This window comes from Ostrea edulis, chromosome 2, assembly GCF_947568905.1.
Source record: "Ostrea edulis chromosome 2, xbOstEdul1.1, whole genome shotgun sequence".
NCBI lineage: Eukaryota > Metazoa > Mollusca > Bivalvia > Ostreida > Ostreidae > Ostrea > Ostrea edulis.
In genome coordinates this window covers 103,033,738-103,177,916 of record NC_079165.1, presented here as the reverse complement: position 1 = coordinate 103,177,916, position 144,179 = coordinate 103,033,738, and the positions used below count along the sequence as shown (strand labels likewise).

The 144,179-nt window shown below is 36.3% G+C and overlaps 7 protein-coding genes and 1 long non-coding RNA gene across 8 annotated transcripts in view; 1 reads left to right on the top strand and 7 right to left on the bottom strand.

The window, feature by feature from the left end:
• LOC125681466 (CD63 antigen-like) overlaps positions 1-2,520 on the bottom strand; it is an 11,309-nt gene extending 8,789 nt beyond the window's left edge. The window contains exon 1 of the mRNA XM_056155842.1: positions 2,406-2,520. Coding sequence (XP_056011817.1) covers positions 2,406-2,459 — 54 coding nt within the window. The 5' untranslated portion in view covers positions 2,460-2,520. The remainder of the gene's footprint in view (positions 1-2,405) is intronic.
• Positions 2,521-2,662: 142 nt separating this feature from the next.
• On the top strand, positions 2,663-16,848 carry LOC125681465 (tetraspanin-18-like). The gene is made up of 8 exons (XM_048921582.2): positions 2,663-2,896; positions 3,146-3,230; positions 12,138-12,419; positions 12,606-12,680; positions 13,873-13,977; positions 16,088-16,264; positions 16,347-16,430; positions 16,536-16,848. The coding sequence occupies exons 2-8, from the start codon at positions 3,171-3,173 to the stop codon at positions 16,683-16,685; spliced, it is 933 nt and encodes a 310-aa protein (XP_048777539.2). The 5' UTR covers positions 2,663-2,896; positions 3,146-3,170; the 3' UTR covers positions 16,686-16,848.
• LOC130051548 (uncharacterized) lies at positions 16,733-26,681 on the bottom strand. The gene is made up of 4 exons (XM_056153564.1): positions 26,588-26,681; positions 24,080-24,517; positions 19,333-19,506; positions 16,733-18,910 (listed from the first exon to the last, which is right to left on the bottom strand). Exons 1-4 carry the CDS (start codon positions 26,679-26,681, stop codon positions 18,636-18,638), a joined length of 981 nt encoding a protein of 326 aa, XP_056009539.1. The 3' UTR covers positions 16,733-18,635.
• Positions 26,682-56,867: 30,186 nt separating this feature from the next.
• LOC125680168 (uncharacterized) lies at positions 56,868-64,014 on the bottom strand. The gene is made up of 5 exons (XM_056153563.1): positions 64,006-64,014; positions 61,252-61,371; positions 59,019-59,147; positions 58,061-58,150; positions 56,868-56,958 (listed from the first exon to the last, which is right to left on the bottom strand). The coding sequence occupies exons 1-5, from the start codon at positions 64,012-64,014 to the stop codon at positions 56,878-56,880; spliced, it is 429 nt and encodes a 142-aa protein (XP_056009538.1). The 3' UTR covers positions 56,868-56,877.
• A 1,941-nt stretch (positions 64,015-65,955) lies between these two features.
• On the bottom strand, positions 65,956-69,024 carry LOC125660010 (uncharacterized). The gene is made up of 5 exons (XR_008800367.1): positions 68,915-69,024; positions 68,259-68,356; positions 67,315-67,501; positions 66,865-67,054; positions 65,956-66,656 (listed from the first exon to the last, which is right to left on the bottom strand). It is a non-coding gene; the product is annotated as an uncharacterized LOC125660010 (long non-coding RNA).
• A 9,137-nt stretch (positions 69,025-78,161) lies between these two features.
• Positions 78,162-105,191, bottom strand: LOC125681464 (uncharacterized). Its single transcript, XM_048921581.2, has 4 exons — positions 104,595-105,191; positions 86,455-86,901; positions 81,708-81,881; positions 78,162-79,967 (listed from the first exon to the last, which is right to left on the bottom strand). Exons 1-4 carry the CDS (start codon positions 104,692-104,694, stop codon positions 79,654-79,656), a joined length of 1,035 nt encoding a protein of 344 aa, XP_048777538.2. The 5' UTR covers positions 104,695-105,191; the 3' UTR covers positions 78,162-79,653.
• A 6,905-nt stretch (positions 105,192-112,096) lies between these two features.
• LOC125678951 (galectin-4-like) lies at positions 112,097-121,752 on the bottom strand. The gene is made up of 4 exons (XM_056155840.1): positions 121,366-121,752; positions 120,213-120,295; positions 119,827-120,037; positions 112,097-112,506 (listed from the first exon to the last, which is right to left on the bottom strand). The coding sequence occupies exons 1-4, from the start codon at positions 121,627-121,629 to the stop codon at positions 112,390-112,392; spliced, it is 675 nt and encodes a 224-aa protein (XP_056011815.1). The 5' UTR covers positions 121,630-121,752; the 3' UTR covers positions 112,097-112,389.
• Positions 121,753-127,180: 5,428 nt separating this feature from the next.
• Positions 127,181-141,854, bottom strand: LOC125678950 (galectin-6-like). Its single transcript, XM_048917775.2, has 7 exons — positions 141,704-141,854; positions 141,311-141,399; positions 137,996-138,197; positions 134,969-135,163; positions 134,160-134,248; positions 133,500-133,716; positions 127,181-130,045 (listed from the first exon to the last, which is right to left on the bottom strand). The coding sequence occupies exons 1-7, from the start codon at positions 141,734-141,736 to the stop codon at positions 129,929-129,931; spliced, it is 942 nt and encodes a 313-aa protein (XP_048773732.1). The 5' UTR covers positions 141,737-141,854; the 3' UTR covers positions 127,181-129,928.
• Between the last annotated feature and the right edge of the window lie 2,325 nt (positions 141,855-144,179).

The window sequence follows — 144,179 nt, the reverse complement described above, 5'->3', positions numbered from 1 at the left end:
TCTTATAAACACTTCAGGATTTACAATAGTAAGAGTGCAGTGGAACATTTAACATTTTGAGAGAGTAAAGATATACTGGTCTGCTTTGTCCGAAACCCGATTTGTAATTTTGTAGGTATCGCTACTTCCATGTAGTTTATAGTAAGATTAATGAGAAACATAATTATACTGATATATTGTCAATAATGGGTGGTTATTTGTTTCGTGTCCCGTCGAGAAGTTTTCACTCATATTGGGTCGTCACCAGCTGTGGGCGAAGTACCACAAATTAAAACCTATGCTTAGCTCTCAGTGCCGTATCAGGGAAGGTGCCAACACTTGCCGTGTCACGGGACCTCCCGTGTTTAAGGTCATATCTGAAAGACCCTTGATGGTCACTGAATACCGATCGTTTGGAGAAGAAGCAATCGCTACCTATATTTACGTCTTAAGTTGGACAAGGTCATGGCGTGAGTGGTTTTCGAACCTTCGACCTTCCGGTTACGAAGCGAACGCTCTGTCAACGGAGTGGAATGCAAGAAATATCTACAAAATAACATCGAAGGGGTAGGATTCTCATCTCAGGGTTCTCGCTCAACAAGCTGAGAACAATAGGTTGATAATTTCTTTTCATATTGTTTTCTAATCATAAAAATGCTTTTTCGATGTTGATTTATAACCTTTCCTCTCGCATAGAGACGTCACTTGCTTTACTGAAAGGGCTACAGACAGGACTTAAGCATGGCGCTCGGGAACGTAACATAGAGGATTCTTTATCGTGCCAACGCCTACCATGACCGCTGTTTTCTTTTCAATGTCAGGCGCTTGACGAAGGAACAGTCACTGCCCAAGCTACACAACTTAGGTTTGACGTGGCACCAGGATTGAGAATTTGCATTACAGTTCTGACGATTTTTAATATCCATTTTCAACCAAACATTCTAATTACAGGAATTCACATAGGTATATTTCTAAACACCTTTTAGCAGGAAATGGTATCCATTTAATCCCCTGTTGCGATGGTACTCAACCAATGACAGTAGAGGCTAGCATAGCCAGGACTAAGTACGCTAACACACGGTGCTGATACGCACAGTCGTCTGTGTGGGGCATGTATTGGTAGTGTCGCTGGATATTGTTACTCAATTTGAAAGACACCCTATTCCAAATCACTGTTATCCCACTATTATTATGCAGTACATACATGATCAGGAGCATTGGAAAGAAGGGTAGCACATGTCCCCTTTCAGAAAGGGGACAGTTATTATCCCACTTTTTGTTAATCTGAAATTCTATTCCAACTTCTATCATTTTTTCAAGTGTTCTCACGTTTTCTAACCTAAACAACACTCTGAAGTCAGTAGTCTCTAAAGGTTCCCTTTTCTCGCACTTTGTATCTCCCTTGTAAAGGCTTCAATGATTTTAGTGTAGCAGTGTGACTGTCTATTCTCTTTAGAGAAGTCGAGAGGCATAGCCTTCATCGACTTCTCTTCGCAAGCATTCATATTTTGATTCTGGAAAACGTGTAAATGCCGGAGTCGGTGACGGTTTATGCTTCGACTGACGTTTCGACTCAGATGTGCCTGGATTTATGCAATAGACAAGTTGTTTTCAAACATTTAGCAGTAATGCACAAAACTGTTACAAGGAAATTAACACTTACTTGCTTTTAATCCATTTTCAACATGTCCCCTGTCCCGGGTTTACGTTAACTGGTCTTGGGAGCTGTCACAATAGGGGGCCAGTTAAGAGAAAAGCAGGCTGACGTAATCAAAGTTGTGATTTAAACCCGGGACAGGGGCATGTTGAAAATGGATTAAAAGCAAGTAAGTTTTGATTTCCTTGTGACGGTTTTGTGCATTGCTGTTAAATATTTGAAAACAACTTGTCTGTTTCGTAAATCCAGGCACATCTGAGTCGAAACGTCGGTCGAAGCATAAACCGTCACCGACTCTGGCATTTACACGTTTTCCAGAATCAAAACATGAATGCTTGCGAAGAGAAGTCGATGAAGGCTATGCCTCTCGACTTCTCTAAAGAGAATATGTGGTTGTCGTGATCAGAAAATGAGCAATACAATCCGGATCAAGAAAGATAACTTATAGTTTTGGACACGACTTATTGTAAATCATCTGAAATGACTTATTTTGAATATGAAAGAAAATGACAAATATCTTATTTTACACATGTATATTGATACTGAAAATAGACAGGAGATAGTATTCAAAACAAATCGTGTAATTTATTTGTAAAAAAAAAAAACAACAACAAAAAACAAAACAGGAAACCAGTCCGCTAGTACAACAATTCAACCTTTAAAGAAACGCAATACAAATAAATAATAACCGTGAGGATGTTTTGAATTTTAAACTTTTCATGAGCGACGAATGTGAAGTGAATTATTTTATGAAGAAAATGTTTCTTACCACATATACACTGTTGGTAAAAACAACAAAAACACGTGTGCAGGTACTAGCCATGATTCTTTACGTGTTCTTCTGCATGCATGTGAAGGAGTGATAATTAATTAGTGTTCTATTATGTGTCTTAAGAGATACTATTGTTGGTCAATTTAAACTGACTTGAAATTAACAAAACATCTTTGTCATAATAGATCGTTATTCAGAAAATACAATGGCGATACTTGATACCATCATTTAAACGATACATTTCGCAGAGATCATCACCTGGAAGTTTTGAATTATATATTTGTGAAAATTAATAAAATGAACATTCCAATATCTTGTGTGACTTTCAGAATATGTTCCAAAATTCTACCGACTTTAAATTGATGTGTGGTTTTTTTATTCGTTAGAGCTTCTTGAATTCTGTGACTTTTGGCTCCTTGCCAGGTCATACTTAAATCTGTTGAAGAATAGCCAATTGCATAAAATACAGCGATGGAAGACTAAAGCAGGTTTGTATTGCACTGTTGTTAAAACATGTAACTGTTTATCGAATGAAATCAAATATATTAATTTGAAATGAAACATCGTTTTAATAGAATTTTTAAACCATTTATTTCGTGTTAACACATGCAATTGTTAAGAGAATTCAAAAGTCTCTACTTCTGTTACCACCATATATAATCATACAATTTGACTATAACACTTTAAATACCGACTTCAATTAACATCCAACGATTTGGTTTTTTTCTCTCTGATAGCACCTGTTCTGAGCATTCATTAAAGATGGGATACCTGTCTTGTTTTACCCGGCTTTTCCTGACGCTTATAAACGGGGCGGCGATTGTAAGTAAATTAATATATCTATTTATACATACTTCCATCATGCATTAAAATTTCTTCAGTATTTTCTAGCTTAGAGATAATCATAAGATTGTATGTCTCTTGTGACATTAATAATTTGTAAACAAGATCGACATAGGTGCTCTGCTGTTATTAAATCAAGTTGATTAACAGTTATACCTTTAACAAGCTTTACATATATATATATATATATATATATATATATATATATATATATATGCCTCCTTCCCCAAATTGAAATTCATAAAAATTTAGCCCGCTTGTGGCCTTTGAGCACGGAGGGATCTTTATCGTGTCACACTTGCTGTGACACGGGGTCTCGGTGTTTGAGGTCTTATTCAAAGGATCTCCCCATTAAGTCGCCTCTTACAACAAGCAAGGGGTACTGTAGCTGCAATAATGTAGCCCTATCCAATTTTTTTTTAATTCTGACGTTTTCGGGATAGGGCTACAATTCCATGGGATCTCCGTAATGGTGCAAAATAATTTTATGAATAACCAATAATAAACTCTGTGTATTAGTCCCAAATGTTGTTTACACCAAAAGGAGTACCAACTTTGTGCTCGGGCATGTCTAATAAAGGTGTTTTTCATTAAATACAATGTACAGCATGCAAAATTCTTCGTCTGCTCCGCCATGCTTGTTATCGCGAGATCTCGTAGGTGGATCTAATGAAAAACCTAAACATTGACAATCAGCGCGAAAATGTAGTTACTCGAGCCACTTCGACAAAGGAAAATCATATTGTTGCAGAAAGAATTTACACTCTACTGTTCGGTTTTTAACTTGATATTAAATTCAAACCTTTTCAATACCGACGAAATAGCTTTCGCCTCCATACTTGTCCATTGATGTAAATACTACATTATATGGCATATGCAAATGAATTGACAATCGGAAGTTTATGCTTCAGTACATCAAACATGGCGCACAAATATGAATCGAGAAATTGGAATTTATCGAAATTGTTGAAAACGGTAGAATAGAGCCTCACAAATCTTAAGTTGCAGGTTGTAAATTCATATATTGACTAAGTAACATAGAATATCATTTTATTTACGTAAAGAAAGTCAGAAAATGTTTAGAATGAGCGCAAATGTTGCGGGAGTGAATCACTCCCGCATTTACACCATTACGGAGATCCTAAGGAGTTGTAGCCCTCTCCCTAAAATAAAAAAAAGTCAGAGAGGGCTACATTATTGCAGCTAGGGGTACTGATGACCTATTCAAACCCGGATCCCCACGGGAAATCCATGTTGGAATCATGGTAACGTTTTGACATGTGTTTTCTTGGAAGGACAACGGTCGTACTCAATACTAAAAATCCAGCGACCCTTTTACAGGAAAATAAAATGGGGTCTACTTGTCTTGACCAATCTGCCGATGAAGTTTAATAACTATCAGATTAAAGGTCAACAAATATTTGATGTGTTAGTCCTGACCAATTACCGATAAATAGGGCTCACGGTGGACGTGACCGGCCAACCGGGAATGTTTGCCCCCCCACCCCCCACCCCCGGGCACCTGATCCCACCTCTGGTGTGTCTAGGTTTCCGCGTTTTCCTCCCCTTAATTATTTATAAGACCTATGAGATTTAGCATTGTTCGTTATCTTTAATTTTTGTTTGACAAAAGTTGATCATGGCCAATAAATATCCAAAAAGGTAAAAAAAAAAAAATCAATCATAGGATTGTCATAACATATATATAGTATACAATTATTTAATGTCTGCTCAGTCAATATACCCTCGGTGCTGGGAACAGCTTAATGCGTTCTGTTGCCGGAGACAAGGTGCAATAGAACACATTGAGCTGTTCCCAGCACAGAGGGAAATCTGTTCATTGGTCTGTAATGCTACATTTCTTAAGAATTTTTCTAAGGACCTCTTAACTCTGTTCTAGTCAGGATAGTCCTAACAGAGTTCCCATGTCCATCTTAGGATATGTCTGAGGACCATCCTAAGAATCATTCTAAGACATATCTTAGTTAGTCATGGCTGCAGGCATTCTATCGAAGATATATTAGGACTAAGACATACCTTAAGATATACTAGGATGTATCTTAGTCCTAAGTGAAGCCATCAAATCTGTCCTAACTTAAGACATATATTAAGATTTTTCCTAAAGTTATCGCTAGACATGTCCTAAGAAAACCTTGAGATAAGTCTTAACTTTGTATATGCTTAAATATGACTGTCGCGTATCTGTGTGTGCAAGGGAGAAGAAGGAGAATCCGGAGAGAAGGCATCGTAAGAGATTACAACAATCCTTTAGATAACTTACATGACCAGAGCATAGTGAGTAAATACCGACTAACGCGACAAATGATACATAATATATGTGCTCTGTTGAAAAACGACCTTCACCGGCCAACAACGAAGCCACGTTCACTTCCATTGCGTATCCAAATAATGGCAGCTCTAAGCTTAAATATGCCAGTGGAAGTTTTCAAGAGATCGTTGCAGATATCCACAATATTTCAAGACAAAGCTGATGCATTGATATTAAGATGTTACAAATTGCTTAGCTGGAATTTCCAAACATTACATAAATATACCAGTTGATGTCACATAATTAAATTAAATCAAGAAAGATTTCCAAGCATTGTTAGACTGTACTCGTGTTAAAATCAAATCACCGTCCACCAATGAACACATCTATGTAAATTTAAAACCACCATTCCATGAATATTCAAGGATCATGCAATGCAAATTCAAAATTTCTCAACATTGACTAATCAAATATCTGTTTTACTACTGTGCACGAGTAATGCATTTATTTTCTTAAAGGAAGCTTTAAGTTACCACTTTCTTAATGCATTCGAATCAATTGTTTATAAATTGTAGATGTTAATTACATTGGTATATATTTCCTTGGCTATAACAAAGGTGAAGATATCGAACAGTGGTCAATCTCATAACTCCTATATGGAATACAAGATAGAGATTTGGCAAACACTGGCCCCTGGATATACCAGAGGTAGGATCAGGTGCCAAGGAGGAGTAAGCATCAACTGTCGACCGGTCACACCCGTTGAGAGCCTATATCTTGATGGGTAAATAGAGTAATCCGTATTCTAAATCAGTGTGCCAAGAACGGCCTAACAATTGGTATGAAACATGCAAGACAGCATTTGACCCAATGATACATGAAGGTTGTATTGGTATTGAAATAGACTGTTGAAAATCCTGTTACATCAACTTGTTTGCCAGTAGTCTGCCTCGATTTAAAAACTGATCATTCATACACAGAACAAGCTCCTGCTTATCGAATCAGTTGAGAGATATAAACACCACATGCAGGTGAAAATGGAATATTGCTATATAAATATGGGGAGTTGGCGATGGGAGATGCTGAAATCATACCGTTTGTCTCTTATAACTTAGCAAACAATATGCAATGGACTTCTCGAAATAGAGAATTCAAAATATTTTTTCGCTTAAGCTATATGCCATCATTAATTCTTGGTATTTCTAAAATCCTTATTTTCAAGACAATTAACCTTTCTAGAGCTCTGGGAATCTGATTGAAACTGCATGGTTGTTATCTATTGTACAGAAGAGCATAAACGGATACCGCGATTTCCGGAAAACACTGCTGGTCCAAAATTCAGAAACCATTGGCGGTCCATTAGATCGCTTTGTAGTTACTTGAATAGTTTAGACAGATAAATATACAGACAAAAAAAAAAAAAAAATCAAAAATACTACTAATCTAATAAAACAACAAAAGCTGTCGCATTAAGTAATAATACACGTTATTCGACTGAACTTCTCCCTTAAAGCTGACATGAATTAATAAATACGTACACCTTTCTCATCTTATCCACCATATTTCTCTCAGGTAGCCTAATTTACTCTACCCGTATATACCCCAAATGTGATTGTCACACCTGAGTGATTTTTCTAGGTGGACTCGACCAGTGCACATCTCCGATAGTAATATATAGGGAATGAGAAACATATTTAAAACATTATGCTTTGCTCAAAATTACAAAATATTTATTGTATACCAACACAACATTTCGAAAGTTTAGATAATTTAGAAAAAAAAATGCCAAAAAAAAAAAAGGAAACTTTTCTTGCATACTTGCAAGTGCATGCAAGTATTTGCAGTTTCTTATGACATAAATGCGGAGAAATCATTTGCCAATTACATATTGATAGAATATAATAAGCAAAGAGCATAAAATATATTATTTATATCAATTCTTGCAAAATACAGGTCCATGTCATATGCATAATATGTAATGCACATGGCATATTCGCCAAAAAAAACAAAAAAAAAAACAAAACCCTATCAAATACGGACGTCTATTCAACAGGTATCGGAGATGTGCACTTACCGAAAATATTAGATTCTCTTTATTCTGATAAATCCACGAAACAAAATGATAAACTCCATTTGTATCTCGTTAGAACTTTACAACACGTTGTCATTCCATTATACAGACTGCTGCACACTTCACCCGTGCCAAACAGGGTGTCTTCAATCAGGGGAGATGTCAGAGTCGAAAAAATTTCCTGTATTGAATGCTTGTCTGGTCGAGGTTTTGCAGTTTATAGAAATCGGGGATCTAATCATATACACTGAGCATCTGGTTGGATATATTGCGTGCTCAATTCAAAATTTATCGATGATCATATACAAATTTGGATATACAAATAAGGGAATAATGATCGAAAATATACATCTGTTTAAAAATGCGGGTATTACATCTGCAATCCATAATAAACAGTTGATTACACAAAGACACATATAAAAGGAAATGTATAAACGAAAATATAGTTTTATTGTTTCTTTGGGAACCACATAATTATTTACGGTCTCTGTATGTCCATATTCATTGATTGAACAGGAGAGAGAGAGAGAGAGAGAGAGAGACTGTCCTACTTCGATGTACAATATATCATTTCACAGAAGGAAAGAAAATTGATCACTGATATAATGGTAAGCTTACAAGCATTAAAAAATTCCAGCTATTTAAAAATTTTATTATTGACAAATATCAAAAACTTACAGGAGTTGATGCTTATAATTGAATTCATTACAAATTAAAAAAAAAACATATCAGTTTAAACTGTGCATGTAGAAAATACTGACTTTGTATATTAGAATAACGGAAAAAAGTAAATTGTCAAAAAAGTGGGGAGAGCAGACCAGCCCAGCCTCCCTACCCACCCCAACCCCCTGTATACGTGCCTGAAACAACATATCAATTCGTGTTGAAAGAAATATTTGCATTTCATTAAATTCCAAAGGAGCTCGAATTTATGTGTTCCCCTATTAATTATTTTGTATGCAAGATTCGTTCCCGAATTTAGAATCATGCTTTCAGTCAGAGCAGAAATGAATTCATTTTGAAGTACATCTAGTTTGAATGCAAATGTGGAGTTCCTTCTTTTAATATCATCAGACTCATTAGAACCCCCTCCCACAAACTATGCAGCTTTGTTTTTATTGATATCTAAATCGGCATATGAATCCGGATATAAATTATATAATGTTTTTTCGTGATCATATAGATATCGATACTAGAAAATGTTTATACTCTTGCCTTTTGCATATCCTACTAATGCATTACAGTAGATTGACACTGTATCATATTAAATAAAATCTCAACACGAATTTTACTGATTTATGAATACACTGTACTAACATCTTATCGAATACATTTGAATTTGAAATTTCGACGTACAGCGGTATGTCTATTTTCAGAATAAATCCATTGCGCCAGATCTACGAAATGAAAATAATCATTATGGCATGTTACAGAAACGTTAAAACACACATATGCTATAGTCCTGCAATGCATGCATGCGATTTTTCTGAATACATGTATCTATGCATTCGTGAATGAAGTTCCTACGCTTAAAACTATCTTGGCCTTTATGCATTTTGTTTTGTGATTTTGGTTTACCATTCCTTACACTGTGTAAATGAAGAAAAATTAGTTAAAGGGTGCAATTCTACACCATACAATTAGTATGTATGCATGTGTTGAAAAGCAAATTGTACATGTAATAACCAGACATGTATCGTAATTTTTCATGGGGGGGGGGGGGTGTTGGGGGTGAAGGGTTAAAAGAGTCTTTTACTTTGACTGCCTCAATAATTTCGCCCTACACTTCATTTTCTTCCATCGTTGGGGGTGGGATGGGGTGGTTAGAGTCCTCTACTATGAGTGCCTCACAATATCTTCATTTTCTTAATTGGTGGTGGTGTGTGTCTTCTACTATTATATCAGATTTTTCAAGCTGGGCCAAGTTGGGGGGGGGATTGTCACCCAATATATTTTTTACTTGCATTACAAAATAACGGCCTCTCACTTCTGTCGGCGCTGGTTCGAAACACGCTCGCGCCAGTGAGAAAGTTTCCCAGTTTACTCTCGGAAGGTCGGTGGTCTCTTCCCAGGTACATTGTATCTGGGTTCTCTCTTCCACCAACAAAAACTGGGCGCCACCAGATAACTGAAAAATTGTTGAGTGTGGCGGAAAACATCAAAAAACAAACAAACAAAATAACAAACAAACAAAAACAAAAAAAATGCATATTGTTATCAAAGGTGGAGGATAGACACTCTTGTCCCCTCCCCTTGATGCCATGTACCTTTGTACTTGACCTTTGTATTTGGGAGAGGGCCTACAAAGGCTATGCCTGTTGCCCAATCCTGTTGAGTTTCTCAATAAAATATGTTTAAATTAAAAAAAAAAATTCTATGTGCTTGATAACTACGCATATGATAAACTCAATTATTACATTTTGCATTACTACAATTTGCGTCGAGTTCAACGCAGAATGTAATAAAGCAAAATGGCATAGATATATAAGATCTATTGAGCGCCGAATTAGCATAAAATGAAGTAATTGAAAATAACATTATTTAAATATATGTTTAATTCTTAATTATTGCGTGTTTTAAATGAATCAAATAAATCTGTAATATCAATTAATGAGAGCAATATTGAGTTACTGTTCTCTTATATTGAATTAACGATATCATTTGTCTTAATAAGAGCGCGATTATTACAAGATCATCGTTTGAATTCTCTCTCTCTCTCTCTCTCTCTCTCTCTCTCTCTCTCTCACTCTCTCTCATCCCATACACTCGTGCAGTGTTGTATATGCAAATTATCTATGCACAACAATTTATGTACCTAAATGATTTCCTGATTTATAAATCTGCAATACTCTGACAAGTAAATCATACGGTATAAGGATTCATGCACAATACAGGGTAAATATTCTACTCTGATACTTCCCCCGATTGAAGATAGCTGATCGGCACGGGCTAAGTGTGTCGCAGTCTACAATTTACAATGTTGTTTACTGTTGGAATACAAATGGAGTGTATCGTTTTGTTTCATGGATTATGCAAATAAAGGGAGTTTTACTACTACTTTGAGTATTTTCGACAAGTGTACACGTACATCTTCGGTCCTTTACAGATATTACGAGTAGACCCAGGTAAATAGTCATCCGCATTCGATGCTTTTTCATGGCGAGCATACATGACCATGTCTTCTTTATACGTACAGTAGCATTTATGTATTTGCATTTTGCTTGAAGCAAGTGTGAATGGTATAGATTTTATACCCTTTGCTTATTCCATTTCATCAATAGATCTAGATAATAGATGAAATATTTTTCCACGGTTTTGTATAGTTTTGACATATTTATTGCAAATGTACACACATTCACGTAAAGAAAAGGCATTCTATATTTATTTATCCAAAGCTTTTAGAATGATTTACTACTGTACGATATGTTTATTGTAATTTTGAGCACTGCATGGTATTTCAAAACGTGATTTCATTTCTTCTTGATGTCCTATAAATTAGTATCGGAGATGTACGTGTTACCTGTCGAAGCTACCCGCACAGGTAAATCGAAGACACTGATGTGAAGTGAAGCGTAGCAAAACTCGTCCCCTTATATACCATGCGAACCCTGATACATATAACAATAGAATATTCAACTAATATGGCGGATTAGCAAAGAAATATGGCGGATATATAGAATTATACTATATTTATTAATTCATGTCAGCTTTAACCTGATAGTTATAGATGTCTACAAATTCCAGTGAAAATAAATTGGGGTACTCTACTAGTCATGGCCAATCTGTCTAAGAAGGTGATGATCAATGAACACGGGGGTTCCAGTAATCGGTCGGACAACACACTACCTAAAGACCGACCGACATACAGTATGTTGCATGTATACCAGAAAACTCCATGACTTTTTATCTCAAAATAGATAAGGATCATTTACAAGTCAAAACCAAACTGCACATGAAGTTTAATAAAGGGTTCTGAAGTTATCAGTCATGCGACTATTACTACTTGAAATTTCAATAAACTTTAAATCAATGGGGATCACCCACTTGTCATGACCAACCTCCCTATGAAGTTTATTGCCCTGGAATGGGTCGGACAATACCTGTTTACCTACCGACAGATGTGAAGTATTATGTTCCTCACCTTCCCCTTGGTCCCGTGAATGTCCGGGTTGTAATAGATCCTCAGTACCCCTTGCTTGGTATAAGAGGCGAGTAAATGGGGCGGTCCTTCGTATGAGACCATAAAAACCGAGGTCCCATGGCACACCAGGTGTGGCACGATAAAGATCCCTCCATGCTCAATTGCCTTAAGCGCCGAGCATAGGCCTAAATTTCATAGCCCTTCACCGGCAGTGGTGACGTCTCCTTGAGTGTAATATTCTCGAAAGGGACGTTAAACAATATACAATCATCTTCCACTTGACAGGAAGCACATATTTGAGTGCTTATTGTTATAAATATATATCATGTACATCAGCACCCCGTATCAATTTATTTTTTCTATGAATAGGTTGTAACTCTCCTTTTTATACTTTTTTCGTTTCAGACATTATGCGTAGTTTTTATAGGGGTGGGCGTGGTCATGATTATTTTACCGGATGTGGGCGTGATCGATCACCTGATTAGTGGTAATACTGTGATGCAGCAGCTGAAGGACACACTGACCACCACGGGCCTGGGGACGGAGGACCAATACTCCGGACTGGCTCTCTCCACAGCTTTCTACGACATTGGTTTGATGCTCGCTGTCTCGTGTGCAGTGATCATGGTCGTGTCTCTGTTTGGGTGTTGCGGAGGATGCTGTAAAGCAAAGTGCTCGCTAATTACAGTATGCTTTACATCTATCATGAAAGCACTGGTTCTTGGAAGACAATTAAATATTCGTACTCCACTTGAATGTTATAGAACTACTAAAGGAACAAACCAAAACCAATTAGTTTTAAAGTTCACATTAGAATGTTTAGAAGTATTTCATGACTTAAGAAATTTCATAGCGGTATTTTTTCCATTTCAGTACATTGCTCTGACGAGTTTCTTCCTCATTGTGGAGTTGATCGTGGTCATTATTGTGTATGCAGACGAAAAATTGGTACATTTGACACAGAAATTAATGTCATAACTTTCTACACACCATCATATGCAAATTCTAATCATAGGAGTATTTTTCATAACATGTACTCTTGTTTACATTTGACGAGGACACGCGCATACGATACTGTGTAGGTTAACGTGTGTGGTTAGTTTTTACATTAAGCCTTTAATGTTATATTTTAAACAAGTATAGGGGGACGGGTTTGGCAATTAATCTCCCCTCGCAACAGGGGTGCAAAGTGTTATACGTGTACGTGTAGTTACTTACTAGCACCCGCTCGTTCATTCATGGACTCGATCTTGTGACATAAAATATATATCGGACCGGATTACAATTAAACTTGTAGGACTGTTACCTTGTATGCGGACCTTGCTTCCTAATAGATATTAAAATCACCGAAAGAAGGTCAATGTAACTGGAATGGAAAACCCGAAAGATTTTCACCCAAATAGTCAGACTTGTTGGAATGGTACCCTACCGGATCATCTCGCCTTTTCCCGTCGCATGCTAGAAAAAAAACTTGGAAGTGTTTGAGTAATGTTCGAATTGAGCAATTTAGCGAACCATTTCAAAGAAGTGTACAGTGAGATAGTACAAACCCAATTATAAATGTGGTATATTATTAATTATTCTACATGAAAAAAAAACTAGGGTAAACAGATTCAAACTTTGAAATCGTTAATGAATGCAAGTATACCATCGTTGTTATACCAAGAGGGTTTGGAAAAGTGCAAGCCATGCTTACATCGAAATATGTGGCACTTCACCTGACGTTGGTGATGTTATCTATATGGGCGACGGCAGGTAAAACACCAATAAGTAAAAACGGATTGCTCCAAGCGATTTCAAGGCATGAATAAGGATCGCATGCATTTTCTAAATTGGGACATCAACTCAATTCGTTCTCATCATGGTCATAATTAAACACATATGTATTAAATATTTGTCAAATTATTTACTCGTAATTGACATCTGTGAAATATACATACTCTCAACACCCTTACATCGTGATTACGTTAACATGTGCCGTGGATAAGTCTTGTAGTATTAGAATTTATTTCCAAACAATGTTAGACATCTTTTATATCTTATGAAAAGTACATCACACTTGAAAGGCTTGAAATGATAAATTTGGTGCTTAGGATGTTTACAACCTCATCCCAATCGTACTAAAAATTATGTTTTACAGGTGATCGAGTCCATCAAAGAGATGTTCCTTTTGACTTTAGTTGATTATAAAGGACTGAAAGGAAAAAACATACAGAGTCTGGGTTGGAACTTTGTCATGGTTAAGGTAAGCGAAGAACACAAATATTACAGTCAGAGAACAGCTAAATAGTGTCCCGCCTTAAACTCAGATTCAGAGGGTCCTGTTGCAGGGCACAAGCCCTTCTAGGGTCTTCGTCCCTGAAACTCTGCATATAAAATAATGCTGTATTCATTATTGCCAAGAGATATGTACAAAAGCTATTGATGTAATTTAACATATGGTGAGCAGGAAATACCTGCATTGCTCTCTAATCTGGTCGGTTGATTGTATATGTATATTGTTTAACTCTCGAGAATATTTCACTCATATAGAGACGTCACCAATGCTGGTGAAGGGATGTAAAATTTAGGCCATTGAACAGGGAGGGATCTTTATCGTGCCACACCTGCTGTAACACGGGGCCTCGGTTTTTGCGGTCTCATCCGAAGGACCTCCCCATTTAATCGCCTCTTATGACAAGCAAGGGGTATTGAGGCCCCGTGTCACAGCAGGTGTGGCACGAAAAAGATACCTCCCTGCTCAAAGGCCGTTAGCGTCGAGCATAGGCCTACATTTTGTTAGTTGCCCCTTTCCAGTTATTTTCTACCCAGAGAGTTGTCGTTCCTAAGAATCTCGCAATGTACCAACTAGCGTCACTCTGAAAAAGCAATTGGTTTCAAGGACATTTCAGAACATTTCTAAAGGGGGGACCCGACCCAGATTTCTACCTTAAATGCTGCAGCCCCACCCCATGACCATTTGTTATTTGCACCCGTAACAACTCCTTCAAAATCCGTCACTGCACCTCAATATACATGTATTAATGATCTCGGTAGAATCCTAACCAAAATGTAATTTTTCTAAAATAAAGTCACAAAAAGTCAAACATGAGAAACATCTGTTTTATTAGACAAAAATACAATTTAAACATCAACAGGTCAATATGTGGAAGAATTTGTGCAGGAAAAAACAAATGTTTGTAAATAAATGTGATAACCACTAGCCGATCTTTTTCATCACCACATTATGGAAGTGGAGCACCGTTTTGAAAATTTTAAAGGGCATAAACAACTTTTTACTTACACGTGACAGTAGCAAAGCAGTATGAAATTATTTATATCTGAAACGAAACAGAGTATAAAACACATCCAAATACAGAGGAAAATGTTTCGTTTACCTATTGAAAACCATCGTGTAAAATTGTTGCGATTAATATGCAAATGTTCCCATTTCTCTTTATATGTCACTTTTCGATTTAACATACACCCCCATGATAAAATTAAAGGGTCTTTTTAGAAGCCTCCTAGAGATCAGAGAGTTTGACCTGAAATACTTTGCCTCCGGGGACCTCAAAGACATCCCTCTACACTGATCTTTTGCTACCCGCCTTTAAAATTTCCTGGGTCAGCCCATTCTTTCAGTTTAATGTTTATAGCTGTATGGTCCGAATTACAATCCATCTCGTAAAAACGCTATTAAATCATCGCACGTATGTAGTTATGAGGCTTTATGATATATCATACATTATTTCACCTGTTTTAACCAAAATTATTTGATTTTAAATCGATGTTTACAAATAACCGCGTCACTCTGCCATTTCAAGTGACAGTCACGTGACCAGTTCAAACTTTCAGATCATCGGTGGTCTTATCTGTGTAAAGCTGTGTATTTTGTTACAACAGTACCTTGCCATAAGTTTAATAGAAATAAAAATATCAAATACCTCTTAGTAATTCGTTGTTTTACGCTCTTTCAGCCTTAAAACTAGACAGTTGCGTACGAGTTAATACATCATGTTGGATTCCCATGACGCGCGTGGGTCTATTTATAGACATCTAACACTATTATTTATGGGATGATTTATATATGTACCACACTATATTTACTTTCTAAATAATATTCTCACTGTTTTCTTTTACATGCAGATGTTTTCAAGCATGTAATTAAAGGAAAGTTAATAACTTTATCAAGTAATTAATCTGCTTTAAGGTAATTATGTACAAAAATAATACATGAACATCGGGCCATACAGCTTTAAGGATGTAGATGTATGCTTTTCTTTCATGTTATATTTTTTCACTGAATAAATTAAATTGTATGAAGATGTAAACGTCAACTTTCAAGACTATAACATTTTTTTTATCCTTTTGTTCAGTACAAATGTTGTGGATTGACTGATTACGAGGATTTTAAACGTTCTAACTGGACACGCACAGTTACCACTGCTTCAACATACACTCTGAAGACACCCATTGTATGCTGTGATCCTCTACCTTCGTCTAGCGATCTGACTTGTGCAACACAGACCCCCTCTGGAAATACAGCTATGACGGTAGGTTTAGTAACAATATTTAATATTATGAAAATCCCTGACACAGTAGTATGTATGCTGTTTATGGCTTTTCTATTGTCAGGGCTGTTTCGATGCCGTTTGGGACACTTCATTCGGAAGCGCAAATTTTATTGCTTTTGCATACTGTGTGGGATTCGGAATTCAGGCAAGATAATCTAAATCTTTCTATCGACAATACCTTTGTATTAAAATTTTTGGAAGAAAGGTCACAATGATCGTGCTATAAACAACATACCATTACAAATTTCAGTTTATTCTGATCACCTTGGCCATTATTGTATTTACGGAAGCAAAGAAAAAGAACAGAGTGGTTCCCGAAAGAGAGCAACAGAAACAACAAAGAACGGCAGTTGTTAAATCTATCGTGGAACCGCTGCCAGAAAAACAGACAGGCTGGTAGCTGGTAATCCAGGAAAAAATAATAAAAAGTATAGACTCAAGAGTGCAAATTGGTGTAGAACACTATTTATTTGTCTGCATGCTTGTTAAAACATCCCACGTGATACAAAAACATACATTATGATGAGAATAATAAATTTAATAAAATACATCGAATAATTTCATATGTATTGAATTGTGTTTGCGACTGAATCGTCACTGTAACAGTGTCATTATTTCAAATTATACTGCAATGATTTGAAACAAATACGAAAGAACGTGAGCTTGTTCCGCGTATGATTTTTGTTAAATCGAGACCGGCTACTGGCAAATAAGTTGATGTTACAGGGGTTTCAACAGTCTCATTTAAAGTCAGCATTTCGCAAACACAACCTGTCATTGGGGCAAATGCTCTATGGCATGTTTCATATCTATGGTTAGGTCGTTCGTTTATATACACTGAATTTGACTACGGATTACTCCGTTTACCTGATTAAGATATAAGGCTCACGGCGGGTGTGACTGGTCGACGGGTATGCTTACTCTCCTAGGCACCTGATTCCACTTCTGGTATGTTCAGGGGTCCGTGTTTTGCCCAACTCTTAATTTTGTATTCCTTATAAGAGTTCAGTTTGTTTGTTTTTGATGTTTTCTGCCACACTCAACAATTTTTCAGTTATATGGTGGCGCCCAGTTTTTATTGGTGGAAGAGAGAATCCAGGTACAATGTACCTGGGAAGAGACCACCGACCTTCCGAAAGTAAACTGGGAAACTTTCCCACTTGCCGGCGCGAGCGGGATTCGAACCCGCGCCGACAGAGGTGAGAGGCCGTGTGATTTTGAGCGCAATGCTCTAACCACTCGGCCATGGAGGCCCCTATAGGAGTTAAGAGATTGTTCACTGTTCGTTATCTTCAACTTTTCATTCAGTGAATAATACTATAAATAGTTATTATATGCAATGTTTACAGCGAAATATACAAGTACATACGCCGCGCTGTCATAATGAGTCCACATCACATCATTAAAGCTCATATTTAACTCATTAGGCAGCTCTCTCAGAGGACTGGACCCTCTAGATAGTGGCTTTGAGTATAACAAAAAGAAGGGTATTTTGCATATAAAACATATAGTGTTTTACATTCATGTTATAATATAAATGAATATTTTATGCTAATAAACAAATATATAAAAAAAGATCTAAACAATTTTATATGACAATCCATACTACACAATATAAATAAGTTGGCATGCATTTGTATGTGACACATACACTGATCGAGGTCCCGTGTCACAGCAGGTCTGTCACGATAAAGATCACTACCTGCTCAAAGGCCGTAAGTACCGAGTCTAAATTTTCCATATGAGTAAAAGATTCTCGAGAGGGAGGTTAAACAATACACAACCAATCAACCTCAAAAACAGCAAATAACAACCAAAATTAAACGTGAAACAGAAGTCCAATGTTTTAGCTAGTACATGTATATACATGATGATGTAAAACTTATACGGTACCAATTTTGATGCACCAGATGCGCATTTCGAAAAATAATGTCTCTTCAGTGATGCTCAACCGAAATCTTTGAAATCCGAAATAACTATGAAGTTTTAGAGCTAAATATAGCCAAAAACAGCGTGCCAAAAAAGTGGAGCCAAATTCGTCCAAGATGATGTATTTACAAATTTTCATATTCACTGTAACTTACACGCTCTTCTCATACAGTGAAAACTGCATGTCTAATTTTAGCACGAATTATATTACTGTAATGCGTAGTAGCTGGATACTGTATACAGGAAAATATTCGACCTGTTTTATTTTCGTCCTTGTTGTATACCATGGTAAAATCGTCTGTACGTGTAGAAAGGCAAAAATAACACGGGGCGGAAATAATCCTCTATACAGTAGCTGTAAGGATGAAAAGTCAATCACAAAAGACAAATATTTTGCTGAAAAATATCTCGTAAATAACTTTCAGTCTATACCAAACCAAATATGTCTATACAATCTGGGTACATCTGAAATCAGTATGACTGAAACCACAGAAATTAGAATGCCATAGCCGCAGATATACCCTATGCGAACTGACGATGGTCGGAAATCCGGAGCACTAATTTTCTTTCGAAGAAAAGCGTTCGTAGATTTTTTATTGACTTTTAGTTCCTTTTTAATCTGTGTTATTTTTTCTTCTAATTCTCTTGTTGAGTTGATAGTTTGCTGACCTGTCAGTGAACAAGGACACATACAACCTATGGAAATAAAAAAAAAATATATTGTAACCCTTTCAAAGAAAGCGTTTTAAAACTTAGCAAATAGTCCCGTGGGGATCCGGATTACCCCTTGCCAGTCATACGAGGCGATCCTTCGGATGAAACCGCTAAAACTGTGGTCCTGTGTCACAGGAGATGTGGCACGATAAAGATCCTTCCATGCTCAATGGCCGTTAACGCCAAGCATAGGCCTAAATTTTGCAGCCCTTCGACGGCAGCGGTGACGTCTACATATGAGTGGAAAATTACCGAGAGGGACGTTAAAACAATATACGTCCAACAAACCTTTAAGACAATAGTGGTTATATTTACAAGAGTTTGCAACCATCTACGGTAATAAATGATTGTAGTGTATCTAGTTCTTGAAAACGGAATTACAATACATAATCCTTGTCACTTACGTTTACAAATAGGTGGTTCCTCTAACCACTTCTTGTTGAGGGAGCAGGTGCGCTGTAGATTGCCTGTGTGGAGATAGTATCCAACATCACATTCGTACTTTGTTGTACCATGACATTCTGTGTTGTTTTCAACAATGCCGGTATTGTTGTAGGTCTCAAGATTGCAGCTGACATCTTTCCATTCAAAAAGAAAAACAGTATAGTTTACATCTTCAGCATTATCACAATGTAGAGTTTAGATAATCAATTAACTGCTCTTTAAGTTGCATGGTCCGCAATTTACACAATTTTTTCCCCCTCTGTAATACCGGTATAACACTGTTGAATTATCGCACGCACGTACATGTAATAATGATGCCGTAGACCTGTCATACATTATTTCCCCTGTTTTAACCAGAATGATTATGCCCCCTTCAAAGAAGAGGGGCATATTGCTTTGCACCTGTTGGTCGATAGACCACATGTCCGCTCGATATCTTGAAAAAAATTCACTTGATCATATTGATATTTCATATGTGGGTTGGCTATGAATAGAAGATCCTTATTGATTTTCACGTCAGAAGGTCACAGGTCAATCCACTCTGGACATATAGGAAGATACTGTCCGCTCAATATCTTGAGAACCTTTTCCTTGACTGACATTAAACTTGATACACCGGTACATTGTGAGGAGTATATGTTCCCTATTGATTTTGAGGTAACTTAGTCAAAAGTCAAACGTAGGACGTAGGAAAATACTGTCCGCTCATTATTTTGAGAACCCTTCGCTTGACAGACATCAAACTTGGTACATTGTAAGGAGATTGATTGATATTTTCCGCCATACTCAACAATTTTTCAGTTATCTGATGACTCCCAGTTTTTATTGGTGGAAGAGAGAACCCAGATACAATGTACCTGGGAAGAAACCACCGACCTTCCGAAAATAAACTGGGAAACTTTCTCACTTACTGGCGCGAGCGAGATTCGAACCCGCGCCGACCAGAGGTGAGAGGCCGTGTGATTTTGAGTGCTCTAACCACTCGGCCACGGAGAAGATGACCCCAATTGATTTTAGGTCACGTTGTCAAGGGTCATACTAAACATAGGAAAACTGTCCGCTCAATATCTTGAGAACCATTTGCTTGACAGACATCAAACTTGGTACACTGGTGCATCATAAGGTGTAGATACCATGGGTTCATATTCAAGGATCAAAGTGGACATAGTAATGTATTGTCGCCTATTGTTTGTTTTAAAGAATCAGTTTCTTGATTGACACCAAACTTACTGGTTCATCAAACCCCTTTTGATTTTTAGATCGCATGGTCAATCCACTCTAGACACCGGAAGAAATTGTCTGCTACATACCTTGAATTGGTTTGGCACTACTATCATTTAAATGTTGCATGTGTATAGCCCTTTTCAATTTTGCACAACAGCATTACATCACATTTGCAATTTAAAAGACAGTTAATACTACACAAATTAACTAAAAAAATTCAAAGGGGTAAAAAGTAAGCGTAAATATATCGTCTATATTTATTTAAAGAAATTCATAAACTCGTTCATCTATTTAGTAGTACATGTATTACAGTTTCTATTTGATGATTGGCTAAAAACTGTTAGAATAATAATTATACCATTCATTTTTAAGAAACTAAGTGTTTGAATTACAAACTGCACGTCAGTCTTGGATTTTTTGACATTCAAATTAAAACACGAATAACTGTAGAAGCAACTAAGGAACAAAATGGCGGCGCCCATATGGATGACAAAATTCTCAGTGAATGTATGTGGAGATTATCTCTATTCATTTGCTAATTTTAATTCTCATTATTTCTTTTACTTTTAGAGCCTTGTTTCATGGACAGGCTTCAGGCCCGTCCGAGCTTCGCTTGGTATAATTGTTTAATTTGAAAGAAAGAAAAGTTGAGGCTAAATGTGACGTCACAATGCCGGATATACGTCTACCTTTAATACCGAGCGAAGCTCGGACGGGCCGAAGGCCCGTCCGCGAAGCAAGGCTCTAAAGGTAACACGTATGTAAAAGAAAAAAGTCAAAATCAGCAAAAGAAAAAGAGATAATCTCTATATACGTTCACTGAAATTTTCGTGATCCATATGGGCGCCGCCATTTATTTTTTCATTACCTGCTTCAACAGTTATTCGTGTTTTATTTTGAATGCCAATAATAGAAGACTCTAACGTGCAATTCGTAATTTAAACACTCAGTTTGTTCAAAGTGAATAGTATAATTATCATTGTAACAGGTTTTAGCAAATAAATACATATAAAACCGTAATACGACTAAATAAATGAACGAGTTCATGAGTTTCTTTGAATAAGATTATACGATAAAATTACGGTTACTTTTTTACCATTTTTAATTTATTGGTTAATTTTGTTTAGTTTTAACGGCCTTTTTCATTACATACGGAATGTATTATTGTTGTTTATAATTGTTTGCTTTGAAAAAGAGAAAAAAGCCGAGGCTAAATGTGACGTCACAGTTTACGTCGCCTTGCGTTTTATTTCCCGCGTTCAATGAATAGGTGGATCCTGTAAAACTGCTGTCCCCATATAAACCCCTTTAATATTGAGATGTTACTGGGTGTTTAGCGCAAGGAAATTTCATTCAAAATTTATATTTTTAAGTGAATCATAATCTACCGTATTTAACGGAATTATGACTACCACTCGGGACACGGAGTTACGTACATGCTTCGCTCGGTCCAACGGTCACACCGTATACATATTATTGAGATGTTACTGGGCGTTTAGCGCAAGATTGATTGATTGATTGTATCTTGCTTGATGTCTCGCTCGAGAATTTTTCATTGTAGACGTCACCAAGACCGGTGAAGGGCTTCAAATTTAGGCCTATGCTCGGCGCTTATGGCCATTGAGCAATAAGGGTTCTTTAGCGTGACACACTTACATTGACACGGGGCGTCCGTTTTTAAGGTCATCTCCGAGGACCCGTGACATTCGCACCTGATGCCGAGCGTTTGGCGATGGAACTGTCGCTACCTGTTTTAACGACTTCGGTCTGTCGCGGCCGGAATTCGAACCCCGGCCTTCCGCATGCGGGGTGAACGCACTAACCTCTAGGCCACCGCAGCGGTTTTAGCGCAAGAAGGATTTCATAAATAAATACATATTTTAAATGAATTATAATTTACCGAACTTACGGAGTTATAATTATCATTTGGGACACGCCAATGACCATTTCATGCTTCGCTCGGCCCAACGGTTACACCGTATACATATTAATGGGCTGAAGACACTTAAAGATAGATTAGTCAAATGGGTGTCCGTCGGTCACATCCTTCATATTTATAATTGTAAGATATACTTAGCATGCGTATCATTTGCGAGGGCGACAACAAACCTGATGATAACACACCGAACACGAGAGTTCAGTGGTAGAGCGTACGCTTCGTAACCGGGAGGTCGTGAATTCGAGCCCCGCTTGTGCCAGGACCCCATCAAACCTAAGACGTAAAGATAGGTAGTAATTGCTCCTTCGACAAACGCTCGTTATTTAAAAATAAGAGTTACGGGTTTTCCGGAGGTTCCGTGTCGCAGCAGGCGTTGGCACGTTAAAGAACCCTTACTGCCCTTAGCGCTAAGCATAGGTCTAAATTTGTGGTACTTTACCCATAGCTGGTGACGTCTTAATATGAGTGAAAAATTCTCAACGAGACGTAAAACAAACAAGGATAACATAGATACACGTGTTCCTTTTGTTCATGCACAGGCACCTGAAGTATGGATATTACTACCCCCCCCCCCCTTTTTTCATAATTTTTTTTTTGGTGGCAATAATTTCTCTGAAATGTATGAATTCCCAGTCTATCTCATCCCTCTTTCGATTCATGTAATCGTTTCACGCTTTTTGTAAGCTTTAAAGATTGGCCTTCTACCGGTATAATAAAATACACAAGGTAAGAAACAAAAATTTGTAAACAAACAGGGGGTCCCCGTTTCCGGGCACATTTTCCAAGTAATTACAGCGTTACCTAAGGAATTTTGACGAGCGGCAGGTCGGGGAGATGTCATACTACAAGTCTCTTCAACTCAAAACCCATCTCATCTCTTTTATTTGACACAATCTTGCGTGCATTGATCGGACAGGGCTTCATCTCTTCCACTGGCAGCCAAAAAGGAGGTCACAGAGTACGAATTTGTTGTACACGCCGTGTGATTGGTTCGCAAAGACATTGCTTAGTCTCGGGATCATCCGAAGGGTCTCGGGATTATTCGCGGACCAATCACACGACACGTTATAAATTCGTACTCTGTGACCTCCTTTTTGGCTGCCAGTGGAAGAGATGAAGCCCTGTCCGATCAATGCACGCAAGATTGTGTCAAATAAAAGAGATGAGATGGGTTTTGAGTTGAAGAGACTTGTAGTATGACATCTCCCCGACCTGCCGCTCGTCAAAATTCCTTAGGTAACGCTGTAATTACTTGGAAAATGTGCCCGGAAACGGGGACCCCCTGTTTGTTTACAAATTTTTGTTTCTTACCTTGTGTATTTTATTATACCGGTAGAAGGCCAATCTTTAAAGCTTACAAAAAGCGTGAAACGATTACATGAATCGAAAGAGGGATGAGATAGACTGGGAATTCATACATTTCAGAGAAATTATTGCCACCAAAAAAAAAAAAAAAATTATGAAAAAAAGGGGGGGGGGTAGTAATATCCATACTTCAGGTGCCTGTGGTTCATGCAGCCATGTTTGAATGACTGATGTCATACCATTTTTGAAAATCCAATGTCCCGTTGATCCCCAGCCTGTCATCACAGCGAAGAAGTTCACAGAGTATGGAGTAGCATGGTAGTATTCCATCACTGCATTCTGATCCACGATATCCTCTAAACCAACAGTAATCCTGCTGTTGATCCAAGATACCCAAAATGACTTGTAGGTTGTTCCACTTACAACGCCTCCTTGATGTGTGGATTTACAAGAAGATTGTTTTCTTGTTCTCAAACAGGACTTGCTATTGCCCCATCCTCCAAGAACTATTTCATATAAGGGCTTGGTGTCGTCGTCTGCACTCATTAAAGCGATATGGGCATCGTTAGTAGCTTTGACTTTGAACGTGTAGAATGACCTTTCTTTTGCCGTGATACAAAATCTGCTCAGCTTCACATAACGTTGATTATTCCCCGTGGAAACTTCAATGCTAGCTGCTGGAAGATGGAATAGGTTTTATTTTTTATTGTAATTAATGACTAGGTGTTCAACATTGTATTTGCAATACCGACACCATAGTTTTGCGAAATGCTGATTTTAAACGAGACTTGAAACCCCTTTATAACTTATCTGTGAATATACGCAGAACGCGCTTTCGCGTGTTGAATCAGATGAGAGACAAAAATACTATTATATACAGGTAATAATGGAGCATTGCAACATAAATATGCGAAGTTGGGGATGGATAAACTGAAGTTATCCCGTTTGTCATAAAGCTGAGTTGCTAGTTTGCTATTACCGTCTATGTTGAATAAAAGTGTCCAAATATGAAGAAATATTTAATAGAAGATTCTATGATGTCTTTTAGTTCGAGTTAACTGGGAATTATATCTTATTGACTAATGAATAAATGTGAGCATTGTTAACAGATACGACGTAGTCAATATATCTAAATGTCAAGTTGGAGACCAGAGATTTGTTCTTCTTATGTAGAAGCTTTTTGAATAAATTCTGCCTCAAAAGAATACAACATCAGGTCAGCTAATTAAATTACTAGTGTTCTGATATTACATGTATGAAGGCCGTAAATTAGAAAAACAAATTAGACAATAAAGACCTATTACACAATGATCTCTTGACCTATCAGGAATGAACTGATCAAATATGTTCTAACTGAAAAATATTTTATGTGAAATAGTTAACATAAACAGGATTTTTATTAATATATAGCAAAATCATTGAAACATATGAAGCGGGTCTGAATTGGTGTGCAAGTTTGTCTACAAACGATCATCCTTATGAAGTTTGCTCGTATCACTTTGTCCGAGCTGAAAACACAGCTCTTGGTCAACATTGTATGATGAAAGGTGAAGATAACGAACAGTGATCAATCTCATAAATCCTATAAGCAATACAAAATAGATAGTTGGGCAAACACGGACCCCTGGACACACCAGAGGTGGGAGCAGGTTCCTAGGACACAGGCACTTGTTTCTGTAAATGACATATGACCTCTGTATACTAATAATAACACAAGGTACCTAGCTTCAAGTGACACTGAATGGCACCCCCTGAGAATGTCGGCTTATTATTATTATTATGAATAAATATACCTCCCCTTCCCAGAAAGGGGACATATTCTTTCAGTGTGAATTCTTCATCTTCTTCCGTTTCTCATACTAAGTCTGTCCGGGTCATAGCTTTTTTGTCTTTTGACACAGACCTTTGATATGTGGAGACTATGGAGAGAAAATTCACGATTGTCTATTATGATGCCTTGTCGTTGATATTGTAATCAGATTGTTGATATTGATAATCTGTTAAATTTGTTATAACAGATTAATAATTTATTATAACAAATTATTAATTTGTTATAACAAATTACTAATCTGTTATAACAAATTACTAATTTGTAATAACAAATTAATAATCTGTTATAACAAATTACTAAGCTTAAATTACTAATTTTACTAAAAACGATACTGCTGCGGCGCTAATAATTCCGTAAGATAATAATGAAATTATGACTTACTGTAAAACTAATATGAAAAACATTTCTGCCAATTGAATGTTTCATGCAGATCTATGGAAAGTCAGTGAAAATACAAATCAAAGATTATTTGGAAGTATACAAATTAGGGCAAGGGTGTGTTATTGAATTTGTGGTATGTATTGATGTGACAAGTACCTGTTGTTACATTGAAGTTTTATGAAACCCACCACAAGTACCAAGAACGCTGCAGGCACATACCAATGTTTTTCGGAGGGGACTGCCCACCCTTTTAATTGACAAAGAACATTACCTAGCTGTTATTTTCATGTATGCAAATGAAGATATATTGCGAGACTGGCCTCTCCACTATTTTTGATAGTACTACGTAGTAGTGAATGAGAAGATATTAATGCCTGTAAGCTTGAAAGTTATAAATTGAAGTCCTGAAGCAAAGGATGACCCCCTCCCAGCCTGAGGGGAAAAATTGAGACAGCAATGACGAACACTATTTTTTTTATTTTATAAGAATTTCGCTAGACTGTTATTATTTTATTATTGACCAATCAGAACTTACCTTTCAATTCAGTGCAATTAAACCGGACGTAAGACAGTCTAGCGATATTCTTAAACTCTTGGAGGTGTAACAACACATATTTTTCTTCGAACATTGGAACGAAACGAAACCCTACAGATATTGAAAGTAAGGCATATGTGAACGATTCATCGCGTCAGGCCGTTTGAGAAACGTCCACAATAATCCAAACCCGAATTTGCCTCAAAAAGAGTATCCTACCCTTCCTTTTTTATACATGCACATACTATTTAATTACATTAACTTCCAGTGCCCGTGGTTTACTTCTACATACGGGCGCCATGTCTAACCTAAAACGTAAATCGGTTTCTTTGCCAAGCGTCCTTTTCGGATATGACGTTGTTCAAGCGGATGATCCGTGACGTGATAGCCGTTGGCACGATGAAGACTCCCTAGTGTTGCAGTCCTGAGTCATATCAGCTAAACCCGGTGACGTCTCTACATGAGAGACCGAATCCCCACTGAGACAATATACAAACACAAAAAGTTCTGTACGCCATCACGTGCATTTATCACCTCAAATAAGTATGGATACTCACAGGTGAATGTCTTACCTCCGACATGTGGTAGAAGGATGATAAACACCAGTGGATTTCTGTACACGACCATTCTTCAAGATGAAGCTATCTGAAGAAATAATAGAAAAGATATTAAAACTTCAGCCGCGCTGAAATCAGTATTACAAAGGTATCCTATTATAATCTGGACGACATATATACTGTAGTCAAATATTTACAACATCGATATTGGTATAGAATTTGTTTTAAATGGGCATATCCGATAAGGTTAGACAAATATGACATGATACCAAAAATATTTTCATCAAATCAACTACTACAGTAAATGTAAATAAAAAATAATACCTACATTATTTACAGCAATACTTTTATATGAACCTGAACTTGGGATGAAGCCTTGATATAAGTATTATAATGGGTATTGTTTAATAACGATTTAATCACAAGATCATAATGCGGACAGGGATATGTAATATGTATTGGAAACTACTCGGATTAATGTCTTTGTTTGAGTATTGAATTCAGATAATCATGCCTATATGTGCATTCAAATCTTAACAAAGGTACCCCCTTGAGAATTAAGTTAATTAAAGAGGAATACTACACAAGAGAAATATACCGATGAAAAATGTAATTTATGTACAAAATTTTGAAATTGAAAACTTTAAAATTGATTTATTTCGGCAAACTTTAAAACATCTGCATGCTGGAATTGAACCTGCGAGCTACAGATTAGCAGTCGACGCCTTTTAAATTAACCTGCTGAACTACTCTGCCAGACCATTATAAAAATCCAAAATAGGAATAGACAAATGTTGTTGATAGTGATATTAAAAGGAAAGGTGAACAGTGCTCCAAGTTGCGAATAAAACGGTCGCATTTGCGACCAGAAAATCAATTCTGCGACTAGAGATTATATTTAAGTCGCATTTTCGCGAGTGAAGAAAATTTGGGCAACCAGTAAAATTTTAGAATCGGGATCGGAAGTCTGAATAAATATTTTTCAGTCTCGGTCAAAACAATCAAGATGGCGGGAAAACGAGGTTTAGAGCACTTTGGATTTATCAATAGTAAGAAACAAAAGCCTCAGCCTAGTACATGTAACAAAGAAATTCAAGAATCACACGGGGAAAGTTCTGCATCAAAAGATGGTGTAGCAGTGTATAAAGAGAAATGCTAAAGCTAAGGAAGAACCCCAGTCCTGAAATGGCGGTGGGAATTTTCGTGATGGCAAAATGTTTTGCAGAATTTGTAAGGCCAATTAGCCAGCAACGTCCACCATTTCTGGACATCCATTGTCCTGTTTCGCCACGACCGAGTGTACATCTTTCAAACATGGAAATGTGACTATTCACGCTAACAGTAAGAGACATGTCTTTGTCCGTGACTGCATTATTAGCAGTAAGTCGAGCGGGGCAACTGTTGCTGTTAATTTTCAAAGACAATCAAACTCGGGATGTAGTGTTCTTATTGCTGCTGGTACTAATTGTTCAGCAAAATATCCAACAAAACTAAGAGCTCTTATTCGTAAAACATGATAAGCAGTGAAGGCCCACTTATTGATAACTTTAAAGCAAATCCTTGTGTGGAACGCTGGGTTTTCTTCCCCAGAAGCGTACTGTAAAATATACAGGATGGCCCAATGTAATACAACTTTTGCCAGAGTAAATACTTGACTTGTTAGCATCCAGCATGTTTCACAGTACATTTCTATTCAGTTTAAAAATAAAACAAACAAAATATATACATGGGTGTTGATTTTTTACTTGAAAGATATTCATATTTTTAAAAAAAACCTTGTAAGTCTTATATTTACAAAATCTTTTACTATGGCGAGTAGAAATTTTGAACATGGCGACTAGAAATTTGAAAATGGCGACCAGAAATATTTTTAGGTCGCCATTTTGCGACCTGATAGCAGATGCGACTTGGAGCACTGGTGAAGATAACGAATAGTGATCAATCTCATAACTCCCACAATGAATACAAAATAAAGAGTTGGGCAAACACGGGTCCCTGGACATACCAGAGGTGGGATCTGGTATCTAGGAGGAGTAAGCATCCCCTTTTAACCGGTCACACTCGCCATCATCCATTATGACGATGTGGTAAACCGTAGTATGCCTCCTTGAATTATTATTCCGTGGGAATCTGAATTAGAATATGCCTTTAGAACCCCCACATTTGTCGTAAGAGGCGACTAAATGGGGCGGTCCTTTTGGTGAGACCGTAAAAACTGAGGTCTCGTGTTACAGCAAGTGTGGCACATACTCTGTCCCCTCTATAATGACTTTGTTTACATTGCTGCAGTTTGTACATTTGTATATATTGTGAACACGTCATATTGTATATTTGTATGAATACTTATATATATTTTTTCTCAATACCTTTGTACTAGTGGTAAGAAGAATAAAGAATTGTATTGGACAATAAAGATTCCCCCTTGCTCAAAGGCCCTATGCGCCGAGCATTGGCCTAAATTTTCAGCCCTTCACCGGCAATGGTGAACGTCTCCATATCAGTGAAAAATTCTCGAGAGGAACGTTAAACAATATACAAAATTACATCTCCAAAATTTATATGTGGTCCATGTAAATCAATTATTATCAATATATAAATTACATGCCGATATTGCAGTACTTTTATATGACATAGTCACCTTAATTATCTCCCAATATTTTAAAATTTTATAAAATTAATTGATTTTGAATCTTGAAATTTACAATGCTTCTGAGTAAGTTCAGAAGTTGGATGAGCTGGAAATATTTTGCGGGAGTGTTTTCTGTATTTAATGCATTGTAATTAGATTTGATTTTAATTCTTTTTGCTCCAAAACCTTATCCATGAATTTTAATATGAATCCATAAACTTCTTCTGCTGTATAACAGTGATCCAGTCAACAATAGCAATGTGTCTCATCTACGTCAGAGCACAGATGCATGCTGGGAAATAATGGATGACCTCCATAAACCTTTAACTTAGATTGTTTAATTGATCAAATTTTGTAATAGAAACAAGCAAATTAGTTTCAGCCACACTATTTAGTTTCAGGAGGTTTTTAAAGTTCATTTATGCAACAATTTTTGTTCATGTTCACTTCCTTTAATATACATGTACAGTGGATACACATGTAAAATTTCAACTTCTTTATGTACCCGACCCAGGCCGTCAATGCCTGGTGACGTCATTTCTTTAAATTTCATACTTATGCAGTGCAACGGGGAAAGTGCATATAGAATTAAAATTACTTGACAGAAGCTGTAAACTAATAATTTATGCAAATTCAGTGTCACATCAACAAATTCCTAATTAATTCTTAATTTCAAATCAATGATTTGAAAATAATTTGTAATTAAAAATTAATCAATCTGTAGTCACAATATGTAAGTTCTAAAAAGTGGTCCATTGATCATAGCACTCAACTCAGACAGAAATAAACAAGCATTCTAAGAGTATTTCATAGCAATGCAAAGTGAAGATAACGAACAGTGATCATCTCATAACTATAAGCAATACAAAATAGATAGTTGGGCAAACGGACCCCTGGACACACCCGAGGTGGGATCAGGTGCCTAGGAGGAGTAAGCATCCCCTGTTGACCGGTCACACCCGCCGTGAGCCCTATATCCTGATCAGGTAAACGGAGTTATCCGCAGTCAAAATCAGTGTGTTAAGAACGGCTTAACAATCTGTATGAAACACGTCAGACAGCATTTGAACCAATGCGAGGTCGTATTGACGAACTAGATCGTTATAACGACCATAGAATTTGCGAAATGCTGACTTCAATTGAGACTGTTGAAACCCCTGTACCATCAACTTGTTTGTCAGTAGCTTACCTCGATTTAAAAACTGACTATACGCAGAACAAGCTCTTGCATATCGAATCAGTTGAGATATATAAACACCATATGCAGGTGATAATGGAACATTGCTACATAAATATGAGAAGTTGACGATGGAGAAGCTGAAATCATCCCGTTTGTCATACAGTTGAGTTGTCAGTTTGCCGTTAATGTCTACTTCCAATAAAATATCTAAGTATGAAGCAGAAGTGGACGACTCTGTGGTGTCCTTTATTTCGAGCTCACAGGGATATATCAAATAGACATATGAATGAAAGCTATTATTGTTAATAGACAAAACGTCATCGATATATCTAAATGTCGAATTGAAGGCCACAGCGAGAGAGTTTTTCTTCTCGCGTAGAAGTTTTTGAATAAATTCTGCTTCATATGAATATAGTCCCCTACCGCTCGCAAAATTACTGAACTGAAACAATATTCAAAGTCCATTATGTAGGTAATGGCAAAGAGGAAAATTGGGGAACCAGGATAGGAATAGTTGGAAATCAACTACTACTCGAGTAGAGACTAGACCAGGAAAAAGACAAATATAATTAGGTTTAAGTCTTTAGCCACGTCAATGAACTATGAAATGTAGGTGATCATGAATAATTTAGCTACATTGTTGTATTCCCATGCTAGAAGTTTTAATGAGTGTAGTACTGTTATCTACAGAAATAAGAAACTTGGATATAAACTAAATAATTCATGCTATTTGTCTCAGTCTAAAACCATAACTTTGTGAAAAATCAACGGATCGAAATGAAAACTTGATCTGTAACTTGTATAGCAAAACAACGTACCAAATATCAAATGAATATCTCCAAGCATAACAAAAAAGTGTGGGAAACTGATAATTCATGCTATTTTTCTAAGTCCAAGGGTGATAACTAAGCGAAAAATCGATAGACCGAGACGAAATTCGAATTTGATCTGTAACTTGTTATGGCAAAATGGCAAAGCAATATACCAAATATCAAATAAATATCTGCAAGAACAGAGAAAAGTGCGGAAAACTGAACTGACGGACAGACGGAGTGCAAACCTAAAGTCCCCTTCGATTTCGTCGATAGGGGACTAATGATTAGATCTATGTGTCGTTACACATTGGAGGATGGGGTCGTTGTGGTGAAGCTAATGATTCATGGTCCCATCTTGATCCATTAACCATGGTTTAGACGAATTTGATCAATCATGATAAATTAGTGTATTGTGCTTATGTACAATATTAGCAAATGAAGACCTTCGTGTTAAAAAGAAGGTATGTTCTAGAGGAATACTCGTATAAACGTATATTTATTGTAACCTTTCTTGTGAGTACAGGACCCATGGTTTGTACCATTTCAATTTGCTGGAACGATTGCATAGTCTATGATTTGATAATCATTCCCCTGGAGATCAATCTGTTTCAAGATATCAATTGGTCAGTCTAATTCTAATTAAGATTATCTACCTGTTGTTGTTTTTTTGGATATACCGATGATAGCGGATTCAAAACATCTATTTTGATAAGATTGTTAATAGGTTCACTAGTTCTGATCACGAAAACATAGCATGGTCAGACCGATTTGCACGGCGTTTATGGGATACTAGTAACTCAGGCGGTACTTAGTGAAACACCTGTCTGGAGAGTACCTCAGGCGGTACTTAGTGAAACACCTGTCTGGAGAGTAACTCAGGCGGTACTTAGTGAAGCACCTGTCTGGAGAGTAACTCAGGTGGTACTTAGTGAAACACCTGTCTGGAGAGTACCTCAGGTGGTACTTAGTGAAACACCTGTCTGGAGAGTAACTCAGGTGGTACTTAGTGAAACACCTGTCTGGAGAGTAACTCAGGCGGTACTTAGTGAAGCACCTGTCTGGAGAGTAACTCAGGCGGTACTTAGTGAAACACCTGTCTGGAGAGTACCTCAGGTGGTACTTAGTGAAACACCTGTCTGGAGAGTAACTCAGGCGGTACTTAGTGAAACACCTGTCTGGAGAGTAACTCAGGCGGTACTTAGTGAAACACCTGTCTGGAGAGTAACTCAGGCGGTACTTAGTGAAACACCTGTCTGGAGAGCCGGGTGTTCTGGAATGGAATCTCGGTATTTTTTTTCAGTTGCGTTTTCTGCTTTTCCGTTACATAAGACGGGTATAGGAAAATAGTTGTTTGGATGCCATATTAATCTGTAGAAACTCTATTGCATAGATTATGACCAAAAAGTGTCATTTTCATTTGGACTATTCCCTGAAAACCAAACACGTGTTCTCCCCCTGAGTATGTTTACTTGTGATTCTTCTTGCAGATAATGTTATAGGTCCCATCTGGGATTTTGTTGATACGTTGTTACAAAAACAAGGATGCATGTAATAGTTTAACTTATCAGTTACAGGTTAGGTACCTGCTATTTTATACATAATTTATACTGCTCGACCAAGTGTGGTCCTTCAAGCGCATATCAAAGAAATGCCGCATCCATTATTCAATCAAAAGATATTTGAAGCAGTGATATAATTATGATTAGACCTTGTGTATTGTCATTCTTCATATCACGGATCTGAGTATCTTAAATTAGATTGGTCTTGACTATTTTATGGCTTTCCCGCGTATTTTGCCAATGATAAATTCGATAACTGATAATCTTATTTCATATCCTAGAAATCGATATATGTTACAAACAAATCTACATGAATACACTAGTTGACTATAATTTAGTTCCCAAAATGGCCGACGCTTTTAAATCTTGGACTTGTTTGCTGTAACTTTCAACTTCAATAGCATGTAAACAATAATAAACACCTTAAATTACTAGTATTTTGTTATACATGTATATTTTTTGACTTTGATTATAGCTCTGATTCGCTTTGGAGTACTTTGATATTAGCTTTTTATATAGTGTAAAGGAAGCGATGTCCAGATTTCATTCACTACTCTTTCAAGATCTGATTTGTTGTTTATTTCATTTATGCGGCGTTTGAATCGGATTTCAGAACTCTCCATTCATTTTCTTTTATGTTTAAATCAGGTCTTTGCGCAGGCCAAGGTAGAGTGTCTGTTGTCCAGGCATTACATTGTCTTGATATGTGGCAAGGGGTGTTATCTTGAAATAGCCAAGGAAGGTTTCCAAAGTTTTTGTTATGACTGGCCACAAATTATTATTTAATTTTTCAATATAGATATTGGAATTCATGTTTCCATTAATAAGTGTTATTAATCCAATGTCATTATATGTGATACAGCCCCAGAACAGAGCCGATATTGTACCTTGCTTCTCTCTGTCCATAAACAGTCCTGTGCATCCCCCCACTAAACGTTCATCCGTTTTCCCCCACACATAAATGTTTTTGTCCTCTCCAATTACCACTTTAGCCTCATCACTAAAAATAACCTTGGACCAGTTATTTTCAACTGTCCAGCACAATTTCTGTCGACAAAAACTGATGTGACGAGATCTATTCTCCCTCTTGATCGTGATTTTCTTAGAAACAACGTGTCTTTTGTAATCATTTTCAAATAATCGTCTTCTAACAGTCCTAGAAGAAATATTTTCAACATTATTGTTGTTAAATTTAGTTGTGAGGTCTTCCAGAGTCTGTCTTCGGTTGTTCTGGACCATTCGAAAAAAGTCGACAGTCGGCTCTACTCTCAGTTTTTCTCCACCTGCCCGTTTTTGGAAGATTTTCTTCATATCCCTTTCCTTCACCCGTTTTAAAAAAATTGTTTACAGTCCTGGGATTAACTCCAGTGATTTTTGCTATTTTGTGACCCGAACAACCTTTTTTGCATAAACTAACGATGATTTTTCTATAACCACCGGTGTCAAATCTTTTCCACGGCGACCCATTTTTAAGCAGACGATTATCAAACAAAACGGATCACCCGGAATTGAAAGTTAAAACCGTAATCGATGTCAGTGTTTTTAACCGGGTGCAGAAAGTTGCGATTTTTAAACGTATTGTTAATTTGAGGGACCATTATATTTTCGCCTATACGAGTTACAGAAACATCCGCCGCCATTTTGGGAAACTAACACATTATGTGTGAGTTTTATTTTACAAAGTGGATAAGGCATTGATAGGCCTATATAACCCGACAACATCAACCTGGATACTTAAAATATCTTTCAAAATAGTATAGACCAGACCATCTCACATCCTGTCAGCAAACAATATTTATCCAGTTTTGGACACAGGCACCTGCAGTATGGACATTACTCCCCCACCCCTTCTGATTTTTTTGCGGCGATAATTTCTCCGAAATGTGTGAATCCCTGTCCATCCCATCCCATTTTCGATTTATGTAATCCTTTCACGCTTGTTGAACATAATCAGTTCACATTTCAACTTGATTAATGCACCGTGACCTACTTTAAATTTAAAAGTAGGCCATATAGTTTTCTGAACTTTTTATCATCATAAATACAGATATTGTATTGACATTTTATCTCAACCTCCCTCCCAGAGAAATATATAATCAGTTCACATGTCAGATAGATTGATGTTTCTATTTGGAATGCGTATGGTACCAATTCAGAGTGCATAATGTGCTTACAGGTCCAACGGGCTTATGTTGTACCGTTTGCGGTACTCTTGGATTTTGGTGGGGTTTTTTGTTTTTGTTTTGTTTTTTGCTTTACAAATAGTACAAATTTTGGTTTACTAATATCCACAGTAAGTTTTTCATAGTTCCCAATGCATAGATACATTCACCGCAAACTGTAAATCATTTGCAATTGCTGCTAGAATAACTGTCAATTGCTGCTAGAATAACTGTCAATTGCATAGAACAAGATAAACATCTTTAAACACAAAAAACAATTCTTCAATGCCCTCAGTAACTGTAGTAGGACCAATAATATTTCTGTCTTTCTAGTCATCTTCTAAATCATTTATACATAATGAAAACAAAAATGGAAATAAGTTTCTTGGCGAACACCAACTTTGATTTTATATATCTGTATATAAACTTTATAATTAGAAACAAACAGTGCCTAGATATAGAACATCTTATTTAATCCAGCTACGTGTTCTTGTTCTTTGTCTTCTTTCAACTATAGTCCAGCTGGACATGTCATTGCTGGTGATGTTGAAATGGTTGAAAATGAGGAACTGAAATCACTTATTTTGAAAGGTCCTAAATTCGGAGAACCTGTCGTTCAATTGGCGACAGAACTTCATCTTTATTATGAATTCTGTCGAAGATTATGCCTAAATATCAAAAAGAACTTGACACTTTCCCAGAATAGAATTAAAAGTATAAGAGGAATATTAAGACCCCGTATAAGACACATCAAAACAAAAGCACGTAGCATCTACCCTTCTGTGTTTAGTAAACCAGTAGTGTTCAGAGAATTATATAGGTTACATGAAATATCTGTTTTGGTTCTTCGTTATTACGACTGTATTTTAGACGAACTTGGCATTAATTACACTTTTGGTAATCTTACTTACACTTCAATTGCCCTTTCAAAACATGGAATTCTTCAAAATCATGCTTCGGTTTTAGACGCATTTAATATATGAATATGAATTACCGTACCTATACTGAATTCCTTAACTTCACAAAAACCCTTTCAAAGAAAGATACTTTGCTGGATCAAGTAAATGTTCTACCAAGCCCCTATCTTTGATCCTCATGGAAATATTAACAGCCGTGAAGGAGAAACTTCGAACGTACTATGCCACAACATATGCCAGAAGTGGGTTAAATCAAATGTAGATTCTAAAAATTCTAAAGAACTTTTAGTAAACTTAAAATCGCATATCCTTTCTCAAATCAACAACATCAAAACGTATGATCCGGGTTGGAATAGGTCCTCAGTACCCCTTGCTTGTCATAAGAGGCAACTAAATGGGGCAGTCCTTCGGATGAGACCGCAAAAACCGAGGCCCCTTGTCACAGCAGGTGTTGCACGGTAAAGACCCCTCCTTGTCCAAAGGCCGTAAGCGCCAAGCATAGACCTAAATTTTGCATCCCTTCACCGGCAATGGTGACGTCTCCACATGAGTGAAAAATACTCGAGCGTGACGTCAAAACAACATACAATCAATCAAATCGTAATGACTTTTTAGCACTTGACACGACCATTCCTAACGATAAATTAAAAACTAGACTTTTTGTCATCATAGACAGTTGTTTCCTCAACAAAATTGGAACAAGAGGACCATGGGCCACATCGCTCACCTGAGTCACATTGGCCCTATTGTGGCCCCAACCTACCCCTTGAGGCCATGACTTTTACAAACTTGAATCTGTACTATGTCAGAAAGCTTTCATGTAAATTTCAGCTCTTCTGGCTCAATGGTTCTTAAGAAGATTTTTAAAGATTTCCCCTATATATCACTATTTAAAACTTTGATCTCATATTGTGGCCCCAACCTACCTCCGGGGGCCATGGTTTGAACAAACTTGAATCGGCACTTTGTCAGGAAGATTTTATGTAAATCTTAGCTCTTCTGGCTCATTGGTTCTTGAGAAGATTTTTAAAGATTGTCCCTATATATTTCTATGTAAAACTTTGATCCCCCATTGTGGCCCCATCGTACCCCCGGGGCCATGATATGAACAAACTTGAATCGACACTATGTCAGGAAGCTTTTATGTAAATGTCAGCTCCTCTGGCCCAGTGGTGCTTAAGAAGATTTTAAGTGACTCTACCCTAATTTTCCTTTCTTGTGATTATCTCCCCTTTGAAGGGACATGACCCTCATTTGAACAAACTTGAAAGCCCTTCACCCAAGGATGCCTTTGGCCAAGTTTGGTTGAAATTGACTCTGTGGTTCTGGAGAAGAAGATGAAAATGTGAAAAGTTTACAACGACGCCAACGGTCAAATTTTGATCAGAGAAGCTTACTTGAGCCTTTGGTTCAGGTGAGCTAAAAAGGAAATATTCATATCTAATGATCATCCATCCAAAAAATTACTTTCTTAAACACCACTCTGATTCCACGTACGAGTACTCTAAAGTTGAAAGAAAAAAATATGCTGGAGTTCCTCATTGACAATATCTTTGTAGTCTTTGTCAGCCGACTTGTTTTTATATTCCTACGAAGCAGAGTTTCTTCAAAAGCTTCAAAAGACATTTAAATATATAGACGAGATTTTACCTATTAACAATAATCATTTTCTTTTATATGTTGATTCGATATATCCCTATGAACTCGAAATAAAGGACATCACAGAGTCCTCCTTATCTGCTTTGTACTTAGATATTTTATTGAAAATGTATATTAACGGCAAACTAGCTCAACTTTATGACAAACAGGATTATTTCAACTTCTCGATCATTTCCCATATTCATGTAGCACCTGCATACTGTGTATGATCAGTTTTTAAATCAAGGCGGGCTACTGACAAAGAAGTCGATGTTACAGGAGTTTCAACAGTCTCGTTTAAAGTCAGCATTTCGCAAATTCTATGGTCGTTATAATGATCTACTTTGCCCATATAACCTTTCATTGGGTCAAATGTTGTTTGACGTGTTTCATACCGATTGTCAGGCGTTTTGGGTGCACTGATTTCGACTACGGATTACTCTGTTTACCTGATCAAGACATAGTGCTCACGGCGGGTGTGACCGATCGACAGGGGATGCTTACTCCTCATAAGCACCTTATCCCACTTCTGGCATGTCCAGGGGTCCTTGTTTGCCGAGCTCTTGGTTTTGCATTCCTCTTGGGTGTTATGAGATTGATGACTGTTCGTTATCTTGGGTGTTATGAGATTGATGACTGTTCGTTATTTTCGCCTTTCATGTGTGAAGCATTCCACTTTTCAGAAGTTTGCGCCAGAGTCATTTCTCAAAAGAGTACGAAAAGCCTTTTTAAAATATACAGTACATGTATAGATGCACAAATCATCTTTTTGCTATTGGGAAAAGTACATGTATGGGATAAAAAGCAAAGAACAGTGATATTGTTAAGAGTGGAGAAACTTTTCCTAAATCCCATTTGAATTTCCTTTTAAAATAAGTGATACGTCATCTGCAACATTTTTCAAACGAGTTCTTAAAATATACGTAAATACTTTCCCTAGACAGCTTAATAAAGTGATTGGTCTGTAATGTTCTGGCTTTCATTGATCACCTTTGTTCTCATAGACAGGTTTCATAATGCCAATCAACTACTCTTCTGCAACAATACCACAATCAAAACGAAAATGTTAAACACTATTTCAAATAATGGTAGAAAAGTATACATAACTGATTGAATGTGTTCATTCACAATATTGTCACAACCTTGTTATTTTCTAAATTATTGATCGATTTTAGAATTCCATCTCTTGTCAAGTACTTCATCTGTCCCATCACAGTCCATCACTATATACATGTACAGTGTACCATACAATTCTAAGGATGCTTATAATGGATATATATCTAATGTGTTGCTATTGGAAAATATTTTAACAAATTCCTACAGTGACGGGATATCTATGGATCTCTACAGTATACCCACTCATAGCCAGGGGGTCACGTGAATCTTAACTGAATTCCCTACTATCCCTCTACTATAGATCCACTCATAGCTAGGGGCCCTGTGAATTCCCTACTATCCCTCTACTATAGATCCACTCATAGCTAGGGGCCCTGTGAATTCCCTACTATCCCTATACTATAGATCCACTCATAGCTAGGGGCCCTGTGAATTCCCTACTATCCCTCTACTATAGTTTTTATCAAAATTGATAGAAATTACTAAATTAATCATATTGTTGTTAATTGTATGCACTTTTCATATACAAGATAGTTTTCTTTATAAATTGATTTAATTTGTAAACCATTTTACATCAAGGGAATGTAGTTTTTTTTATTAAAATGTTCCCTATGACAACTTTTTTTCATTCGGATCGGGCTTGGTTCAAATTTGAAAAATCGCAATATTTCTGAATTTGACCATTTCATTTCAATTTCTTTTAGAGATATATTTTAAGATATATTTCTCTGATATATCTTTTTTCTAACTGACATGTTTTTGAAGATTTCATCAGTAGATTTAAAAAAAGAGATTAAGTTATGAATATCAAAGTATAGATTGCAAAAATCCAAAACCTCAAAATTGGAGAAATACTTAAACAATTCTAAAGTACACAAAACATAATCTACCGTACTACTGTTTTGCAGGTACATGTAAGTCCAACATCCATTGACAATATATAGATTATTTTTACAGCTATCAACCATTCTGTAGCCAAAAGTATTGGGAAGAGTGTCAAAGACTGACTTGAAAAGTGGGATACAAATGTTTTGTTTTGTTTTAAAAAGATTGTTTTCAGCAATATCTTTACATTGTTTACATTTGTTAGAATACCAAATCGCCAAGTCGACCTACTCTAGAATGGAAATCACCCACCAAACAAACACAATTACAGTCTTTGGAGATAGATTCAATCCTTGTTCAATATCAGGAAAACAATCAGAGGACGAATTTTATTACCTTCAGGAGGAATGTACATAATACCAAAACAAACATTTCCATCTAGATTAAACAGTGTTCAAACAGTGTTTAGCTAATTTCGAACCATAAGCCATATGGGCATTCAGTATTAATTATTGTAGTATATTTATCAATATGATATTTGACTAGTAATGCTATATCTCCTGATGTGGTTAGAGAATAATGAAGGAAATCGTATTAGCCATCAGTTTTTGTTTCCCTATTAAATCATAGAATGATGTAAAATCTATAAATTCTTTGTATTGTGTTTTCATGTTAATGCCACAAGCATTTAATGAGAGAAAATGAAGTGTGGATAATGACGGGTGAACTCCAGTGTTATCCTACCTCCGTGGCCCGTGGTAACGGAATGGGCCGGTTGATCTTGTATCGGGTTCGCGGTTACGCGTTAATAGTTGAGTCGTAGGTGAATTCCCTGGACGTGGCACTGAGCTTTTGGGATCCTTTTGTCCTGCATCGGATTGAGGGTTGTCAGGCACATATTCCTCCCCGTTTATGTACATTATGTCCTTCACCAGCTAGACTCCTCCCCGTTTATGTACATTATGTCCTTCACCAGCTTGACTCCTCCCCGTTTATGTACATTATGTCCTTCACCAGCTTGGCTCCTCCCCGTTTATGTACATTATGTCCTTCACCAGCTTGACTCGTCTGTGGTCCTTACGCGCCTCGCATAATAGGGTTAAAAAAATCATTGATGCTCCTCAATTTCCGGAGGAAACTACTCGTTAGAAGTAGGTTGCTTTCAGTTTTCGGGATCCCCGTTTCCTGGAGAATTCCCTGACCTTGAAGAAGGAAAACTTTACTACGATGTCTCTCTGGGTCTTGTACGGAAATCATCATGGCGTCCTATTTTATGACCACGCTTAAATGAAGTTTTATCGTCTATATGGAGTTTATCAAAAAGATATTTTCATAATTTTTGTCTGTATTCTCAGGAATACCCGTAATGATGAAGTTATTCCTCATAGATCTACTCTAGATATATGTAACAAGTGAATCCAGTTTATCTACTTATTTTAACGAGTCCTCATTCGTTGTCTGTAGATCTTTGTATGCTGTGCATCATCGAAAATATCACTCATTTTGTAAGCACTACAGTGTATAATCGATTTTTTCCCCAGTCATCAGGGTTTTTTTTGTACTCCCAACTCTAAAGTCACAACTCTTTCTGTAAATTTATTGAAATTCGGCATTTTATTTTCAATGCCATAAATGCGTTTTTCTAAAGCTGAACTGTTAGTTTCAATGTTTGAGAGACTAGATATTCCTTCAACAAAACTGAATAAAAGTGAAATACCATCACTCTGATCGTCACTGTGCTCCCTTACGACCTCCGTATATCCGTATATTACCTGCTGATTATGGAATGACTTACAGTCACAAGTTTTGCAGAGTCCAAAAATATTTGCTTCCGTTGATTGAGAAGACATGACGAGAGTAACCAGTCATTGATACGTGAAAAGGTGAAGATAACGAATATCAATCTCATAACCCCTGTAAGATAACGAATATCAATCTCATAACCCCTGTAAGGAATACAAATAGAGAGTTGGGCATACCATCGGTGGGACCAGGTTCCCAGGAGGAGTAATAATCCATTGTCGACCGGTGTGCCCTACATCCAAATCAGGCAAACGGAGTAATCCGCAGCCAAATCACAATATGCTATCATAATGTGCAGAAAATGAAGGAGCACACAAAGAACACATACGGCACAGATCGAATGCAGGGTTGAAACCGACCATGATCTATGAACTTGTGATGTCCTGATAGGGCCATTTGCAAAAGCGTGACAGCGCGTTAGTCACAACACCAGCTTGTCGGCGCGAAGGCGAGTTGTTCATTGGCGTGACGGCGTGTTGTGACTAACGCGCTGCCACGCTTTTGCAAATGGCCCTATCTGGACACCATAATTGAACACAATTTATTCGTTTACACCAGTATTTTGTATTGAAAGTAAAAAAAATTTTTAAAAAACCCTCCGGAATTTAAGAATTTTCAGAATAATCAAATACCAAAAAGAAATGTCCTGGTCATAAGTTACAGATACTCTTGCTTATCACCAATGGAAAGAACCTGATTCACAAACCCCATATTATGGCCCTTAAAATATATAAAAATGAAAGTAAATGTTGAATAGGAGTATTGGTATTATAAATATGTATCAGAATCCGGGGTTTAAAAAAAACATGTTCGATTTTAAAAATAGGAGCACAACTAAAGCTGTATACATACTAGAACCGGATATGGTACCGTATTTTTGTCATTTTTCACCAAAAACTGGTTATTCTGTAAAGGTTTTGCCATACTGGTTTCATCTCGCCCAAAATATTTAAAGTATTTATAATATACACCTTTTCAATTGACCATAAATGCAAAAATATTTTAGGGCGAGCTAGGAGCACTATTTTTATTTTTCAAAAAACGATATTCCGGATTGCTGAAAAATATCACGGTTATAATGCGGTGGTGGTGGTAAACTTGAATTTTACAGATAATATGGCTGATTTAAGTATCTTATGGAGAAAGAAACTACGTTTTTTATTTCGTGTCATGTATAGGTCATTTTAGTTCGGTGTATATTTTTAAAGCAAGGGAAATTCCCTCACCTATTTAGTTTTCGGTTGCAGCTTGTTTTGCCCTTTTACTAGGTTATAGATGTTCATTTTCAATACCTAGTTGTTTTCATCTTTTAAAGTCGTTCACAAAGCATCTTCATTGCATCGTTGCTTAAAAACTGTGTACAATTTTGGTAGTTTTACATTATTATCATAAACATTATCAATGAACGAAACGAGTTACCGAAACTGTTAGGCCTAGTGACTGAAATGTACATGGCGTATTCTGTCACTTTGGGATATATCGGAAAATATTCAGGCTTCACACAAGTATTCTTGTATGGTACTGATATCATATCGAATAATGTTTGCTTTATTTATTTTACAAAATTGTTACTACACAGCTTTAGACTGTCAACATTCGAAATAACTGTTTTATTTAATCTAACTTTACGTACATTGGTAGCGAGTCCTTCTTTGATTTACAGTACATCCAAGTTTCGGGCTGAATATTAGCATGACCTGGTCAGGCAAAAAGGAATTCAAAATAACAGATTTAAACTACAATATGACTTACCATAACATGCAGCATTGTCGCCAGTTAAATCCGACACAGTAAATTATGTAAGCAATTCATAGATAGCAATCCACATGTTTTTATCGATGAGACATGACCTCATCTGTTGTAAGACATTCATGACGCATTTTATGCTTCGATAGGCGGATAAAGTAACCCCCATATGAAAATATATCGTCGCAAACCACGGGTTATTGTTTCATTCTATTTTTTTTGTGCAATAGAATGATACAATAACCCGTGGTTTGCGACGATGATGAAAATACTCGTTGTTTTTTTTTTTTTTTTGTTTTTTTTTAATTTCGCATATGATATCGTCGTACATGTCAAGAGTTTTTTATTTTTATGTAACTTTACTTGTAAACAAAAACTGTGCGTTTTGTTTTTTGTTTTGTTTTGTTTACGGGGATAAGACAATACAGTATTTATTGTGCATGTTTAATTTCGTTGATTTTCTATTTCATAGGCCTAGTTCGAAGGCCTTTCTCGGGAGCAAATTTTCACAACCTTCTGTTCCACATCTGACCACCTCCCATTCTTGCAGCTCTTTCCTGTAACTTAAATATTCTTTCCATACCAAGTTTGGATGGATTACCCCAAATAGGCAAGCAGTATTTAATGGACGGCAGAATATTTGCATTGTAATAAAACTTAAATTTCTGGTATGTAGGGGTAAAAACTTTTATCTTGCGTGGTGTAAATAATTTGTAGTTTTAAGGTTTTTTTTTTGCATACTGAGTCAATATTATTAGTGTAAAGTAAACTGTCATCAATTCACCAACGTGTACACTAAGAAGCTTCTCAGTTTGAACCATTTCAACTGAATCATTTTTAGCAACAAACTTTACATTTGGGTCATCTAATTTTGATTTTCTTTTGTGTACCCATAAGCAGACGCGAGTAATCGTTTAGAACTCAAATAGCAAATCACATGTCGCTGCTAGGTGATAAAACTTATATTTATATAAAAAATTAAAATTAATTACCAACTATGTATGATAGTTACATCAATATATCTATCATCTAGTACAAAGTATAAAAATGGAGATGTATAAAAAGCACACAGGTGGCACAATGTCTAAATATAAATAATGTGCATACCCAGGTGACCGTTAGGGACCATAGGCCTTTTGTTGCTTTAACGTGTCTAATAAGAATTTTCAGTTGTCCTTTTATACTTATTATCTATTCTGGCATTCATTTTCAACTACCGGTATGCACTTTTCACCACCTCAGGAGTGAAAGATTCTTGAATAAGACGTGAAACAACATCAAAATAAACACCATACCAGAATTCGTTGTCCTAAGCGCTCCTTTTTCCATACATCATGCTACGACCATTCTTTCATATAGATCCCTGCGAATAGCATTAACAAAGTTTACCACGACCTCTTCAGGTAGGACAACTATCCCCATTACTTATTAATGTTCTAAATATAAAATCGATGTATACCTTAAGAGTCCATATCAACCATTTATCGTCACAAATTAAAATCGGTTGTACAATGAACTGGAAATTTTCATTTATATTTTGAATGCATTACAAATGAACGTCGATTTCACGTCGTTTTTACATCCGATAATCATTATATTGGTATATGTTCAAAGCGAGGCATCAGGCTCCATGGTCGTAAATAGCGCAGGAAACCTTACTTTTTATCTCATCATTAATTTATACTCGTATTATTGGTACCCGGATGCGCAGGTTGGCACTATTATAGCAAACCCCTCTGCTAAGGCCTCACTAACTTGCATTATGGTGTTTCTTGGTCTTGATTTTGTATTTCTTGGGGTTTTTATAAAATTTATCACGATTCGTTATCTTCAATTCTTTTCAAGGAACTCTGGGCCGTAAAAGGAAGAGTTCTTTTTTCATGCCAACGCCTTCTGTGAAAGAGGACCTTTTCTGTAAATAAGTTATGACGTCTGTAAACTGATAATAACACAAGGTACCTAGCTTCAAATGATTCCGAATGGTAACCCTCTAAGAATATCGGCCTGTTGACCTTCCAGGAAATATGCGAAGCAAATGTATCTACTACCGTTCTCTTGTGACTTACTTGACTTAATTCCTTCTCTCCTCGTGGAGAATAGGGCCATGAACAAGTCCTCTCCATTTACTTCTATCCTGGGCTGATCTTGCTGCCTCTGTCCATGACCCAAAACCTAGTTCTTTCCTCTCTCTTTCTATTGTTCTCTTGTACGATCATTTATTATAATTTAAAAAAAAAAACCGTGTATGACATGACTGCGTTCATTGCCTCTTATCTTCAAAAACTGCAACAAAACATAGGTCTACAGCTCGATTTTCTATTTTATACCACGAAGTGCTTTGTACTCTACCGCTCAAAATAAGTGCGCGATTTTGATTGGCTAGCACGTTCTTCTAAAATTAGGTCTGGAATTCTTTGGAGTTAGTTATAGAAAGATGAAGAGTCAGAGATGAATTAAAAATAACAGGGAAAAGGATGGTTTTAATGGTGGCCATTGACCACAATTGATCTCATTTGATATCATTTAGTCACTACCGTTGAGGGAAAAAATGCTACAAAAAATAGAGGCGGAGGCTTCATTTCCCCATTTTTTTCCACAAGCACCTGAGGTATAGATACAACTATCCTCCTTTCTGATTTTTTTCTGGTGGTAATTTCTCCAAAGTGTGTGGATTCCTTATTTGGCTGATCCCAATTTCGATTATGTAGCCGTTTCACGATGTTTGTAAGCTTTAGTGATTGGCTTTCATCCGGTATATAATAAAATACTTTATTATGACAGTAATATGTTTTACGATGTGACTGTTAAGACGAGCAAAGACCCATAACATATTACAACACGACTTTAGGTCTTTTGAAATCCGTCTCATCATTAAACGCGGGAAATATAACGCGGTCGATGTAAATAGTGCACTGAAAGGTGAAGATAACGAACAGTGATCAATCTCTTAAAACTCCTATAAGCAATACTAAATAGAGAGTTGGGCAAACACGGACCCCTGGATATACCAGAGGTGGGATCAGGTGCATTGGAAGATAAAGCATCCCCTGTCGACCGGTCACATCGGCCGTGAGCCCTATATCTTGATCAGGTAAACTGAGTTAACCGTAGTGAAAATTAGTGTGCCACGAACGGCCTTACAATTGGTATGAAACACGTCAGACAGCATTTGACCCAATGATAGGTTGTATTAGCAAACTAGATCGTTATACCGAGCGAAGCTAGGACGGCCCGAAGGCCGTCCTCGAAGCAAGGCTCTAAAGGTAACACGTATGTAAAATGAAAAATGAAAAAATCAGCAAATGAATAGAGATAATCTCTACATACGTTCACTGAAAATTTTGTGATCCATATGGGCGCCGCCATATTGCTTTGTTCATTAGTCGCTTCTAGAGTTCTTCGTATTTTAATTTTAAATGCCAAAAATACAAGACTGACGTGTAATTTGTAATTCAAACACCCACTTTGTTAACAAGAGTACCACAAACGGTACATAATACGCCCGTGAAATGCTTACATAGGGTGTTTTTCTTGTGCTATAATTTGTATAACTTTGCTTCAGGTAGTATCAGCCATCATGAGGCTGTGACAAACTTTCATATGAACAAAGGGTCTTAGCTCAAAAATCGAGATTTCCTCAAAATGGACTAAGTTCAACAACCTGTATTTTTTTCAAAAATGAAAGAAAATCAAAATCCTTCCCCAGATGCACATCTTCAATACCCATACAAACACTCCACAAAATAAGATGGTCCTCACTTGAAAACTGTGGGAGGAGTTGGGCAGACAAATTATGTACCCTCCATAGAATAATAATTTCCAAATAGACTAAGTTCAATAACCTGTAATTATACCCCCCGAACAAAGTTCAGGGGGGTATATAGGAATCACTCTGTCTGTCCGTCCGTCCGTCTGTCTGTCTGTGCAGACCATAACTTCTTTGTTCTTTGACTTAGGTATACCATATTTGGCACACAGGTGGATCACCATGAGACGATGTGTCGATTACCTTCCTGACCTCTATATGACCTTGACCTCAAGGTCAAAATTAAAGGTTTTTAAAATGGATTCGTGTCAGGGCCATGACTTTGTTCTTTGACATAGGTATACCATATTTGACAAATGAGTGTATCACCATGAGACGATGTGTCGGGTACCTTCATGACCTGTATATGACCTTGAACTTTGACTTCAAGGTCAAAATTGATTATAGGGTTTTGACATAATCGTACAATATAAGACATGGGTGTATCACCATGAGACTATGTGTCATGTACATTCATGATCTTTTTATGACCTTGGCCTTTGATCTCAAGGTCAAAATTATAGGTTTATGCCATGGATTTGTGTTCGGACTATATCTTCCATTTTCTTCTACAAAGGCATGCCATATTTTTACACTCAGGAAAAAGGTAATTTATACCTATTAACAACACCATTTGGGAGATTGGGGTAAGCGGTGGGGGGGGGTATTCTTAGTAAGCATTGCTCACAGTACTTCGTGTTTTCTCAAAAAATTTAGAAAATCAAAATCCATCCCACATGCACATCTTCAGTACCTATACAAATACTCCACAAAATAAGAAGGTCCTCACTTGAAAACTGTGGGAGGAGTAGGGCGGACAAATTATGTACCCTCCATAGAATATTAAATTCCAAATAGACTAAGTTCAACAACCTGTGATTTTCTCAAAAACTGTAGAAAATCAAAATCCATCCCACATGCACATCTTCAATACCTATACAAACACTCCACAAAATAAGAAGGCTCTCACTTTAATACTGTGGGAGGAGTAGGGCGGACAAATTATGTACCCTCAATATAATAATTATTTTCAAATAAAGGGGCAAAACTCCTGGAAAAAAGGTATAAATGGATCAAAATTGCAGTATGATCTAGATAGACCCTCAAAGAAGCTACACATCAAGTTTCAACATGATATGTGAAAGGGAAATGAAATTATAAAGAGAAAACTCCGAACGGACGGACGGATGGACGGACGGACGTACAGACATCGTTGTACAATAATACGTCCCGTCTAAAGACGGACGTATAAAAATGAATGGTATGATTAAAATGAATGACATGATTATCATTGTTACAGTTTTCAGCCAATCATCAAATAGAAAAACAGTAATACGACTAAACAGATGAACGAGTTCATGAGTTTCTTTAAATGAGAATATTACTTACGGTTACTTTTTACCACTTTGAATTTATTGGTTAAATTTGTTTAGTTTTAACGCCCTTTCTATTGCAAACGGGATGTATTGTTGTTTATACTTGTTTCCTTTGAAAAAGAGAAAAAGGTCGAGGCTAATTGTGACGTCACAATGAATATGCGGATCCTGCAAACTTCCACCAGAGTTCGTTTGGTCACAAACCAAACTCTTCCACTTAGGCATTATGGGATAGCGATTTCTTAGGCCGCGTATACTGTGACGTCACTGTAGAATGACGAAAAAACATAACGTCAAACGTAAACAACTTTCAAAACAAGAACGTAAACATCAAGTTCATTACTTTACACAATAATTTGAACAGAGTCTCCCTACTTTTTAATGATCTTTTGATCATTTTATGTTTAAAATAAAATCCATACTTTTATATTAATGCTCTTAATATTAATATCTCAAACTTTTAACTGCGAACTACTTCTTTGGTGTAATTTGTCTGTGTGATAATCGCGGACTCACAATATACAAATCTGTATATTGTGGTGCGTCACATAGGAGAGGTCTATTCGTAGGTGACGTAATGAGGCCTCGACGGGGAGTTTGCGGATCCTGTAGAACTGTTGCCCCCATATATCCCCCTCAAACTTCCGCCAGAGTTCGTTTGCTTACAACCAAACTCTTCCAGTTAGGCATTATGGGATAGCGATTTCTTAGGCCGCGTATACTGTGTGACGTCACTGTAGAATGACGAAAAAACATAACGTCACACATAAGAAGCTTTCTAAACAAGAACGTGAACATCAAGTTCATTATTTTACACAATAATTTGGACAGAGTCTCCCTACTTTTTAATGATCTTTTGATAATTTTATGTTTAAAATAAAATCCATACTTTTATATCAATGCCCTTAATGTCAATATCTTCAAACTTTTAATTACGAACTACTTCTTTAGTGTTATTTGCCTGCGTGATAATCGCGTACTCACAATATACAAATCTGTATATTGTGCTGCGTCACATAGGAGAGCAATCGTAACTACTCGGTTATTTCCGTAACCGCAAATGAACCTCGTATGTGGATCGACGCCATCAGAGTTGGTTGCTACGTATACATAAACGTAACTTTGACGTCACAGTCGTACGTTACACTATGAAACGTGAACTTTTAAATGCGTCTAAGATATTATACACATCTAAGGTATTGTACCACTATCAATTTCCACTTACATGTTATGTATTAGAGTGAATGAGACGTTAATGATACCAAAACTGAATCTGTGGTGAAAATATAAATAACATATTATTCAGGGATTCGGTTCTGGCCTTTTAACACTCATCCACGGGCGCGCTTCCGGCGAAGAAATGCATCGATTTGATGCAATTCTTGCGCCGATCCACGTCCGAGTCTTCTTACCGGTTACGGAAAAGGACGAGCGCGTGATCAGATTGATAGGAGAGGTCTATTCGTAGGTGACGTAATGAGGCCTCGACGGGGAGTTTGATATCCCCCTTTAATACTGACATGTTACTAGGTGTTTAGCACAAGGAAAATTTCATAAATTTTTTTTTTTTAAATTAATCATAATATACCGTACTTAACGGAATTATGGTAACCACTTGGGACACACCAATGACCATTACATTCTTCGCTCGGTCCAACGGTCACAACGTATACATATTAACGACTATAGAATTTGTGAAATTCTTACTTTAAACGAGACTGTTGAAATTCTTGCACCATCAACTTGATTGGCAGTAGCCTGTCTCCATTTCAAGAAACTGATCATACGCAGAACAAGCTCTTGCGTATCTAATCAGTTGTGAGATATAAACACCATATGAAAGTGATAATGGAATATTGCTACATAAATATGAAAAGTTGTCGATGGAGAAGCTGAAATAATGTCGTTTATCATACATTTGAGTTGTTAGTTTGCCGTTAATATCTATTTTCAATAAAATATCTAAATCTGAAGCCGAAGTAGATAACTCTGCGGTGTCTTTTATATCGAGTTCACAGGGATATACCGACTCCACATATGAATGCGAATTAGCATTGTTAATAGATAAAACGTCGTCGATATAATATCTAAATGTTGCATTGAAGGTCACAGCAAGAGATGTTTCTTCTCACGTAGAAATTTCTGATTGTGACTTCATATTAGTTGCGCTGTTTTCTCTCTCTTTCAAATCAAGAAATTATCCACAATAAAAACGTATGAATGTATGAGAAAGCTTGTCTGGAATTTAATAACGTGCTTCCTAGCTATTTATTTGTTTTATCTACGGGGTTCTCTATGAAGTATACCGCAGTGACGGCGACATTTGACCAGAAGCGTTACGGGTACAATCGGATTATGCGCTTATCCTTTTCTGTTCATTTGCGGCTACGGAAATATCCGAGTAGTTACGATTGTTACGGGTAATGCACATTTTCCAGCTAATATGACGTCACAATGCACTGTTTAAAAATCGACCGCGTAATGTTTTGCGCGTTGAATGAATAGGCGGATTTAACAAGAAGCCCACAGGCTTTATCGGTCACCTGAGTACTAGTGAAAAAGTATCACTACTCCCAAAGGCTATGAAATCTAGAGAGAAAAAAATCCTGTTCTGAATATCTAAGCTAAGTTCTAATGTTCAGCAACAGCATAAAACAAGATGTGTTCTTAAAACTTCAAGCCCTTAATTTGGACCCATCCTAGAGTCAAAACCCTGGGTTGTGGAATTCACCATTTTTTGTACATCCTTTTCTGCTATTCCTAAGTATGCATTTATATTTTATAGAGTATCAGCAAACTTACACATAAATACTATATACTAAGTTTGGTCCCACCCAGGGGTCAGAACCCCTATATTGTTGCGACTATTAGTGTCATTGTTTTAACGTTATGTTGTCCATATTGGTCCCCTACCTGTTTATAAAACCGAAAGTTTCTTCTCATTCTGTCCGTCCCTCTGTCTGTCAGTCTGTCCCATTGCTTTTCCAGACTTTTTGGGTTATGCTTGCGAGGATTCATTTGAAACTTGCAAACTTATTTCAGAGTGACAATCTACAGATTAAGTTCAAATTTCGTAACATTTGATCGACAAGTGTGAAAGAAATTACTTTTTATATTGTTACGTTTTATATTCATCGGGATCGTGTTCCGATGGAAAAGCTGTCAAAGTAGGACATCTGAATAGAGGCAGTCGACGAAACTCGGTCGCTGATTTTGGAAATAATCACTTCATTAAGTTAACATATCTAGCTCATTAATCGGAAAAGGAACATATCAATGAAAATATAAATCAAATCTGTTAATCAATCACGCAAGTAAATTTTGCTCTATTTGAAAACCTAAGTTGTGTTGACAGATAAATGGAACAGTGTCAGTGTACTATTGAGCTGCCAAATTGCCTTCAAGGACGATTAAGTGCCCCGCCCCATACCATAACGCTACCACCACCAAACACGTCCCATTCCACATGCGCTTATCGATATAACGTTCACGACGTAGAAAAACACGACAACGCCCATCTGAGCGTTAAAGCGTATAGCAGTAACTTTGAATAACTCCTTTTATAAGAAACTTTTTTAAAAATCCAAATAGTATGGGAATTTCCAACATGAATTCTTAAGTCCACATCGCTCACATGAGAAACAGTTTTTACAACTTTAACAAATTTAATCAAAATGAATAGCCTATTCAGGTTTTTTTAAAGGATTGTCCCCCTTTGAAAAGGGCATGACCCTTTACTTGAACTCACTTTGAGATAAATTATATCATGTGCAAGGAATAGCAAACAGTCCGAACTGTATTTACTTTCACTTGAATAAACGACATGATGCTTTACATTCTTTACCTTGGTATTGAACTTTGAGTAGACATTCAGCATTTCCGAGCAATACAGGTACCTTCAAGGTTCAAACCACCTCTTTTTTCTTCTCTTAAGTAATACGTATTAGAAGATAACTACATAACTGTACATGTACGTACTAATTTTGGCTTTAAGACTAAATATTCTAAAACTGTGATATATTATATCCTGCTAGTAAATTTATCTCCCAAAGGAGGCGCTGATGTATCATAAGATATCCATTACGTCATATTTGTTGACAGTTAAGAAGTGCAAGTAGCTCATATCCTGAAAAATATCAGCTTACAGCTCCGGGATAAAAGAAGAAAAGGGACAGATCTTCTTTCCATCCTATCTATATTTGAAATAGCCTGTAACGATCCGTAGATTGGATGAGTACACTAAAGGCTCTGCTTAAAACAAGATGTGAAACACAGATATTCTCGTGTATGGTCAGGATCATGGGTAAAAATTGTTTGTACTTAAAGAAAGGTCTTGTCACAAGAGCATGAAAACCCTAACAAAAACCTTTCAAAAGTTATAGCCAAGTTTAAAGTTTTTCAAAGGTAGTTCAAAGTCCAAGTTCATGAGATCAACACTTTTCCTACCAAAAGAAAGGTCTTGTCAACAGAAGTACCGGTACACATGTGGAATATGTATTAAAGCTCTATGACTATCCACTCAACAGTTATGACCAAGGTTAACGACTTTGCGGACAGACAGATCCGAAACTATCTCCCTGAATCTTCGATTACAGAACTGCATATTGTTCTAGCACTTACTAAAAAGCCAGATAAAGATGACCCCAGGGAATTCATTTGTATTGAAACTCGTTTCAAGTACTTTACATAGTGTTCATTTGAATCATGCTATATGCAAATTCTCCATTGTGTATGATAAATGATGATGTACTTTTGAACACATCCCTGGGTACCATGAAAAAAAAACAGCTGACTTATTGATTATTGACTTTAAAGTTTAGCATATGAAAGCAATATCTGTTAAAAAATAATAAAACTTGAATAGCTGAAGGGTGCAATCTTAATAAGAACATTTCAACAATAGACGCCATGCATTTGAACGACTTCATTATTAGATTTTGCGGTAGAGTTTGGTGATATAACATTGAAATGGTCTTGATGATAATTCTAATATATGTCAAACTTATACACTTTATAAAATGTCAGTTAATTCCAGCAATTGTATACTGACACTTAACCACCATCAAATATCAATGATTTTCAAATTAATAATTCATTGTTAGCAAATTTGAATTGCTGATATCATTCACATTCCCAAGCAAGCACCTCGTGGTTGGTTGAATTCGGTCATTCTACGTGTTCTCGAGACTTTTAACATCTACCCCGATCAACACATGCAGATATATGCAACTGCATTTCAGGTGTCTCAGACCTGTTTAGCATCCTTCAGGTATCTGGTATATTGAAATTCAAAGTAAGAAAATCAAAATCCTTGTCACATGCACATCTTTCATACCTATACAAATACTCCATAAAATAGAAGGTCCTAACTTGAAAACTGAGGAAGGAAAAAACAGCCAAATCATGTACTCTCTATGTTATAATTTCTCAAAATTGACGAAGTTCAACAACCTTAATACCTATATACACACTCTTTAAAATAAGGTTCTCACTTGAAAACTGTGGGAGGAGTTCACCATACAAATCATGTACTCTCTATGCAATATTTCCTCAAAACGGACTAAGTTCAACAACCTATGATTTTCTCAGAAATTGAAGAAGATCGAAATTCTTGTCACATGCACATCTTCAATACCCACACACTCTGTAAAACAAAATGGCTCTCACTTGAAAATTGTGGGAGGAATTCACCGGACAAGTTATGTACTCTCTATATAACACTAATTTTCAAATAAAGGGACAAAACTCCTGACAAAGAGGTCGGAATGGATAAAAATTTCAGTATGATTTAGAGTGAAGCACAAAGAAGCTACAATGTACATAGCAAGTTTCAGCTTGATATGTGACAGAGAAATGAAATTAGAAACAGAAAACCCCGAACGGATGGACACACAGACATCGCTGTACTATAACGTCCCGACTAAAGACGGGCGTATAAAACACCCAATAAATCCACACCTTACACCCTAAAGACGGGCGTATAAAACACTCAATAAATCCACACCTTACGCCCTAAAGACGGGCGTATAAAACACCCAATAAATCCACACCTTACACCCTAAAGACGGGCGTATAAAACACCCAATAAATCCATGCATTACACCCTAAAGACGGGCGTATAAAACACCCAATAAATCCACACCTTACACCCTAAAGACGGGCGTATAAAACACCCAATAAATCCACACCTTACACCCTAAAGACGGGCGTATAAAACACCCAATAAATCCACACCTTACGCCCTAAAGACGGGCGTATAAAACACCCAATAAACCCACACCTTACACCCTAAAGACGGGCGTATAAAACACCCAATAAATCCACACCTTACACCCTAAAGACGGGCGTATAAAACACCCAATAAATCCACACCTTACGCCCTAAAGACGGGCGTATAAAACACCCAATAAATCCACACCTTACGCCCTAAAGACGGGCGTATAAAACACCCAATAAATCCACACCTTACGCCCTAAAGACGGGCGTATAAAACACCCAATAAATCCACACCTTACACCCTAAAGACGGGCGTATAAAACACTCAATAAATCCACACCTTACGCCCTAAAGACGGGCGTATAAAACACTCAATAAATCCACACCTTACACCCTAAAGACGGGCGTATAAAACACTCAATAAATCCACACCTTACACCCTAAAGACGGGCGTATAAAACACCCAATAAATCCACACCTTACACCCTAAAGACGGGCGTATAAAACACCCAATAAATCCACACCTTACACCCTAAAGATGGGCGTATAAAACACCCAATAAATCCACATCTTGTGCCTTGTTAATTTTTTTTTTTTTATTTCTAAGCTGCCATTGCAATATCTTATATTGACTTGTACAATGTATGCAGTGAAGACCTGTATGAGGACATTACCTATTTGCTACATATATAATAATTTTACAAGGAACAAATTAACATTTTAGACTTGGCATTCATAGGATGTTTTAAAATTCTAAACAATAACAACTTGTTATGATAACAGACTTGATGAAGTTGAAAATGGGTAAATCATCTTTCAGAAGTTTCTTGATGCATAGACATGCACAGCTAATTACCACTCTAAATGAAAGGGATAATTAAATTGTCGTTAAGCGTAATATTTCAAATGAAGAAAAAAATCTTCTAAAATTTTATTGAAAAGGGAGGGTTGTCGGAAATGAAAATACCAGAATAGGAGATAGGTCTAAACTTCCTTCACCAGCTGCAGAGCAGCAATCCATGTTTGACAATGTGGATGGAAGAGTTTTGTGGAGAGATAACCACAGCAGGTAAACACGTGTTACCATGTTTTAAGCAATCGGTTTCTTTGATTCCGAATTAATTTTGATGATTATCTGATGTTGATGATTAATATTGAATGTGTAAACATGGGGCATGCCCCGTTTAATTTCATTATGAAAGGAACGGACCATATCTAGAAGTAGTCAGTTACACCTGAATTTGACGTATGTTCTGCGGTATACCTACATGTACCAGTACAGGGACGAGGACGTGATGTCTATATGTGATATAAAATAGATTACTATGCTTATAGTACTATACACAGGGAAAAGTGGCTCGCATGAAATTCGCATGAATATCATGCGAATTCTTCGCATGAAAAGGAGACGAAAAGGACCACGCATGATATTCGCATGAAAAAATCATGTGATTTTCATGTGAAATTCGCATGATTATCATATGAAAAATAATTCGCACGATATTCATGCGAATATTATTGTTACCTACTATTAAGGTTTTTCGCACGATATTCATGCGAATATTATGCGAATATCATTATATTTTCATATGAAATCCATGTAATGTATACATTTCAATGCTAGTACTTGAATTGGACTTTGAATTTTTATAAAAACTTAATGAAAAGTTTCATAAAATTCTGTGTTGCTCAGCAATTTGTTCCTCACAGATATCTACAGTTTTGTCTATAATTAAATTTACAACTGATCATCAAGGTTTCACTGTTAATGATATTCATACAGAGATATAATAAGTACAATCTCAAAATCATGCAGCAAATGAATTACATCTAAATTCATTATTTAAAACTCCTTAATTTGAACCCGGATTTTGAGGAAGTACCATTATAAGTATGAATATCCAGGTATTTTTTTGATTAATAAACAACTGGACACTTTCTGTTTCTTAATCTTCTTTATTGCAAGCTTCAACTTTCTTTTTCATTCTCTGTTCAAGGGCAACCCATCTGTCTGGTATCTGTTTCATCTGCAAGAGAAAAGAAAACCATTTGTAAATAATTTAAATGAAATACATGATTGCTCAACTGCAGTTTCAAAATCAATATTTTCTAAATTTATCAAGATGAACTAGAAACTGAACAAGTACATTTATAACTAGAAATAGCAATCTCAGAAAATACCATCTCCACAAATATATCTACAGATGTCAGAATAGTTAATTGAAGAAATTTTCTGTTGAAAAGGAAATTCAGAATTTTCCCTCCTTAAACCTTGTTTGAATGACCATTGGATAAGGCCATATCACATTTAAAGGTTTTCTTACTATGGGCTTTCTAATTTTCAAGCCCTAGAGAAGAAATAACACTTTTTGCTTTCAGACCTAGTTATGTACTTGACCTTGACTTAGGACACTCCCAGATAATAATGGTTCCCATTCTTTGTATCAAGTCTGGGCTTGCAGTGTATGTTTCACTGTTATAAAGTCATGGAGAAGACAAGAAGTGAACAGTTTTACCAATGACCTTATATTGCCTAAACGATGTTCAATGATAATAATTACAAAACCATAGGTCATAAGCAACAATGTACATGCATCTAATGTTTCTCTCATACAAAGTTATTGATAAGATTTACATTAAATTTTTCTGTCATGATCTACCTTCAAGTGGTACAAATGTATATAATTATATTTGTTTCCTTGAGCATGCAATTCGTATTTGTTACAAGAAATGTCAAGGCAGGAATTACATAATTTCCTGACAGACTAAAACTGGCCTTGACCTAATACAAATGACCTTGACATAAGGTCATGACACAATGCCAGGTCATAAGTAATCTTTTTTAAAGCAGGAACTTCCAATGTTTCTCAGAGAGTTATGGACAGTATATGAATTATACGTAAACATTTTCTGTGACTAATAATGAACTTGCCTTAATGACCTTGGTTTAACATTATGACATATTCTCAATACAATATATAGTTGCTGTCTGGGTACACTTGCACAGACATACCGTAAAGTTGCTGCTTTTTGTAACAGTGGATAATAGAGTTGATTCATCGTATAATTTGGTTTTGGAGGGAGGTGGGCAGAAACTAATAATTCTGATATTTCTTAAAGATTACCTACCATTGTGTCAATATTCCTTCTAAACGCACGCCAGAAGTCTATGGCTGTGGTTGGGTTCTTGAACAACCTGTGCCCATCTGCGAAAGCCCTCTGTAAAACAATGGGAAAAAAAATATATATCTAAATAATAAGACTGGGCATGATTTTGATATTTCATTTCTGTTCTGATTCTTATCATACAACTAAATAACAAGTTCAATATATTCAAACAAGAGGTATTGTGAGCATGACTATGTAAAACCCTATAATCAATTTTGACCTTGATGTCAAAGATCAAGGTCATATGGAAGTCATGAAAGTACCCGACACATCGTCTCATAGTGACACTCATGTGTCAAATATGGTATGCCTATGTCAAAGAACAAAGAAGTCATGGCCCTGACATGAATCCATTGTAAAAACCTTTAACTTTGACCTTGAGGTCAAGGTCATATGGAGGTCATGAAGGTACCCGACACATCGTCTCATGGTGATACACTCATGTGTCAAATATGGTATGCCTATGTCAAAGAACAAAGAAGTTATGACCCCGACACAAATCCATTGTAAAAAAAAACCCTTTAATTTTGACCTTGAGGTCAAGGGTCGAGGTCATATAGAGGTCATGAAGGTACTAGACCTATCGTCTCATGGTGATCCACCTGTGTGCCAAATATGGTATGCCTATGTCAAAGAACAAAGAAGTTATGGCCCGGAGACGAATCTGCACAGACAGACAGAGTGATTCCTCTATATCCCCCCCCCCCCCCCCCCCCCCCGGAACTTCGTTCGGGGGGTATAAAGATATCAGAAACAATATACATGGCTTAGTCATTCCAAAGGGAAAGTTGAAAATATTCAAATGTTAAAGGATGCATTATGATGCTTTCATCACACTATGAAGGACAAAAACAAATAGCAATAGGTCAACAGAGTGATTCAAGTCACATCATATGTAAAAAACAATTTCAATCCTTACCAGTGCAAGGGTCACCCTGAAATTAATCTTCACATCCGATTCAGATGGCGACACCCATAAGGCAGAGAAAAGGTACCTTTGAAGATTGTTGATGGGCATCATCTCGACCCGCTTATCTTGAGTCACTAGCTGAAATTTAATGTATACATGAACAACAGGAAAATATCGCCACAATGTTTCATATTATTTAGACTCGAGAAATGAAATGTAGGATGTTACATTAGGCTAGCTTATCTTTACATTCCATCTGCATTTTTTCTTATAAACTCTGTTGAATACTTTGGCATTCAAAACATTCATGCTCAAGTTGAACAATAACAGCTGTTCCCTTGATTTATCTATATAAGTGTGGTGTGTATAATTTACATCAAATAAGCGATATTTAATCAATCTGTCAAGTAAAATAGTAGTTTTACATTGTAAATTTTGAACGTTCAATGTGTCAAAACACAGACAACTGTGCAAACTGGAAAAAAATTTATAACACACTAAAACCTAGGCCATCTTTAAAAAATTATTTGTTTGCCCTATCCCAACCAACTTGCAAAAAATGGCCCTACTTAAAACTTTTTTAACCTCAAGGAAACAATAACTTTTTAAATTAATTCCATAATTTCCTCATCCCGTCAACAAAGATTTTAATCCTAGTTATACCTTTAATTTTATTAGATTTTGAAAGTTCAAAATTTGGTCGTGAAATTTTCTAGAATTTTTTTCCACCTACCTATTGACCCAAATTTTTTTTATCCCGAGTTGGGAGAGGGCAACCAACCCCCCACCCCCCCCCCCCCCCCATTATCTTAAAGATATCAGACACTTGAGACAATATGTGTCGCAATTATTTGCCATACTGTACGCTCCTGCAACTTCTAAAATTACTTTGCATTTCACATGTGTTATATATATTGTAACGGCCAAGCGATTGATTTTATAGTAGCTGCCACCAGTTGTCTTCCTTGACAACAATCCAATATTTTGAAAATTGACTCTGATGTAAAGTTTACTAATTTATTGAGTTATGTATAAGTTAAGTGAAGTTTGTTATACAACAATGTAATACTCCAGAAATATTTCTGGGACTTCATGCACAGAATATAAAAGAACAATCGTAACAATATCACTTACAATAGAGTTATAGCGACTGAACCTGGTGCCAATATTGTATGAATTAATACTAAGTTATAGTCTGACCCAACCAATGAAAGGTGAAGATAACAAATCCATATATTAAATTATCATTAGTATAAAATAATAATTGGTTCCCCTCTTTAGATTGATTAGTTGAATTGTTACTTCTATGAATAATATTCTGAATCTTACACTTACTATTAAATTGTGACTTTACGCCAGTAATTCTGAACACAGGTACTGGGAATGATTCTTAATCTAAGTAATTACCTAATCTAATCCTAATTAATTAATTAATCTCCAGATCAGCCTTATCAGGCAACACTGGGAACGTCCTATTCGTAAAGTAAAATTAGCTATCTCCCAGAATCTTGTCGGATTCTGACTTATATACCCTTTTTTAAGTCCGGGGCAACAGACGGGACAACCCTACCAGGGACGGGGCAACGCACGTACAGACGGGTCAACCCCAACTTTCCCCGGACAATCCAAATCCCCATCAAACCAACCCCGGCTAAGTATTCTACGGGACTATATCGTTTATCTATAACTAAAATAACTTAAAATCAAGTCTATAAATCCAATTATAATAAAGATCAAACACTTACATTATAAGCACTCTTCGTAGTAAAAACAGCCGTCTGCAACCTAAACAACTTTGACCCGAAGATCGGGGTCAAATAAAAATAGACGCGGCCCCAACTCTGACTTTTATAAACAAATATGGCACCTAATACGAACAACGTGATTGTTTATCACATTAAAAATCGCTATATACACAAATATATGTGGATGAACACCATGCTACTGAAGTAATCAGCGTAAGTAGGCAATAGTCATATTAATAACTTGTGGTTTTACATACAACCCTTTGATTAAAACTATAAATAACACCGGTAACATCGAGAGTATAAAATAACACATGGCACATGTGCACATGTATGTAAACATACTCAGTCAACGACTGGAAATAACGAGAAAAGATCGTAAGCTATAAATACATATAATCAAGCTTGCAATATTAGCTAAAGAATCCCATTTTCCTACAATATCTATCTATATATATATATGTCAAAATTTTAATTTTTAGTGTAAAATTCTGTACCTTTTGACGAACCTGGTTCCTCCAGTTGGTGAAAGAATGGGAGGCAAATGAGAAACATGTGATGATGACATTTTTGTCTGCCTCCCATCCACACTCCTCCAGAACTGATGTAATTTGTCTCTGAGGATAAAAAGTAAAGGGATTAACATGTACTTGTTTTCTTGATATTGGTGTGGATTAAATTCACTGTTCTAAAAGTACTGCATCTGTTTACAATTTCTATGTACCTGGTAAGTGATATTGTACTATCTAAACTAGAAATTGGAAAAAAAAAACATGTATACAAATGATGAAATCACTAAAAAATTGTCTCAGTCAGAGGGGCCCATATTAAGAAGAAAGTGAAAACTGCACTTAATATATCAATATTTAAAACAAATCATTAATTATTTGTAAATAAAACAGGATTTTTGCATCCCTGATATGAACACAGGCGTCATTGTGATGGCATTTCAGAGGATACTGATACGGAATAAGAAAACCACAGTGTGGTGATCCGCAAAACCGACAGATTGTTATTTATAAAATATGTATACCTTTAAATCCTCGTCATCTTCTCTTATCCATGGGTATGTGAAGAAGAAGCTTTTTGAGGATTTTCAGTGAACGGTCAATATGTGGTAATTAATAATAATGAATTTGTTATTATTATGCTTCAGAATGATATTCAGTTTAGTTGATATATTGCAATGATGAAAATAACTGTTGTTGAATGTTATGAACAATAAAACACTTCTGCACATGTATATTACACTCTTCGAGATTTTTTTAATCTTTGATAATTGTTTTAATAAATTACAGGAAAATGTTGCAATGTTTATCCAGGGATGGCTAATTTCAACTGCCTTGGGAGTGCAAGTACAAGTAGCTCAACTGCGCCAATTTGAAAAAATTCAAGATTCCAGATTATTTGGGGAAATGAGTTTTGAGAGGGTGCAATTAACTGATCAGAAGGTTCTCATTCAGTCTTCCAGAATTAAAAGTGTGATCTGCTTAGTGCATGATTGTTTGAGTGAGGGATGTAGAATGAAAGAGGGTGAAGTGAGTGTGCGTGTTGAGCAAGAGATGAGAGAGATGAAGAAGTTTTGGAAACACAAGAATAATTGTGTGTTTTTTCTGAACAGATTAAGTTTTGCCAACAAGAAAGACAAATATTTTGTGTAAATATTTCCTGTTTTTATGCCCCACCATGTATATGACCAGGACAAATATTTACATCATTCATTAAGAGTGGTTTAGATAAAGAAAACATATGCATATTTGTATTGACATTGAACTATTATACATAAAGATTGCACAAAGATGAAGTAGTAATTAGACTTATTGTTGTATCAAAATTATTGTGAAATGGTAAAATACATGTATGACCATTTTATGTACATTGTTTGTGTCTTGAATAATTCCTGCAAATTTTTAATATAGGTGTGGGAATTAGGTTTTTTTCTTTCAATTTAATGCAATCTTTTGAAAATAGTAATTTACTTGTGTTTATCGTATTGAATTTTAAAAAAACGAATCACTCATAAATTCATATAATATCTTCTTCTTTTTATGAATATTGCATAATATTTATATGAATATCGCACGATTTTCACATGAACAACAGACAAAATTGGAATTCGCACGATTTTCATGCGAAATTATAGTCGCATGAAAATCGCATGAATTTTGCATGAAAATTTTACGAACACATTCGCATGAAGTATTTTTCGCATGATTTTAACACGATTTTCACATAAATTTCATGCGAAAAGGAAAACGCATGAAAACCATGCGAGCCACTTTTCTCTGTGTACCAGTAGCATTTGCCATAAAATTTTAAAGCATAATATACACCACCATATTTAAAGATTAGCAAAAAATTACCACTTCGCACACAGTGCCAGTTTTGAACCACATAAAGATGTTTAATTGATTGATTGATTGAATATTGTTTTACGTACCTCTCGAGAATATTTCACTCATATGGAGACGTCACCACTGCCGGTGAAGGGCTGCAAAATTTATGTCTATGCTTGATCGGCGCGTATGGCCATTGAGCAGGGAGGGATCTGTATCGTGCCACACCTGCTGTGACACGGGACCTCGGTTTTTGCGGTCTCATCTGAAGGACCGTCCCATTTAGTCGCCTCTTACGAGAAGCAAGGGGGTACTGAGGACCTATTTTAACCCGGATCCCCATGGGAATAAAGATGTTTAAAGCTGTGACATTCATTCATGAGGATCACAAGTATCGCTCACGTGAATAATATAGCCGCCAGTCCTCTACGTGAAAACTTTTTGTGTCAAAGTTCAAGAATGGTTGATTACGACACGTATATGAAATTTATAACCTTGTTATTGACAGATATATAAAAAATTAAATATCGAATAGAAACAGATCAGAGCAGTCCAAAATATCAAATAAAAGAAAAATGTCTCTGAGCTCGCCTACACATTCAGGTCGCAATCGACTCCCCTAAACAAAATTTGTTATTGTTTCCTAACAATATCTAACCAGTGAGACGATAATATTAACTTACATATAAAGTTTTCATACTGCATAGGAATTCTTTTAGTTAAGTAGGATTGCAAAGTAAAATGGTCAATCAAATGTTTATAAATTCTACATTTTGAGGAAGAGTTGATTTCAGAAAGTATTGTTTGTTTTACAGTTATCAAAAATACGTTGCTTAGCAACTGCAAACATGTATTGTGGCTTCAAAGTACATTGATTTAACCATAGGTTCGTCAGTCCAACATTTGACAAAATACCTTTAGCATGTTCTACCCAATGTTTACAGTTTTGTTTACTACTCATTTCATCACACAAACAGTCATAACATGATTTCAAGATACATTTTTGTTGATAAAAGCTTTAACCAATATTTTAAAATTCGTAATTTTCTCACACATTGCAATGGTAATCTACCCAATTCACAAAAATCATTACATTAGGCAGGGGCAGATCCAGGAATTGTGGTTACTGGGGGCGCCACTTTATGAGGCAGGGGGTCCAGGATGAAGCCCTGGTGGGGGTTCAGGGGGCGAAGCCCCCGGAAGCTCCTGGATTTTACAGATTTTATGGGGCTTGAAATATTTCTCCTGTTAAGTCATTTGAGCTATTTTAAGCTGTATGGTCCGAATTACAATATTTTTTCCATCTCGTAAAAACGCTATTAAATCATCGCATGTATGTAGGTATGAGGCTGTACGACTTATCATAATTTATTTCACCTGTTTAAACCCAAATTATTTTATTTTAAGTCGATGTTTACAAATAACCGCGTCACTCTGCCATTTCAAGTGACAGTCACGTGACCAGTTCAAACTTTCAGATCATCGGTGGTCTTATCAGTGTAAAGCTGTGTATTTTGTTACAACAGTACCGTACCATACGTTTAGTAGAAATAAAAATATCAAATACTTCTTAGTAATTCGTTGTTTTACGCTCTTTCAGCCTTAAAACTAGACAGTTGCGTATGAGTTAATACATCATGTTGGGATTCCCCTGACTCGCGTGGGTCTATTTATAGACGTCTATTATGGGATGATTCATATAAAGGCGCTAGCCTGGTACCCGAGGCCTTCCGATGTTCAAAGAACGAAGGCCAGGCATCGGATGTCGAATGGATTCTTCCACTGATCAAAATCCAATATGGCGGACTCAATGGTAAGTAATGGGAATGTACGTAAATGAGCGTATCATGGCTTAATTAGCTGTGTCACTTTCGATTTTATGTCATTAGTTGCCAGATACAGACCTTAGGAAATGTATAATACTTGGTTTTCCATGTGACACGCTTGTTTGATATAGTCTTATCCCTTCGTATTCAAGTAAGTAGGTGATTCGCCAACTCGCATATTTTTCACGTGTGTTAAATTAAATCTAACCGTGTCACTTCGTTTTTTCTACTATTGATGGGTTGCATTGGGTTGCTGGCGAAGATATATACTGAGTTTTATAGATGACACGCACCAGTTTTCCTATTTTGAACCGACAATTATTTCAGATCGAATTTCCTCGACTCATTTTGACTGGTTATCCTTGTTAAGCAGTATAAATATTATTGTAACTGCTAGCTGTTTATGAGCCACTCTTGCATTTTGTAAATAATCAATATTAAGCAAGGCATAACATTTTATTCTAGAAAGATACAAGTGAAAGCTACATGCACTACTTATGTAAACACAATGTGGAAATAAGTTTTGGTCTCAAGATCGATTGACTGTATATTGTTTAACGTCCCTCTCGAGAATATTTCACTCATATGGACCCAATAACTTCGATCCAATGGTTTTCAGGCCCTTCTATGTTGCGATCTTATGCTAGTTCAGTTCTTAATATATTTTAATGTACATCATATATGTCAGTCATTATTTGATTCTCTATTGTTTAAAATTCATTCATATTCAAGGGTCACCATCAATTGCCTGTATTTAGACCTATACATGATACTTTGGCCTTTTGAGCAGTGAGGATCAGACTGTTCTTATTTAATTGTGCCACACAATTTCAGTTAATAATCTCATTCAATGATCATTCTTATGTTAACTCTTTTGTCATAATATGCAATCAGGTGCAGGGGACCTATTCTGACCCAGATAATCACTGGGTTACAAAGACATTTCTCTCAACTAGATTTAAAGGTATTTCACATACAGAAATGCTAGATTTATCTAAATTTCAGAATATTAGACTTTTCTTCATGAACAAGGAATATATTCAATTCAAATGCTTTATTAACGACTAGCAAACATGAAGCATACATTATATATACTTGTATGTATATTATATATATATACATATATATATCACACCAACCAGTATCAACTGTACAAGAATAATACAATATTTACTCTCCAAGACTACCAGTTCTTAATATATGCCAACATGGTGTACTGGTGCACACTTTCGTATCTGTACGATGGAGGAACAGGTTCGATTCCTGTTGTTGGCTTCCTTTGAAAGAACTAGTAGAGATCTTCTATTGTTTAAGAATACTTCAATATCATAGCATTTAATGTCAAAGACACACACTTGCACAGAAAACATGTTTACTAGTCTAATGAAATAGCTAAATTTCATTTACAATAATTATTTGCATAGAAAAGGTTTCTAATAAAAGAGGGTTGTGATCAAGCATTTCTTGTGCAACACATTCCCATCTGATATATGGCAAAATTCCTCATAAGTGTTATCCCCAAGTAACTGAAACATGTATGTGTTATATATTTCAAAGATTCTTCCATTTCCACATGAAACAATGCCAAATCTCCTTTTTAAGGTTTTTCCTGTCATGTATTTCTCATGTCATACTGTGGAATGAATTGCTACTCCTCCTACTGTTGGCTAACTTCTTGATCTGAGAACTGACACTCTCGAACTCCCTCCATGAGTCTTTCTCAAAAAGCTCACCTCTGATCTAAAAATTAAAAACATTGTCACAAACATCAGTATAATCAGTAAAGATGTGTATTGATATGGATCAGGAATAGTAGTAAATACATAATGCACATACATCATAAATATTAATGATGTCATTATTTTATCATAGATAAATAATGAAACAAGTCTGTAATTTATATTTCCCTTTTCATCTAAAGTTTTATATTCATGCAGGTTTTACTTACACAAACAAGAGGGAGGGAATGCTGTTGTCTGCTTGTATGCATGCCACATTCTTCTTATAAGAGTTATGAGATTGATCACTGTTCGTTATCTTCACCTTTCATTCTTCACTTCCACTCAGAAAATTCTCATTTTTAAGGAAGTCTTCTGAAGATCTGGCTTCTCCTTTTTAAAAGGGTCTGCATGATGCACCTGAAATAAAACAAGGTAGGTCAGTTCATTCCATACAAAAAATCAAGCATTTTTCACTATTGTGTTTTATCAATACAGAAATTGTCAGTATCTAATTTAATCAATTTGGGATTGAATTTCTTCCACTAACAAAGAGAACATATTTTAGAATATGATAAACTTCTAACACCTTTAGATGCCAGAAATAATTGTTTTTGTTATCGCTGTAAGAGGTGGAAAACTTCAATAACAGACTGTAACAAATTGATATAGTTGTTAACCTGTTATGGAAGTTTGTAATTCCAGAAGCACTTATATCGCTTGGGGCCTAATTAAGTGCCTGTGTGTAATTCTTCATTCAAGTTGGATGTTAATTCCTTCCAATATGAATTGGTTTGGAGGAGGATGAGTCCTTGAATACCCCTTTAGAATTTCTTTCTTTGTATCTTTCCATCTGGAGTCTGTAGACTACATAGTAAAATAAAGAGATTAATCTGGTTATCTTTCTTTTCCTTTTTCCACAAAATTATATTAAGAGTCTTTAATTTGGTACACAAGTACCACAACTTTAATGTATTGAAAACTATCTTGAAATTTTCAATACAGTGAGAGAAATATAAATGCAAAAGTTTGTTTTGGGGATGAATGAGGGTTTCTCCAGATTGTGATCTTCTACATTTTTTCTTTGAAACTTTAGCAGGTGTGAATTTTAGTATCAAATCCAAGCAGTACCAACAAGTTTGTGCAAAAGCATAACAATGAAATGTTACTATAGTGCCATATTGTGTACTTCACATTATGTAAAATTTGTTTTTGTTGTGATACAGAATTCCTGGTTACTACAGCCTAAGATTTTTAAATTGAAGTGTATGAACTCAGTTCTCTCATAAAGAAGACAAAGAATTTGAGTTACAAATAAATGCAATATAATGCTAACACAAAAATAGAATACCTCAATGTATAACTTTTGGCAATATATAAAAATTGTGGACTGACCCACAAATATAATTTTGGACAAACAGGACAAGTGAATCAGAGAGGAATTCACATTAAACCAAAGTAACAACAGAAACTTTAAATCAAGCCTATTGGATCAAGCATAAAGTTGGCAGGTCAACATAATAAAAATAATTGACACTGTCAAGACACCATGTTACTGAATTATAAAATGCATAAATAGCCTTATTATCTACTACACAAGCAATATATACATCTTATATTATACCTGTTGGCATGGTTTTGCATATTCATGAAGCATTATATATGAGGGTGTTTTTCATCCACTATCATGTGTTTCTTCTTTCCATATGTATGGAAATTCATCTGAAATTAAAACGATTAATATACATATATTATATAATATTGAGAATCTGTAAAATTGTACACTATAACTCCAATAAAAGCTTAAAACACCCCTATCATCGCACAAGAAAATCATCGTATAAACTTCAGCTATAGCCTAAAGTTTTATCAAAGTAAAGCACGTCATTAGATCTATATGTAATAAAAAATTGTCCAAGAATGAGTCGAGGAAATTCGATCTGAAATAATTGTCGGTTCAAAATAGGAAAACTGGTGCGTGTCATCTATAAAACTCAGTATATATCTTCGCCAGCAACCCAATGCAACCCATCAATAGTAGAAAAAACGAAATGACACGGTTAGATTTAATTTAACACACGTGAAAAATATGCGAGTTGGCGAATCACCTACTTACTTGAATACAAAGGGATAAGACTATATCAAACAAGCGTGTCACATGGAAAACCAAGTATTATACATTTCCTAAGGTCTGTATCTGGCAACTAATGACATAAAATCGAAAGTGACACAGCTAATTAAGCCATGATACGCTCATTTACGTACATTCCCATTACTTACCATTGAGTCCGCCATATTGGATTTTGATCAGTGGAAGAATCCATTCGACATCCGATGCCTGGCCTTCGTTCTTTGAACATCGGAAGGCCTCGGGTACCAGGCTAATAAAGGCGCTTGTAACATTCACAATCAAACCAAGGTTGACTTTGTATTGGTTCGACAACACTTTTTTGTTTCTTACATTTATCATTATCGTGAACCCGTGGGGATCCGGGTTAGAATAGGTCCTCAGTACCCCCTTGCTTCTCGTAAGAGGCGACTAAATGGGGCGGTCCTTCGGATGAGACCGCAAAAACCGAGGTCCCGTGTCACGGCAGGTGTGGCATGATAAAGATCCCTCCCTGCTCAATGGCCATAAGCGCCGATCGAGCATAGGCCTAAATTTTGCAGCCCTTCACCGGCAGTGGTGACGTCTCCATATGAGTGAAATATTCTCGAGAGGGACGTAAAACAATATTCAATCAATCAATCATTATCGTGAAAAATGGGTACCTTGTGAAAATCAGACATCAAAGTAGCTAAGCTTTCAACAAAAGACTTTACACAATTCTAAATGATTTCCCTGTTTTACATCAATACCATCAAAACAATCTTGAAGTAAATGTACATTCTGTTCTAAAACTAATTAACTATCTTCAGTGAATTCCTCATTCCAATGGTATTGAGAATGATCATTGTTATAATACAGTTTTGTCTTTTCTGTCATCAGACACATTTACAGTTAGTTTCATTTCAATATGTAATGGTGCCTGATCTGAGTAAGTATTGAAACTTCCAACAATAAATTTGTGAAAATACTGAAAGATGTCAACTGTAGATAAAACGTAATCAATAACACTGCAACCGTTAACACCACAATATGTAAAGTCATTGGCCAATTTACCAATATGCCTACCATTCAAAATTCTCAAACCGGTTTCAATACACAACTGAATCAACTTTAACCCATAAGTCAGGACAAATACGATTAACTAATATATCGTCCTCTTGGTACATGTAATCACAAAGCGGTGATAAGTATTCAGAAAGCCTATCGTGTATTCTATCACATTATATGTAATCATTCAAAGTTGAACGTCTGATATTCAAATCTCCAACAATAATTATTTTTCCTTTCTCGGAAAATTCTGCAATTTGATTTTATAATTCGTAGAAAATATCACAATTATATTGTTTAAAGAAAGACGACTTATCAGGAGGAATATATGTACAACAAATATATATATAAATCTTCATTCATGGCGTGCGCTGTACTATTTAACTTAAGCCAGACACTTGTATCAAAATAAACCTCTACTATTTCTAAGTATTTCTGTAATTCATTCCTAATGCATAAATCCATTCCACCTCCTTGTTTCGATCTACATCATTTTCTGGGTACAAATATACAATTAAAACCTGGTATATCATATTCAAAATTGTTTTCTATCCAACACTCTGACAAAAATATCAAATCATATGTACATATAAAATTCAAAAATGATGGATCGTTCAATTTTTTCTCTAGCCCTCCGTTTATATTCCATGCCAGGAACTTAAAATGTTAAAATCACAGTCACAGTCATTTTGCCTTTGGCCCTCAAGTCTGTCCTAACTAGATCTAACTCGCGGACGTTTACGGTTTTGTCGCTCATGTAGTGATCCGGTGTTCTGATGTACGGTTAAATCGTCACGATCTGCGGGTATGTACTCAACAGTCGATCACGGACAAGCTTCACTTTCTTATGCTGTCGTCGGGCGTCGCGCTTAACAGGAAACAGGGATTTTTGCCGTTATTCCACCTCGGCTGGAAACTGCTCAGGACGTAGTATCCCGTACCTTTCAGGGTTATAGGAGCTTGTCTCCTCACCAGTTCTCGGTCAACTTCGCCACGATGATTCTTGGACGCGAGTTAGGATTGCTCGAGAATTTCCCGATGCGGTGCACTCGTTCAAAGTCAATTTCCTTTGTGACATGCATATTTGTCTTTTTGCATTCCCTCACGGATAAGTTTGGACCCATTTTTACGGGGGGAAAACCTTTTCCACGAGATATATTTATACGTTTAGAAACAACGCATTGATATAACCATCTGAACATAGTTGACATCTAACAGTTCTTTCAGATACATTGCATTCTGTCCTATTCAGGGCCGTAAATTAACCTTCAATTTGGAGGAGGCAGGAAATTAGGCGGGGGTCTGGGGGGCCGCCCAGGCCCCCAGACGCTGAGCACATTTTGTGCACACTGAACACGTTTCGTGCAAAATCCTTGATTCTGGGGTCTTCTAAGATGTTACTTGACTAACTCATTCTAAAAGAAAGATTTGGAATGCTTTTTAAGGGAGGTATCATGTTCTTAGTTATTGGAAACAACATAAATTCTAATGAACTTTAAATTTTAATTTTTTTTGGCTCAAAAGTTGGAGGAGGCAGCTGCCTCCTCCGCCTCCATGTAATTTACGGCCCTGCTATTGAGCACTGAATCTATTTGTCAAGTCTGTTATAGCTCAAAATAGCCTTAAGTCTTGCAAAATCAACAATGCAATTTCAAAGATTTAACAATTTATTTGAGATTATATTTACAGTAACATATACCAATGAAAAATACTAACTTGCAGTAATCAAAGTTTACAAAACTGTGCCCTTTGTTTGTTTATCGCTGAAAAGAATAAGTCTGTTTACAGCGATGTTGAAACTGATCGTTAAGTCCAGTCCCCAGTAATGTAAAATCCATTTGTAATTCTGCAGTGTTGATTTCTCAAAATGTTAGAGAATTTCATTTCTAGAAGTATACAGTATGAGTAAATAGGTTTCCTCCCAAACACCGGTCTAAAATATAACGTAATTAACACTGGTCTAAAATATAACGTAATTAACACCGGTCTAAAATATAACGTAATTAACACCGGTCTAAAATATAACGTAATTAACACCGGTCTAAAATATAACGTAATTTCCAGATTTTCAGAAACTACTACATTTTTAATACGTCACATTTGTCAATAAACAATATCTATTACACAATACAATGTATGTCTTGTATGTTCCTTTTCAATAAAAAAAAAATCATGCACATATGGTGCGAGAATCATGCAAAAAATTACACACGCGAATCGTTTCGCATGGAAAGAGGACGAAAAAGAAAAGTTAGGCGCATCATATTCGCAGGAAACATTCACATGGTTTTAATGGAAAACATTTTGTAGGGGGGGTCATTGTGACGTGATTGGTATTGTAATGCGCTCATCAACTATATATATTAGTTTCAAGGCTGAATATAATAACCCATGATATAAAGTGTGATTTTTGAGCAGGGTTAGAATAGTAAATGTCAGAAGTTAACAAAAGCTTTTATTATATGTGTATAAAATACAGAAACACACAAAATGATGTTTTATAATTTCAATGTAATTAAATTAAGCCTTTTGATTAGTTTATAAGCTAACATTGTTGCCCAAATGTTCATACGTATGTAAACTTTCCATATATTTCAATGTAGCATAGATATATTGCAACATCTCCATGTGATTATTAATTTATAAAATGAAAAATGGCCAAAAGCTAATGCGCTATAAAATTCATCTGGTTCTCGGGCCAGTTTTTCTAGATATTTGTCCGGGTTAGAACAGGTCCTTAGTGCCCCTTGCTTGTCGGAAGAGGCGACTAATGCCTGTGTCACATTACTAGCGGGTATCGGGCGAGGTATAGGTATCGGGGGGGGGGGGGGGGACCTGTCAAGATCTAACACCGTAGGGACACATTTCCAAGTCTGCCGGGTGATTAGCTCTCCTCATATACCGCCCGCACCTCGGGCGGGACAAGGAAGGCAGCCGTATGTTTACCGGGCGGGGAGCGTATGGAATGATGGTGTTGGTGGCCGCCCGATATCCGTAAGGTTATCGGTAGGTAACCGGAAGGTAACCGGGAGGGGTACGTCCGGTACCCATACGGACATCGTACGGACTAGGTACCCCCGTGCGGTCACCTGAGGGGTATCGGAGAACATCCGGGTATCGTTCGGTGACCTTTGCCTTTTCATGCGTGTTAAGTGCAATTAAGGCAATTGCAAACTGGTGTATATATACCTATCGTCATCGTCATCATCTCCAACATCATCATCGACGCTGTTGCCATCAACATCGACATGGCCAATCCTCCGAGGCATCTGAGACTGCCGTTCCTACGTCTACAACTCGCTGAAGCACGTGAGCGTTATCTTACGATGGGGTTGACATCGCCAGGATTTAACTCCGCGCTAAAAGCTGCCGGTGGGGTATACGGGCCCTGAATGGCGTGTTCTCACCGCATGGTCCCCGGCCGGACACTTTTCAGATTTTGGCATTCTCAGGCCGCTCAGAACCCGCTACCTAGTCGGATACCTAATCGCAGTGTAATGTGACACAGGTATTAATGGGGCGTTCCTTCCGATGAGACCGTAAAAACCGAGGTCCCGTGTCACAGCAGGTATGACACGATAAAGATATCTCCCTGCTCAAAGTGCCGAGCATAGACCTAAATTTTGCAGTCTTTCACCGGTAATGGTGACGTCTGCATATGAGTGACAGATTCTCTAGTGGGACGTTAAACGATATACAATCATTCAATCCAATATTTGATGAGGAAGGGAGACATTTCCCCCTTTTTTCTACTGTGAATATAAACGACGAGGGAGGCGGTGTTACATTCAATAAAATATGGCAAATATATACCACGACTTGGTGTACATGAAATTATAAACATTTTACACTAAAGATCTCTTGCTCGGTTCTTGTAACCTACTTCCACAAGAGTATTATTCTAAGTAATAGGGTATTTTCTTGTCCATTAAACTTCGATGCTGAATATATATATATATTACAGTTACTTGGCATGTTTTAACTGTATAAATGGTATAGCATGCTAGAGTTAGGTAAAGCCAAAACAGATAGTGGTGCGGTATACCACAATCTCTCACCAGAGGGCGTTACGCTACGCTCCACAACACCTCTGTTATCGTCTGATTTACAAGAATTTTGTAAAACAGAGCGTCTTTGAAAATAAAATAAATCTGCATCATTTTCATAAATAAAACATAAATTTATGAGTCAAAAACACATTGGTAGGTATCGAAACGCTGTATTACGTTAGTGTAACCTCCATATTTATGGAACTATTTTGTCTTGTCAAATGTATTAATTTCACTTTCACTTTGTAACTATGGACTCTACATAAAAGTACATTAGAAAAACTAGCGAGATTATAATGATGAAAATCTGGCATTACACAAAGAACAGAAACGTGTCTTTCTGTTGGAGTCAAAGACGCTATTTTGTCCGTGCGAGATCATGTGGTTAGCCGAACTATTTATCAGACGATAACAGAGGTGAAAGTGAAGTTTGCGTAGCGCGCCCTCTGGTGAGAGAATGCGGTATACCATAGTACATTTGTAGTTGTTAAACCACGGTATATACCACAAGTTGAATATTTGTATTATAACATCAAATTCATTTCTTAATTATATCCTTTGTTATTGCCAAGTAGAGTCCTGCTACGTTACAATGGTACAACTATCTGGACATCCTCTGACAATATTCCAGGGAAGAATAAGAATCCACCCATATTTGTAAAGACGATTGCCGCCACCTTGTCCACATGTAACTTAGCTTTAAAGATTACAGAGGTATAGCGCATTTGCTGACGATACGGCCGACTCAGAAATCTAAATGGAAAACACCGGTTTCCAATAATAGACTGGGTGTTATATTTAAATATAAGGCCAACGTTTTTTTATGCTTCGTTAACCAAGATAAATAACTGCCGCAGTTTAGCATTACTGACATTTATACGAGTCGTTCTTTACTTAATAAACCATCTTCCTATTTGGAATGATGAACAGTACAATATTTTCATAGACCTGTGCATTCATATTACACAACAACCCTTTTACATATGGCATTACTTAACTCACTGTTCTGTCATGACTGCAGCGCCTTTAATAGATGTCATCAGTTCATTTGCCTTTGGTTGATAAATCGAGTGTTTAGCTTTGCCTAAATATCATATGACAGTTGCTACATGAGTTTTTATATTTTCTTTTTAAAAGTCAAACTGTATAACAGTCTTTTCCTCCCTTGATCTATTTTTACTTATTACATGCTGTGCATTTGTGTCCTTTTTCTTGTAGTATTTGTTTAGCTTTTCGTCAGCCACATTACGGTTTGAAAATCCTGTGCACACAGGAACATGTTAGTGTAAACAAACGGGAAAACAATGATCTCGGAATAAATTCCCTTTCTTTAAATCGTAACTTGAAAATATTAGAAGTTATGATGAAAATGACTAATATTTGTTATAATATATGTATCACATTTAAAACACCCCCCTCCTCAAGAAAATGACCCCAAACAAAGTGAAAAGCAATATATATATATATATTGAACTCGGAATGTATGGTTTAAACTAGGTCAACCAGGCATGTGAGTTTAAAGGTTTAATGTATGACAGGCTGCTACATCTGAAGGTAAATTTTGAGAACGATTTTTTCATATTTTATCAATTTTCAACAAGAGGGCCACCTTAAACCAAATTTCCTCAAACGGACTTATATACAGTCATAATCAAGTAAAACAATTTCAGTGTTTTATTTCTGGTTTAGGGTGGCCTTTTGCAACAGTTTGCAATTTTTTTTTTAGGCCCATTACGTTACATCTACTATATACTCTATATAATCACTGTGATGTTTATGCTTATCAAATAAAGATACAATCAACATATAGATATCTTTATTTTAAAAAGTAATTTGGGTAAAAAATGTAAAAAAAAAAAAAAAAAAAAAAAAAAAAAAAAATGATATTCAAGAAAAAGGTATTTATGAAGGCGAAATTGCATACCAAGTGCGCTATACCCCTTTAAAATCGAAAACGAGATTTTCCCCCGGAATAACACAACTCCGCATTAGAATTTAAATTAAACGGCAATAAAATTAGCCACGCGGTATTTTAATAGACGCGGACGGACTTTAGAACCAAGTATCATTTTTTATGTTTTATGGCATTTTACGTAAACTATTGCTGAAAAATGTCATGTTCCCGTATGAATATTATTTGCATATGCGATTCTTTGTATGTTCATTGCATGAAACCCTTTACATGATTTTTTAAACAAACATGAACACGCATGACAATCACGTGAGCATTAATAAAAAGAAATATGCCTCTTGCATATTCATTTATAAACAACTTTAATTTCCCTCCTTTTCAGCTCGCAAAGGGTTTTAATTAATCAACAAAGTAATTAATTTATATTTCTTGAGGAGAAACTATTTACAGAATGCAAATCAGCTTTTGGAGAAGAATTTGGCCTGTATATTGAGAATAACTGGAAACGCTATTTGGATGATTGCTTTATTTTTTGGACCAAATCTTTACAAGATCTACAACACTTCCACAACATGCTAAATCACCTACACAATAACATACGATTTACAATGGAAATTAACGAAAATGAATTACCATTTTTAGACATCCTGATTGTAAAGGAGGGGGTGAAAATCATAACAGATCTCTACTACAAGAATACAGATTCCCATCAATATTTGATGTTTAACTCATGCCATCCATCTCACACCAAACGAAACATCCCTTTTAACATGGCCCGGAGAATTTGCACAATAGTAATAGATGAGGATCGCAGAAATACAAGATTATCTGAACTTAAGACATTTTTATGCAGACAGAAATACCCACCAAAATTAATTGAAACAGCTATACAAAAGGTTAAAGAAACTCCCATCACAGAATTGCGAACTACTAAACAACACGAAGAAACCAACAACAAAATTCCTTTCGTTCTTACACACAACCCGAGAAATCACAACATATTCAAAACAGCAAAGCAGTTATTCCCTATTCTTCAACAATCAGAAACATTAAATGACCTCATTCAACCCACGGATATACTCCACAGCAGACGTCAACCACCAAATTTGAAAAACATTCTCACTAAAGCCAAATTTACATCAAACCCCGAAAAACCAGCAGTCTTCACGATGCGGTACTTGCCAATTTATACAAACCGGCCACTCCATAACTTTCAAAAACGGAATGAACTTCAAAGTAAATTCAACTATGACGTGTAAATCTAAAAATCTACTTTATTGTATGACGTGCCCTACATGTGGAGAAAACTATATAGGACAAACAGGAACCAAATTGGCTGACCGTGTTCGTGTACATAAACAACAGATCAGAGATCCTACAATAAGAAACACACCGTGTAGCGGCCACTTTGATTCGTGCGGGGAAGGCAGTTTTTATATTTTCCCATTTTACAAAGTAAAAGAGGAAAATGAACAATTACGCAAAGCCAATGAAAACTATTTCATAAAACTGTTTAAGCCGAAACTAAACTGTTAATATTTTTACTTCATGTTATTTAACATGTATATTTTACATAGAATGTCTCCTTTAATGTACAGGAATTTAGAGGCGCTTAAAACTTATAGACGGAACTGTTTAAAATATGTCTGTATTTTTTAAAAGTGCCTAACATTAACATTGTATAATGTTCTGACGTCACAATCATGACTGCATTATGTTTAACGTTGCCCACATAACGTCACGAGGATGACGTCATAATGGAACTTGTTTACATTGTTTAAAAATCTACTGACGAGCCCGCAGGGCGAAAGCGCTATAGATAAAAGTTTGAGCATTGGATTTTATTTTATTTTTTAACTTTATTCTACCCGATACCAAGAAAAAATAATTTATTGAATATATATATATATATGTGTGTGTGTATGTATATTAAGCAGATGTACGACCAATTGGCGGAATGACACGAGTGAGGAATTACAACTCTACAATGAAAACTGTTAGAGTTATGGTGTCAGAAATAACAAAGATGATGACATACAGATAGACAGACAAAATGACATGACCCCAAAATCTCTTATTGTAAATTATTTCTGTACAAAATTTGAAAACTGTACAATGAAAACTGAGTTGTCGTGTCACAAAGAAAGTGTTGACGGACAGACGAACTGACAATGTGATTACTGTAGGGCTCCCGCATTTCATGTGGGGTCCTAGATATGTGGTTTTAATGAATTATTTGTTACATAAAAATTATATGAATTTGTCTGCTAATGATTCTAAATAGTATATTGTCACACAATAAGGAGTTAACAAAATGCTACTGTTTAGGTGGAGAATGGTAGAATTCCTTTAGTAGCATGAAAGGTGAAGATAACGAACAGTGATCAATCTCATATTTCCTATAAGCAATACAAAATAGATATATGTAGTTGAGCAAACACGGACCCCTGGATACACCAGAGGTGGTATCAGGTGCCTAGGAGGAGTAAGCATCCCCTGTAGACCGGTCACATCCGCCGTGAGCCCTATATCCTATCAGGTAAACGAAGTTATCCGTAGTTAAAATCAGTGTGCCAAGAACAGCCTAACAATCGGTATGAAACATGTCAGACAGCATTTGACCCAATGATAGGTTTTATTGACGAACTAGATCGTTATAACGACCATAGAATAAATGCTGACTAGCATAGAATTCCATTTCAAACTTTCAACTCTAGACATAGTCGAAGGTGAATAGAGACGCAAGATTTCATTTCAAAAGTAATCATCGCGTTCATGAATTTGGGAATTGGTCCGATGTTGGAAAAATCAAATGTTATATTCACCTTGAAAGCACATGGAGATGAATATACCGTTCTATTTTTCCTGGTTTTCTTCTTCTTTTTTTTTTTTTTTTTTTAGAACTCAGCCAATCAGAAATCTTGGAATTATTCAATCATATAAACTAGAGACGTATGGGACACATCGCTCACCTGAGACGAAATTCCTAGCAGTAAACAAGATTAAGCAAAACTATCATAATGATTATAGCTTGGTTCAGAAAAAAAACTATTCAAATGTAATTACTAAAAGTTCATTAATTATCAAGTTCAATTATCAAACTTGACTACAAATTCATTGACTATCATATGTCCTTGTACATGGGTATGGCCTTTCATGTTACCATGTGACAGATTTTATCTAAAGTTGTTTTGTGCCAAGTTTCGCTCTCTATATATTCGCATGCAAAACTTTGATCCCCTGTTGTGGCGTCACCCTACCCCTGGGACCATGATTCTTACAAACCTGAATCTCCACTACGTCAGAAAGCATTCATGTAAATTTCAGCCTTTCTAGCCCAGTAGTTAATAAGGGAAAATATTTTTAAATGATCCCACCCTATTTCTGTGATTATCTCCCCTTTATAGGGAGCATGGCCCTCTTGAATCCCCTTCACCTAAGGAAGATTTGTATCACGTTTGATTGAAATTAGTCCAGTGGTTCTGGAGAAGAATATGAAAATGTAAAATGTTTACGTCAACGACAGACAACGGAAAGTTTTGATCAGGAAAGCTTACTTGAGCCTTCAGCTCAGATGCGCTAAACCTGTTAAGGCAAAACTAATCCAGTAGTGTTCAGCAAATATCGCAGAAGACAATAAAACATAATTATTTTTTGTCAGGTATTAACATTGCTACATGTACTCTCTTTTGCAAACATAGTATTGAGAAAACAGAAAACCATATAAACAAGTTTACAGTAACTGTAACTTTTCAAAACTAAATGAATCAACCTCATAGTTGATCAGATGCACTGATTTTAAATTCTATGCAATATGTCCACAAAATCTTAATAAATCAATTTACTGTGTTATAAAAAATCTCCGGTGAATATGTTTGTAAGACTAACGCTAAAATGTTTATTATCTGCGACTATGGCGTCCGGTCACTGTGTCATGATGTCTAGTTTTCTCGAACACGTGGTTTACTACCCTCTGAAGGTCTGCTATAAAGATGAGACTCAGCACAGAAATAATGACACCGTATCCTAACGTATACCCGATCCTAGAGGAGGAAACTCGGGGGTCCGCGGCGCTGACTTTAGACCGGCGGTAGACACTTGTGGCATTTCTATGTATCATCAGCTCCTTTCTGAACTGTGCTATCTTTTCTTGTACATGCTCTGTTGAGTCGTTCGTTGTTTTTTGATTTCCTGATTGACAGGGACATGGGCAAGCTACAAAATGTTAATGAAAGAGATACAATGTGTAAATGCCATCCATCATGGGTAAAGCTAAAGGATAACCGATATCCCGCAAAATACTAATCTACTGATGATATTCATTAAAATGGTAATGAACCCTTTCAAGTGTATGCATAATTTCTGTTCAAAGAATTCGTGTCTTAATTAATTCCCTGTTTTAATTAAGTATAGAGTGTAGTACACTTCTTAGTATTGATGTTTTGTTAGTAACACACGCATTAACAACTTGAACATGTTGGTATTTTACCTAATCGTGAATGTCAAACACGCTTTTCCCAGATCAATCACAATTTTGCACTCGTACTTCGCATCGCCTATTGCCGATTTAGTGGACAGAGAGTTTTTTTTATTTGTAACAGTGAAGGCATAGCTTTAAGTCTCGCTGGTGTCTTGGTCACATGATGTGGAATAGGGAGTGACTGTTCTATCGCCACATCCTAGGCATTTAGAAGCGAGAGTTGCTGGTCTTTTGGATGAAACCTTAGATACGGAGATCCCGTGTCGCAACAGGCGTTTACACAATAAAGAACCCTTAATGGTATATCAATGGGCGCCAGAAACCAAGTACATGTACCATATATAAAATTTATGAAAATCTTCTCAAAGAAACTCGAGTTATCGCATGTCAAAGAATCTGCTGACGGAAAGACAAACGGACGGATGGACAGACAGGGGAGTACAATAGAGCATCCGTCAAATGTTTCGACCCTAATTATCAGAAACGGGATAATCCCATAATTAAACTAAATATAGTATTCAAAGGGTTATTCTTATTCATAAGACAGTAATACCAGCATGCAAGTGTTTGCCTTTAAATATACTTTCCATTGTACTTGTGCAACTACCAGAGAAGCCACAATAGTTATTTTATAATTATAGTACAATGGATAGGATATGATTAATGCACGTGTCAAGATGTATTGATTATTCTGTTCGGCAATATCCCTGGATCATCCCCATCCCAGCTCCTTCATTCTACATGTATGATTGCTTCAAAACAGATGGGATCCTCGCCCCTATACCATATATATTACATGTATTGCTGCATATGTCAAGATACATGTACATAAAGTATTCTATTGTGTGTCCAGGGGTCCGTGTTTGCCCAACTATCTATTTTGTATTGCTTATAGGAGTTATGAGATTGATCACTGTTCGTTATCTTCACCTTGCATTGTGCTATTGTCCTGGGTTCATCCAAAACCCTATTTCATAATTGTTTATACATATTTCAAACAATTAACCCATGTTGAAATTCTGAATGCTTCTCAGCCTTTTGACATACTATTTAAAATTTTGGTGTTCTCACTTCCCTGGATAATATTTTTTATACAATACAACCTGTTTTCATAAGTTTCTTATCATTTTTTATGAAAAAGCGGAGCTGAATCCTGTGAGGAAGTGGAAAATGTGCTATGTGAGGAAGTGGAAAATGTGCTATGTGAGGAAGTGGAAAATGTGCTGTGGTCCCTTTATAGAGACGACGGAAAAAACTATGAGAAGAACTGATTTGAGATTTTAGTGCACTACAGATAGCTAAAACATTTGGTCTTTTAAAAAAATTGTCAATTATAGAAAGAACGATGGACTTGTCGTACCTGTTGTGTCGCATTGCGTATGGAAAATGTAAGTCTTATAATATTATTATTTTATATAGTTGTTAAAAATCCAACATGATATAATAAGAACAATGTGGTAAGCCACTTTTCAGACCTGAACAGACTGGGGGTTCTCCTTCCCATTGTCTTCCTATTCTGCACCTGCGCGTTAGGCTTCCTGCTGTCAGATAAAATTCATCTTTACATCTGTAAGTTGTCATACCATTACAGGACGAGTTTGCAGTTGTGATGTCGGTATTGTTAAACTCTTCTACCTCACAGTCCGTATCTTGTAGAAAAAAAGAATATATATTCAATCAAAATGGATTTTTATTCAACAGAAATGAATACATGTATCTATACTAAATGAACAAGAGACATGTGGACCAATCCGTCACCCTAGTTTCACACAACTTATTTTCTCCCTCATTTGTCTACTCCGAAAATAAATCTTTTCTTGACTAATTTGAAGTAAAGAACAAGAAATGTATTAGGTTAAGTGCGTTCGATACAAGATCGCCTTTATTTAATATTTTTCTCAATACATATCTATATGACCGCTCATTTTGATATATTAAACAAAATATCATAGTACACCCTGAGCGAATTTGTCAAATCCCCTAGATGCTTTCAGCCCAATTTCGGTATACAATTGTTGTGTTAGCAAAGTTTAGCTATGACGTCACAGCCTACTGCACGACGTTACGAATATCGATATGCGGTGAAGTATGAAGCGCGAGCTTCGAGGACTTATACGTACTTAGGCCAAGCAAAGTTAAGTTAAGGCTACCTTTAAAAACAGAAGAGTTCTGTTACCATAACGATTACATTGATTGGACGATATTTTTAAATATTTACGAGTATTCATGAGAACAAGCGAGTAGGAATGAATGGACCCATGGGTGCTAGAGGGAGGAACGAAGCGTAATTAACCGTGGGTTTCCGACGATGACCCAGAGTCTTAGATTTTCCAACTCATCATACATGTAACTAATACAAGCAATCAATGTGTAAAATGTTCAAGAGTGTAAATTTAGCATATAATGTTTTGTAATATATGATCGGACGTGAACCCCTTACCCAGGGTCATGGTCACGTTTTCTCAATATTGATAGGCCACAGATAGATCATAATTACCACGAATGGATTATCTTCATTCCACGGTCAATAAAAGAATTAAATTTGGTGGATCTAGAGCCAAAGGGAAACCATTTATGGTTCAAAATCTCTATTAATGGACCTCTTGCTTGACCTCAAACCATTTGATCCCAAACTCGATAGATGTTATCTCAATACTGTGTATATGACGTTTCTGTAAGACTTTAGGTAGAACCTTCCTTTCTTTTTTGTAAGAATGCTTAAAATAACTTGTACGTTAACTACATATCGAATTTTATGCTTATTTCATACAATGTGTCTTTGATAGAGTACAACACCCCAAATTCAATTTAAAGAATTTACTCAAAAAGTATAACCTCATGAGTTATGTATCCAAACATATCATAATTAGAGATTTTTTTCCCAATAGGAAACACTAATAATGTAATGTTTAATCTGCTCACGACCTTCAGAAGAAAAAACACCAATTTTTTCCCCCGAAATTTCTCAAAATCTAAATTGTTTTCATACCATTGTGTTTTTTTTCTTCTTCAAAATTACGTAAGAGATATGTACTTAGATTTCTTTGTGTGGTGTTTGCATTTGGTATTTTTCCTCGTTGCTCCACCCTTGAACATTAATGTTATGTGCACAATATATAGTCTCACATTTCAATAAATGTTCATGTACTTGTAAAGGTAACGAAATACTGTGATTGCTTTTGCAAACTTTCATTTATTCGAGCGGGACATGCTGATACTATTGTAATATCAACAGACAAAGGCATCTAAAACCATGCTATTTCCGGTCCCACCACCCAGATTAATAACCGGAAGTTCGTAGTCAGTATACAATATGAAAACCTGGACGCATGAAAGAACAGCCTACCTTAATATTCATTGCCTTGCTTTTGATGCATCTGCATCCGGGTAGACGAACGATATTATGGATAAAACAATGGTTGCATCGATGGATGAGTAAACATTTGATGAGAGAGAGAGAACCAGCTCTTACGAACACACAAAGAGTCTGCAGAAACGAAGCCCAAACGAATTTGATGACGAACCTTTTCCGGTTTTCGTACCGGGAAATCCCCGCATTTCTGCATTTTCAATACTGATATGAAAACAACTGTACTTTTGCGTTGAATTTATTCAGTATGCATTTGCAATTGGAAAGAAAATTAATATATTTCTATCACTACACGTTTGAATTGTGTGAAATGATGAATATTGCCATACCCTATAGATTTATTTCAAAGATTCACACACAAAAACTCCAAAAAACAACGGTACAAAGCTAAATTAAACCATCATTAATGTCCCGACACCTAAGAGAGATATCTTAAAAGTTCCATATGTAAATTCTACCGAACACATGACTAGTTCCTTTGGTTACGTGAAAGCCATTTTGTGATATATTCTGTTTTCTTCTCGTGTCATCGCTTGATCCCGATGTTGAAAATTTTATGCTGTAATTAATCTGTTTATGAGTACATCTACGTTATATTTACGTAAGTCATATGTGTTTTATGCCTAATGTCTTCATATATATAGTCGATTCAAAAGCTTTCAGTTTGTCTCTTGTCTATTGTATACAACCCCAATACATGTACATGGCGTACTGTGCTGCCAACGTATGGTATATTTATCTACCGATATTCCGTTTTATGTGTCCATATACATTTAAGTGTGTTTTATACCTGTTTATTGTGCTTTATTGTCGGTTTAAGACCTTTTCAGCTCATGTTTTCCGTTAAATGTATCAAATACCATCTTTAAATAAAGATTACATGTACTTATCATTGGCCCTATCAATATTCCCGATGGGGATCCGGGTTAGATTAGGTCCTCAGTACCCCCTTGATGAGTAAGAGGCGACTATATGGGGCGGTCCTTCGGATGAGACCGCATTTAAACTGAGGTCCCGTGTCACAGCAGGTGTGGCACGATAAATATCCCTCCCTGCTCAAAGGCCGTACGTGCCGAGTATACGCCTAAATTTTGCAGGCCTTCACCGGCAATGGTGAAGTCTCCACATGAGTAAAAATTCTCGAGTGAGATGTTAAGCAATATACAATCAATCAATCAATCAATCAATATAGACATGCACCAAGAGAAAGCGTAAGAGAAAAATCAGTAACAGATGATTCCTGGTATAAAATCCAAGAACGGAACAAAATGCAGCAAACAATAATGTAATGGGAGTAAGTTCGCTTAAACCAGAACATTATTCAGGAAGGACTGGTTATTTCAAAGGGGCATTAGCTGTCATTTTGTTACAAAAAATCAATTCAACGAAAATTGACCCCATCTAAATTTATATTGCAGTAATAACACCAGTATTTAATGATTCCAAACACTTTTTACCCTCAAAACAGGTTCATGACTATTTGAATTTGGTGATTAAACAATAATTGTCTTGCAAGACAGAAATTCTTCCATATATATATTTCTTTACACTAAAAGTGGTTATCTAACGTAGTTTTATTAGGTTTCTCTTGTTTTTGTACAAAATAAATGTTTTTACATAGAGAAATTTTGAGAGAGAAAATGGTTGCCATCACTTTCACAGCTAATGCCCCTTTAAGTCGAGTGGACGGTGCCAGTTATATTTCTGTTTTTAAGTTGTGACTAGAATGGACCCGAATTGAAATCTATTTGTCTTTCTGGTGGTCACGATAAAGATCATTATGCCTAGCGATTACCAGTACGATCCTTGACAAAGGATCGGCTTATAAACTCCTGACAATTAGAAACATCATTTGTAGATGGTACATATGTACATACATACACGCAAACAATATTACATAATGAAGACAATTCAGTACTAACTTGATTTTTAAGGTTAAAACATGCGTAAATGCTGTCAATAGATTGCAAAAGTACACATCAATAACCATGGAAGAGATACAAAAAGGCTTTGTTTGCGTCCCATTCGAGAGTCGTTCACTCACATGTGGACGTCATCAACTGTAGGTGAAGTGCCTCAATTGTTTGCCTATACATGGTGCCCTTGCAATGAGGGTACTTTATTATGTTATCTCCGATACCGTTTTACGATTATATATAGAAGACCCGTGACTTTCGATTCTAATGCCATTAATAGGTTTGATGCACCTGTCGGCATTTGGAATCCAAAATGGGGTCGTCCGGTTGCGAGGTGAACTCCCCAAATCACCAAATGACGAAAATGGTAAAATCGGATTAAAAGCACCAGAGATATCAGAATTAGTCTCCCCGTACGAACATACGATGACGTACACGAGGTCATTTTAACAAGATTGCTACGAAGCACAAAAGTCCCATAACATCTGTAAAATTTGTAGAATCAAAATTTTGCGGTGGAATACGAACTACATATTGTGACTAACAATCTTACAAAATTTCAACAAAATTCGTTCAGCTTTTTCTGAGGAGTTGCTTCCACAAAAATTTCCTATAGTGTAGCATGTAAATGTACAAATTCAACATAATTCCCCAACTCCTGTAAAATATGTCGAATCAAAATGGCGGCGCAATATGATCAACTACATATGGTGACTAACAATCCTACAAAATTTGAACGAAATCCGATGAGTGGGTTTGGAGAAGTTGCGTCCAAAAAGTCAAGTGGGCAGGACGCACGGACACCGGTATTTCTATGTCCCCTTGCGCGTTGCGACAAGGGACAAAAATATTATTACTTGTTTGCTACCCCGGGCCGACACTGAGTTTGCAGGTATGAGATAGATATAAATAAATAAGTGACCAAAATATGCATACCATCATGAAACCTCCAGAAATTTTCAAAATGAGTCATAACAGCAAAATAGTTGACTTTATAATAGTCACTTAAAGGCTCGTTTAACACTACTCCTCCGCTTGCCTTTGCTCCTGTCCCAACATTAACATATCCATGGTCCCAACTGACCCAAAGATCAACGAATTCTAAATCGTTCAAAATATTTGGAGTGCTAATGGTTTGGCAGCTTTCTTTTTGTGCCCGAATACAAGACTTTTCATTGGACCATCCTCCGATGACAATTTCGTAGATCTGACTATAATCATCCCTTGGTGAGGAAAGGTCATTGGTCATCAGAGTGATGTGGACATCCGTGGATGATTTCACTGAGAATTCTATGTAGGTGCGACCTTGAGCACTGATACAAAACTGACTCAGCTGCTGGAAAGTTGTATTTGACGTCAGCTCAATATAGTCTGTTCGAATGGCTACAAATGGAAAATACAAAAAAAGAAAGATAATATGTATGTTAAAATTAGCTTCTTTTATTCGTATTCTTGTTAAAATACTAGAATATTCATTTTAAAATGGAAATGAGGTGAAATTTCATTATTGCTTCTGTTCAATACATTTATACAGCAGATTTGACATATCAACTTTGTACCGTTAATCACACAATAGATAGCACCAAGGTGTTACCGTGTGTAGGGTACAACTTTATGTTTGAGAAATATATCAGCTGAGTCAAACAAAGTGCGAAGGAAACCGTGAAATCAATTTTTTTAAAATATGTGTTACTGTATGGATTAGAAACGCCTCGCATATATGTACATTTGGAAGCCCTCAATGCAAAGTTGAAGATGGGGACAGTTTTCAAGCCGAAATTTTTAACAGTTTAGGGGATGATCCTATACTTTCGTAATGGGAAATAGGTTAGTTAGAAAAGCGTCATATGTGCATGTGGGATCACAGGGTACAACTGAAGACATAGTTGATGCGAGTTTGTGGGGCATCGTTGGATATAGCAAATGATGGACAGATCCAGTGGTATGGGGAAAAGGAATCAGAACCCCCTATTGAAATATTCCCATGAAAAGTGTGCTCGGTTTTCCAACCTAAACCCTTTGAATGTGTTACATTAAGATAAGATAGTTATAATTCCAACGTTAGTCTTCCAACAGGATAACGCAGTAACAGACAATGCGAAAAAAGAAAAATATCCCAAAATATAGTACATCTATATATGATTTTTAAACGAAAATCCGCAATCTATATTATCGCAGTTGATTATTATTATTAATCACGAGACATAATTTTCGCGAATCATTATTTCTTTAATAAGTCTATTATGTGCAAGGCGAAGACAACGAACAGCGATCAATCTCATAACTCCTACAAGCAATACAAAATAGATAGTTGGGAAGAGTTTATTCGTGAGAACTAACCTTTCGCTAATGGATAGTCTCTTAATTTTAAATATTCTTCTCCCGAACGACATGTGATTTACAGTAAATGTTATATTACATCTATAATATCATTAAAATTTTCCTTGCTCAACATCACTTGGTCTGAAACCTCGTATAATACACGTGTTCTTACTTTTTCTTTCTCTCATACTCCCGTGGGGATCCGGGTTAGAATAGGTCCTCAGTACCCCTTGCTTGTTGTAAGAGGCGACTAAATGGGGCGGTCCTTCAGATGAGACCGTAAAAACCGAGGCCCCGTGTCACAGCAGGTGTGACACGATAAAGATCCCTCCCTGCTCAAAGACCGTAAGCGCCGAGCATAGGCCTAAATTTTGCAGCCCTTCACCGGCAATGATGACGTCTCTATATAGGTGATATTTAATCAATCAATCAATCTTTCTCTCATACTAGAGCCCTGGTCTATGTTTATCCTACACCGATTCTGGGAATCAACCATATTGATTTCTAAGAAGGCCAGGAAAATCAGGCAATCCATTATTTAAGCGACTCTCTCCGGCAGTAGGAAAGTGACATATTACCAACGTTGAAATCTCAGTGATCCAACGTCATTTCAATTTTCAACGTTGAAAATTCATGTTGAATGAACTCGTAAGTACCTAATGGAGGCGATGGGCGGTTGCTCCCCTTCATAAAAAAAAACCCCTCGATATACCCCCTATCTGTAATCGTGGAAATCCAGGGGGCTCCAGGAAGCAACATTAAGTTTCGTCATTATAATGGGGATGTCGTGATATGTTCAGTATCACTTAATAAATATCAGCCCCATGTGCCCCTGGAAACTCCTGAATCCAACAAATTGGTTGGTTGTATATTGTTTAACGTCCCTCTCAAGAATTTTGATATAAAAAGGCTTGATTAATATCAGTGAACTCTTTCTTTATGTTTTTCTCCAATCAAAAAGGGCGTCCTGTATCGGTCCTTCATTTAGGTAGGCCCAATTATCGTTAGTAATGTACAGCTGATGTTGCTCTCCTTGCGTATAGAAAATATTAAGCTATCGAGATGGTACACCCCAAGCTTCGTTTCATCAAGTGATTAAACTTTCGGATACGATTTTATCTAATTTGATCCTCCCTACTCAAATGCAACCCATGATTTTGTATGTAATAGTGAAAAATGAAGATAACGAAGAGTGATCCATCTCATAAATCCCATCAAGAATACAAATTTAAGAGTAAGGCAAACACGGACCCCGTGACATACCAGAGGGAGGATAAGGTGCCTAGGAGTTGTTGACAGGTCACACCCATCGTGGACCCTCTATCTTAATCAGGTAAACGGAGTAATCTGTAGTCATATAGTGTTCGGTAAACAGTAGAAAAATATTAAGTGTTGCAAATTGGCATTTCAATGCGTACATGCATGCTTTTTTCCATTCTGCAATTAAACCTACCTAAGCCTTGACCTCAAAATCTGGTATCTGTACTGAAAAAATATGGTTGTGAAGCTTCTAGAAACTGTGATTGATCCTTTACCAAACGCATGGCATGTAAAAGTGAGAGTCATGTCACTCATGTGTCTTTCGGATATGACCTTAAAACGGTGGTCCCGTGTCGCGGCAAGAGTTGGCAAGTTAAAGAACCCTCTCTCCCACGGCTCTGAGCGCTATAACACAGGTCTAAATTTGTGTGCTTAACCTAACACTGGCGATGTCTCAATACGAGTGACTTTCTCGAGGGGATGTAAAACAAATAGAACCCAAAGTGGTGACATTTCAATATTCCGATAGGAGGCACAACAAACAACAATTTAACTGACCGATATACAATGTATATCTGTAGAACGGACCAGACCCAACCTTACAGAAAGCCATATTTCATGTAAATGCCAGAATTACACACGTAGCCCTTTTCATTCTTAATTACTTTGTATTCCTAACGTGAATCTGGACAGTATTTTGGTTTCTGTCAGAACCTTTTTGATGATTACCAACAACTCAACTTCATGACTACCGGGATTCTTTCAGCTTCCCCACTGTCAACTTCCCAATTTATCACCGTCTTTCTTGGAAGACGGTATATGTAGTTGAAGTATTTAGCTCTCTTCGGACAATTCACTTCCTCTCCATTGTGATTGGAAGAAAATGCATAATACGAAAATTCTCATTAATTTCATTGGTTGAAATTCTGTTCAACGTAAGGGAGATTATTTGCTGGTGATATAATTTACGTACGACTTAAAATCTTGCAATATTTTCAATCTTAAAAAAAGAAAGAAAACGATTGATTGATTGTATCTTGTTTAAAACAATACAAGCTGTAACTGACGACAAATAAATTGAAAAATAAGAGAACAAATTTTTACATATTTGTGATTGAATATATATAACTTGATAGAATCAGTGATTCTGAAGCAATAAACCCGTCAAATCAGCCCAAACAAAATGTCGATTCATGAATCATTGTCACCCTGTCAGTAATTCCTGCTCGTAATTTCCAATGAGTATTTCAAACTTGAAGGTTACCAGTTCGGAAAAAGGCGAAAGAGGGGCACCAAGCGCGTGTCAGATTTGTAAACTATTTCACAAGCCAGTTTTATAGAAAATTTACGATCAATATATATTTTTTTGTTTTGAGTAGCACATTTGCGTAATCATTACTTTCTTACACTTATAGTACTTCTTGTCATTCATGAAACGATGTAATATTTTAAAAACAAATGACACGTGTAGTTACGTCAGTTTCCGTCTGTATATAACCTCGGCCTCAACAACCCGATTATGTTCGGCAATCCTCGTTCCTATGGTCTTGTATGTACAACGCAATGGCGGTTTATACGAAACACATCGTATGTATGCTCTCAAACAATATTCCCGTGTTTATTTTGCTGAATTTTTTTTTTTTTTTTTTAGATCTTGGGTATTATATTAGTTATACCGATAGGTGTTGTTTAGTGCATAATTGGATAGTTGAAAAAATACCGCCAGTTACAGCTTGTATTGCTTTAATGTCTCTCTCGATAATTTTTCACTCATATGGAGACGTTACCAAGACCAGTGAATTGGCTTCAAATTTAGGCCTTTGCTATGCGCTTACGGCCATTGAGCAGTGAGGGTTCTTTAGCGTGCCACACCTATTATGACACGAGACATTCGTTTTTAAGGCCATCTCCGAGGACCCGTGACATTCACACCTGATGCCGAGCGTTTAGCGATGGAACTGTCATTTATACCTGTTTTAACGACTTAGGTCTGTCGCGGCCGGAATTCGAACCCCGGCCTTCCACATGCGGGGCGAACGCTCTAACCTCTAGACCACCGCAGCAGAAAGAAAACGAAGAAGAAAAAATTGCAATTTGCTTTGGTCGTATTCATAGCAACTGTCAAAAAACGATTCTATAATTCAATAGATAACAGAAATGGTATTTTTGCACGTAAACTTTAAAATTCTTCTCGAGAAAAATTTGACAACTCTAAGCTATTTAGTATATTTTGTTTCTTGCTGTGTGAATTTATTAAACACACTGAACATCTGCTTTTCACTTTTTTCTTGCGGTCAGAAGAAACTAGGCTTTCTGTTTTTATTACAAATACCATGTTTACTTCAAGGTCATACTACAAAAAGTAGTATACAGTAGTTTCTAGCAGATGTTTTTAAAAAACTATATCTTATATGACATTTACTATTATGATTCAAAGTTTAATCATTTGAAGAAAGGATATAAATACTTAATGCATATGATACATTTATAACAGTTTACTGTATAAGGTTGTTCTTAAAGACGGCAAACTTTGTTAAAAGCTATACTTGTGTAGCAATATCCCATTATCACCTGCATATGGTGTGTATACCTCTCAACTGATTCGAGCTTATTCTGCGTATAGTCAGTTTTTAATCAGGGTAGGCTATTGACAAACAAGTTGATGTTACAGGGGTTTCAACAGTCACGTTTACAGTCAGTGTTTCGCAAATTCTATGGTCGTTATAGCGATCTAGTTTGCCAATTAATACATGTACAATCTATCATTGGGTTAAATGTTGTCTGTCGTGTTTCTTAGCGATTGTTAGTCAGATCGTTCTTGGCACATAAATTTTTAATACGGATTACTCCGTATACCTGATCAAGATATAGGGCTCACGGCGGGTGTGACCGGTCGACATGCAGGGGATGCTTACTCCTCCTAGACATCTGATCCCACCTCTGGTATATCCACTGGTCCGTGTTTGCCAAACTGTCTATTTTGTATTGCTTAAAGGAGTTATAAGAGTGATCACTGTTCGTTGTCTTCACCTTTCATTTACATTCTACATGTATAAAAAAAATTATCCTTGATTTCTTCATTGACAATATCTTCGTGGTCTTTGGTGATCATGTCTTCCAACAGTCTGTTGGAATTCCCATGGGCACGAATTGTGCTCCTTGTTAGCTGACCTGTTTTTATATTCCTATAAAGCAGAATTTATTCAAAAACTTCTACGTGAGAAGAAACAAAATCTCTTGTTGTGGCCTTCAATTCGACATTTAAATATATCGACGATGTATTATCTATTAACAATAATAAATTTCATTCATATGTCGATTCAGTATATCCCAGTGGATTCGAAATAAAAGACATCACAGAGTTTTCCACTTCTGTTTCATACTTAGATATTTTATTGAACGGAGATATTAACGGCAAACTAACAACTGAACTTTATCACAAACGGGATGATTTCAACTTCTCCATCGTCAACTTCCCATATTTATTTAGCAATATCTATGCCCCCCCCCCCCCCCCCCCTTCAAAGAAGAGGGGCATATTGGTTTGCAGCTGTCAGTCGGTAGACCACATGTTGTCCGCTCAATATCTTGAGAACCATTCACTTGATGATAATGATATTTCATATGTGGGTTGGTTATGAGTAGAAGAGGACCCCTATTGTTTTTCAGGTCAAAAGGTCAAGGGTCAATCTACTCTGGACATGGGAATATAATGTCCGTTCAATATCTTGAGAACCCTTTGCTTTTAAGACATCAAACTTGGCACACTGGTACATCCTAAGGAGTAGATGACCCCTATTGATTTTGAGGTCATATGGTCAAGGGTCAAACTGGGCATAGGAATATATTGACCATTCAATGTCTGGAGAACCCTTTGCTTGACAGACATCAAACTTGGTACACCAGTACATCTTCAGAAAAAGATTACCCCTATTGATTTTGAGGTCACATGGTCAAAGGTCAAACTGGACATAGGAATATACTGTCCGCTCAATATCTTGAGAACTCTTTGCTTGACAGACATCAAACTTGGTACACTGGTACATCTTCAGGAGAAGATGACCCCTATTGATCTTATGGTCAAGGGTCAAAATGGTCATAGTAATATAATGTCCGCTCAATATATTGAGAACCCTTTGCTTGACAGACATCAAACTTAGTACACTGGTGTATATTCAGGAGAAGATGACTCCTTTTGATTTTGAGGTCACATGGTCAAGGGTCAAACTGGACATATAATATACTGTCCACTCAATATCTTGATAACCCTTTTGCTTGACAGACATCAAACTTAGTACACTGGTACATCTTCAGGAGAAGATGACCCATATTGATTTTGAGGTCAAAAGTCAATAATTGAACTGGACATAGTAATATATTGTCTCCTATGTTTTAAGAATTATTTGCTTGATTGACACCAAACTTGGTACACTGGTACAGCATAAGGAGTAAATGACTCCTATTGATTTTTAGGTCACATGGTCAATTCATTCTTGACTCAGGAAGATATTTTCTGCTCAATATTTTGAAATGATGATACTACTATCAATTAAATGATATGTGTGTATAACCCTTTTCAATTTTGCACCATGGGGGGCATATGTGTTTTACAAACATTTCTTGTCCATTATCACATGCATATGGTGTTTATATCTCTCAACTGATTCAATACGCAATAACTTGTTCTACGTATGGTCAGTTTTTTAAATCGAAGCAGGCTACTGACAAACAAGTTGATGGTACAGAGGTTCCAATAGTCTGATTTAAAATCAGCATTTCGCAAATTCTATGGTCGTTATAACGATCTAGCTTGCAAATACAACCTATCATTGGGTCAATTGCTGTCTGACGTGTTCATGCCGATTGTTAGGCCGTTCTTCGCACACTGATTTTGACTACGGTTAACACTCCGTTTACCTGATCAACATATAGGGCTCACAGTGGGTGTGACCGGTCGACAGGGGATGCTTACTCCTTCTAGACACCTGATCCCACCTCTGGTGTATCCAGGGGTCCGTGTTTGCCCAACTCTCTATTTTGTATTGCTTATAGGAGTTATGAGATTGATCACTGTGCGTTATCTTCACCTTTATAGGAGTTATGAGATTGATCACTGTTCGTTATCTTCACCTTTATAGGAGTTACGAGATTGATCACTGTTCGTTATCTTCACCTTTATAGGAGTTATGAGATTGATCACTGTGCGTTATATTCACCTTTATAGGAGTTATGAGATTGATCACTGTTCGCTATCTTCACCTTTATAGGAGTTATGAGATTGATCACTGTTCGCTATCTTCACCTTTATAGGAGTTATGAGATTGATCACTGTTCGTTATCTTCACCTTTATAGGAGTTATGAGATTGATCACTGTTCGTTATCTTCACCTTTATAGGAGTTATGAGATTGATCACTGTTCGTTATCTTCACCTTTATAGGAGTTATGAGATTGATCACTGTTCGTTATCTTCACCTTTATAGGAGTTATGAGATTGATCACTGTTCGTTATCTTCACCTTTATAGGAGTTATGAGATTGATCACTGTTCGTTATCTTCACCTTTATAGGAGTTATGAGATTGATCACTGTTCGTTATCTTCACCTTTATAGGAGTTATGAGATTGATCACTGTTCGTTATCTTCACCTTTATAGGAGTTATGAGATTGATCATTGTTCGTTATCTTCACCTTTCATGTACTTTCATTTCTATCGGTATTTCCAGTTGTTAAATAGACGTACTGTAGTCATCAGTATTTATACACGCATCGTTGATATCAAAGGTAAAAACATTAGAAATGTAAATATATTTTCAAGAGTACAAAGTTCTGGAATTGGAGAAAAACATTTACGCATTTAGTCCACAGGCACAGGCTCCTTACGAATAGTAATCGTCTGAAATTGTGAAACGGAAAGAATCGATGAATAAGTAAGTAGTTTACAGCCATGGGGCTTGGTTTAAGGTGCTGGAAACGATATACCAGCAAGGACAATGTCTATTAAAGCGACTTATATCACAAAGGTGAGGATGAATGGCGAACTATTCGTAAAATGAGACTTGAAGCGAGAGGTGTCCGAAATCTAGTTACGTACTTTGTGGTATTACTAAGGAGGGGATGACCCATGTATGAAACAAGTGCCTGTGATTTAGTCTAAAGAAATATGGAATGTTATCTACAAATATTTTTGTGAAAATTGTTTTCCATCAAAGTTGCGAATCTCTTTGATTCAATGGTTGTTTCAGTACAGTCTTTGATATCCGTAGAAACGAGTTGCTCGCTTCTTGTTCGGTGTGACGCTGCATGGAATCGGGGTTTTGGGTATTTTGATGATTTTAATAGTCAGTTACACATTGTGAATTCACAGTCTATGTTGTGACATTGTAACTCGGAGCAGGTTGGACCCTTTGAATAATGACGATTACCTAATTTTTGCGAGTTCAATCTGTTCGCTATATACTGCGGAAATTGTAATTAAAAGATTTATATAGCGCCCTATCAACATTAGTTCTCTAAAGCGCTTCACAAATGTGACAGAAAAGATAATATAAAATCGATGTGCACATACATGTGAATAAAATATTCAAATTGTGATTTCTAAAAAAAAAAAAAATCTTCCTGTGAAATTAGTCTTCAATTATTGTATTTTCACAGAATCAATGTCCAAACTTAACCAATATTTCTCTTTAAATACAAAATTAAAATTCGATGCGAGGAAGTATGCGGCGCTGTTTAATGTAATTTGTATATTTTTAATTGTTCTGTCTAGGGTAGAAAGTATTGATAAATTGTTAAAGATCTGTTTGCGCCGCTCTGTATAGTGTGTTCAGCGACTGGTTAACAACATATTCATTTCTGATCTGTATTTATGAATTAACATACGCTTAATGAAAATCTTTGTTTGTTCTAGTACTTATCACGTGAGAATTTTTTTATCAAGACTTTCTCCTCCGGGAATATATGTAGTATGAGTATATTGTAAATCTATGCTGCGCGGAGGGATTTGAAAACTGTTGTTATCATATACTGTAAAGAATGATTGAATATCCGACAACAACCAACATTAAAAACAACCGATAACCAATACTATGACATACCCTGAAGTTTGGAGTTGACGCCATATGCTGGAAAGTTTTAAGAAATTGTTTTACTGACTATAGTCCAGTCAGAACGTAAAAGGCGCAGCGAAGGCCTCAGCGCCGTCGTGTGAATAATGCAGTTGTAGCGGGTGTCGCGTTCCGGTTAAAATTTCTGATGAATCCATGGAAGACAATTTTAAAAACATCTGTTGATCAACATAATCGTACGAAAGCCGGATAGGCTCATTTTTGAAAAGTGAAAAAAAATCTAACTCGTTATAACGAGTTAGTATCTCGTTATAACGAGTTGGTTATCTCGTTATAATGAGTTAGTTATCTCGTTATAACGAGTTAATTATCTCGTTATAACGAGTTAGTTATCTCGTTATAACGAGTTGGTTATCTCGTTATAATGAGTTAGTTATCTCGTTATAACGAGTTAATTATCTCGTTATAACGAGTTAGTTATCTCGTTATAACGAGTTAGTTATCTCGTTATAACGATTTAGTATCTCTTTATAACGACTTAATTATCTTGTTATAACGAGTTAGTATATCGTGATAAAGATTTAATTATCTCGTTATAACGAGTTAGTATCTCGTTATAACGAGTTGGTTATCTCGTTATAATGAGTTAGTTATCTCGTTATAACGAGTTAATTATCTCGTTATAACGAGTTAGTTATCTCGTTATAACGAGTTGGTTATCTCGTTATAATGAGTTAGTTATCTCGTTATAACGAGTTAATTATCTCGTTATAACGAGTTAGTTATCTCGTTATAACGAGTTAGTTATCTCGTTATAACGATTTAGTATCTCTTTATAACGACTTAATTATCTTGTTATAACGAGTTAGTATATCGTGATAAAGATTTAATTATCTCGTTATAACGAGTTAGTATCTCGTTATAACGAGTTAGTATCTTGCTATAACGACTTAATTATCTCGTTATAACGAGTTAGTATATCTCGTTATAATGAGTTAGTTATCTCGTTATGACGACTTAATTATCTCGTTATAACGAGTTAGTTACCTCGTTATAACGAGTTAGTATATTGTGATAACGATTTAATTATCTCGTTATAACGAGTTAGTATCTCGTTATAACGAGTTAGTATCTTGCTACAACGACTTAATTATCTCGTTATAACGAGTTAATTATCTCGTTATAATGAGTTAGTTATCTCGTTATAACGACTTAGTTATCTCGTTATAACGAGTTAGTTATCTCGTTATAACGAGTTAGTATATCTCGTTATAACGAGTTAATTATCTCGTTATAACGAGTTAATTATCTCGTTATAATGAGTTAGTTATCTTGTTATAACGACTTAATTATCTCGTTATAACGAGTTAGTTACCTCGTTATAACGAGTTAGTATATCGTGATAACGATTTAATTATCTCGTTATAACGAGTTAGTATCTCGTTATAACGAGTTAGTATCTTGCTATAACGACTTAATTATCTCGTTATAACGAGTTGGTATATCGTTATAACGAGTTAATTAATTCGTTATAACGAGTTAATCATATCGTTATAATGAGATAATTAACTCGTTATAACGAATTGGTTATCTCGTTATAATGAATTAGCTATCTCGTTATAACGAGATAGCTAAATCGTTAAAATGATATATCTTACGGAAACGTTGTAAGACCTTCTCTTATTCCCAAAATCTAAGATTAGTTTGAAAACAATTCAAGTAGTAGCATTGATACATTTCCATGTACTTACATAAACAAAATGTTTTATATCTATTTCTAAAATTCGTGTTTTCAAATTTAATTGGTTAATATAAATTTTGAAATGTGTAATAACAAATTCAAAAAATTTGTTATAACAAATTGAATCCGTTATAACGAATTTGAAAGTTTGAAATAACAAATTAAATCTGTAATAACGAATTCTGGAATTCGTTATTTCAAATTCAAAAATATTTTTGATAGGTCCTAAATGGGCTTCCGTATTTGACAACATGTTCGAGCTAACTCGATATTTGAGAAACAAATCAGCCAGCCTAGATATAGATTATTTTATTGAGAATATAGATATATTTATACTACTAATGCAAACACGTAGAACTAGAGAGCTTCTCCCTTATTAGCTTAAGTGAGCTGAAAGCTCAAGTCACAATAGGGAATCAAAAGTTTTACATGCGAATATATAGGGATAATCTTTTAAAATATTCTTTCCAAGAACCACTACGTAAGAAAAGTTGAAACAAGGAGACAAAAACATTTTATGAAGTGAAATAGTGTTGGTTACTCTAATAGATAAAAATGAGTCAAACATATCATACACGGTGGCGTAAGATGAGTTCTGGGAACCAGGTTTTTTAAAATGTCTTTTTTACTCCCATTTGGCCCCCAGAATGAAAATTCCAAAACCTTATTGCATACCCACAGAACACTACCAATCACCATCCAAAAGATGATTTTGCTTCTTCGTAAATTGTAAGATGAGTTTTGGGAACATCCTTTTTCGACCCCCAGTGTAAAATGAAATTTCCTACACATCATTGCACATCTACAGGACACCACCAATCATGTTCCAAAATATGATCTGGTTGTGGGAGCCACGTCGTTCTAGAAAAAACAATTTCTTTTACCATATTTGGGCCCCAGAGTAAACTTTTAAAAAAATAATTGAAACTTTATTGCACATTTACAGGACAACACCCATCACATTCCAAAAGATTATTTGGTTACTGCTTAAAATCAAAACACCATGGCCAAACGTCTTTTAGATACAGGATACAATCGTACTTTTAACGTAGAGTACAACCAACACCTACGGTTTTACTATGGGCAGTGAAGATGCCCGTGAGAAGGGGCACTGAAATGGCTGATACCTTTCTTTATACTTATAGTTCTTTAAAATGATGTAGCCTATCAGGTGACGCAATATATTCTGACTTGAATGATATATAACATTCGGTTAGATCCCCTACGACTTGTTCAAACACTTCAACACAGATAGAAAATGTCGTTTAAATTGGTATTGGTTGTTTGTTTTCTTCATATTTTATTAGAAAACAGAAAAACCCTACTGAAATTCAATTTCATCAGTGAAAAGACAAAATAAATACACATGTATGCAACAAACGTCAGGATATAAACTTTGCAATTAAAACGATTATTGGTGATAATTAGAATAACCATTCCCTGAAAGTATAACGTAAGGTACAGCCATTCCTAATACAGTGAGGGTTTGCAACTGTAACGCAAAATGCAACGGACCAGACCGGGATTCGAACTAGCAAGTAAATTTTACGACAGCAAACGGCAAGGAGTACAAAGGTACAAATACGACATAAACAAATCGTTTTAGCAAACAACAGAAAAGTTATGATTCTGCAAAGAATTGAACCGGTCGCGGTAGGTTAGTGGTAGAGCGTTCGCTTCGTAACCGGAAGGTCATGAGTTCGAGTCCCGCTCGTGCCATGACCGCGTCAAAACTAAGACGTTAAAAAAGATACTGATTGCTCCTTCGCCAAACTCTCGGCATTTAGAAATAAAAATCACACGGCTTTCGTATATAACGAAGGTCCCGTGTCGCGGCAGGCGTTGGCACGATAAATAACCCTCACTGCTACGGTCCTGGGTGCTACATGTAAGCATAGGTCTGAATTTGTATACAGCTGTAGGTTAAGTACAATCACTGTACCTATTTGCATGCAAAGTTGGCTATTCTTCCGAGCAACGTTTGCTCTATATACTGCCCCTCAAATAAGTAGTGGATTGTAGTGGAATTGTAACATTTAACCGATGTTTAGAATCGAAGGATCAACCTTTGCCCACTTCTTCATCCTCCTCCCACGATTTAGCATTTGGGTCTTGTTATATTTGTTTGTTTTTTGCTTGTCAATCATGACTTTTCAGATAATTGTGAAGTCAACGTCTTCGCCCCCCCCCCCCCCCCCCCCGTTTTATTATTATTATTATTTTAAAATGACATGCTACGTGTCTGATTATATTTATATCTATGAATATCTTTTAATGAAATGTTTAAAATGTGAAACTTGAAATAACTTTTCTTGAGCAAAAGAAATAACGAGACGGCGACCGGCACCATTGTTGAGTATACTGCGCTTGTCATTTGAGTTTGTCAGATACCCCTCAGGGTAAAAAAAAATACCACTGAATTTTTTTCACACATTTTATTATGTAAAAAAAAAATGCAGAATGAATTAGCATGCTGACCGATTTACACGAGTCGCTATACAGTAAATTACATTTTCTTTTGTCGTAAACGACAGTTATGGATATGTTAGATACCCATCATCATGAAAGGTTAGTGTTTGAATTTTTCATTTGTATACCGTATCCAAAGCAGTGTTTTTCCAGACAGAGCACTTATTTTTTACGGCACCTATTAATGTCTTTGATCATAATCATCTTTATTTTATAACTTAACGAGAGGGTTGATGCATCGCACCTTTGTACACCACTGTGTGTTTATTACGACAAATTAAATGCTAGTTCGATATTTTGATTTCATTTGTACAACATTAACTATTTCATTGATTAGAAGTTTCAACAACAAAAAATATCGAGTCTGTTGAAATTTTAATGCTACATAACCTCGGGTATTTCCCCGAAGATATTCAGTGAAGATTAGATGTAGAAAATCAAGATCACTGTTATGTCAAAAATATAGCTGCGCGGTTTGCAAATCTTATTCTTTGCTTAGAATTCTTATTTCCGCAAAAAATATTAAAATTTACCGCAAAGTATAAAGTTAAGATACCGCATCGTTAGATTTTTTGCTGCGTATCATACACACGAAGTGCAACACCCCCCCCCCCCCCCCCCATTTTCAGGCCCAAAAGGGGGGGGGGGTGCGTATTAATCACAATTGTGTAATATATTCGGCAAATAGCATGATGCGTTCGTAGCTTCTCTGTGCTTGATTAGATTTTACAATTTTGATTGCAACTGTTGAGGTAATCGGATATTCCTCTGACTCTTATCCCCGCTTTTACGGTATATTGTGACATAGGAGAGTCAGGTCAGATTCTATATTGAAAAAATGTCAATTCGGTGACGCCATCTGATGTCGCTGCTTTGCCCACCTTTTACAACTTTCGGCGATAACGTCATATTAGTCATATAATCATACGAGTGCTGAATTGCCGCGTCTTGGAAAGTAGACTCACGAAATAAAGTTGTAAAAGGTAGACAAACCAGCAACACCAGCTTCCCACTGTTCAATATGGAGTCCGCTCTGAATCTCCCCGCACATGTCTCATTATATAACCGTCAGGGGAATCTCGAATTAATATTGAGCTGGCAATGGCCATGCTGTTTGTTTGGTCGGTTTTTAGCCTCCACATCGGAAAGGGATCACAGTTCATTGATTACAATTGATGTCGAAGACCCCCGAAATTCTGGATTTTTTTTCCCCACCGACCCATTAAAAATTAGGGTCGTTGGCTAGAGAATAGAGTCGGTCGGGTTACCGGAAACACATAATTGTTTAGGCAACATTTAAAAGACAAGACGTAAATAAAGGAAAATCAGGTAATCCGTAAACTGTACCTTGAAATCTCAATGATTCAACGTCATTTCAATTTTCAACGTTGAATGAACTCGTAAGTACCGGATGGAGATGGTGGGCGGTTGCTCCCCTTGGTAAAAAAAACAAAAACTCGATATACTCCCTAATATCTGTAATCGTGGGAATTGAGGGGGGAAACTCCAGGAAGCAACATTAAGTTTACTCATTGTAATGGGGATATCGTCAAATACTGCTAGCCGCCTTGAGGCTTGTATGGACGAAATAAAGATGTGGATGTCCGCTAACATGCTAAAATTAAATCAGGACAAAACAGAGTTCATTGTTTTTTCAGCGAAAACCATAGTCACTGACTCACCATCGTACCATCTGAACTTTGTCGACACTATTATCGGTGAGACACCGTTTGTGAAGAACCTAGCTAGGTGTATGGTTTGATAAGACACTTTGCATGCAAAAGCAAATCTCATCTGTGTCTCGTGCTTGCTATCATCAACTACGTAACATCGGACGAATACGGTCGCTCATCACAGAAGATGCGTGCAAGACCCTAGTATGTGCCCTCGTGACAACTCGGCTCGACTACGCCAATCCTCTTCTTTTCCGTATTAACACAACCAACTTGGCCAAACTGCAGCGGATACAGAATATGGCAGCACGAATCATCACTCGTACCACAGCGCTTTAGAGTGGTTATTTATAGTCATGTAGGGCGCTATATAACTAAAATTAATATTATCATTATCATATTGACAGTACCACTTAATATATAGCAGCCTTATCTGCCCCTGAAACTCTTAAATCCAGCAAATAGAAATAACGTCCAAGATATAGAAGGGGGCGATAAATATTATTTTACTCTTTCTTTATCTTTTTCTACAGTCAAAAAAGAGATTCTGGATCGGTCCCTGCTTCATTAGGTAGGCCCCATTTTCGTCTTCTTTTGTATTGATAATATCAAGCTATCAAAGATGGTAGACCCCAGGACTCGTTTCTTATTTCGCTTTCAGGGCTATTTTATAAATGATATAACAGTCTTTCAGCTACGATTTTATCTGGCTTAATCTTCCCTACTCAAATGCAACCCGTAATATTTTTCTATGTAATAGTGAAAAGTTAAGATAACGAACAGTGATCTATCTCATAAATCCCATGAAAAATACAAACTTAAGAGCAGAGCAAATACAGGTCCCTGGACACACCAGAGGTGTGATAAGGTGCCTAGGAAGAGTAAGAATCCCCTGTTGACCGGTCACACTCGCCGTTGGCCCACTATCGTAATCAGATAAACGGAGTACTCCGTATTAAAATAGTGTTGTGGAAAAGAGTAGGAAAAATATATAAAGTGTGGCAAAGAACTACGCACGCTAACTCTGGATTCCCGCCTACATTTTCAACTCGTATATTTTAAAAAGCTTTGCAATTTTGTTAATGATATTTTTCAAAATGCGAAGTAAAATCCATTAGTAATTGATTATTAACTTTAATACCAGTTTTAATTGCTCTTAATTTCAACTCCGTTTTAATTAGGGGGTAGAGAAATATGTTCCATGAAACCGGGCTTTAAAACGTCATATATTTATAAATGCTTATTGATATCAATAACTAACCATTTCATTTGTCAAATTACTTTATATTATTGAATAAAAAATGGTTAATCTTCATTTCTCACACGTTAACCTCATTTGCAGTTGATCACAGAATGAATATTTTCTCTGTATTTTGGTCTGCAAACATAACCCCCACCCCCGTGAAACAACAAAAGTTTTGTTATGAATTTGCTAAATGACAAATTATAATACCCGCAAAAAGGATTTTTGTGTTTCAGGGGGAACGACGTTTTAAAAATATTTTTCCGTTTTCCATTAATTCCTATAGTGAAATTCGTGATTTTAACCCAAATTATAGAGTTATCTCTCTTTGTTTTGTCAAATAAATCAACTTTTATAAATATTTTTATTGACATAAAAAATCATTCAAAAATGATAACTTTTAAAGATGGAACAGAATTTAAGGTAGACGGCGAAACAATACTGTCGTTCACAGTTCTTGACATTCCAAAACGTATATGCATGCTTCGTTCCATTCTGCAATCAAACCTACCTAAGCCTTGGCATCAAAATTTAGTATCTGTACTGAAAAAATGTGCTTGCGAAGGTTCTAGAATTATGTACACGTATAATCATCAAAAGGGTTCTGACAGAAACCAAAATACTGTCATGATTCACATTAGGAATACAAAGTAATTAAGAATGAAAAGGGCTACGTGTGTAATTCTGACATTTACATGAAATACGGCTGTCTGTAAGGTTGGGTCCGGTCCGTTCTACCGATATATATCGGCCAGGTGTTGTTTATCGGCCAGTTATTGTTTGTTGTACCTCCCATCGAGAATATGTTCACTGATATATGATGTATATTGAAATACCGCCGCTTTTTTGTTTGGTTTACTTCCCTTGGAGAACCTCACTCGTATTGAGACATCACCAGTTGTGAGTGAAGCACACAAATAGCACTCAGAGCCGTGGCAAAGAGGGTTCTTTAACTTACCAACGCCTGTCGCGACACGGGACCTCTGCTTTTCAGGTCATGACCGAAAAATACGTGACTCTCACTTTTATCCATTTCTTATACACAGTTGTTGATCCTTACAGTGCTCACAATTGTGAGCACTGTAAGGATCGACAACTCTGTATGAGAGATTGACATCGTACATAGTATTATGTAGTTTCAGACAGACGCCAAAACAACTCCTGAATTGATATTTAGTCTAAAGAAATATGGAATGTTATCTAGAAATATTTTTGTTAAAAATATTTTCCATTAGAATTGCTATGATTCAATGTGTAATTCAGTACAAATGTATCTTTGAGATATGAAGTAACAAAAACTCACGTGAAAATGAGCTGAATAATTGTGTCCACATTAAAAAAAGCCAATACGGTAACTTCATTATGACGAAAAGGTTGCGGCTTTCCATCCTTATTCCATTCATTTTGGGAATATTACCATGTCTTGACAGTTTTAATCAGCAGGATAAAACGGCAAACCCATGAAGTCTTTAGAAATGCGTTGCTTGTTTTTCGTTCGGTGTGACGCAGCGTAGAACTTTGTTTTAGTTTTTAAAAATAATCTTTATAGTCAGTTTAATCCAAAGTCTATATTGTGACAATGTAACACGATGAAGGTTTTTATTTAGAAATCACAATTTCCGCTGTATATAGCGAACAGATAGAACTCGCAAAAATACGTCAATAGTCGTTATTCAGAGGGACCAATCCAAGCTCCCGTGAAATATCCATGAATTATTGTATTTTCACAGAATCAATGTCCAAATTTAACCAATATCTCTCTTCAAGAGGAAAATTGAAATTAGATGCGAAAAAGTATGCGGTGCTGTTTAATGTAATATGTATATTTTTGATTGTTCTGTCTAGGATAGAAAGTATTGATAAATTGTTAAAGATATGTTTGCGCCACTCTGTGTAGTGTGTTCAGCGACTGGTTAACAACATATTCATTTCTGATCTGTTTATTTTCAGAAAATGTTAGCAAACGTTTAATGAAAATCTGTATGTTTGCTCTAATACTTATCGCGGAACAAGATTTTATCAAGACTCTTCCCCTCTGAGTAAAATGAACTCTAAGTACGTTGACAATCTATGCTTAAGGAGTGGGTTTGAAAATTGTTGCTATCATATACTGTAATTATTTATTTTAATTGATTCTTTGGAAGAATTTTAGAATATCTGACAACTACCAGCATTGGGAATAACCGATAATCAAAAATAATTTTTGCGTGTACATGTATGTACCGATCTTGGGGCTAGCTCTGGTGTATGCATATAGTTTAGTAACAATTCCATGTACATGTATAATGTGTTTTATCTACTTTGAAGAAAAAATATTCAAAACCATACAGAGGAAATTTGGAGGAAAGGAATTAATTCTGGGTAACGAAAGAAAAGGCCTATAGGGGAGAACAATCTTTCGAAAAAAGTCACATTGCTGTATCAACAAGACAAAGCATATTTTGTGAAGTGGAACAGTGTTCTTTTACTGTAATACAAATGTACATAAAAATGAGTGAAACACGAAACGAGACAATCAACGTAAAGGTTCACTACCAACTCAAGTTTCCCAGCACCCTCATTTGTCAAAGAATAATTGGGCTGCAGTGTGTATGGACATAAAGTAGATTGCAGTACACGTTGTTTACACACATCATTGCTCTGCACTATGTCATGTTCAGCAGTACACGTTGTTTACACACATCATTGCTCTGCATTATGTCATGTTCAGCAGTACACGTTGTTTACACACATCATTGCTCTGCATTATGTCATGTTCAGCAGTACACGTTGTTTACACACATCATTGCTCTGCATTATGTCATGTTCAGCAGTACACGTTGTTTACACACATCATTGCTCTGCACTATGTCATGTTCAGCAGTACACGTTGTTTACACACATCATTGCTCTGCATTATGTCATGTTCAGCAGTACACGTTGTTTACACACATCATTGCTCTGCATTATGTCATGTTCAGCAGTACACGTTGTTTACACACATCATTGCTCTGCACTATGTCATGTTCAGCAGTACACGTTGTTTACACACATCATTGCTCTGCACTATGTCATGTTCAGCAGTACACGTTGTTTACACACATCATCGCTCTGCATTATGTCATGTTCAGCAGTACACGTTGTTTACACACATCATCGCTCTGCACTATGTCATGTTCAGCAGTACACGTTGTTTACACACATCATTGCTCTGCACTATGTCATGTTCAGCAGTACACGTTGTTTACACACATCATTGCTCTGCACTATGTCATGTTCAGCAGTACACGTTGTTTACACACATCATTGCTCTGCACTATGTCATGTTCAGCAGCCCCCTCTCACCCTTCATCACGTTTTCCCCATCAGCGCAATCCATGTATATCTTACTATCGATTCTCAGATAATGACCACAGTACTCCTAGCTAAAGTACACATATCCTTGTAAAAAGGTTGAAAGCAGAAACTGTAGGCTAAATCGATCATGCAGTAAAAAACCATTAAAGCTTGTTGATAAATATGTTACACATCAAATCAACAACTGCCAAAATAACTTCAGAAAGAAATTATCAAAATTATGAATCAGTCGGAAGACGCAAGTAACTATTTTACAAAAGGAATCGAGAAATTTAAAATTCATCTTCGCTAGCCAAGGGGAGCGGAGTGGACCAAAAACCATTGGCTAGCGAAGATGTTCAGAATTGAGAACAGCAAACTTGCGTTCAACATTGCAAAATCACGCAGTGCTATTTTGAATGTTTAGTGTCATGCAAATGAAAGATAATCTACTGTTCTTTAATATTTAGGAAACCGAATTTTAAAAATGCTCCAAAAATCTTTTGAAGCCTTTGCAAAAAACAATATACGCGTTCGATAGGCAGAAAATTTACAACTTCAAAGTGTTTACTGTGTTAGAAATCCCAGTGAAAAAAGTTCTTGTGAAATTCAGAACTGTGACAGGAGATTGAGCTACAATTTAAAGGACATAGGGTACCCAATTGGTTATAGAGTTTTGTATGCCTATTTGTAAATGTTTTAATAGTGATAGAACCCATATTTACGATCACCTTTACTTTTTTAATTATTCCCAAATATTTCCTTTAAAATTCATTTGAAAAACTTACTAAAAATATTTAAATCATCCAAAAAAATGTCTTTCAATTGTTGCATTTCATGTCAATTTTATTTTACCACTCAATAGCTATTGATACTATCCATCCATGTTATAGATATGATCTCATTCCCTCTATTCATAAAAAAGTTATAAACGTTTTGGTATTATTCAATTAAATTAAAGCACGTGTGCACGTGAGTGCAGGTTAGTGACTTTGACTATGCCAACAGTAAATTGTTTCAATATATAACTCAATGTAAATCTCAAACGATTTCATTGAAAAACAAGAGATAGACTAATTATTAAATGTTATATAACACTATATAATACGTATATAGAAAATATTTAAATGCGCGCACGTGCATAAAAATGAGGCCAGATTTGCATATTTATAGACCACCCCTATCAATCTGTGAAGGTTTTATCTTAATTCATCGAACATTTTTGTGAACACTTCGGGAATGAAAAGCACCGGGAATCAGAGTAAAAACTACATGTTCCCAAACATTGTCAGGGAAACATGATGATAAGAAACTGAGAAAAACAAAATATTTCAAAAGTTTGGTGAACATATGAATAAATGACGTAAGGTATTAGTGAAAAGTTTCATAGAGTTCTGCAAGGAGAAATACTGTCACCCATCCTATTTTGACTACAGACAATTCCGTTTACCTGATCAAGATACAGGGCTCACGGTGGGTTTGACCGGTCGACAGGGGATGTTTTACTCCTCCTAGGCACCTGATCCCAACTCTGGTGTGTCCAGGGGTATGTGTTTGCCCAACTATCTATTTTGTATTAGTGATAGGAGTTATGAGATTGATCACTGTTCGTTATCTTCACCTTTCATATATGTATTGTCTAAATTAAACATCTTTCTATATGTATGTTCTTATTGTAAAACGCAATGTTTTCCATTGTGCGGTTTATAAGGAATATAAACTGCTGAAAACTGCATTCTAAAATCAAAGCCTCATATGAATGCTTGCAATATGAAACAGAAACTTGAACAAGTCCTAGTATAAGCCGGATATGTGATTACATTGGATTATTTAGACTAGTACAGTGGATAAATCGGATATGTGACGCTGAATTATATGAAATCGAGTATGCAAGGTGAAGATAACGAACAGTGATCAATCTCATAACTCCTACAAGCAATACAAAATAGATAGTTGGACAAACACGGACCCCTGGACACACCAGAGGTGGGATCAGGTGCCTAGGAGGAGTAAACATCCCCTGTTGACCGGTCACACCCGCCGTGAGCCCCATATCCTGATCAGGTAAACGGAGTATGTGAAATCAACGCTGAATTATTTGGACTAGTATAAATCGGATATGTGATATCAACATTGAATTATTTGGATTGGGTTTTGGTTAAACATGCATGAATAAAGAAGTTATTAAAAGTGTGCAATTTTTAAATGTATTGACAGGTTGACTTCTAGATATGCAACTTCAGGAGTACAATCCATACAAGAGTGATTCGTCAAATTATTATCTATATAAATACTGTGTACATTATAGCTTTCGTGAAATGCAATCATACTTACCACAACCAATCCATATAAACTAAATAAACACATTTCGCGAAGTAGGTTTTCGTTTTACTGTTTAAATATTGAATCTACATTGTAGAAAGCAAGGGTAGGTGTGATAGATTACTAGTATGTGAAGTTTATTACTTTATTACTATCCCCAAAAAGTCCAAGATTAATTTCATTTTAGCTCAGAGTGTCCTAGATGTTTTGAGCATCATTACAGATCGCCAAGTGCATTTAGATTGGTCATTTATTGGGTTTATACCACATACTGTATCTATCGTGGTTGCCCATGGAAAATCTGCTGGTATGTCATCTGCTAAGTTCTAAAATAGACTCTGATTAATCGTTCTTCTTTTTAAAAAAAATCTTCTTAGTAAGATTGTCATCGTTCTTCGCTTCTACAAGGAGCAGTCGCGGCTTAGTTGAAAATATTCACACTCTTTTGAAAAAGTGCAATATCCATTGTACATGTATCTTTAAAGTGTACCTATTGATTGGAGAAGTTGCAAATAAATGAAAGTGGAAAATACCTAAATTCGGTCAGCACACATGTGTGTAGAAAGTACCTACAAAGCAGATAAAAATTTAATCCATACATGGAAATTCATCAAGAGCTTCCTCCTCGTCTACTAGTATCATGTCGCCTAAGTACTCCTAATCTCTAGGAACTATCAGAAATCGTAAGAACTCTGGTTTATAGGGGGAAAACAAAGTCACCTTAAGGGAACTCTTAGGACATAATGAGTCACATCATTCTGGATTGTATTCCAATATCGTAATCATTTATTGCAAAACATTGTCAATGTTAAAGACTCGTCTCCATAATGGTATTGTTAGTTTGATTAAAAACTTATGAATGATAAAATGAAGACGAACAATGGTAAATCTTACATACAAGAGAAGCAGGTGTCTAAGTCGGCCGCAACCACCTAGTAACTATCAAAACTATGTAAAGTGAAAAACTTAAATAATAGTAATCAATTTCAAAAATACATGTACCATATCGTATACGAAATTAAAAGTAGGGCAAACACGGACACCTGGAAATACCATATGTGTGATTAGAAGCCTGGGAGTAAGCATCCCCTGTTAACTCTCAAAACTAAGTAAAGCAAACCAGTTAGAAACCTTCATGTTTTTATATCGAATCTTATTTTCCTCTGCATTAGTCCTTCAATATATAGTTCATTCTGGCAGGCAAAGGATATTGTTCACATTTCAGATACATGTAAGATCCCATTGCATTAGATAAAATCCCATTGAATTAATTTTCATTATTAAAGAAATAAAAGAATACTCACTTGTAAAATGTATTTAACTATAAGAAATTGTCATTTCAATTTTAAATGAATATTAATTGGATTTTTTAAAGTAACGTATGAATATAGAAAAATGGAATAAAACACAGCACACAACAAATAGAAACTAAATACTACAAACTCTGATTATTTGATATAAAACCATAGAGTTGAGTTCTCTTGCACTGCAGAAATATATAGTACGAGTTAACTGATTCCATATCCCGGAAATTATTGTTAATTATCAAAATCGTTATCAAATATATGTGACTACTTTAATTTGATTTAATGAAATATTATAATCAAATAACAATGAGGGTTTTGAATATATATAAATAAGTTTATATTGTAGGCTCGCAGTAAATCACGGACGTCTTTCTACAACCTTAACATCGCCTGCCTCGTGGCGACCGATAGCAAAATTAAGATTACGGCAAACACAAACCCTTGAAAACACCAAAGATAGGATCAGGTGCCTAAGATGAATAAGCATCCTCTGTTGACTGGTCAAACCGGCTGTGAGTCCTTACCAGGAGTCCTATATCTTGATCAGGTAAACAGAGTATTCTGTAGTCAAAATCAGTGTGTAACAACTGCCTAAGAATTGATACGACACTCGCCATGAGCCCTATATATTGATCAGGTAAACGGAGTAATCCATAGTCAAAATTAAAAGCTGTTAGTTCAATTACAAATATTCTACTTTGCATTCAATAAAACTTTGATAGCATATATGCCAAAAATTCTGAAATATGCGTGTCTAACATGTAGGCGTGTCAGCGTGTTCGGTACATGTATGTATAATTTAAGGTTACCTATAAATGCATGAACGTCAGTCTTCTTTCATTGTACTGATGGCGGACTCCTGTTTTACATAACGATATTCTTATAGAATACTTCGCGCTATAACGCGAAATATACACGTTATTTCGCGGAAAGTGTAACTCAACTTAACATTCAGATATATCGATGATGTTTTATCTATCAAAAATACTATATATTTGTCCCAATGAACTCAAAATAAAAAACACCACAGAGTTTTCCATATCGCTTCACATTTAGATATCTGAACAAAGATGTTAACGGCAAACTAGCAACTCAACTTTAGACTAACCGTATGAATGTATATGTACATCTTTATGTCGCAATATTCCACTCACTTGCATATGGGTCTATGTATATCAGATCATTCGATACACGAGAGCATGTTTTGCGTATGATCAATTTCAAAACCGAGACAGGCTACTGACCAGTAAATTGATGGTGCAGTTGTTTCAACAAGTCTTGATTAAAATCAGCATTTCGCAAATTTTAAGGTCGTTATAGTGACCTAATTTGCAAATACAACCTGTCATTGGGCCGAATGCTCTCTGACGTGTTTCATACAAATTGTTAGTCCGTTCTTTACATATTAATTTTGACTACGAATTATTCCGTTTTTCAGGTCAAAATACAGAGCTTACCGCGGGTGTGACCGGTCAACAGGGGATGCTTACTCCTCTTAGGCACCTGATCCCACCTTAGGTATTCCCAGTGGACCGTGTTTACCCTATTCTCGATTTTGTATTCTTGGTAGCATTTATAAGATTGATGACTGTTCTCTTCACTTTTTATTCACTTCAATTTTAATTGTTACTCTTAATCTTGTGAATAAAGAAAATCTAATTCGAGTTGCAGAAAACCGTTGAATGATTCGCCAATGTTCTGTATACATGTATAATTATTTACTAAGATTATTTGGAAGAAAAGATTGCTGTCCCTTCATTATTCCGCCTTTCAATGAGACTTCAGATTTATAGTTACACGCAGCATATCTTAGTATTTGACTTCTGCCAAAATGTACTAAATGAAAACTACATTTAACATAATATTCTCTTTATTGAACTTTTCCAACAACAGGCATGTAATATATTCACCCATTCAAGTTAAGTAGTATTAGAATAAGACTACTGTTTAAAATTGTGGAATTCACGCGAATCAATATGAATGAAGTTGATAAGAACATAGTATCTCACTATTTGCTACAATTTGATGTGAAATTCACAAACAAAATCTACACATCCCGCCATATACAAGGTTGCTTGTGCCTCTGTGTATCAATCATATAGTGCCTCTGTCATTCCACCGAACATGCGTGATAGATCGCTACTTGCATGAAATTCATCGGAACTGCACGTGCTTCACTCTAACGTCTCCCTCAATGACCAGAGTCTGAAACCTGCCCACTGGATGAAGTCGATGAAGAAATCTATATGTATGATCATTATTGACTTCTATCTGAAATTTTAAAGTGCATAGTAAGAGAATGTGTTTTACAGTGCCTTTAAGAATCTTGTCACGAGTAAAATGCCACATATTTTGACTCATGCTAAGCACTCTGGATCGCATAGCGGGGATAAAAAAAAAAATTGCCCATTGTAACATGTGAGATCTTCGTTTCTAAGATATCACCCGAAAAAAATACACTGTTCACTTCTAATGCCGAAAAATTTGCAAATGAACCATCGTTGCCATTTCAACGACTTCGCTCTGTCGTGATCGATGCTGGAACCTATGACCACTAAACGAACCGTCTGCCGCGAGAGGACAATATGTATGAACATTGGGCATAATAAGTTACACTTCATTAGGGGAAAAAATCGTTTTGATGAGTAAATGCAAAACAATGAAGCCATTTAACACCATATTTCTGTATAGTCGACGATCAAGAGTAGGTATACATGACAGCTGTTGTTATTTATAGAACGGTGACCCGAAGTCATCATTTCGCAATCTTCATGACATGAATAGAAGTCATGAATAAAAGATATTACATTCTTTTCCCTTAATGTGGTATTCAGATATTCTGTCTAATAACTTGTCCTCAAAATTGAATATCCAACACAATACGAGTCACTAGAAAAAAACTTAATAAGTGTATTACTTCCATACACCTACCAGATAGCTACCGTACATCTACTGTACACCTACCGTACATCTACTGTACACCTACCGTACATCTACTGTACACCTACCATACAACTAACATATACTTACACCTACCGTAACCTTCCATACATTTACTGTACAAACGTACACCTACTGTACATCTACTGTACACCTACTGTTTATCTACTGTACATCTACTGTACTCCTATCATACATTTACTGTACATCTACTGTACACCTACTGTTTATCTACTGTACATCTACTGTACTCCTATCATACATTTACTCTACATCTACTGTACATGTACTGTACATCTACTGTTTATCTACTGTTAATGTAATGTATACCTACTGTACATCTACTGTACTCCTATCATACATCTACTGTACATTTACTGTACACCTACTGTTTATCTACTGTACATCTACTGTTTATCTACTGTACATCTACTGTACTCCTATCATACATTTACTGTACTCCTATCATACATTTACTGTACATCTACTGTTTATCTACTGTACATCTACTGTACTCCTATCATACATTTACTGTACATCTACTGTTTATCTACTGTACATCTACTGTACTCCTATCATACATTCACTGTACATCTACTGTTTATCTACTGTACACCTACTGTTTATCTACTGTACATCTACTGTACTCCTATCATACATTTACTGTACATCTACTGTACTCCTATCATACATCTACTGTACATTTACTGTACACCTACTGTTTATCTACTGTACATCTACTGTTTATCTACTGTACATCGATTACTGTGTCGCCGCAAAACGCAATGTTGTTTCTTCTAAAATATCTCGATATAATACTGAAATAAAAATTTAAGCATCCGTCTGGTAGCACTCACACTTTAACATTAAGCAACTGCTAGCATCAAATGTGTTCTTTGATTTATGATGAAATGAATATCGAGGCTATTGCCTAGATTTAGGCTATTGCCTATTATCGAGGATATCAACTGGAAATATTTGTAGAGGTATCTTGCGTGGACGAGGTTTAAATTTTTATTTTAGCATCATATCGAGAAGAAACAACATTGCGAAAAGTTTTAACCGTGTTTCTTTAAGACATTAATTGACATGCAATGGAATTTTTTTATCATTCGGGGATAAATCACAAAAAAATCATATCAAATACTTAAGAGCTTGTATCACTCTTTTGGTGGTGAAATCATACTTCATTAGAGGTGTTTTAATGAGCCATTAAAATTTTTTTTTTGTGTAATGAGCTACTGTCGCCTAAGTGCGCATCAATTGTTAAAGACCCAACTTTAAGCTGTGTGGTGATCAATGATAAGCCGCCGGTCAATCAAACTTTTAACAATAGAGCGTAGGTTGATTGACGTTTGCAGAGACCATGGTCTACAGCTACCTGAGAAAGATGTTTTGATAACAATCATGGCTAATGATGACCGGCAGTCTTCAGATCTCGAGGAAAACCCCAGTATACCTGAGTTTTGATAGCATTGACTCGCACCTAGAATATTTTAATTTCTAACGTCCCCTATACAATGCAATTTATCATCGTATTTTCTCTCTCCATCTTTATACATGTATTATAGATTAAACAATCAGAAATCAAACAATAATAATAATAAAAAAAAAAAAACCCAAACAAACATAAGTTATTGGAATATTTTCTATTAATGATTTATTGTGGCTGTATATTTATAAAAACATGAACAATTCTTTATTGGCGCAGCACATCAACATGTATAATGGTTACATTGCCCATGTGTAAAACTGTTGCAGTAGTTAAAAAAAATGCTTCTGTTTGAGATACCACATGGATTATAAATCACGGCTTTATATTGAGAGAGAGAGAGAGAGAGAGAGAGAGAGAGAGAGAGAGTTACTGAGATATTTCTATTTATAATTTATCACGGCTTTATATATATATATATATATATAGAGAGAGAGAGAGAGAGAGAGAGAGAGAGAGAGAGAGAGAGAGAGAGATTGAGCTATTTATAATTTATCACTGTTTTATATTTATAAAGAGAGAGAGAGAGAGAAATGTGTAAAACTGTAGCAATAATATAGATGAAATAATATGGCATGGCAATAGTGTTGCATACGTATGACAATAATTACTCATTTAGTAAATGATTGAGAGCAAGGGAGAGAGAGAAAAAGGGGGGTAGACTAGCTATGTGTCAGGTTCTGTTTGGGATACCATCGTTACACAAACACTATGTCCACAGAAACCCTAAAGAGAAAGAGAGGAGGGGGTGTAGACTTCGTGTCAGCTTCTGTTTGGCATGCCATCGTTACACAAACACTACGTCCACAGAAACCCTAAAGAGAGAGAGGAGGGGGGAGGGGGGGGAGACTTCGTGTCAGCTTCTGTTTGGGATACCACCATTACGCAAACACTACAGCTACAAAAACCCTACAGACGGCCCATATTGAGGGGTATCTTGACCATTCTTTATTTGGTTGTACATGTACATGTACACAGATCTACTTGGATTTATTCATTCTCTCGCAACATGGATATTTTACCTACTACACCCACGACACCGCGAACTCCCAGGACACCAGGAAGTGCCCGGAAACACCGGGTAATATTATATTTCGGAAATTATTTATATACGATATATAACAATTTAATTAGAAGTTTTAAAAAGCAAAGGTTTAGAAATGGGCTAAACCTGTCATTTGCAATACATAAATATGACCAAGTTTGAAGGTTTACGGGAAATAGAAATGCGGTATGCATGTAGATTTCTGGTCGTTTCGGCCTTTTTTCAGTTCGGCCCCAAGTTTTTTCGGCCGTTAGTAGTTTCGGCCTAATGTCGTTTCGGCCCTATTCGTTTCGGCCTTACTTTTGAATACCTTTGTAGTACCAATAAATTAAGTCTTTTTTCTCATCTTAATATATCAAAATTGATATTTCTTTGTTTCGAAAACTGTTATATATGTCTTTGGTGTAAACAAGGAAGTCCACACCATCAAAGAAAATGATATGTCATTTACAGATTACATTACACAGTATGATGCTGATTAAATTATAAACCGGTACTATATGATGCAGTTATTTTTAAGGCACAACTATTTTAATGACAAAAATCATATTCTCATCTGCAAGTTTTTTATCAACATGAAATATACCCCAAGACTTTGTTTCTGTTGATGTTTTCAATATTCTGGCAATTAACATATTTTCGTTTTCAGAAATACGGATTGACAGAGAAACTAACGCAATATCACCTTTCAAAAATCTAACGTTCATTTCAAATGTTAATTTATTTGGGCGCTTATGTTATAACGTGAATATTATATAGATTAGATGGACTTAGTGTAAAAATAAAACGCATGACATATTGATAATCATATTCTCCTTTCTGCAATTACGTGTAACTAGCTATATGAAAATGTACAGAGAGACAGTTTTTGGAATTCTTTTTCAAAATTTTCAGCAAACAAATTTGTGAATTGCACACATTTACTGAAAATGGGGGATCATATTTCAATATCTATAGCTACCGCGCCGACCCAATATATTTCACATAGTTTGTTAGAAGTCAAACATCAAATATCCGCGACCCCCACTTGTTCTATCCAGCGAAAAACCTTTTGAATTTGCATGGAATATACAAGTTATACATAGATCATTGTACTATCCATACAGGCTTGTGGGATTTTTTTTCTGGTTTTTTTTTCCGGTTATTTTTCTACTCCCAACTATTTTTTCTTCTATTGTTTCATGATTATTTTCATTAGTATATGTATATATGTTTTTGAATCTCTTCTTTCTATATATTTTATCTTGTTTACATTATATAACTACATAAAATATTGTTTAATTAAATCAAGTAGTCCTGATAAACAATTTTTATTGAATGACGAAACATCATCAAACTGCAGATTGAACTTTTCAGAGCCTCCTGCTAACATTACTTATCTTTTTCAAAGTATGAGAGGGGGCATGTTGCATGTTGACTTATCCAAAATTCAAAAGTAAACAATAACAACAAAAAATTGTGCTTTTGTCCGAACTTCAAAACCCTAAATCGTGTACATGGGTGGGTGGGGGTAACTAAAACTGCATCCCCAACCTGATGATTTGTGAAGTGGGTGCATGGGTCACTACATGGATTGAATTAATAACTTTGAAGCATAAATGTTATATTGTTCATTGTTCTCACATTCCATCACTGCTACTATCAACATAGGTGGGGGACCCAATATATCTTTAATATCGTCAAAAATAGTGGGAGGGAACTCTCTCTCTCTCTCTCTCTCTCTCTCTCTCGTCGCAAACCACGGGCTATTATTTCATTCTATTTCACAAACGTTTGTGAAATAGAATGAAACAATAACCCGTGGTTTGCGATGATGGTTTCATATACGCTATCGATCATTAACATTTTTCTAATTTCTATATTGATTTTTTTTTTTAATTTGGATGCATTAAAATAAGGAAGGTACAACTGAATCTAAAACATCCCGAGCGAGAGCGCGCGCGCGCGAGAGAGATAGCATTAGATAAACTTTTACAGGTATCCCTATAGCTATACCTAACATAGTACTTTTTTGCCTTTGGAATAGTATATGTGTGTATTATCTTCTACACATTGTGAGGACGTCCTCACTTAATAGGTTTGGTCCGAGAGAGAGAGAGTGAGAGAGAGAGAGAGAGAGAGAGAGATCACATCGGTTATCATTAAATATGTTAAACCCTTACAAATAGTATTACAAAATTCTACAGCTAATGTTGTTGGGTATCCTACGCACAGCTAATTTACAAAACTGAAGAATTCACTCTTCCATGCCCCGCCCACCGATGACATACGTGAAAGTGTGAACTCAGCTTCCCGGGAGGCCGTGACCGAATTTCAAGCATTAAAGCACGCGGACCTCGTGTATTACGATCAAGTGTTTAGTTTAATATGGTTAAATAATTTTCCATGATACTTGACTCATTAATATTCATCTAAACTTGTAAATAAGATTTTACAACACTTCAGTATGGAATCAATCACTCGCGTCTCTGTTGATCGACTTCTTTATTTGTATACAAAGTTGAACACGTTACATTTATAGTAAAAAATAATTCATAATATGAATTTCTGATAGAAAAAAAAATTATGTTCATCAAGGTGAAAGATGGGATAAAGCTTTGTAGCTGAATGCATCGTTTACTGACAGTTCAAAAAATAATTGTACACGGGGAAAGTCGATGAAAAATGTTTTCTATTCCCAATAATGTAATTCAAGTAATAATTAAGTAATTCAAGAAATTAAAAGATTTTGCCATTTATTTCTCCGGGAAAGAAAGAAATCATTGCTTTTTTAATCGTTTAGTACATTTTTTCTAAACAAGATACTGATCTCACGGTGGGTATCAGGGACTAATTTTTTAGACAAGGCAGTCTTCTTGTGTATTCGAAATACACATACACCGTGTTCACGGACATTTTACACCGTGTGTTGGGGAATACTCGTGGTCTGTACTGTAGATTCTATTATCAACATTATTGTATTCACCAGTAAAATTACTAACTGAACCTAACATACACTAACTACGCAAATAACAACATATCAGTTTACAGCGTACAATACCTGGTCATGAGTCATAATTGTTTATTTTTTCACTAAATATATTTCATTGAAAAAATACCTTTTCGAATAAAGTTAGTGTAGTATTACTTGTAGCTAATTTTTTATAGATATACTAACAAAAAATGCACAATTGTTTGTAGTGTCTTCACATGATTTCAAAGTGATTTTTAATATCTATAGGTTTTGCGTCGAAATCACATGTCAAATGCTAAATTGAAATTTTACAGCACAAATTTGTTGAGAAATCATTATATTTCGGGGTTAAAAGTTTGCCTTGATGATTTCAAAAACTATTCTCAATGATCATGGTATCACAATTTGCCAAACATAATGGAAAAGAAAGTTCGAACAATTTTGCATATATTTCATAATCTTTTCTAACACTACGCCTACCTCCAATTATTTCCTCATCATACAAAATTTCCTCTTCATTAAAGTCTCATAAATTCAATACACATCTATATTAACAAAAACAACATCACATTGTCGGTATTTTGTAGCTTACGAAACTTGGGCCGAAACGACTTGGTATCTAAGGCTGAACTGTAAAAAGGCCGAAACAACTCTTAGAAATTTTAATTATTTTTTTGTGTGTGCACAAATCAAGACACAAAGCATAATTTGTAATAACCTGAGAAATTTCCTGTGTATATCATAAAAATACGGCTTAAGTTGCAAATAGATTTCCAGCCATGAATCATGAAGGACTGCTCCGAGATTCGGCGATGGCGTCAGACCAAATATCCTATGAAGCCATGCCGAATCTCAGCCGAGGTTACATGATCGATAGACCAAAAGTAAACAAATATTGAAACGTTTCAAACAAGTATGATACTAGTACATTTGTGCTGTTAATAATTTTAAAATTCAAAAGACAAATTGTGGTTATGATTTTATCTGAAAAAAGATATGGATTGCTTTTAAAAAGTTTGGCATGACATGTCGTTTCCTTTAAAAACACGATACAATGTAATTAAGATTAAATCATTTGATCCGCTCACCTACTATTGCTAAACAGCGGATGATGGGATCTAATCATAATTTGATTGAAACACTACTATGTATAATACTTACTTCGTATTGGTCCTCCTTAAATAAAATGTCGACTGTAAACACAGCACTGGCCTCAAACGGGAAATTTTCCTTCTCCCTAATTTCTCGTCCCCAGCAACCATAGAAACGCATGTTCATAATGACGGTCCCCGAGTCCGTCCCCCAATGGATTACTGGGTTAAAGAATAAACCCACGTCTACTTGGAAAGAGTCAGTCAGTTGAACAGAAAACCTAAAAAGATGGAGCGTACATATTTATATATTTAAAGGAATTTATGTATTTATTTTAATTTATTCCATAATTGAGGTACCTAAAAAAAATCTAACTGCGGTGTGTATTCGATTTAGAATTGAATTCGCCTCTTTCACAAATCAAAATATAACGCACGTGCATGTAGTACACTTACTTTTGGTGACCAGCCACGCCTTCTATTGTTATTCGTCTTCCAGGTTTTGCCCCGCCAGGAATCATCGCTGAAAACGGCATTGCCTAGAAAGAAACGATTGCTTTTTTGACAACATTGTGCTTAAAATAGCCAGACTATGAGGTATTGTGCAGAAAAACAGCACATCAAAGTTTTAAAATGAATTACAATTACGGTATCTCTCATTAAAATAAATCCTTGATGATAAAAATTAAGAGATATATCTCATTTACGGAAAATTATCTCCATGGAAAAGAAATAAATGTATCTCTAAAGTGTATGGTGGATATTTTTGCCATCATTTGTCAGATAATTCTGTCGACTTGTCAGATAATGTTCACTTGTCAAATAATAATGGTAACCGTAAACAAGCTTTAACCCTCAAAAAGTGTTCGTCCACTGACAAGCCGACATAAAGTTCTGACCAATCGACATGATGTTCTGACAAGTCGACATAATGATCCAACAGCTTGAAGCCGAATGCAACCCCAACCAAGATAATTTTGTCAGATCTTTTTGTCGACATGTGATGGCAGAAATATGCCACCATAAAAGGGATATAGATTGATTGATTGATTGAATATTGTCTAACGTCCCTCTCGAGAATATTTCACCAATGCCGGTGAAAGGATGCAAAATTTAGGCCTATGCTCGGCGCTTATGGCCATTGAGCAGGGAGGGGTCTTTATCGTGCCACACCTGCGGTGATACGGGACCTCGGTTTTTGCGGTCTCATCCGAAGGACCGCCCCATTTAGTCGCCTCTTACGACAAGCTAGGGGTACTGGGGACCTATTCTAACCCGGATCCCCACGGGAAAAAGGGATATAGAAGAGTTCTCTTTGTCAACGGCATATAAATTGCTCAGAGAAATGCATCTTTTTGATTGTTTGTAGAAATGACATGTCTCTCTTTTTTAATGAAAAAAATATATATAATTTTAAAAAAAAGATAGCAAAGTAACCGATATTTATTTACATTAAGATATCTTTCAACGTAAGACGTCTCTTAAGACAAATATGTTTCTGGAATATAAACAGATGTCTTGTTTCCAAGAAATAATAAAACGGCTAGTTCTGCAGTAAATATTGTATTGAAATTGTAACCTTTACAATGCTGTGATAGGATATATTTACCGGACTGTAGATATGAGCGGGATGTCCGGTCTCGTTGCGCCGCCGCGGAGGCGACTGGTAGCCGAGCTGGAAACCGGAGGCAGGGTAGCCATAGGTCGAGTCCATGGGAACTGGAGACATTGGGTAGGAAACATCCGGATAACCTCTATCGTCTCTCGGAACATCCGGAGAGCTCTCTTCGTCTGATTGCCACCTTTCTGGAAGGTCATCATCCAATTCCTGAATTTCCGGACCATCCATGTAGTGCCCTTTCTGCTTTTTCATTCTGTTCTTTCATAACCAGTTTGACGAATCATGCTCAATTCCTTCCGTCTGTACTTTCTGTGTAGCCGGCAAGATTTATCAAAACTCGTGCCTCGTCACTTTGTTTTGAATAAAAGCCATCTCATTGTAAAATTCAAAGGGTGACAGAATTAAATGTTTCTACTCTAAATCGTATTACTAAGTATATGTCTTGCATTGTAGTGATTTGTATACCCCGGTGATCGCGCATCTGTAAAGTTTTATAGAACGACAGAATGGAGATATTTAAAGATGAATAGTGTGGAACCAGTGATCTGGCGTCATAGTGTTAACTAACGGTTTAAAGATATTTTATCTAGTATCGGTAGTATAATGAGACTATGCACATCTTGTGCGTTGAAAGGTAAAATATTCCTACATTTTGCAGGCTTTTCTTCTTTTCTGTTGGGTTTTATTATTTTTTTTTATTGTGATTTTAATGCTAGAAAAACTGAGAAAAATAGCCATAAATATTAATACTGTACAAAAAAAACCTCAGTTTTGAAAAAGCGAGACTGTCAAACGTGGGCAAATAGAGCTCTTATCGTATATAGTTATTTAAGTATGGATTTAGAATGCATATTCTACCTTCACAGCTGATAATATTTATAATTCTTTTTTTCTTTTGTTTTCTTTTTTTTTATCGTATCACAATCATCGATATCACAATTGATTTTCAATACTTGTACATTAGAGCCACTTATTTTTCTAACTTTCTTTTCCAGGATTGCAATCATGCATAACCATTTTTAATTTATGGTTCGTTTATGGACAGTTCTAGTTTACTCTGCGGGTCGCTGTCTGGAATCCTTCCAGAGGAATTGTCTCCGACACGGGTTTGGGAAATTGGTGCTTTTTATTTTTGGTCTTTGAACAAGTCATTGTACCTAATAAGAGATAAAGAACTGGTCTCCAGTCAAATGGTCAGTTCGTACCTCTCACGGAATAGACAGTAAGAGCAGATCTCCGGTCTAATGGTCAGTTCGTACCTCTCACGGAATGGACAGTAAGAGCAGATCTCTGGTGTAATGGTCAGTTCTACCTCTCATGGAATGGACAGTAAGAGCAGATCTCCGGTGTATTGCATTGGTCAGTTCTTAGTTCTCGCAGAATGGACAGCAAGAGCAGATCTCCGGTGTAATGCTCAGTTCGTACCTCTCATGGAATGTACAATAAGAGCAGATCTCCGGTCTAATGGTCAGTTCTACCTCTCATGGAATGTACAGTAAGAGCAGATCTCCGGTGTAATGGTCAGTTCGTACTTCTCATGGAATGGACAGTAAGAGCAGATATCCGGTGTAATGGCCAGGTCTACCTCTCACGGAATGGACAGTAAGAGCAGATATCCGGTGTAATGGTCAGGTCTACCTCTCACGGAATGGACAGTAAGAGCAGATCTCCGGTGTATTGGTCAGTTCGTACCTCTCACAGAATGGAGAGTCCTTTATCCACTACATAATACATTTGAAAACTATTTAATTGAACATATTACTTTAAAGAAATTGTGGTATCTTTTGTTATTTAATGAAATATAATATATATTAATATTTCTTCATTTACGGCAGTTATGTTCATTTAAGAGTTCATTGCTATTACTGTGCTTTATATAAAATATTTCAAATGCAATGTGTATCATGTATGATCCTCTTAAAGGTACGTACAATAACTGTATCCCATTTCCATTCTCAATGACCGTGTAGCGTGTGACAGCGTGGCGAGAATTCCATCGTCACTGAAAGCAAGTTCATTAGGCTTGCCAAGATGGTCGAGCGGTCTAGCTCGCTGGTTAAAACATTGTTGTGACGTCAGTTCTTTGTCTTGAGAGTACTTTATTTTTCATACGGTACTGAACACAGTCCAGTATTATTAAGAGCAGGCCAATATTATGAGAAATACTGGACTGACAGTAAAAACCAGGAACAAAGACCACTCTTTGTTGTTCGAGAAAACATTTATTATTTATCAAATACAATATTCGAGGCATGAAATATTCCAGTAAATTATACGAAATGAGTGTTTCATGAATAATCCGATATAATCCGGATATGAAATCGTTAAGGCACCACAGTTATAAATCCATGTCACAATCATTCCTTTAAACACATGCACATTAAAGTCGCAAATTCACTGTTACATCCCCGGCAGTGATGTTTATTCTTTTCTCGATCCAAAGGAAACACTTTCATTGAGCTTCACTTTTTTCGGCTCCGGTGGGGACACTGGACGGTTTCTGAATCAAATCACTTACACTCGTGTAATTGTTCCTCGGAGGTGCGTTTGAAGTTGCGAATCGCAGATGACCTGTGACCAGTTTTTTCCGCTATAAGTTGTTCGTCAACACCCGCAGTATATAGGCGTGTAGCAGCATTATTTCATACACTGTATTCGGATAGTACTCTTTTCCTGCCTTATTTCGTACTTCAAGAATAAAGAATTTCAATGCCGAATTCAAATGTTCATTTGACATAGTCAGAAGTTCGCCGTGCCATTTCCGCGCGTTTTTCCAAGAATTACTAGTAAAGACGCTCACTGCCCAACGTGTCTTGTTAATGGTCTTGACAGGTTTGGAGTTCAAAACAAAGTCTTGTGCATCGTGTTCCTGTAAAGGCAATGCAAATCGCTCGAAATTGTCCACTTTCTCTATTTCCTGTGAGGCCTGAACTAAGAGGTCATTGTCTGCATCTGATATATCAGAAAAACAGTTACTTTTAAGGTCAAAGTTCAATTTGGTTTCTTCCTTCCTCTAAATCCAGAATATCATTCCAAATAGCATCAGAATTCTCGTCTGCTAAATCCGTAGTAGTATCGCGAAATTTATTTTGAGTAAGAGGGTAGTCATGGAGTCCATTTCTTCAAGGCACCCGGACTAAATGCTAAAAGAGGGATGCGGCTTCTGTTTTTATATCAGTTATAAGCCTACGTGTCAGTATCATATTATTAGGGTTCCCAGAAAGGAACGTAGGAAATCAATGTTTTGTTTTATCTAAAACATTCTTTCCGAACACCCTATACGTCCCCTCATTCACCCAAAAAAAGAAAACCTGTTTTGTTGAGTACAGTCTTCAGACAATAGAAGCGTTCGAATCGCTTTCCATGAAGAACAAAACCCTGTTTTGAGGAGTACCGTATTATGACAATTGAAATGATGAGCTAACAGTTTTTTGTGAATTAAAGACAAGATTTGACCTCTTGTGCCATTAAAGTTTATGAATTCCTAATATATCAAATATTAAAAACAAATCAGAAACGAAAGGTGTAAATATATTTGTCAATACCAATGATTATTTGTACGTGGTTTTTTTTTTTTGTTTTTTTTTTTTTTTGTTTTTTGTGTGCGTTTAAATGCATTTGTTATTAGATAGAACAATGTTTAAGTAAGATATAAAACTCCGATGGTCTATTGTGTCAGATACGGGATTGATCACTCGCCGCTACGCGGCTCGTGCCAGTCCCGTATCTGACATAATAGACGATCGGAGTCTTGTATCCCTTACTAAAAACAGAAGATGGTCTATTATGTCAGATACGGGACTGGCACGAGCCGTGTAGCGGCGAGTGATCAGTCCCGTATCTGACACAATTGACCATCGGAGTCTTGTATCTTACTTAAAACATTGCTCTATCTAAAAACAAATGCATTTAAAGGCAAAAAACCCACGTACAAATATACATTGGTATAGACAGAAATATTTACACCTTTCGTTTCTTATTTGTTTTTAATATTTAATATATTAGGAATTCATAAACTTTAATGGCACACAAGGTCAACTCTTGTCTTTAATTCACAAAAAAACTTCTTCATGGAAAGCGATTCGAATGCTTCTATTGTCTGAAGACTGTACTCAACAAAACTGGTTTTCTTTTTTGGGTGAATGAGGCTACGTAAAGGGTGTTCGGAAAGAATCTTTTAGAAAAAACAAAACATTGGTTTCCCACATTCCTTTCTGGGAACCCTGATATGATACTGACACGTAGGCCTATAACTGGTATAAAAACAGAAGCCGCAGCCCTCTTTTAGCATTTAGTCCGGGTGCCTTGAAGAAATGAATTCAGATGATTGAAAAGTACATGAGTTTGCGGTAAGATTATTCATTATTTCGACAGATTCTCCTAAATATATTAACAATTTTTTTGCACATTATTTATTTTGCTTGTTTCATTTTTGTTGTATACAAATTTCTTTTTAATCATTTGTAGCTCCAGAAGTGGAAAATGCAATGCATTTTATCTCAGATCAAAAATCGCTCCTAAGGGGAATGTATGGTACGACGTCCCAGTCAGGGTACATCAACTGCAATAGATTGTAGCCAAAATGTTAAAGAGGCAGGATTACAAATCTCTCTTTGGGCTACTGCCGCTACACGCCTATATGCTGCGGGTATTGACGAGCAACTTATAGCGGAAAAAAGTGGTTACAGGTCATCTGTGATTCGCAACTACAAACGCACCTCCGAGGAACAATTATAGAGTGTAAGTGATTTGATTCAGAAACCGTCCAGTGTCCCTGCCGGAGCCGAAGAAAGTGAAGCTCAATGAAAGTGTTTCCTATGGATCAGAAAAAGAAATAAACATCACTGCCGGGGATGTAACAGTGAATTGGTGATTTTAATGTGCATGTGTTTAAATGAATGATTGTGACATGGATTTATAACTGTGGTGCCTAAACGATTTCATATACGGTAAAATCGGATTATACATGAAACACTCATTTCGTATAATTTACTGGAATATTTCACGCCTTGAATATTGTATTTGATGTATAATAAATGTTTTCTTCCAGAGTGTAGCTGCTGCCATACCAAGCGCCTGTTTCCATATGGTTCCATTAAAACGTACAAGGTTACCCTCACACATCTAGTACTCAATCCTCTTTACAGTTGTCAAGGATTATGTGAATTTAAAACATTGTTGTGACGTCAGTTCTTTGTCATGACTACTTTATTTTTCATACTGTACTGAACATAGTCCAGTATTATTAAGAGCAGGCCAATATTATGAGAAATACTGGACTGACATTAAAAACCAGGAACAAAGACCACTCTTCGTTGTGCGACTCTCTGCCTGATACCCTCCGCCGTTGTCAGAATTTGAACACTTTCAAAAAACATTTAAAAACACATCTTTCTAGACTTGCATATTATTAGTATTATAGGTGGTTAAATCTGTATGGTTTCTTTACCATCATTTTAACATGACTTTTTCCAAGTGTATATAATTGTATATTTATTTCAACTATTGTATTTTATATCATTTGATTGTACGGCGTGGAACTTTTTTCATGCACATCATGTTTTAGATTTTAGTAATTTTACTTCACATTATTGATGTTTTTCTAGCATTGTTTTGATATTATCTGTCTTAATGCTATTATAATTTCCTTTTACTACTTTTATAACATGCTGTATCATTTTTATTGTGTGCAGCGCTTTGGAGTGGTTATTTATAGTCATATAGGGCGTTATATTGAATACTGAACAATAGATGCCAGCAATCGACTAGGCTCCGTCTTTAGAAAAAACAAATTAACAATAGAAAGAATCGGAAATTGTATTTATTAAATCTACAACCTTTATATTAGCACATGTATCTGCATACAGTATTCATTGATGACGTCTCTATAGGAGCGATAACTTCTCGAATAGGATGCAAAACAATAAGTAAACCAAACAAATCTATGGATTTTAGAAATCAAAAACAGTGCCATTTCAACATCAAATTATAACATATAATTGATTTAAATATTCAATCAATTCCGTAATAAAACATCTAAAATAGGAACAATCGATAGCTTAAAGGTAAACAAGTTGTGAAAGCGATGACAATCTTCTTTTTTTTCTTCAAAACCTCCATGGCATGGGAATGTATATTAATGACTAATAAAAGCATTTATTTTGTACAAAGAGAAGAGAAACCCAATAAAACTACGTTAGAGAACCACTTTTAGAGTAAAGAAATATGCAGGGAAGAATTAAAGGCTTGCAAGCTAAAATATTTAGGGTAAGAAAGTGTTGGGAAGAGATCATTGGTTTCAAAACACAGGGTTTTGATATAATCTGAGCACACTGGTATATATAGAATATACTCACTATATACTACATATATCAGTTTGCTCAGATTGTGTCAAAACCCTTTGTTTCAAAACAATTGATATTTTGGAATTTGTAAGAATTTACTTTTATGCATTTCTAAGAGTATAACAGAACAGAAAAAGAAAAGTGACCCCCCCCCCCCCAAAAAAAAACCGAACAAAAAACAAACTCCAACTCTGAATATAAAAAATTGTTACTCCATGGTACAACTGAATATCAATATGGAGAGAATATTCAATATACACGTAGTTACAGAACTCTTCCCATGCCACCGGGATCTTGCCTTCATGCTGTTCCATTCCCATCTGTTAGATTTGTACAGCTTAACCAAATCATAGCCCCCAAAATTAAATTTTTTTTTTTAAAAATGAGACTCTAAAAATAATTTCTACTGCTAGAGTTAGACATTCCTGGTCTATTCTACATGGACAGACGTAGCTGCAGAACTACAGAAATATTGAAACAGATCATCTCTGATCTGTCCAAATATTTTCCCAGAGAGCTAAAGATCTGCAGCTAAGACAGACGGTGATTAGTTTTACTTGAGAATATTTTGAATGAGATTCCCAAATTCATGAAAATTGTTATTACAACAAGGCAAGTATGGCACATATACACTACAAAATTAAATGCATGGTATATTGCAATTAATGTAAGCACGCATGACAAGCTAACATACACAGAGAACATGGCTAGCTGCACCAAGTGCCAAAATAATAGTACACAGGGGTGAAGAGAGCAGGAGGAATAGTTGCCTGGTTACGATATACATGCACAATGTATTAAAAACTAAATTAGAAATAATTTTTGAAAATTTTTAATGACCCTTGAAGAACAAAATATTAATGAATAAATTCTAAATTGTCTGTTAAACTATCATAAATATATTCGTTTATGCTGTAGATAATTTTTTTTTAATAATTTGCTGGGTTCACTGAATTCAGAAATATTTTTTTTACATTAGGAGCAAATGCTTGTTATGTCTTATAGTAAAAAAAAAAAAAATGATTAGAAAGTTTGTTACCCCCCAAAAAATGTCCAGATGTATGGTGTCCAATATAGTCAAACCTCATTATCTCGAACTCAGTGGGACCAAGAAAAAACTTCCGAGATATCCAAGGATTCAAGATATAGAGGGTAAAATACTTTAAAAAAATAAGTGATTGAGCTTCTGAATAACTTTGATATATATCCATGGTATTCGAGATATTGGTGTTCGAGATGCCGAAGTTCAAATGTATTTTTTATGTAAGAAATTAACTGTCAACTCACTCCAATGTTTTTCTCTGTAGGTGAATCATAACCCCTCCTTAGTGGTGGTGATAAGCAGTATCTTTAAGACAATGATGCCAGATTTGCAAAATTATTTGAAATTAATGCCTTTCTTCAATAGTGTATATTAGAAAAGAGCTATAAAATTATCACAGAATCAATTAAATGCGAACATGTCAAAGCAAAACAAATAATTAAATCATGACAAACAAAAAAATAGTTAAGAAAAAATTAATAAACAGTAACTAATTGTTGAATGCATTCTGCTTGTTCTGTTTTTTCATTTCTCATAGTAGATCACACACCAGAGGGCCACAATGCTCTTCTCAGACACATTAATAGATGAAAATAAATCTAAAATGTGTATTATACATCACAAAACATGCTCCATAAAACTACCACATAACACAGTTTAAACACTCAATGTAACTTTCAGATCTTTTCCCCATTTCTCATACCATCATTAAATGTCTTCACAGAGTTATTGAACATTACCGAGGCTGTACACTTATTTAATGTTTGCATAAGTCCATTATGTGCGATGTGTTCATGCAGCAGTGTTTTAAACAAATAAAATTTATTCAACAATCATATAGCCACTATTTGTTTCAAAAACATTAAAATCATGAAAATACAGAAATGACAATCAATACCAAAAATTAAACTAGCACTAATAAAATTATTTACAATGCAATACTGCTATCACTAAAGAAAATCAGAAGAAAAAATTTTTTTTTGAATGATCAGAACACATTGATAATTTTGATTGGTTTTCTGGAGATGTCACACTCTGAGACATTTTTTGAATCATCAGAACACATTATTAATGTTAAATTTTCATTAGTTTTGTGGAGATGACACATTCCTTAACATTTTATGCATTGCCCTTGACCTCTGTCAAGATACTTTGATGCTACTGCTCACTGAAATCTGATCTGTGTGACCTTGATGTCACCAGAGATGCCGAGATACTGGAAACGACCTAGAGGCTGCAGCCGGTGCTGGTACTCGGTGAAGTGTTTCCCATCCACTGCCACCTGGAAAAACAATCAACACTGTGACTTAATTGTTCGATGTATCCGTTTGCTCTCCTTTTCCATTTCCCCATTTGTTTGTTCTCCTTTTCTATTTCCCAATATGCAGTATACATCTCAGGACAGTGGGACATCGTGCTCTCGTCCACCATATTAATAATATTAACGAACTTCTACCCCAGAACCACAGTACAATTATTTCCTAGTTTTGACAGTCTGTGGGAATTCATAATTCATGAGTATTTCCATAATCTTTTTTTTTAAATGTCCAGATGTAATGGCTCAGAAGTTGTTACTTTATGTGACCTTGACCTTTGACATTTCGATAGCAAACAATACTCTGCATGTGAAATTTCATAAAGGCTCGAATAATATTTAATGGGATATCTTATCATCTGGAAACCTTCTATACACGACCTTATCATACAATTAGGTCGTTGTTTTGATAGAATTTAAACAGGAAGTTTCTTTGCTTAAGCTCAAATAATATTGAACTGTCATCTGGAAAATATTTATTAAAATGGCATCCAAGTAATTTTATCATTATAGTCAGGTGTTTATCAGCATGCAAAAACATACATGTACATACACAACATACAAAAACATACACAACATACAAAAACCCCACCTGATCTTCAGGGCCTATACAGATGTATGTGTCACTTTCAGACAAAATGATACTGTATTAACATTGTTAATGAAGACAGTGGAAATTTTGTCTCTAGATTTCCACTTTTCAAATAAATTTGTCTTTATCTTAATAACACATTTCTATATTTTATTAGCATTTAGAAATGGTTGAATAATTAAACAAAATGAATCTTTTGCACATTAATTGAAACCCATGAATAAATGAAATAATAAATAAATCCTGTAATAATGAAAAAAATCTTTTCTTTTCTTTCAATAAAAAATACAGATGGCAAATCCACAATATGTACAAACCATTTGCATTTTTTATTGCAGTGTCAGCAGCGTTTTGTTTTACTTCAAAAGACATACATGTATTTCATGCATCATTGTTTTAATGACGACCACCCCATAGTCGAATCTGGTCAAACAAATAAATTTTTACTCATGCATTCTCATAATGTATTGGTGATCTGTTTTTTCTTCTAGTTTTCAATAAATGACACAAAAGTTACATCATATTTTAGGGAAACTTTCAGTTATTAAGCAGTGTAATCTTTATTTAATAATTTTAGTGGGGGAAAGGGGGGGGGGGGTACTGCAAATGTAAGAAAAAAGAGTTTTCATAATATCAAAATCATATGGTGAAATTTATCATCCTTTAATGAATGTAAATTTGGAGTAACAAGCCTGTCACTTGTGTATGATTTTAAAAAATAAGCTAACACAACCTTAGATATCAAAATCTTATGACTACAGGGTTTGACGTTTACTGTTTTGAGCACTAGTCCAGTCGGGCTACTTCAAATGATTTTTACTAGATCTGAACTCACATCCACTTGCCCTGACCAACTGTACAGAAAAAAATGATAGTTTCTCCATATTTAAATACTTACTTCAAATAACAAACTTTAAGTTTGAACTTAACCTTATTTGATTATCTCAAAAAATCTTCAGTCTTGTCATTCAATTTGATGCTTTTATTTGCAATCACATTTTCTGTTTCTTTAAATTCTACGTGGCACGGAAATTCTTTAGTCCATTTAGAATAAAATGATCTCAACCGGTTTTTAAAATTTTTATTTCATAAGCCCTGCTTTGTTTCTTCCCAACCTTTTCCTTTTTTGGGACATCTTTCCTTGAGGACAAGAAATCGTATTTGAATATAGAGACATTCCCGCACATAATATTCTGTCAACACTGAAAAATGGCTCTTTATGACATAATTTATTAATTTGATAAACACTTTCTTATATTTAATTCAAATAAACTGGTGGTTTTTTAAAAATGAAAATGAATTCAATTTATATCCGTTTATCCGAAACATAACTTTACACACATCATCCAGTAGATGTCGTAAAGCATCACTTCCGATCGCGACTTATTTATTAGAAGTAGAAATTGAGATTATCTCATCACACGGTTCATAATTGCTCACCAACTCTTTACAGTTATTTTCGTAGTTAAGAATAAGATATCTTATGGTTTGAAGTTTCTTGTTTATTTTTTCAACATGACCAGTCGGACTAGTAAATAGACAATTTACCCGACCTGCCCCATCATTTAGTAGACTGAGTTGGTCGGACGTGCCTTAGTGTCAAACCCTGGAGCAGTGTTCAAAAATCAAAATTATTTCCAATGGGACCAAAGGACCCACAGCAAAAGGGTCTACATGAGTCCTTCCAAGGCAAAGTAGGTCCAAAAATTACCCATCACATTTTTTTTTTGAAAAATAAAGACTTGAAATTGATTTCAGAATTTTATTCGAACAGGTTCATGATGATCTCAGTAAATAAGTGATTTAATTAAGGTATTCTGGTCATAATAGTAGTCATTGTTATTCACCGAGATCGTCAGCTGCAACGCCACATTGTTTCCCTACCAGATTGGTTAAAATAAGTTCATTTCACGAAGGGTGTCTGTCACAAGTATTTACAGTATGAAACAGTCAAACATTATCAGTGACATAACAGAGTTTTAAATGGGCATGAATAGTTTAAAATTCAATTAGATTTTAATTTGAAATACCATATAGATATGTATGAAAAGCACGATTGATTCTATCATGATACAATTAACTAGTTTTACCAATCTCATAGTACGTAATTTCTTTTAAAGATGCTCAATGGTTCATTTATTTCAACAAATCCAATCAAAATGCTGGATTGATATAAACTAGGTAATCTAAATGCATAAACCAATGGACATTGTAAAGTTCTATTTTCGGCAAACGCGTCAGCCCAAAATTATGAGAAGGACCCATTTGGTCGTACTATTAGCGAGTCCTTCAATGTGTATGTCGGCGCAGGGCTGACACTAATTTTGAACACTGCCCTGGACAACAGTCCTTTCCGTTTTAGGTCACCAAAATCATAGGACCCTGACACCTGTTTACAATATACACTACAAAACATTCTCATGTATTTTGATATTATTCCTTAAAGAGAGTACCTGGGCTCTTACTTAGCCATAGAAGCCTGCACTGTAAATAACCATGGTTTACTTTCACTTAATTCTGATGTCACATCTGCTTGCACAACTTGATGGTCATGAAGTAATATCTATTTACAAATAGTAATGGACATAAACACTTTGCTTGTCACTGAAAATATAGACAAATGTATGCTTCTAGAATTCGAAGTGCATAGAACTTGGAAAAATATGTAATGAAAAGGTTATTGACTGAATATTGGGAAATACACCTGCCCTCTGTTCTTGTGCAGGAGCACGTCTCGCAAGCTCAATGCGCTTAACCCTGCAATGTCCTCCGACAGACATACTTCTTTGACAATATTAAGCCAATAACCTATGAGTACTTCACACTTACTTTAAATGTATGAGGATCACACAGGATCATCAGGTCAAAGTTGGCCTGAGGTCTGAAGGGGAAATATGGCTTGTGTCTCTCCTCTGTCCCCCAGGTACCGCCTGACAGGCTGTTTCGAATGATTTCCATAGTGCAATTCCCACAATGAAATCGGACGTCAAAATGGAAGGCTATATTTTTCGAATCTGCTGGGCCTTCCTGGATGTTCACAGTGAACCTGTCAATCATTTTATAAATAATCACAACACCAAACTGAAATATCTAAATGTTTAACAGCGTTTTGTCAGTAATAAATCTGTGCTGTTTCAGTGTATTGTATTAAATACAACCTCTACCCCACAAAATATTGTAGCGGTCAGTATAAAGGGAACTTATACTGTCCTGCTAGAGCTTGCTTTTCTAGTGATGTGATAAAGTCTTTCTCTCTTGAAATACACACAATGGAAGCATAGCCACTGGGGGGGGGGGGGGGGGGGGGGGGGGGGGGGGGGGGGGGGGGGGGGGGTAATTTTCGGCATAAACTGCTTCACTAATTATGTACCCAATACTACCATTGTTTGTATATACCCCATTAAAACAAAAACCCTTGACATTTATTTCTTATAATCAATACTGCGCTAACAGTCTTGAGGAGAGTGACTGTGTGTATAAGGGCCATACCTGTCTACTCCTCTAGTTATTCCGGAAATCATGATGAGTTTGCCCACTTGCAGTCCACTTGGGGGGATCAGTCCTATGTAAGGGATGGGCTGTAAAGTAGATCAAACAATGTTTTCGACATAACAACAAACAAAATTAATTCTGGACCTGCACAGCAACACAACACTGACTAGATTTCAACTGTCACTAAAATATGTCCAGAATAAGTGACACATATCTGCAGTGTGTGGACTTCCAGAGCATATTGTGATGATGTTAAATGAAAACTGACAAACTACAAAAATTAGAGGTGGGACGATATACATGTACCAATACACCACTACACATCATGCTTATATATCTCATTAAGATGATTAAGATATGCTTTACAATACAGGCATTGTATCATTACAAAACAATACATGAACTACATGTACCTATAAAACATCTGGAATAGGAAAATGAATGTACATATAATACAAGATGTATTTCAATTGGTGAACTGAATACCGATGATGCAATTTAAAATGGCTACCGGTGCATAAAACGATAAACATAAGCCTGATGTTGAGAACACACTGTGGACATATAAATCATGGATTTGGAAACATTATTAATTTCAGAGCAAACATGATTTGATATTTCAATCATATTTTGCTGATTTATTGTCAAAAAGACAAATAAATACTCATTTTGATACAATATTACAATTTGTTATAATATTGAGATACATGTATCATACCGTATTGATGTATCGGGATATGTACTGCATCATAATGCCTGTGTAGTAACCCACCCCTACAGAATAACTAGATCTTCGGGACACTTACTGGGTTGTAGATGGGAGCTGGCATCTGAGACGGGTAACTGGTATTGGACGGATAACTCATGCTGGGTACCACAGAATACGGAGCATCGAATCTGACGAAGAAAATGGACACGCCCGGTGGAATCTGAAGGGATTGGACTCTGTGCAGTGGGATTCTGTGCTGGAACTCTGTGAAATGCTTTCCATTCACTGCTACCTTCAAAGTGACATCAAAATAAGAACTTTTTATCTATTAAAGGATAAAAAGATATCAATCATACAAACATCCTAATACATCTGTTTTACTCCTAGGGGTCAACATTAACGTTTGTCCGCTTGTCCGGTACCAGTGGAAAAACATTTCGGGCAAGTGAATATTAATGGGTACTTGTCCGATTGGACAAGTGCTTTTTTTATGTAAAGGTGTCTCCAAACAATTTGGTGAAAAGTTTATCGGTAGTTCAGAGTCAGAAGTAATGCATGAGAAATGAACTTTGATCCCGATATCAATCGCTATGTAAGCTAGCTGAGTCACACTCGATCGGGATCGGTGTTCACTTATTGCGTACTGCTTTCAACCATCCATTGATTTTACGAAGTCACTGATTCAAGACAGGAAGTCTAGATAAAATTTTGTTTTGTGTATTTGTTGTTTTTATCAAGAGAATAAGATCAAAAATCAATCAAGCAGGTATAAACATGGACTATATCTTTAAGTAAATTAAATACAGTTTTGAAGTTGACAATATTAGATCTTTTTTGAAATTTTTTCGGACTAGTGAAGTTGAAGTTGGGACAAGTAAATATTTTTGTCCCTTGTCCGAATGGACAAGTAGGAAAAAAAGTTAATGTTGAGCCCTGACTCCTTTGTAAATGTCAATCATAAACAGTTTACATCACAGTGCAGGGGGTCTAAGGTGGATCCTAAGTCACGACAAACCTGAGACATTAAAACAAGTACCATTTATTCCTTCGTTTGGCATTTGGAGTAAACCTCACTAGTCTTTCGGATGAGACTTTTTAAAACCAAGGTCCCCATCATCGTAGGAACCCCCAAGATTTCTCTCTATTACACTGCTGCATTCAATTCAATGCAGTGTAACGGAGAGAAAACCTGTGGGTTCTAATGATGGGTCCCCATGTCATGGTGAGCAATTGTTCGACAAAGAACTGGGCTCACAGCTAAATGTACTCCCGAATTAATACTGTACAATAGGTCAAAACTTGTAACTGCAACTGATGAAGTTTCTATATAAGAGACTCCAGAAAAGAAATGACATTCCAAACAACCAATCTCTCATCAGCAAATAAAAATGCATTGAATTTTTCTCTGTCACAATGAATTACATATTACATTCCCATCCATACACAAATTTTATACACAAAACAAGAGGCCCATGGGCCACATCGCTCACCTGAGAAAAGAGTGTTTATGTTTTAAACCCAACATGGCAGGTGTGACCAGAAAATCAATAGGGGGTCATACACGTTGTAAATATGTGCATTAAGTGTGTAATTATAACAATTGAATGCCCTTCAGTCAAAGATTTTTGGTGCCAAGATTAATGATATTCACCAAGTTGTTCAAAAGGAATCAACGGCGAGTTTTCTTCTTCTTAATTTATAAATGAAGACAAAAATGAAATTATATCACTAGATTTATTTGGATGCAAAATTAACAAGAGCAGAAAAAATTGAAAATTTATCTACATTTTTTCCTATATATTCCCATGTAAAATTTCTTAAACACTCCTCCTTATATATTCCCATGTAAAAAAAAAAAAAAAAAAAATCAAAAAAAAAATCGATCTTCTATGTGGCCCCAACCTTCGCCAGAGGACCATGAATTCCACAAATTTTAATCTGCACTACCTGATAATGCTTTTACATTAAAATGACTAATCATTACTATGCTCTTCTTGAGATGAAGATTTTTGAACATATATTTTTTTTAAATATTTCAATGTCAAACTTTGAACCCCTATTGTGGCCCCTCCCTACCCCCTGGGGGCATGACTTGAACAAACTTGAATTTACACTACCTGAAGATGCTTCCATATAAATATGATTAATCACAGCTTTGCTATTCTTGAGAAGAAGATTTTTAAAGATTTTCCCTATATATTTGTGTGTAAAACTTTGATCCCCCCTTGGGGCCCCATCTTATCCCCAGGGGACATGATTTGAACAAACTTGAATCTGCACTATGTCAGAAAGTTTTCATGTAAAAATCAGTTTTTCTGGCTCAGTGGTTCTTGAGAAGAAGATTTTTAAAGATTTTTCCTATATATTTGTATGTAAAACTTTGATCCCCTATTGTGGCCCCATCCAACCCCCGGGGGCCATGATTTGAACAAACTTGAATCTGCATTATGTCAGGAAGCTTTCATGTAAATCTCAGCTTTTCTGGCTTAGTGGTTCTTGAGAAGAAGATTTTTAAAGTTTTTCCCTATATATTTGTGTGCAAAACTTTGATCCCCCCTTGGGGCCCCATCCAACCCCAGGGGCCCATGATTTGAACAAACTTGAATCTGCATTATGTTAGGAAGCTTTCATGTAAATCTCAGGTTTTCTTTCTCAGTGGTTCTTGAGAAGAAGATTTTTAAAGTTTTTCCCTATATATTTGTATGTAAAACTTTGATCCCCCCTTGTGGCCCCATCCTACCACCGGGGGCCATGATTTGAACAAACTTGAATCTGCAATATGTCAGGAAGCTTTCAGGTAAATTTCAGTTCTTCTGGCCCAGTGGTTCTTGAGAAGAAGATTTTTAAATGACCCCACCCTATTTTTGCATTTTTGTGATTATCTCCCCTTTGAAAGGGACATGGCCCTTCATTTGAACAAACTTGAAAGCCCTTCACCCAAGTATGCTTTTGGCCAAGTTAGGTTGAAATTGGCCCAGTGGTTCTGGAGAAGAAGTCGAAAATGTGAAAAGTTTACAGACAGACGGACAGACAAACAGACGGACGCCGGACAAAATGTGATCAGAATAGCTCACTTGAACCTTCGGTTCAGGTGAGCTAAAAAGACATGTTTTCTAAATCATACCTTGAAGTGACTCTCCTCCACCAAGAATATGATTTCAAATGGTTTTTCTTTATGAAACGGCATTCCACCATGTCTCTCTTCATGTTGCCATGACCCGTTCTGCAGTGTGTTCCGTACAACACAGTTCTGGCTGATCCGCGGATTGAAATGGAAGGCAATGTCTGCAGCCTCACTCCTCCCACACTTAAAGTTAATGCCAATTCTGCCAATAAAAGATGAGTAACAACTGATAAATAGACTGCAACTCATTTAAGAAGCCCAAAGGGGGCACTGTACACCTGGATTATACATCAGGAGTCCTAAGATTAAAGCAAAATAGTTACTAACTATATACACACAATCAGACACATGTAGCACAACATATTAGGGGTGAAACAATGCATGGCAATGTGTGCCAAATCACCATATACAAAAATGTAGTGGTCTCGATTCGATGTTCGATTTATTCTGGGTCTGTTTTGGTTTGATACGGTTCTAGAAAAATATCTTGCAGTGAACAAACGGCTTTATATGGCGTTCGTGGACCTCGAAAAGGCATTTGACAGTGTCCCTCGGAAGGTGATCTGGTGGGCACTGCGAAAACTTGGTGTGGAAGAGTGGATTGTGCGTCTGGTGCAGGGGATGTATGCAAATGCCCGTAGCTGTGTCCGCGTTGGTGATGGCTACAGTGAGGAGTTTGCTGTGATGGTCGGAGTCCATCAGGGGTCTGTACTCAGCCCTCTGCTTTTCATCATCGTACTTGAGGCTCTTTCACGCAAATTTTGCACCGGTGTTCCATGGGAGGATCTGTATGCAGATGACCTGGCTATCATTACTGACTCATTGGATGAATGTGTCAAGAGGCTTCTGACTTGGAAAGAAGCTATGGAAAGCAAAGGACTGAGAGTGAATGCAGGCAAAACCAAGATCATGATCTGCAGTACGGGTCTTGACCTACTTCAGGACTCGGGCAACTTCCTGTGTGCTGTCTGTCGTACAGGTGTAGGCAGCAATAGTATTTTCTGCAATGGCTGCAAGCACTGGGTGCACAAGAAATGCAGTGGGCTCGTGCGCCTGTCTGTGGACCCTGACTTCAGATGTTCAAGATGCAGAGGAACTGCTCGCCCCCTTGACGGCAGGCCACAGAGTGACATCCAAGTTGGTATGGACAAGTTGGAGGTTGTAGGCTCCTTCTGCTACCTCAGAGACATGCTTTCCGCAGCTGGTGGCTGTGACCTTGCAGCCACTACACGTGTGAAGACTGCCTGGAAAAAGTTCAGGGAGCTGCTACCAGTCCTGACATCACGCCACCTGTCATATAAGACCTGTGGTCGAGTGTATAACACCTGTGTACGGAGCGCTATGCTCCATGCCAGTGAGACCTGGGCACTGACCAAGCCAAATCTTCATCGCCTACTACGCAATGACAGGGCCATGATACGACAGATATGTAACATCAAGCCTGAAGATATGGCCACTGTAAGTTCAACTGAATTGCTGGGGCGGCTTGGCATCGACGACCTCGACCTCATCTTAAGGGAAAGGAGACTCCGCTGGTATGGCCACGTTGTCAGATCCAGCAGTGCAGTCAAGTGCGCTTTAAATATACAAGTTCCAGGGAGACGTAGAGTTGGTTGGCCAATGCTAGCTTGGAGAGAGTTGACCGAGAAAGATCGTAGAGAATGGAAGCTCTCAATTGCCGACCCTCAAGACCGGAAAGAATGGAGATCTGCCATGCGTGCAGCCAGACAGATACCTGGAAGGGGGCCCACTAGTGCGGACACTACCCGTGATACTGCACGGAAATAAAAAGGAACCGACAACAACAACAACAACTAGAATCATTGCACACATTGTTTTTGATAACATGGTTTCTGATTGGCCAATGGAATTGAAAAGTGTCCATTCAATGTATGAGTAAAATTTGCTGTATCAAAATGGACGCAGTTGAATTGAAAAATGTACCCCCAACGTATAACTCCTGAGTATGGCAACATTTCGGCTTTAGGACAAGTGATAAGAGTGTTGCTTTATGACGTTAAATATTTTTACATTTAATATGTAGAATTTATTTGCAGAGAGCAATAAATACCATGAAACATAAAAAAAATCTTAGCATTATTAAGAATTTGGTACATGCTACTGTATCGAATTGAAAATCACCGAATCGAGACTAAAGTATCAAAAATCGAATCGAGTTCTAAATGTATCGACTCACCCCTACAAAATATGTATGTATACAAGAATCAGTTTCTAAAATCTGAGAATTCCAGCTCAGTTTCACTGTCTGATTCTTCATCTAAATCACTTCTACTACATTTCGTTTTCTCATAATTTTCTGCGACTTTAGCCTTGCTGGAACTTGTACTGACCGATTTCCATTTGATTCCAGGGCATGCACCAATTGCTTCTCATATGTATAAGCAGCGGGAAACCAGTATTTTACTCAAAATTCCTACAGACAAGTCAGTCTGTAGCTATTTCGATCATTATAGACCGACTCGATTTTCTATAGACATTGTAATTCACACACTGTTCCAATTATCAAGCAATACATAAATTATTCATGAATAAAAATATTCACATTCTAATTTTGTTTACTACAAGTGTGTCAAGACCTGGACCAAGTAGGCCTAATGTTATTAAATATTTGGCCTAGACCAAGGGTAATACAAAAAATGTAGATAATGGTATAAAATTGGTCTTGCACATGTATCAACACTTCGCGCTAGTTACATCCCTTGTGCACCATCTATCTGTAGCTTTGACATTTGTTATTTTTCCATCAACTGCAGTCAACTACAATGATGCCACAGGGTGGGACAATCCATTAACTTGCAAGAGAGCTTGAAAGTTAAAATTCACGGTATTAAGGAGTTATGCTACACCAGAGAAATTTGATGTGGATGAAAAGTGGAGGATATGTACAACAATATTTTGAAGTTGAAAATTTTCAAATTTACTTAATTTTGTCAAAAAATGCAGTTTTAGTAGAAAGTAATTTGGAAAAAAATTAAAACCCCTGCAGGACTCGAACCTGCGACCTGCAGTTCAGCAGTCGGTATTCAAACCTACTGAGCTAGTCGGCTAGGTATTGATAAGGAAAAGGAAAAGTAAAATATTGCTGATATCGATTTTTTCATCCATGTTTTTACAGGAAGTCAGCCATTATGACGATGTAGAGTACTACCTTAACGTCTTACCTTTGGTAATGTAAAGAAGGAAAACTTAGTTGTTTACCAATTGACCATTTGCTGACCTTGCAAAGGGACGTAACTCGCAGCGAAATGTTGATAAGTGTATTTTTAAAGATACAGCCATGTAATTACAGCCTACCCATCAGCAGTATGCGGGATATTTCCTTGGATAAAGATTTGTTTTCCCGGCTGAAGTCCCCCAGGAATATCTCCTTCAAATGGCAGGAGCTACAATGTTTATAATTACAAATAATGCCTCACATCTTCATTAAACAACATCTTACAATCATGTTTGCCAGTGATGATGGTATATTATGCATTGATTGAAATCCAATTTATTTTAAAATACAGTTAAAGGCATGAGAAAAGACAACTGACAAAATAATATATACGCCTATACATCTACATCTTATCATGATCGTGTACAACAGCTGTACAAAACATGTCCGACATGAAAATCAGTATGCACAATCTGATAACTTACAAGCACTATAATAAGATACATCTTATTCAATATAATCAAAATACACACCGGATTGTCCACTCTTCCTAATGTTTGGGTCATATTTTGATGTAGAAAAAACTAAAATGCGCAATTCTACTTTCTCTTTGGTGTTTCTAAGAATGACCTAATTTATAATATTTTCGGAAAATCAGCAAACGTACTTTCGTTTTGAACCAGGCTTTTTTCAATCTCTCACCAGAGGGCGTATTACGCTATGCTACAACACTAGTAAAGCGTAGCGGGAACGATAACTCTGGGTAGAGATTGTTGGTTTTTTTTTAAACTAGAGTTATTGCTCTTTGCCTTCACGATACGCTGGACAATCTCTCGCCAGAAGCGCGTTATCTTTTCCCAATTGATACGCGAATCAGTGTAATGATGGACACAGGGCTTTGATACAATCTGAGCAAACTGGTATATGTAAGGTGAAGATATATATATATATATATATATATACATATATATATATATATATATATATTAGATTGTGTCAAAACCCTGTGATGATAGATGTATTTTGTGCAATCTTTCAAATGTTACATGTAAACTCTTTTATTTGCACGTCTGTATCAATGGTTCTACATAACATATGCCATCCTAATTGCATTTTTCATATATAGATGTACATATGTATCTAAAACAGAAACAATCAACACGCACAGGAACGGTAATTTAGTCTGTAATGATAATAGTACGGGTCTATGCCATACCATCCCCTACTGCTTTTAGCTCACCTGAGCTGAAAGTTCAAGGATCGCCTGTTGTTCGTCGTCTGTAAACTTTTTACATTTTCGACTTCTTTTCCAGAACCAATGGGCCATATTCAACCAAACTTGGCAAAAAGGGGATCAAAGTTTTACATACAAATAAATAGGGAAAATTATTAGAAATCTTCTGAAAAAATCACTAGGCCAGAAAAGTCTGTACATAATTCATTTACATATGAAAGCTTCCTGACATAATGCAGATTCAAGTTTGTAAAAACTCGTGGCCCCGGGGTTAGGTTGTGACCAGAATAGGAACCAAAGTTTTACATGCGAATATATAGAGAAAATCTTTAAATATAGACCAAGGTGACTCGGGTGAGCGATGTGACCCATGGGCCTCTTGTTTTTACTATTACAGACAACATTACCGGTTCCTGTGCACTCAATCATGTTGCTTTTTGTGAATGATTAGTTACATATGTATTTCAATATTAATTGCTACTGTGCAATAGATATGCAGAGGTATTTTGTGCAGCCTTTCTTAAATGATAAACTCATAACGTTGTCAATAACGATACTTTCCAAAATTACAAATGTAATTAAACTTTGATAATCTATCTAACTGTTAAATATCTAGTTTTGTCTACCCAATGTCTATTGGGTGCGTCCTGTGTATGCAGTCTGTGTCTAGCTATAATTGTCATGCACTCCTGCTTTCCGCATCACCCTGGCTGGCAGTCCAGACTGTGGAGGGAGAGCAGACTGTGTTACAACTCCTTCTTTGCTAGGTATATAGCCTTTCTATAGAAAAAAAAAACGTGTGATACCCTTCGAGTGGTTGATGGAAGTTGAGTACCCTAAGGCTCCTGACGGAACCACAGGGTCTCGGAGGAAACTAGGCCCCCAGATGCATGGGGCACTGATGTACATGTATGGTCAAGCCCTGATGCCTGCAAACATAGTCCCTAGTTTTGAGTCAAATATATAGCAATCTCAGTGAGGATTGCCAGTCCTGAACAACAAACTCAGAAGAAAACTTCGATCAAAACCTGAACAGCTGGAGTGTAGTCGTCTTTTAGCCTCGAATTAACGACAAGACAACAAAATGCCATGCGAAAAGTCTACAAAATTGGTCACTATTTTGTGAGTTTTCTTTATCGTCTTTTCGCGTGTATTTTTTCGACTTTTCACTTTGTCGTCATTTCGTTATTTCGGGGCGAAAAGTTACTAATCTTTGTTTTACTGTCGTTTCGCCTCGAAATAATAGCAAATCAACCGCCATACAAAATGACACAAATCAGTCACCATATTGAAGACATATTTCGTTTTGAACAATCTAGTTAGATCCAGTTTTTAGTGCCGTCTGTCTGTGTGAATATATACATTCCATGGACTCTGTCTGAAAATTGTCATCCAATGAAGGAAAGGCATACCAATAAAGTCAGCATTTTTCAAATTCTGTGGTTGTACAAGTATAATGATCTAATTTCCGAATACAAGCCATCACTGGGTCAGATGCTGTCAGGCGTGTTTTATACCAATATATGAGATTTATAACTGTTCGTTATCTTCACTTGTTTATACTAGTACTGCGGGGGCGGATCCAGGAATTGAGGTTAGGGGCGCAACTTATGAGGCGGGGGGTCTGGGGGGCCGCCTTGAGGCCTCCAGTGGGTCGAGGGCGAAGCCCTAGCCTGGTGGGGACCTAAGGGACGAAACACCCGGGAGCTCCTGGATTTTACAGATTTTATAGGGCTTGAAATATGTCTCCTATGTAGTAATTTTTAATGAGGTGA

Coding starts and splice junctions, on each gene's coding strand:
- LOC125681465 (XM_048921582.2), top strand. CDS start 3,171: ATGGGATACCTGTCTTGTTTTACCCGGCTTTTCCTGACGCTTATAAAC. Junction 16,265..16,346: donor CTGGAAATACAGCTATGACG/GTAGGTTTAGTA, acceptor TTCTATTGTCAG/GGCTGTTTCGATGCCGTTTG. Junction 16,431..16,535: donor GTGTGGGATTCGGAATTCAG/GCAAGATAATCT, acceptor TACAAATTTCAG/TTTATTCTGATCACCTTGGC.
- LOC130051548 (XM_056153564.1), bottom strand. CDS start 26,681: ATGTTCGAAGAAAAATATGTGTTGTTACACCTCCAAGAGTTTAAGAAT. Junction 24,518..26,587: donor TAATTGCACTGAATTGAAAG/GTAAGTTCTGAT, acceptor TCCATCTTCCAG/CAGCTAGCATTGAAGTTTCC. Junction 19,507..24,079: donor ACATTGGATTTTCAAAAATG/GTATGACATCAG, acceptor TTGAATGGAAAG/ATGTCAGCTGCAATCTTGAG.
- LOC125680168 (XM_056153563.1), bottom strand. Junction 59,148..61,251: donor GGAACCAGGTTCGTCAAAAG/GTACAGAATTTT, acceptor ATTAAATTTCAG/CTAGTGACTCAAGATAAGCG. Junction 56,959..58,060: donor GAAGGAATATTGACACAATG/GTAGGTAATCTT, acceptor TTTCTCTTGCAG/ATGAAACAGATACCAGACAG.
- LOC125681464 (XM_048921581.2), bottom strand. CDS start 104,694: ATGAATGGAATAAGGATGGAAAGCCGCAACCTTTTCGTCATAATGAAG. Junction 81,882..86,454: donor TTTCTGGAGGTTTCATGATG/GTATGCATATTT, acceptor TTTTTCTACAAG/ATACGGACTGTGAGGTAGAA. Junction 79,968..81,707: donor AGAACCCCCAGTCTGTTCAG/GTCTGAAAAGTG, acceptor AACATTTTGTAG/CTTGCCCATGTCCCTGTCAA.
- LOC125678951 (XM_056155840.1), bottom strand. CDS start 121,629: ATGAAAAAGCAGAAAGGGCACTACATGGATGGTCCGGAAATTCAGGAA. Junction 120,296..121,365: donor CCGCTCATATCTACAGTCCG/GTAAATATATCC, acceptor GTTTCTTTCTAG/GCAATGCCGTTTTCAGCGAT. Junction 112,507..119,826: donor TTAAGGAGGACCAATACGAA/GTAAGTATTATA, acceptor TTAAAATTTCAG/ATAGAAGTCAATAATGATCA.
- LOC125678950 (XM_048917775.2), bottom strand. CDS start 141,736: ATGACCCAAACATTAGGAAGAGTGGACAATCCG. Junction 134,249..134,968: donor CAGCTCCCATCTACAACCCA/GTAAGTGTCCCG, acceptor TCTACTTTACAG/CCCATCCCTTACATAGGACT. Junction 130,046..133,499: donor GTGATCCTCATACATTTAAA/GTAAGTGTGAAG, acceptor TTGTTTTTCCAG/GTGGCAGTGGATGGGAAACA.